The 121,896-nt window shown below is 38.8% G+C and overlaps 1 protein-coding gene across 8 annotated transcripts; it reads right to left on the bottom strand.

Moving 5' to 3' along the window:
- Window positions 1–396: 396 nt before the first annotated feature.
- OTUD7A (OTU deubiquitinase 7A) lies at window positions 397–106,262 on the bottom strand. 8 transcript variants are annotated; one of them, XM_090148747.1, is made up of 15 exons: window positions 106,193–106,262; window positions 62,186–62,258; window positions 60,591–60,690; window positions 49,602–49,738; window positions 35,940–36,094; window positions 26,039–26,221; window positions 23,594–23,812; window positions 19,908–20,009; window positions 17,908–18,035; window positions 17,413–17,525; window positions 12,685–12,812; window positions 10,936–11,085; window positions 4,810–4,924; window positions 4,469–4,553; window positions 397–2,676 (listed from the first exon to the last, which is right to left on the bottom strand). In XM_090148747.1, the coding sequence occupies exons 5-15, from the start codon at window positions 36,088–36,090 to the stop codon at window positions 1,243–1,245; spliced, it is 2,808 nt and encodes a 935-aa protein (XP_090004873.1). In that variant the 5' UTR covers window positions 36,091–36,094; window positions 49,602–49,738; window positions 60,591–60,690; window positions 62,186–62,258; window positions 106,193–106,262; the 3' UTR covers window positions 397–1,242. The 8 variants fall into 8 exon arrangements, with proteins under 8 accessions (XP_090004873.1, XP_090004877.1, XP_090004875.1 ...); XM_090148751.1 differs by having other exon boundaries at window positions 397–2,673; XM_090148749.1 differs by having other exon boundaries at window positions 106,232–106,251.
- Between the last annotated feature and the right edge of the window lie 15,634 nt (window positions 106,263–121,896).

Below are 121,896 nucleotides of genomic sequence, written 5' to 3'. Positions count from 1 at the left end.
TATTTTCAAAGGTACTGCAAATACTTATGTAAATATCTGGAAATCAGACTTGTGCACATCTGTGCTAGGAGAAGGCGTTTGTGCCTGCAGGCATTTTATAGCCATCTTGAAACCTCCTGGTAGATGCACGACTTGCTGAAGATGACTCAAAAACAGGTGGGGTCAAATGTCTTCAAGAAATGCTCAGAAATAATCACGTTTGCAGTAACTATCAGTCAACAATGTTGGAAAAGGAATAAACAAATAACGATTAAATTTATATTACGGCTAAAGCAATCTGGGGATGCAATACATCTGTTTTGACAAGCAGTTCATTCAGCTCTAAATTGATCCTACATTTCCTAGCTGGTCATCAAATTTTCCAAATCTAACACAATGTTTATATTTTGATTTTACTATTATTTTTTTTTTTTCCAAATTTAGAAGCTACTGAGACTCAGGTGCCCAAAATTATACTGAGTTTTTTATATAAATTTTGTCTTTTTTTTTTTTTCCCCTTAGGAAGTGAAGTCTTGCAGGTCATAATGTCTTTATATAAAATATGTTTACAAAGTCAATACAGGTAAAAATGGCGCAAATCTTAATGGACATGTACAAATAACTGCTGAGAACTTAAAATCAGGAAGAGCTACAGCCCTCGTGAATTCAGACCTTCCACTTCCAGCTTCCTAGAATCATTCCATCTCAAACTGAAGTGAGTATGAACATTAGTGCTAGTGCAGTATGCTGCCATGTTAAAAATGTGCGTTATGCAAAAGTCGCTACCCTCCAGAAAGAAAGAAAAGCTATGAAAAATTTATTCTTGCTGAGGAAAAAAATACTCTCGTAACAGCTACAGAATCTCAAATGTTTACAAGGCAGATACTACCCTACTACAACACCACATCTCCGGTATTATAACTTTCCCCTATCATACTACTACCTGAGTGATGTCAGTGTAAATTCAGGCACCATTAGTAAATTTTTGACCAAACATACACACAGCACTGACAAAGAAGTAAACAACCCTTCAGCTTACCCAGAATATGTAAAAAAGACACTGACAAAATGGAAAATAATATATATTTCTTTATGATAAATTAATCCTATTATTTCCTCATTGCCCAGGAAAAGCGAAAAGCTAGACACTATTTACTCATCAATCCTTTATTCTTTTCTGAAGGATTCCTTTTACTGCAATTCAACACTGTTTACTCTGCAAGTAAGAAAATGGTAAAACTAAATATAGTCACGGAAGAATCCTCAATGCCTGTGTCCCTTACTTTCCCTCTCCCTGCGCTTCAGCTCTTCTTTGTAGCAGTATGAACAGTAATTGTCAGTCTCAGGACGACCATAAAAGGAACAGTTATCCTTCTTACAGCGGTTCTGCTGGATGGGATATATTGGGCAAACTGTGCTTCTGCCTTGATTTTTATCATTGTTCAACCAGGTCTGAGGAGCATCCTCATCAGCATATTCTAAGCAGTCTCTAATGTCGCCAGTATTAAATCCATTAGTGTATGTCTGAGACTTGTGTTCAGTAGGCATGGCATAGCTCAGTGATTCCACTGTGTTCACTGTGCGGATACCAGTTATCCGGGCTGGGCTGTAGCTCTGAGAAGACAGTGATCTGTTTTGCTGGGGATACGTGGCACAGGTTTTTAATGTGCCAACCACTGGCTTGTAAGTGTCATCTTGGAAGCTCGATGGCTTGGAGTTGACATCATGCAGATGGATGACACTTTGCCTTTGAACAGGTGGCGTATGGCTATAGTGGGCAGATACTGGAATGGGTCCACTTTTCTTAGCACCATTACTAGGTGAAGAAAACGACCCTGGAGTGGGACTAGTGCGATCTTTAAATTTTAAAACCAGCTGAGTCGTATGGCTTTGAGGCAAGACAGGTGATGCCCTATCCTGAGGAGATGTTTCTGACTTTTCTTTCGAATACGCTTCCGGCTCCAGCTTCCTACTAGATGACCCATTCAACGCAGCCTTTTTCTCAGCATCCTTTCTTTTCTGTTCCTGCTCAGCATTGAAACGCTCCTGTGCACTGGTTAGGTAATAACCAATCATCTCCTCATGGAACTGATGCCTGTGGCTGGTCAAAAGAAGGCCAGCAAAAATAAACTTGCGTTCACCCTGCATGGCCGCTCTCAAAATATTGAGGCTGAGTTTCACATCAGTGCTGTATTTCCATGGGTCAGCCTGCTTGTCAGAGAAAGATTTTGTGTTCATCTTTTCAATGGGTGAGTTGCTAGCTCTGTCAGTAGGAGATGGGGTGGTCTTTTCAGATGGAGAAGTGCTTGCAGACTGTCCAGATTCCTCTTTGCTACCTTTCCGAGACTTAGACTTCTTCTCTTTGACTTTCTCCATGGTGTCACCATTTTTTCCATTCCCTGAATTTGCCCTGCTCATTTTGCCATGCACCAGGCCTCCAAGACCACCCATATTCTTTTTCAGCTTAATTCCTAGGGTTTTACTGAGGCTTCCTATTTTATTGGCAACTGAATCCGTCCTGTTTTTGTCTTTATCCTTCCTCTGTTTGTCCTTTTCTTTCTCTTTATTGTTTTTTCCATTACTGCCGTTGGAATTACTACAGATGGAATCTCGGTCCGAGTCCATTGAGTCAGCCAGAGACTGAACGTCCTCCCCAGCTGAAGCTGTAGGGGATTCTGGTTGAGCCAAAGGGGCCTGCTATGGAAAATTAATTATAATTAGATACAGAAAAAGCAGTTTCATACAGGGAGTTGGTGCAAAAAAATATAATCTAATGAAGACTTTCAAAATGACTTTAGAAGTGTACTTTTTAATTCACACACTGACATTTTATACCGGTTTCTTTCTTATTTGGCTGTGCTACCTATCTTGCTTGTTCCTGCAGTGGCTTTTGGCTCACTCCAAGCACATCTGAAGAGTAGAGGTCAGTCATTCAGAAGTTATGTGAAAATCATTGTCTGAGTGATGGAGAGACTCAAGTCAGTGCTCCCATCAAGGAGAAGTCTGCAGCTCAGCCTCCCTGTTTACACTGACCAGCAGAGTGTCTGCAACCAGTCACTGAACTGGAAGCATCCACAGAACTTGCAGCCTCTCAGTGGGCAGACAGACCAGAAGAGGACTGATACCACCGTGATGGAAAATTAGCAAGGTTCTGCTGAAAGCTGTGAGGGGTGTGCAGCATACAAATCTGTCTGTAGTAATATTTCAAAATTCCTGATGTCCATAAAACAACTTAGTTAATTTCTTTGTTGTTCAGGCCTCCAGTCCACTTACATCAGTGCTACAATGCACCAGAGCTAAGCATCTTGTCTGACATAGTAAATTTAATCACATAGACCAATAAGGTCTGCTCACTCTTACTGGAAATTCAATGTAGATAAAAGTGATGCAAGCAGTCTGAGTTCCAAGTCACGTTTTAGGTAAGATAAAGTATCTTCCTTGACAATGTGTAGTAACAGGATCCTAGGACAACTTCAAATCTGTCTGCAGTCACTTAGTCCTGCAAAACTTACTTTTGCACCCAGGCATCACAAAATATCGGTCTGCTTGAGATAAATATGAAACATTTAACTAACCACAGTGATACAGAACCACTCTGGAGATGTATATACCTTCACTGAAGAAATGCACACCTTTTCTTGTCCCTGAGTATTTAAATGTCCTCTTGTCTGGAATCCCTGAAGCAGGGAGAGGTAACGCAGGTCTCATGTCGTTTCAGGCTCACAGCTTACAATTAGAGCACAATTTTGCCTCTCCTTTTTCTGATGTGGTGGCCACTGCTTTAGGGTGAAACTATAGAAAAATGGATTTTTTTCCTCTCTTGCAGCTTGTTAAACCCTTTTTCCTTTTGTGTTGTGTTCCTCCTTTCAAATACCATCTGTGCAGGCTGTCTAAATCACCACCATCTTCTCCTAGCAACCTTTCGCCTTTAGACCAACCCCTCAATCTATTCAATGCAATTTGCAGAGAAATTTGCAGCTGATGAGGTGCCAGCTGGGCATAGTTCTAAGATAGTTTTTTAAAAGAACCAGGCTCCAGTTCAGTGCCAGTCTGTGGCCTTTTGTCAGTCAGTATACACTGGAGGCTGTCCAGGAGTCCAAATCTGTTCTTAAAAAGAGAAAGGGCTGGGGTCTAGTGACCTAACAGTGGTATTAGGAGAGCAAGCCAAGGTTCTGAGAAAAAAGAATGCCTGTTTTATTTTTCTGAACTGAAGGGGCTACTGAAATAGATAAGAGAAAGATAAAGCTAGAAAACGCACTTCAGAACAGAATGTAAGTTGCAAAAACATGTAAGAAACTGTCTTAAAAACAGAACACTAGAAATCTACAAGCCTAGTGGCAGTGATGGTGTGCCACAAGTGACTTGTCTCTGCTGCTAGGATACAAGTGGCTCCAGGCAGCTGGCCAGGACATGCAGCCTACCCTACACAACACCTTATTGTGCCTCATATCAGTTATTTGGTTTAGACTGAGGAGGAAGTTTACCTTACCCGTGTTTCAGATGGTATGCGTATCCACGTTACATTCATATAGCTGTGTAGAAGGTTAAGCTTTGCCTCAAGAGACAGAATCAAACTAAGGATGAAAACAGAAAGGAAAACACAGTCAAAAACACACTGAGAGAAGAAGTGTATCTGGGAGAGATAACACTGCCCAGCACAACAGCAGCCTGATCTGTGACCATCAGCTGGAGACCCACCCTCCCGCCTCCTCTCCCATGTAACCAGAAAACATGAACAAAGCTCCTTCCGCAGCAGCTCTCTCAGCACTTAGATTAGGTATGGCTCAAGACATTTTACTGCTTCATACTAAAGCCACAGGAAGGTCTTACTTGGCCAGTTTGGTGTTGTCATTGTCATCTTTTCCCCACTCCCAGTCTTTCCCAGGATCGACCGCAAAGTGCAAAGGCAGCAGCTTGTGTTCAGAGTCAGTCAGGGGGATCACCGCTGAAGTAGAGATAAAACAAGAATCGGGGCAGGGGCATGGAACAGAGACAAAAGATTTAGCTGAGAAAAGCAGATAAAAACAGCAGGTAAAGAAAAAGGCCAGAACTTGGATATGCTGCAGTACTGGCTCATCCGTATTTTGATGTTTGTGTGACAGAGGAAGGGAAGAGGAGAGTAACAATCTGATTGCTCCTGGCAATAGTCACCAGAGGCAGAGAGGAGACCTCACGGATAACAACGCCATTTTGGATTGCACAATAAATATCTCCTGGAGACAGAACAACTGAAAGCAATAAAACGTTGAAGTATTCCTCTGCATCTCATACAGACGTGCACATTTGCTAAATATTTTCACTTCCAGGTTTGTCAGTGGAAAATAAAACAATGCTAAGAAATAAAAATATACTGATAATTATGTGACATACAGCATTATGTGACGAGCAAACAGTTGCTACAGGGATTCTGGATTCAAACTGTGAATTAGCATAATTGAGGAGCAAAGATCAACATGTATATGAGCTAAGAGGTCAGTTTAAGACCTGCCTTGAGTGCAGGAGAAACAGCATTGCTGCTGTAATAACCCAGCATCACTGTCTATCTGCTTTGGCTATACTGTTCTTGCCCCTCCCTGCCAGAGCTCTCTGCCTTCTGACATATCTTAATGACCCTGCTTTACACTCAGCGTGCAGAGATCACACTTTGAATTCATGGAGTGTCTATCATTCATCACCACCAATAAACTAAGAGAAAAGCACCGTCAGCTTTAATTAAAACCAGCAATTTGCTTCCATTTCATTAGAAAACAGTCAGAAAGCTGCTGAGGGATCGGGCAGGATCTTCAGCAATGCAGGTCACTGCTGTTTCTCTGACAGCCAGTCAAGGAATTAAGTTTTCTGTGCCATAGCCCTTAGGGACTATACCTACATAGCTATTCCAGCAAAGCCAAGGAGCAAAGAATACAGAGAAACCATCCAGCAACATGGTGGTGAATTACTGCAAGTTTATGGCATTTATTGGTTGTGTGTTGTTTACAACATTTCTTGCAGTTCAGAAAACATGCTATCAAACAAAGACAGAGCACTTTTGGCTAAGTGTTACTCTTAGCAGAATGCAGGAAATATAAACTGCATTTTTATTAACATTGTTAAGTTGGTATTAGATTCAGATAGCTTGACAACTGCAGAAAATGTGCTTATTTTTCATCTTATCTACAGGTCTGATAATAGTCAAAACTCTGAATTTCGTGGAAATGTTGCCCCCTACTGCCTGTAGAAGGTAATTCCTGAAATATTTCCCCCATACTAACAGCAAATACAGTACAGAACAGCTGGAGACTCATCAGCTTCAGCTGCTGATTGCCTATACAGTATCAATATCACTATTATCTGGAGAAATACTCTTCAGGTTAGAGCATAAATACTGTGCCTGGCTATAAGAGATGCTTCTTTTAAGAAGTCAGAGCTCTAAGCTCTCAGCCTTCTGACAGCTCAAAATCTGGCCACGTACTGCGGTGCCTCTGCCATCCTATTCTGACCTTCACAATTGCGGCTCTCCCTTCCACCATACCAAAGCTGCCAGCACCTCTGTGTTGGCAAGATACAAGAGCACCCGTGTGCCAATCTATTTCCTGTCACAGCATCTGAAGAACAAGCACGATGCTGTTAGCTGCCAGCAGTCTCTAACAGCAACCAGTTTTGCAGCTGAATGCCAAAGCATTCCCTTCGTGCCAGATTGAGTGCCAAGTGTTCTCTGCTGCTTCACAGAATTGAAGCTTGTGTATTCAAGACCCTGCAGTAAAACATGTAAAACCAGATCATACAGAATAAATATTATTATTATATTATGGAGTCATGTTCTACAGGAAGACAACTCTACAATTTCTAATAGACGTGTGTGGAACCTGGTAACTTAATGGTATGGAGACATTTCTGTCCTGGCTGCAGCATATCAGGAGCAACCACCAATAGTGAGACAGTATCCTTAAAAGGCTATCCAAAATTCCTTCCTTCATTCACTTTTTCCTTATTTTTGCATTAAATTGTAAGAATTAGCTTTGCAGGCTTCAATTTCTCACAGGGCATTTCATATCATTCATCAGTGTAATGTTTAGAAAACGGCTCCAACGTGAAAAGCTTTTTCATAAGAGCTCTTCTGCAGATTGAGCTGGAAGGCTGCTGCACTGTCCCAGTGTGCAATGCAAAGGCTGGAGCCATTGCCCAGCACCTCCTTGCAGATCCCCGGAATATCTTTGCATTACTGAAGGCTCAGCAAGTTGACTGGATTCATTTTCTCAATGGATATCTGACTTTTAGATCAACTTTCTTTTTTTTTTCTTTTCCATTTTTCTGTTATAATTCTGTTTCCACCAACACAAAGGCTGCCACATGCAACAACGTGCAATGTTGCCTGTATCGTACAATCTCATTTAAAAAACAAAAAACTCAGTTCCTTCCAAGAAGAACAACTCAATTGGATGTCAGATTCTTTCATGAAAATGTTTACACCAAAATCTGTCCTTCAACAGTTCTTCCTCGTTTCAACATTTCAATGAACAGCTTTCTCTCTGTTGACAACTGCACAGCTGCAGCATGCTCACTGTCCCATAACCATGGGAAATACCAAAATACATCCAAAATCATGATGGGTGTATCCAGATGGAATGCATGCAGTGTTAGGGAGCTGGATGCAAGATATTCAGTTGCCTCTAAACCACTCTCTGGGAAGAAGGACTAAATGAAATTCACTCAGGAGATCTCAAAAACCACATGTTCCACATTTATGAATCCCTATATTCATTAGGGATTTAAAACATCTCTGCAATCACCAGCAAAAAAACGTGGAGGACTCACAGCTAATGCCAAGCTCCTCTTCACCGGATTCTTCAAAAGCCACATCACATCTTTAGCAAAAACACTTTTCCCTTCGCCACCAAAGAGTGAAGACAGACATGAGCTCATCTGAGCTCTGCTTGCCTTGATCTGCTTACTACTAGCTTTGAATTTCATGAAAGTGGAACTGGAAGCTTAAGTGGACAGGATTTATTCACAGCAGGCTGGAGTTAGAAGTTTGATTTGTGCCTGGAAAGCCACACATGTACCCCTCTTTCTGTGCTGGGTGTCAGCACAGCAGTAGATGACAGCTGGATTAATTCATTTTATACCCATACTTATATAAACGAGTTTTGTAGCTTAATGATTTGTTAAAACGTGGAGCTTTGGCGATAATGAGTAGATATTTACATCTATCATCAAAACATTCCATTTTTCATATGAAATACCAGAAAAAACAAAATGTCTTATAGAAGCATACACCATCTTAAAGCAACAACAGTGCTCAAGTCCCTTAGACTTTCACTGCATTAATTATGCTCCAGCACTACAGAAGACACGGAAGTAAAGAGCACCATCCCTCTGTACAGACCACCAAATGGTGACTCAGGGTTACACTCTTTGTTCTCAGAAGAATGTGGTAGCAACGAAATCAGGAGCCTGACTGCTTACAGTCTACCTACTTAGGAGTCTGAGTTCCTTCAAACATGTATTTAAACCCATCTAGCTGGCTTCCAACCAGACGCAAGCTCTAGAACTACTGCCTTAGCATTTCACAACATACCAGTAGTGTAAACTGTTATAACTCATATGGAGAATGTCCTAACATCAAAACCTCACGGCAATCTAAATGGCCAACTGTATAAATATTAGATCTAGGAGCAGCTAAATTACCATTTCACAAAAGTTATAAGTACATCCTTTGACTTGGAATTTATTAGGTTTTTCCCATGATTTTATTAAAATTGCCTGTGTTAATGCTGCTGGGGGCTGTTTTTGCTTCTGTTTTAGGTTTAGGGTGTGTTTTTCCCTTCTTTATTTTAGTTTTATCAACTGTTAATACTTCCAAACTCTCAGTGCTTGGTACTGTTCCATATGTGCATGAGATACCTGGGGAAGAATAGAAAGGGAAAAGAAACAACTGGGTGGCCATGTCTCCCTTTAATCTAATACATATCCAGTGAAGCTTCCACAGAGGCGATTATGCTAATTGTCAAGGTAGAGCTGACTACTGGAGTGTTCACCTTTGAGATTTAGCAAAAACTGAGTAGCTGATCTGCATAAAACTAATGCAGCAGGACTAAATTAGATACAAGAGAAATTTCAGAAAGGACAACTCCTAGCAAAGCAGCAAAGATAAGTGAAGAGTCTAATTTGTATTACTTTGGAAGCATCTTGACTGAAGTCTAAATTTTTAAAGTGAAGCTTTTACTAATTTGACAATTTTACGTGTATGATATATATATATATATTTGTGTACCTATATATGGCATATGAATATATATTTACCTGTGTACATCCCCTGTATACAGGGATGCATCTTTCTCAGGAACAAGCCTCAGTGAAGGGCAAGGGGTGTGATTCCATATGGCTACTTGATTTGAATAATTACCAGCAAAGGTAACTTTCAGTATGACAATCCCTAACTTGATCCAAAATTAATTTAAAAAAAAAAAGTGATTAGATCACAAACAATCCTTGAGAGCACAAATATACAGTAATCAAAATAACTGTTGTATGACCACATTGCTCTACAAACACAAGTAGAAATGTTTTTTTTTTTCTTTCATCAGTTTTGTTGTTGCTTTTTTTTTTTTCTCTGCTCTTACATCAGTTCTTCACTGTCAACACCAAGCAGCAATACTCAGTGACCAAACACTGGGACTAGGAAAGCAACTAGTACAGCAAAAATTTTATTGTAGTCTTGTAGACCACAGCACTAGCAATAATCCAGCTATGCAGGATAGAGGTTCAGTGTAGATGGGAAAGAATCAAATATTAACATGCTCAAAATCACTTAAAGTTTACTGCTGGTATTTCTATCACTTATTTTGCAAGCAGCAAAGTCAGACTTGCAGTATGAAGATACTAACTTTTATTGTTAGAGACATATCCAGGTAACCAATGACAGGATGCAAGAGAATGACACAGAGCTAAGCAAGGGGAGTTCAAGCTGGACATCTGGAATGGCTTCTTTACCATAAGGTGGTCAAACACTGGTCCAGGGTTACCAGAAAGGTGGTTGATGCCCCATGCTTGTCAGCATTCAAGAGGCATTTGGGTAAGGCCCTCCATGATCTGCTTTAGCTTTTGGTTAGTCCTGAAAAGGTCAGGAAGTTAGGAGATCTCTAAGATCCCTTCCAGGTGAACTATTCTACTATGTTCTGTGATACAGTGAGAGATGGATACTCTATGAGATTCTGACTTTCTACTCTGATGAGGGAGAGCACCCGGAAAAAAAGGTGTTCCAAACAGCAGTCTGGCATATGAAAATTCTCAGCACATCAAACCCAGAAGTAGCTAGTTATCTACCCAGGATTTGGGTGCTGGGAAGCAAGAGAACGGGAGGACGACCATGCGCTGTATTACTTCTTACAGATTTCTATTAGGCAAAGAGATCTTCAAGTTAAGGGCAGTTACAGCTACCTCCTGGGCTACTTGTGCAGGAATTAATCTACTGCTGACATTCTTGTCAATTTTAATCCTGTATCCAAGAAGCTCAAACTTGACACACAAAAATCTGTTCAGACTTTGTTGTCACTATTGCAAAGTTAAACAGAAGATAAGGTATAAAGATAAAAACATTTTCACTGGATGTTTTAAAATGGAAAAACAAGTACATTTAGTTTGCTGGAAGAGGCCTTTCTTTACCTGATTCACACATAGGTTTCTAAATGCTTTACAAACCCTAATTAACACAGTCCTTCAAGAACTCAGAAGCACAGCAGATAACTACTATTATAGCTATTTATGCATGTAAAAAGACACTGTGATAAAGCAAAGATTAGAACTGAACAGTTCTTGGCTCACGGTTTTGTGATTAGACACTAAGATTTAGACTGTAAAAAATAAAATTTAGTGGATATTGCTTCCTTTCTGATAGACACTTATGCTTACAGGTCTATGAAAGTACTTAGTGCACTGTGTTCAATATATTCCTGAGTTTGTGTGTTTATAGCATACCTTGCTCTCTCTGTTGATCTTTTTGTTCCATGGAAACAAGAGCAGAGAAATGTGCCTGATCATAGGCTAGAACCAGAGGTGAGCAATGGCATCTGTTAGGTAAAACTTCCAGTGGCAAATAAATTCCTCCGAATGGTATAGGCGCAAATGCTGCAATGAAAAAAATAAGATTATTACTTTTTTTCTTTTAACTATGTAAAAAGACACTAACGTTGCTTTTACTGTATGTAACAGTTGTGCTACGCTGTTTTCAGAGCTCCAGGAGAAGAGCTCTGAAGTGGAGCAATCAATAGGGGAAACAGTCATAACAGCAGGTAAAATTTTGTTATAAAAATATCGGGAAATACACTAAGGGCAATAATGAAAACATTCCACCTTTACATATACTTTCCTTAGTCTGTTTACTAGTAAAGGTATAAAAGTATTTTAACAAAATCTTGATGACTGCTACATGTTTAACACATCTGTAAGGACAAAGCTCCAAAAGTATTGCCTCTTTTTTTTTATTATTATATTGGCCCACAACATCAGAGGTGTCTGTTGGTGGGATGGCAGCAGAGGGGCAGTCTGACAAAACAGAATCTGACATGGAAGTGCAGATGAAGCAAAGGTGTAGAATTGAATTCCTCCATGTGGAAAAATTGCAGCTACTGACAATTCATTGACACTTACTGAATGTTTCTGGAGCCCAGACAGTGGGTGTGAGCACAGCGAGACTGTAGGTGGTACATTTCAGCCATGATAACAGCAATGTGAAATACAAGCCATGTTCTGGAAGGCCATGCACAGGTGTCACACCATGAAATGAAGAGCATCTCAATCAGCTATCAACGCCAATCAGTGGATTATGACCAGGGAACTGTGTATGGAGCTTAATATTGGCTTTAACATTGGAAACAATGGTGGCAATTTTGGAATATCACAACATTTGTGTCAGGAGGGTCCCATAAGTTGTCACTTGGGAACAGAATGAATACCACATGCAGGTTTGTCAGGGCTTGTTAAACCAGTATTAGGCTGGAAGTGACATTTTCCTCAGTCTCATCATTGCTGGTAGTGAGACACGGGGTCACCACTGCGAGCTGGAGTCAAAACTTGCAGACCACAGAGCGCAGGCATAAGAATTTCTCACTGAAGAAAAGTTCAAAACACCCTTCAGTGGGTAAAGTGATATGCACTCCCTTCGGGATAGAAAAGGGGTGATCCCTCTGCACTTCCTGGAAAAAGAACCAACTCTGACCACTACATTGCAATGGTGACTAAATTCAGTCAGGCCAGAGAAGACGATAACCTTTCATTTGCAACACAACAACGCCAGACCTCATCCCAGTTTGAAGACTTCAGAGTACACTGTCAGTCTTGGCTGAACTGTCCTACCACACCCATCATACAGTCTGGATTCGGCACCTTCTGACTTCCATCTGCTCAGGCTCATGAAAGATGGATGCATGGAGAACATTTTACAAGTAACGACATCATAATAGGAGCTGTGAATCAGTGGGTCTTCTCCACTGGTGCAGATATTTATGAGCGTAGCATGCAAGCTCATGTCCATTGCTGGAAAAAATGCATAGCTAATGGTAATGACTATGTTGGAAAACAGAGTTTTGTAGCTGAGAATTTACTCAATCAAATAGCGTTCTCATGCTCTTTGTAGCTGTTGCAGCTTCCATGAAAATAAATAGGAGGCATTAGTTTTGGAGCGGCCTAGGTAAATAGGTGCATCGATTTCCATTGAAAAAGTCTTACCTTCTCCACCAGAGTCTCGTAACATTGTGTCTGCTACTACAACAATAGGTCGTCTTAAAATGTGGGCCAAGACAAAAACGTGGAACTCTTCTAGGCTCTCATACACCGGATCTTCTGAATTATCAACCCTGGAAGACACAGCATCGAAACTTTAGAAAACCAACCCAGTGGGGCAGCTATTTTCTCTTCTTTGTCACTCATATTCCTACTCTTCTGAAACACACATTCCAGTTATTGAAATAAACCATGAGAAATTGGAAAGAAAAATATATTTTTGGGAATAAAGTAATAGCTACAAAGAATGTTTTTATTTGCAGACTCCCCACGGGCTTATTAGTCATCAAAATTCATTACTGAGATATTGTCTGGTAGTGTAGCTAGAACTGAAAAGGTAAATCTCAGCCAAACTCCTGATGGACAACTGCTTCCTATCATAAAAACAGTCATTTCACACGACAACATGGGCAGGGAGATTCTGCAATGGAAAGCTAAATGCTTTTCTAGTTCCTCTAACCATAACACAGAAAGTTACCTTAGCAATATAAGAAACGTCAGCCTGAGTAGGTGGAATTTAACTTGCAAAGTTGAGTAAAGCTTTTTCCTCTGATCATTACCAAAACATTCTTAAGATGGAAAAGAGTATCTGCTGAAATAAGCGGAGATTCATTTTGCTATCGGTTTTCCCAGTGAGATAATTTTCACCTTCCTTTAGACATCTGAAATCAGAATTCTAAGCATTTCATCTTGAATACATATAAATAATTTAAATAGATCAGCACATCTGGAGGTAAGATCATCCCTCCCACTTAAGCATTTGCCTGAGGATGAGGTGAAAATTTTCATTTCTTTTTTAGAGAATACAGAAGGAATATAAATCAGTGTGTACTGAGGTGAGACATGGCGAAGTAGTTTTGTCAGTGGAGCTTCATGTTTCAAAAAACACATTAAAAAAAATCTATACAAGAATTCTACAAGGTGGGGCAACTGAATGTGATAGTAAAACAATAAAACAGCACGACAGAGAAGTTTGTTTTTCTGTAAGTTGGCCTTTTAGCAGGATCGATCCAACTACCATTCCCTTAATCTAGCTGGAGTAAGTAGAGCAGACAGGTCATATTTCATTTGCAGATTAAAATATATGGTTTACTGAGGAATATTCCATGGATCTAAGTAGGATTAACACCCAATCAGCATCACAGTGAGCAAGTACTTTAAAAATGAGGACAAAAAAGTGCTGTTCTTGGAAGGAATTTTTAAAAACTGACATAAAATGTAACTGGAAGCCAATTAGGGCACTTGAAGAGTTTTCTCCCTTTGTTGTTTTTTTTTTTTTTCCTTTTCAGATTTTTCATACCACTATGTTTATCAGATATCATGGGACAAAATATATTAAATTCATTTTCTTTACACAGCAGAAGAATGGAAATGCCTTCCAACATCTATTTCTTCCAGATAAAGGAACTGACTGATAACATTTCACAGTTTGACAATACAATGTTTTGCATCCAAAATAGTCCCAAATTTTAAAGGTGGACAAAAAGAATAATTACCTTCTAAAAGAATTTGACAAATAGAAGTACACACATTATGGTGCAATTAAAAAAAAAGAGACTGAGCTATCGCAATCCTATCCACGATGCTTGAGGCAGTTTCTGTTCTAGTCATCATCTGATGTTTGAAAGGCACAAGCAATGAAAGAAAAGAAAGAGAATAACAGGCTGTCTACTAGAGAAGATACCTGGATGTGAAAGGAATATCAGACAAAACTCATATGAAATGACATAATTACTACGTACAGAACATACAGCAAGATTTGTAATATTTTTACCAGAAATTACAACGCAAACCAGTACCTGTGAAATTCATCTACAGTCTAAACATCTATTCTCAACAGTATCACGAGTCAGAAATACAAATTCAACCACCCAGTTGTATTTAAACCACCATGTATACAGAACCATAAAGGCTGGAAAAGACCTCAGTCATCAAGTCCAATCATCAACCCATCACCACCATGCCCAATAAACACGTCCTAAAGTGCCATATCTACACAATGTGGCACTTGAGTCATGACTGCTCTTCCACTGGGATGGGATGCCCTTGGCCACCAAACCCAAACAAAAGAAGAGACAACCAAGTTGGAGAAACATCTACATCAGTGAGGAGATAAACTTAATTACACACTTAACCTCACCAACACAAGATCTTCTGAGGCCAACTACGACAGTGTATTTGAGGATCATCATCCCTCAAGTAAGACAAGTTACTAAACAGTGAAACACACTACATATGAAAAGCAATCACTGTCTTCATACCGAATCTAACAGGAAGAATTCTCTACCGCCAGCTATGCAGGGGAAAGAGATGAAGGCTTCTCTCACAAGGTTTTAATGCCTGCAATAAACTTGTTTCAGACTGAATTTACTCCAACATACAGGGAGGCACAAGTCTTATAATACAATTTATCAACTAAAATCCTTAAATTCCTTAAGCTATTTGTTATCTTATTCATCTGAATAGTCTTATTTTCTCAATCTGTGAGAACTTCAAAAAGCCTTTTTCTTCCATATATAGTTAAATGCAATTGCTAGGTTTGTTTTAAACATTCTTTTATGGAAAAGCTTACAAAACTTTTGGCAGCAACAAGAAGGAAACAATGTAGAAGAGCATGTGCTAGTGACTGCTTGCTTGGGTACGTCTCTGATTGGTAAAAGCATTAGGATAATTTGCTCTCCCAAAAAGGCAACACAAATAAAAGAATTTTTTTCCAATACGTATCATTATGTTTTGGATCAGACCCACAATACTGCATTAACCAAAGGAGATTAAAAATTATGTCTCAAGTTCTACTTTTTATTTCTTAACTCTTGAAAATCTCAATACTTTTTTCTCACAGAAAAACAAGCTTGATAAAACATTCATTAGTCGTAAGAAACATCAGCTAATATAAAAGATGCACTATTTGCAGTACTGAACATTTTTCTATTTGCATCTGGTAATTGTTCTATATACTGAAATAGAGAGAAAGGAACAGCACTTCTGAAACAGGCAAACACATAAAATAATAACTGTTTTTAGGCATTGCCTTTATTAAAAAATGATCTAAACTAAATCCTCTGCAAGATAAGGGTCTTTGATGGATGCAATAGTTTGGATATTTGGTTGAATTAGTCTGAATACCTAACCATGTCTGAAAACCCAAATTACATGTAGCTGAGAGATACTTCCTGTTTTAACGTTCTGGTGTTGCTGCATTAAATAAAACTCTAATGACACATGGAAAGACTACAGAAACCTTTCCTCTCTTCTTACCCATTTAAAATCACCTGACTTTTTTAACACCATGTAAGACAGCGAGCTAGAAGCTGAAGGAATGTCTAAAAATGAGTATCATCCACTTTCAAAATAAGTATGTTTCAAAATACATTCTGCTTCATATAAATGAAACAATTATGATAATCTGTCTTTTTAACATTTACAGATGGATGTGCAAATCCACTTCAAAATAAGACTTTGCTTCATAGTTGATTTGTAGTTGATTTGCTTGAAGGATTTTACATATTGGGAACAAAAAGCTAGGAGCAAGGTTTTTCAGTGTTCTCTTCATCTATTTCTCCAACATTCAAGCCTCAGAAAAAATATATTCTCAGAAAAGAAATCCGTGAAAGTTTAGTGACAGTTGATGGTCACCTTTACACGTACTTCAACCTCAGAAATTTATTAAAATTTGTAGATGAATGAGGCAGCATAATTCCTAAGCTTGTCACTGAATTCTTTTGAAGCACATACAACTCCTGATGCTTTTGCTAATCCTGACACCAAAGGAGAATGCTTCATCTATAATTCAAAGACTAATCTGCAAGCTCTCTTAATATAGTACCTAAAGTAGAGAATGTAATAAACTCCATCTCAAAAATACTGTTTTGATGTTCCTTTTTCTTTGCAGAGCCTCTGTTATTTTGAACACTGGATGCATTACATGACTCTTTTAAAGGAACAATGAACTGTTACATATTTATCCTTACTTCTTTCCAATTAGAAAAAGAGAAACGTAAACCATGGAAAAACAATTTAAATTTGTTCTCTATACAACAGTGTGTGGTATTGCCTTTTGAACTGTCTGGGAAATAAAGGTAAAGTCTGCCAAATGCAACATTTCATGACATCTCTGATTGGAATATAGTGAAACTATAAACTACATGAAGTTTGCAGAATTAAAGACAGAACGCAGCCTGGGAAAACTAGTGGTAAATGGCCAAATTTAAGAGACGTGTGAATTAAACTGCATTAGAAGACTAAAGCATATAAACAGGAAAATATCTACAAACACGGAAAACAAACTGAGGAGTAAAATGAAAACCAATCAATTAAAAAAAATTAAAATAGAAGAAAATGAAAACAATTATGGCTGACAGTTTGGCCATCATTAGATTCCCCTATCCCTGGTATCACAAATTTAAAAGGAAAATACAATATAATTTCAAAGCCCGGAGAATTTTTTTTTTTTGAACATTTTATTTCTTCATTATGTTTTATGCTTGGCCAACTTACTTTTCACATACAGTTTTCTTTGGGGGAGTGAGTTGCTAGAGGAAAAAACAAACTGAGTACACAAACCTAAATATTCTTCATTACAAAAACTAGACAGGAAAATGAAAGCTCTTGCATTAAGGCTGGTTGATAGTCTTATACTTTGGAACTGCAAGATATGCATACTCTGCAACTCACCCACCACCAGTGCCTCCATTTTTGCTGAAATGCGTGCGAGGCTCACTTGATGCCAGCTTAAGCAGTTCATTCCACTCCCGCTCCCATTCTTCTTCTGTATACACTAAACCTGACTATAGGAGAGAATGAAATACATTTGTAGTTACGTTGGTAAAAAAAATTTAAGCAGAGCTCTGTAGTAGTATATGCAATTAACTTCTCTGAGCTTCTTATGTGATACATTAATCGTTCAATATTCTTATTCAGATGAAAAGAATGTTAATTTACTAGAAAGATGTAAGACACTAACTGTGGGAACTAACCATGCATAGTTATGCCCACAAAGCTACAAATACGTTTTCATTCTGATATTCAAATTCTAAATACAAATCTCTCTTCCCAGTGCAGAATGGAAAAAGAAGGAATTTGATAGCAAATGAAACTTCCACAAAGTTCAGAATATTTTTTTTTTACGCTGAAATTATGTTAACAAGGTTGCCTTTAGACCATACAGACCTCCTTATTCTGCTGGGTCTGTTGCCATCTCCACCTTCTTTTCAGTGCTTCCCTTTCAGCTCCACTTCTCATCATAGTGTAGAGCGCCTTCCGTAAAACAAGATCCCGGTCATGAAATCCCCACATGCCTACAGTATCACAAGAAGGCACTCAATTTTAAAGAAACTACATTAAAACAGATATAACAAGCACTAATATAATTAATACTGCCCTATAAGCAAAAGCAACATAGCTTTTATTTTTACATTGTTTAAGACTTTTCTTGGCAAGTAATCTGCTCATTATTTCTAATGTTTTCTCCCAAAAGGGTCAATATCCAGATAAAGCAGTGAACAATAAAAGGGAATTCTAACAAAGCTTAAACTTGGCTGGAAGAACGACAAGGATGTGAGCTGTTTCAGTATGTGCTTGCATGTAACAAACTTTGCTGCAAGCAGTGGAATATTCAACGCACAGGTTACTTCTAGCTAGCTAGTTCCAGTTGCCAGCAGAGCCTGCAGACACAAGAATACTAATGACAACCACAGGCTCTTTTGTGCATCACAGATGATGATTCTGACGCCCACAGGCGTCCACTCTCACACAGCACGATGGCAAATTTCTTCTGGCTTCAACATCCAAATAAAAAGCATTCAAGATGATTGGAAGTCTAAAAATACCACCAGCCACAGGCTTTCAAGCTCCTTTTAAGACAGTTCACAGATCTTCACAAAGTTGAGCAGTAACCATGACAAAAGAACAGAACACTCATTGAGGCACATACCCACAGACATCCAAGTTTCAGTTATATTATCAGCTGCTGGCATTAAATATCTGTATTTCAAATCTTGCAAGTCAAAATACTCCCAGCATTTTTTGTAAATAATATACAATTCCTCTAAGCAAAAAATAGAGTAGGCAAAGATAAAAGGATCCTTGGAAAAAATAAAAGCCATATATATCTTTTTACTACTATTTCCAAAAAGAACAGTCCCTTCAAAATGATTAAAAATCCTAATGTTTTTCACAAAGTTGCTTTTTGGAGGTCTGCTGGTACAAGATTTTAGCAATGGGAACAACAAAAAAAGCTTCCTTGTGATAGTTATGGAGCAAACATCAAAGACTTTTGGCTTCACAGGTTTCTATTTATTTGATATAATTTGAAAAAAGGCTTCAAAGATCTTGTATTAATGATTAATTAATCAACTGGAAACTATTTTTCATAGAATCATGGAATCCTTTGAATTGGAAGAGACCTTTAAAGGTCACCTAGTCAAACATCTCTGCAGTGAACAGTGACATCTGCAGCTAGACCAAGTGCTCAGAGCCCCGTGCAGCCTGACCCTGAATGTCACCAGGGATGAGGCATTCCTCACCTCTCCAGGCAACCTGTGCCAGTATGTTATGATCCATACAGTGAAAAACTTCTTGCTCATGCCCAGTCTGAATCTTCTCTCTTTCAGTTTGAAACCATTTCTCTTTGTCCTGTGACAACAGACCCCACTGAAGAGTCTGTTCCCTCTCCTTCTCACAGTCCCCCTTCAGGCACTGAAAAGCTGTTCTCAGCTCTTCCTGAAGCTTTCCCTTTCCTAGGCTGAATAGCCACAATGCTATTTGTCCAATTTTTAATTCACTCCAAAGTCTGTTTCCCATACAGTTAAAATCTCGAAGGAATGAAAAGCACTGTTTAACAAAAGCCAGAGGACAACGAACACAGTTCCTTGCCCATAGTGAGGACAATCCTCCCTATGTAAAGAAAACACACACAGCTGTTTATGGTAAAGGTTTTTTGATATTGTTTCAATTATACTTGTGATATCACCTCACAAAATTTACACCTTCAGCCCTCAAGAATGCCTACAACAATCAATTCTCTAAGTGAAGTTTGAATAATGTATTGCTCCAGAACCAGACTTTTAATGAAATTCTTTGCATTCCATTTGTTTCTGAGCTTTCACTGGGCAGAGAGCAAACTCGTAAATATTTCTGGCAGAAGGCTCCATGCACACATTCTTCCTTACCTAAAGAGGCAGCATGCAGGAGGCAGTTTCCATCACCTGTTGTGGCCAAGGGAAGAAGACGTTTGCAGCTCGTACACACAGTGGACCACCAGTTCAAACGACCTGAAAAGAAAGCATCTATTAAAATGAAATAATGGGTACTAAAGGAGTGTGAGTGCTGTGTAGAGTCACGTGGTGATGATATGTAATGTTGAAGGCTATTTGAAACTGTCAGATTTAAACTAGAAAAAAAAAAAACAATGTTACAATGATACCTTAATAGGCAATTTGCTGACACGTGCTTAGTTTCCTTAAGGAAAGTAGGCTAAAAAGAGCCTTTCTTTTATTTCTCCAGTAGATTGTACTTCCAGAAAACTGCCCATCTACAAAACCACTCACATACACTGATGTTCTGGAAATGTAATACTGAGCTCATGTAGAAATAACTCTAGAAGTAAAACTGACCAACCAAGTAAATGCTTCTTTTGGGGCTGATGCACCAGCAATACTGAGGTTACCAACCAGAATGCAAATCCAAAGTCATAAACTAAGATGGCACAGAAGTATACAGCTACATGTAACTGGCTACACTTACCCAGCAGTGAGCTCCTGCTCAGTTTACCAGCTTATTTCATAATCAGAGATGCGTTTTTCCACGCCATTACTGAATTTCATTTTAGTGTGAGAAAATACTTGCTGCTCATACTAGAACTGAAATACACGACATGTTTTCCAGGCTTAGAAAGGAGGAAATGAATAGCATTTTCTTGTAATTATGATGGTTGCGACTGCAGCACCTGACATATATTTGAAGGTCTGTTAAAAAATCCTAGCTAGGAGAACATTCCCATTGTCTCAAAATGCATTTATTTATATTTCTTTTAAATCACATCTTAATTTTTAACAGTCTGAAATCAAACATTTTCATAATTTTAGGTATTTATTTTCGGGAGTGTGAAACCCAGGCGAAATATGCAGCTGCATTATATGCTGCATAAAAATTAAGTTTTCAGGTTCATACAGTTTAATTGTTATACTGAGTTACGTTTAAGCAGAGCAGTAAAAAACCCCACTGTGGTAGAGCACTTTTTTGTAGCTGTTCTGCTGCCCACGTGACATATTTGTGAAGCCATCAGCACAGCAGTTTGGGAGCTGCCGTACCACCCCTGCAGCCAAGCAGCTTCTCTGTCAGACTACACCTTAACTGCACACAGCAAAAGTATGGTAACAGAAATCAACCTGCTGCAGTAAAATGCTTAGAATTATGTAATTCCTTTCACCCAGATCTCATTTAAGATTATCACAACCTAAGCCATCCTCCCTTGCAGAACTACACTGATTGCTGCAAGAGCACTCAGTCTGCACATACCCTGCACACTGACCTCATTCCAGGCAAAATGGGGTTACAAGATGCACAAAAGCCTCAAATGCTTTTATGAGTACATAAATTGTACACATTGATGAGCTCTAAATGTCTAAGAGAAATTCAGACAGCAATCACACAAATAGTAACAGATACGCTGCAGCAGCAGAGAGAGAGCAAGGAACGCTGCCTTAATCCGGGTCTGCTGTTTATGATCTGACAGCATTTTTGAGTGAAACAGGAGTTTCTCTACAGGTAGGAAGCAACCTGAACATCCTTTCACATAAAAATATAATGGTAGCAAGTGCTTAAGCATGTAGAAACAGAATTTAATACCTTTTGAAGACATCCATCTCATTTGGGTATGTCAAACAAAATGTGCTACAGGCTGTTTTTAGCATTTTTGCACTCCCAATCTATGGTTTTTTCTTTTGAGCAGTAATCTGCTGCTCCTTCTTTTGCCTAATCAGCTTTTCTTTTTTTTCCCCTCCTCCTATTGAAATTCATGCCCTTAAACCAGAACTCAAGCACACACATCTCTCCTCCCTTAACACTATCTCAGCTACTGAAACACAGTCCTCTTCTTTTTCTCTTCCTTGTTAAAATAAGATCCCAGTCGTTTGCAGGGCATGCATCTTATCCACCAATGTTTTGATGTCACTGACCAAAGTGTAGTCAAACTGGGCCCTCTGTTGGTCAGAGACAATAAAACGTGTGATGCAAAGTGACACCTATTAATTCATGCTTCTCATTTCAGACAACATTTGTACAATAGCAGGCAATACAGGGAAACTGAGCATTTGTGTGTCTTACAGAAAACAGGTCACTTTATAAGACAACACTTGATATGAAAACATAGGTGTGCTTTGTTTTTTTTGAGTTTTTTTTTTTGTTTGTTTTTTAAATTAAGTATTCACTGTTTATCTGTTAAACTCATTTCAACTGAAGAATTCTTTCTCCAGAAAGTTTTAGGGTCATGACAGCCTCCTCTTCAGATACCAGGGACTCCAGGCAAGAAGTAACCTTCACAAAGCAAGTAGTAATGGGGGGAACCAGCAGCCTTCACTAAGAGAAGTGCCAGGAACAAAACAGTTACTGGTTCTTTCCACTGCCATAATATTTTATTAGAAAAGAAATCAGCTTTCCTAGTGTGAGTCAAGGTATTGCCCTGATTCAAGTAATTGTCAGACCTGACAATTCGAATTAATCATTTATTCATTTCTTCATGATACTCAGAAGCAGGAAATTCTAAGCAGGTTTCCATGGTATAATCCTGTAAGCGTGTCTGCTTTTTGCCACTTGCAATGATTTTGGACACGTGAATGAGAGATAGGACTGCTGCTCTCTTCTTCCTTACCCATCTTTTCTGCATTAAATAACTGAGCTGCTTATGAAGCAAATTCTGGACAGCTGCATTTTAGAGTTTTGAGGCAAACCAGCACTGACTGCTGGCTCCAGACCAGCATCCTAACCCTAAGTTTTCTATCTCCTTTTGTTCTGTATTTGTAAAGCCCATTCTTCCATTTCCTAGCATGCAACTACACCCAAAATATGCTGGTACCTCAGTCCTACCACACCCTTCCATTAGAGATTTATTTTTTGGTCCAATACATCTGTCCCTGTATCCTCCACTCCCTGAAGTACACCATGCACATCCACTCTCTGATCTGTGTTCTCCCTGCAAGTTTCACTCTTCCAGGCTTAGGCTTAGTTTTGAAGGTTGTGTGTCTAAATAAGTCAGTATCTCAGTACACTGAGCCCATACAGATGGGTATTCATTTCATGGTTCATTAATAAACTTTATATTTCATCAGGTAAAGATAATAATCTCAAATATGTTTCTCCATATTTATCCAAATTAAAACTCAAAATGTTAAACTACTAATAAATATGAATTAATATCAAAATTAACTTTTTTTTCATGTTAGTAATGAACTATTGCTTTCACAGTCTTCAGTTTCTTATTACAAAAACAATAATCAATATACAAGTTGCATGTTTAAAAAATATTCTCAGGCCGGAACAGAACTTGAAGAGGTTTCCTTTGTTAGTTTGCAATTGTTACCTGCAATGACATTTCCTCACAAGCACTAGAAGCACCAACATGACTCCTCCATCAGTCTTCCATTCCTTCCTTCTGCATTATCTTTGAATTATTAAACAAATTTGACAGTATAATAAAATTTTAAGAGAGGATGAGGGCATGCATCATTCTGCAAAGCACAGTATTTCCTCCAGCATTTTTTTTTCCTGTGCAGGACACCCAAATTCCAAAAATGAAGCATCATTAACAATAGCAGAATGTCAGATAACCCAACCACTGCCATCTGAAGTCTATACCCACCTGCTTGCTCCAAAGCAACCATAGTTGCCTGCTCAATTAAGTCACGTTCAATGAAGCTTCGGAAGTCTTCGCTGTACACACTAAGGTCTGGTAGCTGGAATGTGTAGATGGGCATCTCCAAAGGAAATTGTTCATTGCTGCATTCATTTGCTACATGTGATCGAGCAAGAGAGACTATGGCTGAGCTGGCATGAGAAATGCCTCTGGAAAGCCGCTTTTCTGTAGAGAAGCCAAAGAGATTATAGACTGTAAGAATACACTGAAAAGCATTCAACATCGAATGTCTGGTGAATGTCTTTTCACTTTGGAATGTATTCTGCTTCTTTAATACTTTTTGGAGCTTATTTCTCTATACTAAATGATTGCTTAAGTTCTCATTACGGATTCCCTATGGCAAATTATAGATGAACTGCACTCTCCTCCTTTCAAAACAGATTAACAGTAAAGAAATGGCATGAAAGACAAGCATTTTATTTTCAACAAGTTCAAAAGTTATTCTTATGTTTCTAAAGATGCACTACAAGGAACAACTACTGGTGGACTTATAATGATCAGTTATTGCTTTGAACTCTTAAATTAAGTTGACTTGTGAATCAAAAGATACACTATTCTGCAATCACTCTATATCGAATGCCATACTGTTTTAATTTCAGAGCAATCCACCTGGACACAATTTTTATCATCACTGTGATGGAAGTCAGACAAACTCAGTTTTATGCATGAGCGTTTTTTAAACTCCTGATCCAAGAATCAATCCACAGTTCAAAACAAGCAATAACATTAGCAAGTCTGGTATAAAAGAATGTTTTGTTTTAACTAGAATGATAGATTTCACTTCTCTGCTGACAAATGCCATAAAAGAAACAGTCAATAATGGACTGACAAAGCAAAATAAGCAGTAGAATCTTAAGAACAGAATAAATTACTAGCACATCGTTTTATTTTTCTGTACATGTCTTCAGTTCTGCTATCAGCAAACAGGTAAGAGAAAAATTCATCGTTAATACTCTGCAAGTGTTAAAAACCATAAATCATTCAGTTCAAACTGACATATTGTTGAACATAGAATATGGGAAAGTTACAAAAATTGAGAAAACTGTACATACCAGGACTTCAGTAATACCAAAGGTGTTAGATCTGTTAATGCTGATAAAATGTTACAGATAACGATTTTAAAGGGAATTGAAATAATTACATCTCCGAAAGCAGCTTCATTTTTTAAACGATGACCAACTGTAATACTCCTCTTGTTTTCATCTGACATCAGCAATAGCTCTCTGATCATGAACAGGTCAGGAAGGATTTCAGTTACGCACAGAGCATAACTTAAAGCCAGACTTGTACTACAGACATAAAACCATCAGATGGACATTTCAGTGTAAACTTGGTAGTACAGTAATATGGATTTTTACAGTGAGTTGGATCCCAATAAGGATGAAAGCAACAGTTTTACCAACTACAGTGTGCTACTCTTCCTCCCTTTATCTGTATTTCATGCCCTCAGGAGTTATAAGAAGCAATGCAGTTCCTTCCCTACTGGTGGAAGTTATCCATTTAAAACAGAGCTTCACTGATACTTGCGAGCACTGGTAATGTTTCCTCTCTGATAGAAGGGATGAGCTGGCAGGAAAAGGGAAGCCTTTCCATTCCAATGACTGCATAGAAAGCCCTGCTGAAATCATCGTGCTACTGCTGTTGCTTTCTTACTTGAGAAGCTGTCAGAGCTGTAGATTAACTTTAGTGCTAACTACAGTTCCTTGATAATTAATATGAAAAAGAAATGCATTCCAACAATCCGAACAAGAGAGTGAAAACTTGAAACAGAATTGCATACGAAAAAAAGTAAATCCTCATGCTCATGATGCTGTACTGGAAATCAGCTGCCTGAGGTAGATGACTCATTTTAGTTCTGAAGCTTTCAATTTCTATTTTGTGGGATTGAGAAGGGATGTTCTTTCCTCAGGGGAGCCATAAGGGATCAAAAATTAAAAGCTGAAATTTATTCATAGATTTCATACATCCTAATCAAATACTACGAAAAAGAATGCAAAGACAGAAATATGGATTATTTATTAAAAAATGCCTTTTTTGTGTCTCATGTAGTATAAAAGTACTACATGAAGTATAAAAGTACTACATGAAGCACTACATACAGTAGTGGTCTCTGACACCCCCTAATTCCCTTTTTCTGTACCACAGGACTGCCTGGGAAGTATTTCTGTACTTGAATTGCTCATTAAAAAAAAAAAAAACAACTTGTAGAGCTGAGGCAAAGCCCGTGGCAGCTGAAAAATGCAATGCATAGCATCTCTGCAAAGCCTATCACAGTGACGTGGATATCACAGGCTGGCGGCCAGTGTCTTCAACCTCCTCGCAGACACGCAAAACTCACAAGCAGACCAGTTAGAAAGCTGCTCCACAGAAGCCCCAGAGAAGAGCTCTTACCTTGAGCGATGTCATCCTGCCGCTGCAGGCAGGGCCGCTCGGCCTTTGTCACCTGAGGAGGCTGCTCGGGCTCGGGCTGCTTGCAGTACTTGCCCTCGTTGAACACCTGTGGCAGGTTGGCGGTGTGCACCTGCCGGAGCTGCTCATAGTCACTTAAAGCTGCTGTCAAGTCCCAGTTTTTGCCTGCCAAAGAAGAAAAAAGGACATCTGCTCAGGTCGGTCTGAGAGCAGACTGGGAACCTGGAAACCACGTCCCTGTGCTTTTAGAACAAACCTAAACAGAGAAATCATTCTCACTTAAGAGCATCTGCTTTTGGATGAAACATTTACAACTGCTCCTTCCTGAGCAAAATTGCACAGTTGATAAACACCTTGAAAGTGCAGAGCAAACAGACATGGATACAACTCTTTTCTCTCGTGTGCGTTCTTGGTTTGCTTTCTATTATTTGTATCTGTAGAACACATGGCCTTCTGCACCCATCCACTGCTGCACATTTGCTTGAGTTTATTGCAATGCTTCAGCATTCCCCTTTTCAGGGGGTGAAATGTCCTCGTGATGCTTTCCAGTACACCAACCACAGTAAGACACACTGTCCCTCAGTTGGGTTCCACCACCTCACCTTGTCCCTCTCTAGCCAAAAGGAGAAGAGACCTCTTCGTGGAAGAGACCTCAACGTGACAAATCCTCGCTTGCTCAGAGATAAGCACGCGCTGTCAGATCACATCTCACACTCCTTAACAACAAAACTCAGGCACACCTTAGGCAGCCCACACTGGCTGTTACTAGATTCTATATTTTTCAGGCTGATAACACTCATGCAGCAAGACCTGAGCTACACGCTGTTTATTTAGGCTTTGGTGGGTTTTTTTGTGTCTGTTTTTGCTAAAACAGCATAGATTAGCAGCACTGCAACAGTTAACAAATTCATTTTCTTTCAGTTCTTAACAACAGACATGATACAACTAGGGGACATTCATCATTAATCAGCAGGAATAGCAAGCATGCAATTACAAAGCCACACTCACAACCTTCACATATCCACCTACTCCAATATGTTAAAAAGAACATTTGAAAGGTCACCAGCAATTCCTGATTTAGTGATAAACAACATGCCAGAAAGGATGCAACCTGAGACAGAGAACTAGGAGAGCTCTAAGCAGTGAGGACCACAGCAAAGGTCAGTGTGCAACAATACACATATACAGGACTTCAACAAAGATATTTTAAGGACAGGAAATGCAGTTGAAGTTGAACATGCGGGAAAAAAAAGGATTTTTGTTTTCTTGCAAAAGGGGAAGGGAGAGGTTAGAGAGGACAGCGATGCTGAACAGGAAGCTAAGCTAAGAGGAAGAGCGGGCATAATTCTTCAAAATGACAAATACAATAGGAAAATAAGTATTTTGGCAAAATGACAATATAACTAAAATGAACAGACCTTTCAGAATTTTTAACCATTCTAATAGAAGGCAATATTTTATTATTAACTACTTCACTTTCAAAGTCATCTTTTTGTTCTTAATGAAAATAGCATGCAAATACAATACCTTTCTGAAAACAAAGACTACTGAAGAAGCAGTATAACAATACAAATCTGAATGCTTCTGCCAGCATTTCTTACATATTTTACTATCACTGCATGTACATTTTACAAGTCACGGAAAACAAATCACAATCAAGCATTACTAAAGATAATGCAAAGCTTCTGCAGAACTAAACCTATGTCGAAAATTCAAAAAGCTGAAAAATAATTATAATAATTATAAAGCCAACCAAATTAACAAAGTCTCCCTGTCTGCAGGACAGAAGTCTTGCTGGCAAACAAATCCTACATTTTCACTCCTTCAAAAACTGGTGTAGAGTCACTACCTTGTGACTCAAATATTCCATACTGTCGTATACAAAGGTGTTCTTAGAATAGCAGCTGTGCCACAGATACGAAGTAGCAGCTGTTAGGTGGAAGGAACATCATCTCCTCATTTAGCCCATTACACTGACCCTGCCTTTTACACAAGACTGCACAGTGGCTCGGTAACAAAGCAGTTAAACAGCAAAAGAGCTTTCAGCACGAATGCTCAGTTCAGGCAGCCCTTTCCCTATGGGAATGAAATCTACCTGAAAGGACGTACAGCTGCAGAAATCTACAAAGCACCAGTCACAAATCTGGTATTTGGCAGGGTGTATAACTTATTTCTAAAAACAAAGTCCAGGACTCTTGCTCCATCTATGCTCTGTGCCATCTTTCACCTTAGATTTTGAGCTGTTATGCGTGGCAGAAAGTAAAACAGCATCAACCTCTACGCTCCTGTCTTCCTTCCAAGAAGGCAGAAAAGAGTTCTTAGCTGAAAATGTTGGCTGCAAGGCTGAGAGGAGAAATGAGGAAGTCCTACCATCAGGTGCTCCTTATAAACAAAGACATGCCCAAGATCCATCAATTTAAAGCCAGCTATAGAAAGAGAATCATATCTGTTCCTGGAGTTACACAGATACCCCATTTCACAATAAGGCCTGAAGGCTGTGAACTGGCTGAGCTCTCTAAAACAGAAGAAACCCTTTAAAATTCTTCTTTTTCCTATCAGCCTCAATTAGTCCTGTCCAGATCTGATGTTAATTTATGTGTTCCTAACACATAAGGGAAGTGGGAAATGTTCACCTTGGACACAATGGAAATTAAAAGCTGAATGTGGCTGGTGCATTTTGTGACAGACCTGACTCCTCCTGGAACACATGTAGGCCTCGGTGTTTTGTGTGATGCTGCTGGCTGACAGGCTCATAATTGCCAATAATGATATGAGAACATCCATCAATCTCATTTAGAGATTTAGGACCAGAAGTGAAGATTATTAACAAACAACACTGTTCAGTCGTTCCAGTATCTTGCTGAGATCTACTCAGGAGCCCTTACGTACCTGTTTCAGCTGAACCATGACTAACCTCAACTTTTTAATGGAACGTGTGTGTCTAGCTGTGTGTGCTGGTGAAGTTATAAGAACTATTCTGAACTCAGCAAGTTCTGGCCTTTTACCCTCACTATTTCATAGAACTTTTTTTCATAGGACTCTCTCCAAATGTTTAGAATTTGGACTGCAGGTACAATGCAGAGTTATAAGCTATGTAAAAACAAATAAGATGAGAAAAAACTAAGGAACACCCCTTCCAACTGCAAAAACTCTCTTACCTCTTCAGTTTCTTCTTGTTCACTGGATACCATCTCCTCTATTTATTAAAACTAAGAGATAAAAGATGACTAATACAGAAAGGCATCTGGAGAAATAGAAAACAGCCTCTGACTTTCCAGACAATTAACAGATTCTTAGTTCTTATGAACACAGAATGACCCTCATTTCCTGCAACTATACCAGTGAACAATTAATTAACAGAACAGATTAATTAAAAAAAAAATCTTCCATCAACTGGATAATCATTTAAGATAGAAAGTTTAGCATTATCTTCTTTGCCAGCCGAGGAAGTCCATTCTTGCTAATAAAGCAATGCACAAGTTCACTTTAAATGAAATCAACTCTTCCTATTTGGCACTATGCTGATTAACACAGATAATGACAGGCAAAGGTGAGGAATTCTAGATCAGATTCACTCTTTCTGAAAAACTTGGATGTAAAACCAGGCTAATATTACACCAGATGTTTTAAAATAAGTAATTTTTGCTCAAACTCTCAAATAATAACATAGCAAGGACACTTAGTTAATGTTTTCCCATTTCCTGCTTGATTGCAAAGTCACTCAAGATGAACAGACAGCTGGAAATGGCAATTTTGATCTCTGTGGAACAAGACATTGATAGCTGCTCAGTTTCTTCTTCCCTTTGCCAAGTCTTCCACAAGAGAACTATAAAAGGAACTGTCTGGGGGAAAGAATAAGAAGCTATTTTGGGAGAGATGGTTTTGTACAATCATATGACAACACTGTAAATTTCTCCACCAATTATGTGGTGTTGGTTTTGGTTTGGGTTTTTTTTTGTTGTTGTTGTTATTGTTATTTTTTCTCTTAATTCTGCTGATGTACACTGTTCTCAGAAGGAAACATCTTTCTACTGCATCTCTTAACTTCCATGGGTCAGTCTCCTTGAACACACATTCCATGACTCAGCCAATCTCCTGACTCGTATTAATGCTGAACTACACACACCTCAATTAAGTTTCCAGCTGGAAATAGATATCAATTACTTCTATGCAATGGTTAAATATGACACAAATAAACAGTCTAGCAGAAAAAAACAAAGATTCTGTTGTTTATACAAATAAATGCTGAACAAGTCATATAAACGAATGAAACCACTTATGTAAGTGCATACAGCTTCTCACTTAAATATATATTATTGCTGCAGGTTAATTTCTTATTTCCATTATTATTACAGACACTGAATTCCACGAATCTCCTTCACCTGGTGCTTGTCCATAGTATAAGGATGAGATATATTGAAATGCCACGTCTAATCCCTTATCCTCCGTACTAATCAAGTGACCACTGCCTGCATACCTCCTGCTGTCTGAAAACTACCCTATATGTTACCTGATCTCTCAGCAACCTCTATGCTTACCCATGCCTATACAGAAAGTCCGTGGCTACAGAAGGACATCATTAGAGTTCTAGACCAGATAGCCATACCAATGTTTTAAGTTACTCTTGCTTTCATAAAGGCAAGTGCGTGCTCCTGGTTAGCTATTAAACTCAATATTGAACACAATTATTCTCAAAACAAAGCTACTGCTACTGTTTAAGTAGAATCAAATTTATTGCTGTAAAAGTGTATGAAGAGCATATTTTGAATGAGATCTAAATCTCAGGATATATTTTTAGCAATTAAGCACTAACCACTGAAAAATACAATGGAGGAAAAGAAAGTTTGTACCAAAACCAGGCACCTGAAACCGTGATACTGACCTGTAGGAAGCAGCAACAGATCTTCCAAGTAAGGAAGACTGAGTGGAAACATGTAACTCACAGATGCTACAACATGACACATAAGTGGATTCAATAGAATACCAGGCTTCTCTGGTTTTCTAATTTTCAAAAATAAGGCTAATATAATGAAAATACAATTGGTTTTATGTTTCAATTTAATGAAAAAACTCTTTTACAGTAATATAGAACAAACTGTCCTTCTCTATTCCAAACTGGGTCAAATTTAAAAAGTATTCGCTTGTCCTTCAGCAATCCAATTTTTGTAATTAGTAATATCCTCATGAAAGACAGGATAGTAATACCAGCAAGCATAAATTTAAAATTAGAAAAAATATATTTTGGAAGAATACACAATGGAAAAGAACTGGCAAAGCATCTCGGGCACCAAGTCCGTATTGAGAGATTTGAATGCTATTTTATGAAGTGCTTTTAAATCTAAAAAAGATGTAGATGTTCATTCTGTGCTTTAGTATACAGTCAGTCCAAAAGAAAGCTTTTGTCTCAAGGAATTGTGTGAAAGGCTGTTTGCATGAAATTTACAGTACTGGAAAAGCTATTGCTTTCAGATAAATTCACTGTATAAACTTTTGTTTGTTTGCATTCTACATACACACACATGGTCAAGGTCTTCATAATCACACAAGAGCAAAGAACTGAGGTCCGTATGAGATATTTTTGATATGAAATTATCTGCTTCAAGCACAACCGATTCCTAAACCATCACAATGTGTAGCATCAGATCCAGTTTCCATGTCTCCAGAGTCAAATGCTGCTCAGAAAGCCAAGCAACTGTCACAGTCATTCTTCCTACTCTAACTTGCTGACAGATGTTGTGCTCATACTCTCCTCAACCTGCGTTTGTTTGGGGTTTTTTGTTTGTATTTTTACTATCTGGTACAGACAGTAAATAGTTTTTGGTGTCCCTTACTTTTGCGGGGACATATTCCTTACTCTTTGCTTGCCTCTTAATTATTAAGCATCAGGATTTATGATGTCTTGGAGACGCCACGATTCCGAAGACACCTATTTGATGTTCAGGCTCTCGGAAGTTAATTCCCATGGGGTGTTTACTTCAAAGTCTCTGCAAGACTAGAGAAGGTGTAAAGTGCTGTCAACCAAGAAGCCTCCCTGGAGGCTTGACCAACAAGGAGGAGCATTGCAAAGTCTTGTAGTCAGGACCACGCTGACAGAAATGTGCTTCCCGTTTTAATAATTCACCCATAATAGCAACTATGAATTTTAGTACTGTAAGTAAAAAGCTGTTCTCTTAATTAAAAAGAACGATAAAAATAGCTTAGGTGGTCCACAGCAGCATTCAGGCAATGAATGCAAGAAGTGCTGAGGAAGAAAAAGCCCTTCAACAAAAAACATATAGGAAAGTACCAAGAGAAACAAAGCAATCAAAAACAAGCATGAATTGTTCTATGCACTAGACACTGCCAGCAACTATTAGATTCGACAAGGAGTACTGCAGTTCCTGATGGAATACAGATTCTGATGTGGAGATGGATCATCTGCAGAATTCAGCCCAGAAATAGCTCACTCAGCTACTGCTCAGGCATAATGGCACACTGTAAGCAGAAAAAAAAAAAAATGATACTGCTACAGAGAAGGGGAGATGAAAGCCTCCTGAGCAGAGAGAAAGAAGGTTTTCCTTAGCAGCATAGATGTACCACGACAGGCTTTTTTCTCATGATCTCAGCTACCTTAGATCCTCACCCTAGGAATGGGCATGAGGTTATTAGGATATTTAAAGGCAAGAGGAAAAAGAAGAAGCTGGGGAAGGAGGTTATTCAGACTTCCTAGCCACAAATTTATTCTCAGTTGTGATAAAACTGAATTATTTTGTGCTACCAAAATCTGTTTGAAAACAGTGCAGAACTAATTATTAATTAACAATTCTTGATAATGCTCGAGTTCTCTCAGGTACTGCACAGATGTCAAGAATGGAAGAAGCTGGCTTAGCATACTGTCACCAAAACTGGATTTTCTTAGACTGCCCTTGGGAATTAAGAAGTCCCTCACCAACCCTCGTCTCCAAAGACAAAACAGGACTAATCAAAATTCTGTGGATCAATGACAAAGTACCCATGCACTGAATACGGACATTTTCCCAATGCCATGCTGGAAAATAATCTTATTTTTTTCAATTCCAATATACAGTCAAATGAAAAACAAAAAAATCAGTGAATTACTCATGACACATGGCTCTATGACCTATCAGACTGTAACCTCAAGTTTTAAAAGCTTTCTTCATAAGGAAAGCTATGCTGCTTATAAATCTACCAATGTATGAGAATAAACTGTAATGGAACAAAGGATCTTTAAAACATTCAAGAAGCTCAAGAAACCCTAAAAAGCAAGAGAGATGACATATTAAAGTGTACCTGCATGTGTTGTTAAGTGTTAAGCCCCTTCCGCCTCCACATCTTTCCTTGACTATTCTTCAAGTCTGTACATTTTTAAGTTCCCACAGCTTTACCATGTGAATACAAAACAGCAAGCAGCCTAGAACTGGCCGTTCAGACTAAGTAAATAGAAATGAAACATTATTCATTGGAAAAATATCAACTAAGCAATTATTATTGCAATTTTAACCACCAATGAATGGCTGATTAGACAGCTGTGGGACTTTTACAAATGTACTTAAAAGACACTTTAATACCATGAAATTGATTTTAATTTCTTATGTAGAACTAAGAAAACCAAAGCCAATTTTTTACTTTGATGCAGCTATTAAAGTCTGCATTTACATCTATTTTCAGATGTGCACAGCAAAATTCTCAAACAATTGAACTAATGCTTTTGAGTCTGTGAAATGTGAGCTCCTTATCAGTTAAGCAACTACACAGAATATTAGAATTGGTTATTTTGAAATGTCAGAGCAAGCATGTATTGACCACAAGCTCCTTGTTCTGTACTAAAGCATCGCCAAAGATACAAACAACATTATAAATAATGTGACTGCCAAAAAGGCAAACTTTGTTCTGCATGTAACAGTAGAAAAGTATATACTCACATAACCAAAGGAATTATTTATACATTCTTTTGAATGATAGAGAAAATACAAAAAGTGAGGCTTGGAGCTCTGCATGTTTCACTCATCAAAAACTTATCAGAAACTGAATTATACTACTTTTTATTCCATGATACTAATAGCTGTCAAGAAGAGTCAAACATAGACAAGCTAGAACCAATTCAGAATTTTTTATTTTTACGTTTAAAAAACAAACAAACAGAAGGAACTAGCAATGTCACCAGCAGTGGGTCCAATCTTGCTCAACTTCAGTGACCTGGATGCAGGGATAGAGTCCACCCTCAGCAAGTTTGCTGATGATACAAAGCTGAGAGGAGTGGTTGACACACTAAAAGGTTGTGCTACCATTTAATAAGACCTGGGACAGACTGGAGAGCTGGGCAGGGAGGAACCGGATGAGGTTTAAGAAGACCAAGTGTAGAGTCTTGCACCTGGGGGTGCATGCATCAGTCAGTACAGGTTAGGGAATGACCTGCTGAAGAGGAGCTCTGTGGAAAAGGACCTGGGTGTTCTGGTGGACAATAGGTTGGCTGTAGCCAGCAGTGTGCCCTGGTGGCCAAGAAGGCCAATGGGATTCTGGGGTGCTTTAAAAAGAGCATGGCCAGCAGGTCAAGGGAGGTGATCCTCCCCCTCTACTCTGCCCTGATGAGGCCATGTTTAGAATGCTGTGTTCAGTTCTGGGCTCTCCAGTTCCAAAAAGACAAGGATCTCCTAGGAGTCCAGCAGAGGGCCCTTTATCATCTCCCATATGAGGAAAAGCTGAATAACCTGGATCTGTTCAGCCAGAAAAAAAGAAGGCTGAGGGAGGGCGATCTGATTAATGTTTGTAAATGTCTGAAGAGAGATGGAAGGCAAATGGAAAGGCCAGGTTCTTCTCAGTGGTGCACAGCATAGGACAAGGAGTAATGGCCTAAACTAGAAGGTAGGAAGTTCCATACAGACATGCAGAAGAATCTTTACAGTGTGATGGAGCACTGGAACAGGTTGTCCAGAGAGGTTATAGAGTCTTCTCCTATGGAGATATTCAAGACTCATTTGGATGCCTACCTGTGCAACCTATTGTGGAGAACCTACTTTGATAGGGAGGTTGGACTCAACCTACTGAAGACAGTACGTTTCAACCCCTGCAATTTTGTGATTCTGTGTGGAACCACTGAATGAAAACACCTTTTTCATCTCTATCTTCATTCCAAATCAAGAATGGACACTTCCTGGAATTTGTGTCGCACACAATAAGCAGCACGTTTTGGTCAGAGAAGTAACTGTAATCAATACAAAGCTCAAAAGAAAAAAAAAACAAACTGCAGGGATTTTACTGATTGTCTACCAGATTGAAGGATTCAAGTGACTTTCACCAAAAGTCAAAGAAAGGAGATGCTTTCAAAATCAAAGATATTTTTCCACTTTTAAGCTTCTAAGCTTAAGGCTACAATAAAAGAACTAAAAAGACACAGCTATTTTTCTGATACAGCCTCTTAGATGTTTTAAATATAGCAGCCATTTGACTCCCATTCCATCAAACTGGAATTAGGCATGTATATTGGACCCCAAAACATCTCTGGTTTCTTTGTCTACAGTACAACCATTTCAGACTTAACTGCTTTGGCCAGTCAGTCAAAACATTAAAAACTGCTTTCAGACAGCTAAAAATGACAAAATTAAGATGAAGCGCTATTACCCCATTCCCTGGGTGTCAACATATACACTTAACATGATTATCAGTAAGTTAAAACAAGCAATTTAACATACTAAGAACTTTTAAAGGCTTTTGCCAAAAACATCTACTTTGATGAAGTCTATGGTCAACTGACTACTAAGAGTTGGCTTACTAACCAAAATACTAAGAAATGTCTGTCAACAGAGGCTAGATGTTTCTTTTTATTACTGGCTCTTGCTTTAAGAAAATGGCAGGCATAGGAAATAGTTGTGTCCTGAAAGCTTACCTTCTAGTAAGTCTCTGGCCAGACCTGGTTCTGCCCCTGTGGACCGAACAAAGTCTGACAGGACTGCATCCATATCAAGAGTCATGTGATCATTCAGAGATGCTGCCGGACATGAGGCAGCAGCAGGACTCGCCGATTGGCTAGAAGGCATCCATCTACCAAGGAGAAAAAGAAACAAAGTTATGGAACATACTCCAAATTGATGGAAATGTTATTTTTCCTTTCTTCATCAAACAATGCTAATAGAAATGCTAGAACATACAAGTTATGATATTTAACAGTATTTATCATTCATCTCTGCCTTAGCCTAGAAGCTTTTGGTCACTCACGCTTTCTTCCTAGTTCTCTTTTTTTTTATTATTATTATTTTTTAACATTTCATATTTTTTATTGATTTTTCTTATTTGCAGCTTCTTGATAATTCCACCGCTTGAAGAATCAAACTAGATGTATGCACTGTTCATTCAAAACACAACGACCATATCATTGTATGGATAGGAATGCTCATAGACTGAAGTTTAGCAAATATTTAAATGTTTGACTAGCCTCCAGCTCTTTTGCTTTACTAACGCTAACACACGCAGGACAGAGTTCAGGATTTGTTCTTTTATTTACTTTCTCTCTACCATTTCCGTAACTTATTGTTTCCCCCTTTACATTACACAGTGGATTTACACATCCATTACACTGTCAGGCTTAGATGGACTTTACTAACTAACTTCCTAGACTTGTGACTAACACAATGTCTATAACTCATCTATGTTCTAGCCATTGCTAAGAAGTGCTTACACAGCATCGAGGCCATCCTGTTTCCCACCTTGCCCATCCAGAGGCTGGGAGGGAACAGAAGTATGACAGCTGACCCCAGCACACCAAAGGGGCGTTCCATACCATGTAAATGTCATGCACACTAATAAAACTGGAAGAGAATCTAAAGTAGCTGTTGCTTGGAGACTGGTTAGGCATCAGTCTGCTTGTGGGAGGTGGTGAGTGATTGTCTTTGCGTCACTTGCTTTCCCCCCTCCTCCTCCATCCTTCATTTTAATTAAACTGCCGCTATCTTGATCCATGACTTTTTCCTCCTTTTCGCTCTTCCAGTTTTCTCCCATCTCTCTCTGTAGAGCTAGGGGGACAGTGACTGAGCAGCTGGTGGGTGCTTAGCTGCTGGACAGGATTAGCAAACTCAGGGCTTGTTAAGGACAGCAAACAGCAACAGCAGAAAGCAACATTGTTTTCTTTGCATGGGAGAATAATCAAGCAAAATTGGCCTAAAGTCTGATATGGTATTTGACCCTTGCATTGCTGCCATCTCCCAGTTCTCCAGAAACGATCTCGTTAAGACAATTAATAATTTTATCTTTCCCCTCCTCCTCCTCCTCCTCTCCTTTCCCTTACTTTGTGAGGAAACGAAGAATGGCAAATCCCTCCTCTCCTCCAGGATAGATGCCTCCTGCCTTGCTGAAACAGCCCTTCAGTGTCTCAGATACAGATGTGTAACCAGAATGCTCATATGATGCAGAAAGATTGCAGGTGCCATCCAGGTAGAGGGAATTACTACCTGTCTTCTCTGACACTGGGGTACTGACGTCTAATCAGGAAAGACAGATCATTAGCAGCTCAGATCCATCCCTACAGGCTAAACAGTCAACAAAAGGGCTAGAAAAGGGCAACAAAGCACATATTCTGTATACAGCTTCTGTTGAGTACAAAGGCAAAGCATCCTCTGAAAGAAGACCTTGCAAACTACCAAGGCAAATGGACCGGAGTTAAGAATGGTATCCAGTATCTGAGGCAATTAGCAGTGGTGGAGGTGCTTTACAGGAACCTGGAGAGCAACCAGTCCTTCAAAGATCTACATAAAGTTCAGCATGTGCAGTCCACGTCACAGAAGTTTGTATGGAACACACCAAGGCCATATATCAGCACCTCAGCAACAATGGACTGGACAGCCACCAAGGTACCAGCTGAGGACAGACGAGCCTGCTGGTCTCAGAATAAGCTTTTCTTTTTAAAAAGGAATGTGCTGCATAAGTGGAAAGCATAGTATAAAGGTGCCCAGTATAAACTATATCATTGTCATATATCAGTACAGTCACAGATAACTGAAGTCCCAATTAAAAAACCTCAGCGAGGTGACCTCCAGGCAAGCAATTCAATAGAGCACAAAGCACACTGCAGCTGAACACAGAGTACCTTTCCAGCCTCCAGCATTTCTGTAGCTGACTTTCTGGTGGAAAAACCCTCTCCACAAAGCAAATGAAAAAAAACAAAAACAAAACAAAACAATGCCTGCAACAAGAAAGCACTAAAAACTTGATCCGACTGAGGCCCAGCTGGAAGGAGTAGGAAAGGAAGATCCTAGCTGAAGCTCACTCCTCTTCCTTTTTTTTTGTGAATAAAGCAATTAGAGCATTAGTTAATGCAGCTAGGTACAGATAGGTCTTCACTCCTTTTAGTAAGTAGTTATACCTAACTCCTGCCCTGACTTGCCCATCTATCCAGGGTTCCTAAAGCTGTCATCATGCAGTACCAGCTTAATCATTATCACACACTATTTTCTACTTCACAGCAGGATTTCCCATCCTAGGGCCAAGTGACTCAGTTTTAGCAGCCTGCTGCCAGCTGTGAACACCAGCATGGCACTGAGGCAGCCCTGCACAGGGCCATGCCCAGGTGCCAGCAGCAGAACTCCGTAAGGAATGGAGTTGCAGACACAGCCTGTATGGCTGATTCCAGCCAGCTGTGCCATGACAGTGCAGGACACGGTGCCTCTCTGCAAGCAGTCTTGCTTAATATTGACTTAGAAGGTTGGCTTTGATAGGGTGAGAGAACAAGCTGATGTTAGTGTGTTTTGTATCTACTTTTCTTATTTTCCTAGAGAAGTCAAACCCAGCCTTCAAAGTTTATAAAATAACGTTTATAAAATAAGGAAATAGAAATTTATGCTGGCACCTTGAGAGTAGCTGGTAAGATAGCTGGCATCCAAAACAGTTATGCTAAAGGTATTCCCCTGCTCATTGCAGGGGAGTTGGACTAGACAACCCTTAAAGGTCCCTTCCAACTCAAATAATCCCACAATTCTATGATCTCCTTATTCTAGCCTGCCTACACTGTTGTAGAAACAGTGCAAAGCAAAGACAACTGGATCAAGTTTAACACACAACTTAAGCACAAGTGTGGATCTTACTCCCATTCTATTTGTCATTGGTCAACATCTACCTTTAAATATGAATTAAATCATTCCTGTTAACTCCTCACAGCTCAGATGCAACTTTGCCAAGCATAATGATGAACACCAACATTCCCTACTGGGAACAGATGATATGGGCTGACTCTTGTTTGTACCACAGCTACAGAGGAATAAAACTGGAGAATAATAAATGAATAAATAAAATAATAATAAAAAAGGAAGCAGTTGATTTCCCTGTTACCTAAAGGACCTAAGGTCCTTTCCTAAGGATCACCATGGGACAGGAAACATTTCTAATAGTTAACAATAAGAAGAGGTGGGGTAAAAAAAAAAGGAAACCTGGAAATATTGAAATGGCTACTTAAAAAGGAACGCTAGCACTTTAGAAAAGAGTACTACCTTAGTCAATCATGGCCAAAGTCAACATGCAAGCTCTGTAGCAACTGAAGCCTTTTTCTCTGTTTAAATAAAAATGCAGGATGATAATGCTGCTATTGTTTGATACATTCTCATACACAGATCCGCTCTATTAAACAGAACCTAACATCCATATAAAGACCATAAGAAACCAGATCCAAGAGATTTCTTCAGTGACTAGGAGTATGAGACGAATCTTAACCGGCAGGAAGGAAACATATGGATCCAGCTAGGAGAACTTGCTGCTGGTGAATGACACAAAACATTAGCAAATTTCAGATTCTAATACTCAGTGACTCAGTAGTATTGAGTCTATCACTAGGCATTTAAAATGCACCAGCTGGGCAATCAAGTGCAGTCATTATGTCTGTGTGCTAGACTGCTCGAAGATTTTGAAAACTTGAGTGCCTATCAGTCTGAAGAAGTCAGTTCATGAGTTCTCTCATTATCAGCATTATTTCAGTATTTTTCACTTTGGTATTGAACAGATCCTTTTAACATCTGAAGACAGGACTGATCTCTGCATTTATGACATCAGCAAACACCCCAGAATTGCCTTATGATTACATGACCATCGGAACCCACTCAGTAACCACACCAGCAGAAGCATGTTATTTTTAATCCATTCCAGCAAAGGTTAAGTAATGAAGATCTTTTCTATAAACTAAGTTGTTTCTGGCTCCCTGGCTACATGTAGAAAACTGGTTATCCCTGCATACCGACAGCTGATGAAAACATGTAAAAGCCAGAGATGGCACTTGTTGCTTTCCTGAGAAACAACAATATAAACTGAAATAGTATCCAGATTCTGTTATAAAACAACAGTAGCTTCACAGCTAAAAAACAAATGACCTACGCTGATTGCTAAGACAGCATCAAACCAGATCTCTCACATCCAGGACAGCATGAGGAATGCTCTAGTTGAATGCATCTTATGTGCTTGTGTACTATGCTATACATGTCTCTAGGATCTGAGTCCTCCAGAAGTGCTTAGAACACCTGCACAAAAGCATCTATGCTATTTAGGTTTTCCTGGTACTCATCAGACCTGAATTTACAAAACAGCCTGAATTAGTGGTGTTTATTCAGAAATTGCCTAAAAAATGGAAGGGTTCACACAGCCACATGTTCATGAACATTAAAATTGAAAGGCAACTGAGAACAAACCACTGATTACTTGAAGTAACCACTGCTTCATTATTATGGACTACTTAAAGATGAAATCAGACATGCAGAGATGCACTGACTGGAGCTGGACTCCTGCTCAGTTTCCTGGAAAATTCCGAATTAAGCACATCCAAAGCTGTAAGAGACAACTAAAACCCCTGCTGTGCAAGCACCTGAGTAATGGCCTGCTGCAGAAACTCTTTTCTCACACACTGGCCAAGCCTCACAAAGTCTCTGACGTTTTACAAACTGGAGGTGGTACTACTAAGCTCATAAAAATTAACAGTTCTACTGAAAAAAGTCTCTAAAGGCAAATTACTAGGTCTCTTATTACAGCACTATTTTGTTGTCAGAACTAACTGTATAAACTATTTCACTTTTTTATTTCATTCAGCAGACTATTTCTAGTCATAATTATCACAGATGGCAGGTGGTCTAGCTATTCCTTCTACCACCACTCCATGCGAATAAAAGCCTGTACAAAAGTCCGAACAATGCATGCTCTACACTCTGAAAACAAAGATCCTCCCTTAATAATTTTGAACTAGCCCAGATGGGGGTTTATTGGTTCTTTTTTCTTTTCTTTTTTTAACCTCAGAAAGAACTGTATTCTTACCTCTCTCAGATTTAGAGAGGTATCAAGAAAAAAGCAATAACAAAGAAAAACCCCACAAAATAGCCTGTAGAAAATTATACTCTTTGCCAGAAAACTGCTATTAGCTGTAAAAACATATCCAGATGGACTTGGGAAAAGATTGCAAAGGAAGAAAAGAAGATAAATTGTAAGGAAGAAGGCAGTCAGTAATTCACTACAAGCAGGAAGCTCAGAACCCGGCTGGCTACCAGACTCACTGTTCTCACCAGAAGAATGCAAGCTCTCCTCACATTAAGATCACCACCATCACCTCCACTTCTGGCACCTGGCATTAACATAACCTACCCTCATACGTACCACATGCACCTAGAGCAGATACAACACACTCTTCCATACTACACCCACTGAAAATAACACCTCTTTTCCATTACATTGGCCCATGATGTCAGAGATGAATATTGCTGGTGTGGCAGCTACCAATATTCTGCTACATTCTGCTGCCATGGGACAGATGGCAGCAGAGGGCAGTCTGACAGAATGATACCTGACATGGAAGAGAAGATAAACCATAGGAGTGGAAATGAATTCCTGTTTAAAAAATGGCACCCACTGACATTCACTGATGCTCGCTGAATGTTTATGGAGTCCAACCAGTGGATGTGAGCACACTGAGATGGTGAGCAGTGCATTTCTGCAGTGGTGACAGCAGGTCACCTCCACTGGTGCAGATTTTTACAAGCGTGGCATGAAGGCTTATGTTCACCACTGGCAGAAGTGCATAGCTAATGGTGGTGGTGATGGTGGTAACTATGCTGAAAAAATAGTGCTCTGTAACTGGGAATTCTCTCTATCAAGTAGAGCTGTTGTTATCTCTGTACCTGTTGTAGTTTCTTTGAAAACAAATAGGAGGCATAACTTTCAGAGCAAGCTACGTACTTGCTGTTTCTCTTTCAAATGTGTCACATACAGGATATACAAACAGCATGTCGTACTGAATGCAGACAAAAACTATTTGACCCTCAAAGCACAAATGATACCTCTTGCTTCATTCACTCTGTACTCAAAGTTTCTTCCTTAAATACTTTCATATGCATTCAGCACAAATACAAGAGGTAATGAAAGGGAATAATTTGTTGTACATTGTAAGAAAAAGCATTTTAAAAAGCTTTAAAGAAGAAATATCAGTTGATTCTAAATGTTGAAATGGGTGAACAGGATCTGAAGTTGAATTAACAATATTTGATCTGTTTTTCCCCTTTCGAACCTCTCTCTTAAAACTGAGCTGCTCTCAAACGTGGACAGCCTTCATCTGAATTTAGCTTTCACTTCTTCAAAATCAAAGGGCTAAACAATATAAAAATACTTTTCCCCCCAAAACTAGTGGAAAGCAAGCACATTGAAACAAATCCCAAGCCTAAGGCATCACGCAATTTCCTGTCAAAACACAAGCAAGGAAGTGAAAGGAAACAGCTCTGAAATGGACAAAGAAAGGCAAACACTAAACCTCAACTAAACCTTCAAAGGAAAAAACAAGCATCTCCAACAACATGCCAACAAATCTCCAGTAGGCCAGGGGAAAGTCATTCACTGATAAGATGAAGCCCATTCTGTCCTCTCTCACATCCTTTCTTTTCCCTTTCATTTTTGTTTTCCTCCAGGATGACACGGCTAAATACCCATCAGCATTACTCACTCCTCTCCACTGGTCTGACTACCCAGAAAGTGCAGACCATGTTTGTTGCATGGTTGTTATGGCAGAAGGACCCTATTTGTGCAGAGTTCCAGACTTAGAAAGTATTGTTTTCTGACATGACGTATTTGATGAAGAATGTAATAATTCTACTATCTTGACAACATCATTAAATTGAACCAATGCACCAAATAAGTTAATTGTGATTAGTGAAACATCTAAATTCTTCGGATTGAGGCAGTGCAAATTTTCATTATTTTCTGCATGTAAAATGTACGTACTTACACTTTCACAGACCTAAAGTTTCTGGCTTATTGTAAAAAATGTGGTTATTACATTTCTAAAGTTGTTCCAGTTTTCATTAGATCACATTCTGCCAGATGTCCATATACAACATAAACTTATTAAGCCAAGAACTGTAATTAATCCGATCCATTAGAGATGTGTCTAGAAGCAGAATATCATCTTAAGACAGTCAATGTAGGAACTCAGCTCTTCAGATTGTCTGAAAGGAATGACACTGATTTTTTTTTTTTTTTTTTTTTTTTTACAGCAATCAAAACACCTTTTTTAAGTAAGAAAAATATCGTAGTTTGCCTACAGGAACAACAGCTCGCTCCAAACATGAAACTTCACTCTACCCTTTATTTAGATTAATTTCAATATCGTTTAATACACCATGACCTTATTTCAATAAACTTTTTGTATGCAGCTTAACATTTCTATCATACATTTCTATCATACTTTGTTTCTGCATCCCCTGAATAGCCAGGGATGTGAATTTCTGCATGCTCACCTGTGTACATGCATGTCTAGATTCACATATATACACTGTTATATACGTATATGAATGTATAGACGTACTCTTCAGCACAGATATAGTCAAACCTGCATCCAAGATACTGTTCTTAAAAAAAAAAACAAACAGAATCATACTAGCATAAGATGAATTCTTAACATCTTTACTATCATTACGGTAATACTTTATATAAAAATTAGTACATGATTACAGAGCTAAAATTGTAAACCACATTGCCACAATATGAAGCAAGCACTGCACCTGCAAATAAGTCAAAGTGTTAACAGCCAACATAATGCTGCTCTCTGTATCTACAAACAGTACCGTCTTTAAAGGGAACTCAACAAGTCAAATTTATTTTCCTGAACATACCTTGTTTCATTTCCTGTCAACTACATTGCTATTAATTTTTTGCAAGATTATTAAGAATGAATATGTTCTACATGGCAAGGAATAACTGCTAGAATGTTAGACTGAATTCTAATAGAAATGTTGGTTCAAGAAACCAAGCACTGAAGAAAAATGTAGAACTTCCAAAGAGTTAGGGAAACGTTATACTACGATCAAAGTTCAGTATTTTACAGAACTGTAACAATATGGTGTAAACTGAAAATGTAGATTCAGTCACATTCATTTAAGCCACATCTATACAAATCACTGTATTAAAAAAAAGGAACCCACACCAAAAAATACGCACAGAACAACCACAGAACCATGTGCTTTACTTTAAGCACATGCTGAAATCCTATCCAGACCAGAGGTTATCCATCTCTGCTACTTTGGGCCAACTGCTACTGATTTGAACCACCTGCCTTCAAATTTCTGAAAGATTTTCCAAGTCTAAAGTGCCCTACCAAAGGGTTGATGGAGTTGGGGGGGGTGGTTGATCTTTATATACAGAACAAACAAAAAGTTTGGTAAAGAAATTATATTCATTCTCCCACAGGCTTCACGACTAGCATTCAGTCCAAATTTCAACCTGGAATCTACAGCTGGGGCCCAACTAACCTGCTCATTGCTACTCAGGCTACAACCACAACTATTCAAAAACACTGGTATTCCTTTTCTTGTAGGAGTAATACAGCTTGTGACAGAATCACTATTTTTCTTCCTTCAGCTCCCTATTACTCAGCACTTCCTTCGGTCTTCTATTCAGGACATTGTTGTGAGTTAAGCAGAGGCTATTAAGATAATCTCCTATTGAAGTGATCACACTAATTTATTTAAACTCTAAACATCTCTAAAAATGTTATTTTTTTTCAGTTAGTCCCACGTTGGAGTGATTACTCCTTTGTAAGTTTCTTGTTTATTTAATCCTGAAGATTTAAATTTTGGCAGCATAAGATCTATATTTGTTTAAATATAGTAAAAGGTAAATACCTCTGCATGAAAGCTCTTTAAAAATTCACAACACATCCTTTAGTTATTTCTCTACTTGATATATTTGCATATTTACAATTAATTTTAATGCTTGTAGAAAGAACAACTTATTTTTCTTGGTCCTTTGAATTTGAATAGGCCACCAGTTTGATTATTAAATTTAATAAATATTTGCTGTTATCTGGGATTTCAAAGAGATTTCTGTACGTCAGGAAGAATCTGGCATTCAGACTGTCACAAACCTTGTCTCATTTGCAGGTGAGAATTACCTACCCAATACCCTGCTACAGTGATTACAACAGATCAATTATTGTTATTTATGGTGTTAGTTGCTCTCAAAGTAATGCCTTCTACTTACTTCCATAGAAACAACAATAGCTACAAAGAGTACAATAACACTATTTGATAAAGAAAACTCTCAGCTACAAAATGCTATTTTTCAGCATAGTTACCCCCATTAGCTAGAAAATAACTGAGTGGAAGAGCTCAAATTCAGAGAAGTTCCAAGGCAGAAGCTAGATGAAAGTGAAACCTTTTATAATTCCATCCTGACTTATGACAGCTGTGCAAAACATTCTGCAATTCTCAAAATTTAAAAGGCAAAATTGTCTGAAATGCTACCCAACGGCATCTGTACTTATGTGAAGGGAGGTGTACAGATTTGTAACTCTCATTTCTTAACTTTATTTATAATTACCCAGTAAGGAAAGGAGAAAAATAAACATGAAGTTCAGATAATAGCCAAAGGCATCATACAGTAACTCTGAATTACACTTGCTGCTCCAAATTCTGCATTGTATTTGCTAGTCCTGTGTGGGCAACCCAGACAATGCAGAGCTACCAAAATGACAATACACATCTATGAGCATCCATTCCTACCTATCGTGCTTACCAAGTCTGTATTCAGGTACCTGAATCTCACTTGAAATGCCAAAAGATCATGAAAACCTGGGGATTTTTTTTTTTTTAATCTCACATATGCTTTGCTTTACATTCACCTTAATATGTCAAGACAGCTCAAGATTGTAAAAAAAAGAAACAACCAGACAGAAATTCTGTCAGCAGCCTCTTTCAGATCAGAAGACAATTTTTCTATACCAAGTGCCTCCAGCTAGAACGACACAGTCTCAATGCATATTGAAATACAGGCTTGCTCTGTTTAGTAACAAAAGCTCTCACGTTAAGCAATAAACAAAGCCATTTAGAAAGACATATTCCACAGCTGTCCTTCACTCAGGACCTCCCAGCTCTCCCTGCAGCAATTTCAGTGTTTCTACACAACACAGCCCCTACGCTTTCACCCAACCTCTCCAGCAGTGCCCAAACACACAAGCTGCTGACACCACCTACCAGAAGCCTATTCCACTCCATCAGAAATTCACATCTGGCACACCAGACATAAAGCAGCTCTTCCACACAATGCTTAAATGAAATGAGCCTCTCTGAACAGCACTCACAGGTCACTTTATAAGCTTACTTCTGAGTAGATATTTACGTTTTTCTACTACAGAATTTTCAAGGACAATTAAAAGAGAGCTTATCTTGTAAATATTTTTACTGCTGATTTTACATTCATCCCATTCAATTCAGCTCCTCCCCAGTAGCCAGCAGTAGAAAAAATGATACCTGTTTCACTGTATACATGCATTTGTATAGAGCTTAAATATATATGCACGCATGCATCCAAAAATTAATTATGTAGCACATTATTTGTATTACTATTCATGTATTCTTATCATATATTATTTCAAGTCAAATACCTTCATCTAAATTAGCTGCATCTTACTGTGTTCTACTACCAGAATGGCAAATCACTCTATTAACAGGTAATGCATAATGACATTATAAGGTGACATATGGTCAAAACTAATATGAAATATGAATCACCCATTTCTTCAAAGTCTGATTAAAAAAATGCTTTAATACTGTATGGATGAGCTCCTGATACATCTGTAGTTCAGTATCAAATTAAAAGGCATTAGCTGAAGTAGCCAGAATGACAATAACTACCTTACCTAACAGGAGGTAACATGCACTACACTCATCACTGAAGTGGGATAATTCTAAATTACTTACTGAATGTTAAACAAGCAGTATGACAAGGCAACATTTAGTTATAGACCACCTTTCTTTCTCAAGAATAAAACAGAGTTACAGGAACAAAAGGTGAAGAAAAAAGACAAAGACTCCCATCAGACATTACTGATGAGGTTCTGTCCACACAGTGGAAATCTGGAAAATCAGCCCAAATTAATTTAACTCGATTTGTCCAAGTCTATTAAATTCCTTTGCAAACACTTTCATCTGAGAGTAAAAATGTGGTGTTAATTTGGCTCAGCTCATCTCGCCTTTGAAGTGAATTAAACTAAATCCACTGGAGGCCACTTTAATAATGAATGGAAGAGTGTACACAGAGACTTGGTGGGATCTAAGTTGTCCTTTTTAAATTCCCACATTTAGTTGACTTCCATCAATTCTCCTTGGTATCTTGTGTAGATGAGTCCTGGCCTGATACATTAGACACAAGTCAAAAACAGAATAAGGGAAGATGTGCTGAAAAGTCCTCAGTCAGCACAATAAGCCCCTGTGGGAACTATCGAAGAGAAAGGCTGTTCAACTTCAGAAATCCTATTTAAAACATTTATTACTTGCTTATTTACTGGAATTCCTTGAAGCCAGTAGTATTGACAAAGGACTCTGCTAAATTACCTTTTGAGGAGACTTACTGAAAAACTAGAGATTAGAACCTTATATTGCAGTTTAAGATAAAAGAATGTAGGAACGATTGAAAAGATAAGGCTGTGCTTAAAAGCTACAGCACACTCCTGCTACAGGAACATCATAGAAAGCTAAAGATGCTCAATATCTTAAAATACCTGAATCCCCTTCAAATCTTCTGAAACAAGTACAGTCACTGCAGCAAGGACTCTCAGAGGTGCTTTCCTGGTGCTGCACAAGTACAGCAGCTGCCCTGTGCCAGATGAGGGCAGGGAGATAAATTCACTACTCAGGCAATGTTCCCACCTCACCGTGCTGCAGGAACACTTTTACAACTGTCTTTTCATGGAGCTTGAGAAGGATTTCATAATATTACAGCACCATACAGAGACATATTTCAGAAAGAAATACGTCATAGATAAATGAGAAGTTCATGGAAAGAGAGGTCTGCAACAGAAATGAGTCAATAAGCGGGAGAGAAGAACTTTCCAGATCCATCCCCATCAATATTTTTCCAGCATATAACAGTTTTATTGTTATGATGTCTTTGCATTCAGGCAGGACAACAGATAAGGGCCAGAACATAAGACAGTTACAGCATCTCCCTTATTTTATTCACACAAGTTCTCACAGCATGCTAATTATCGTCTCAGAAGGCAGCGGAAAGACAAAAGTAATGCCACTGATAAAAATAGAATTTCCCTAAAACAAAGCTTCGTCTTAAATCAAATTCAGGTATCAATTATTCTTTTATATGGGAGAATGATAAATACTTAGGCAGTATCTTGTACTGTACTGAAAATACAATCTGAGACCTCTTATTAAATGCACAATTTCATTAAGAAACATGTCTCTTCTACTACAGTGTACCTCTACAAGCTACAAGCAATTAGAATAAACTAGATTTTCTTCTTATTTTGAGTTTTTTTCTTCATGTTTTTTCCCCCTACATTTACACATTTTTCATTATGCTTATGCAAGAAAATATTATTCTGAACATATTCCATATTCTAAATTTCAGCCTTCAGATAAAGAAGATACCCTGGCAAAAGCCCTAACCTTACAATTTCCTCTATCATCCATGTATTAAATGCTTCACAATTACTCTGCATGCATACAATTTACCTCAGTAAGTAGAAAAGTATGCTACTGAATAATTATTATTGGATATAAAATGTAGGGTTTGTTCGGTTTTTAACATCGAATTGCATTATAAGTTAACACTTAAGCCTACAGGCACCATGAAATGCATGCAGCTCAAAACCTAGCACAATGAAAAGCAGAATAATCACTAGCTGTTTCTTATATTTTGAGTTACTTAGTCTTCTGTTTCTACAATGGGAATACTAAAACTGTCATAGCAACATGAGGCTACATCTTCGTTTACAACACAGATAAGCTTTTAGGTTGTGTTATTCATGCATCCAGTTTGCGAAGCGCTGCAGTAAATATTTAATGGGGGTAGGGAGCGAGGAACAGAACACACAGGTATGATGCAACGGTCTGCAGCGATCAGGAAGCAGCTCAACCTCAAACTGCTTTACAACAAGTTATTTCCTCCAATACTCTCACTTAAGAGCAAACAGCTGCTGCTAAAAGCCAGACTGCCAAGATTAGTTCTCTTGTTAAGGCCGCTTGTTCTTGAGCCATAAATAGATACAAAGCAGTTTAAAGCTACCTTTAAGCAAGTTTTTGATTTCACTTACTGTGAACAGACTTCTGATAAGATTTCCTTGAGGCAAGTGTCTGATAGGCGTTATGCTGCTGGTTTTTGGTAAGGAAAATACTCCATTTTTGCCACAGTAAAAGGTATGAATAAGCAAAATTGTGTCCCCTGAGAAATCTGCAAAAAAAAAAAAAAAAAAAAAAGACAAGATATTAATCATTGCTCTTATTCTGCACTATTTGAATTACATCAATCACTCTCAAAAGACAGCTTTGCCTTTGACACCAACAGCTTAATAGATGCACTACTACCAATGCAGATAAATTGGTAAATGCAATAAATTGCATTAAAAAGATTACTTGGGCAGCTGTAATATGAAATGTTTGTAAGCTTATACAGGGTACTTAATGATAAAACTATGCAACCATTCCTTATTTTCTCCTACACAGACATTAGAAAAAGGTTCTGATGCTCAACTGTGTGCTCGGTGCACAGACAACACTAGGAGCTCAGTACAGTTTCTTAAAATGGAGTCTCATGCATTTTCAGACCTTGAGGTAAATAACTCAGCTGCTGTTTCCCAATTGTCTGTTTTGAATTCTGCATCATTACTTATACGAAAGCAATGCATATAATGGTGATTTTTCTATGTTCCCCATAAAAATACCGATTCTACTGAGTGGTTCACCCCACAGCTTCAGTGACAGACAGTGGTATGAAAATTTCCCCTCTTGCAGTGTCTTGAAAAGAAAGGAAGAACTGAACTTCTGAGATTGAGATCATGTACAAAAAAAGCAATCTGGGAAGTTCTCATATACATATAACACAGAGAGCACATCAAGTTACTGTACTGGAGCCCGGCCAGGCACCCATGTCATGTGATGGAATTCAGTTCAGCATATACAGCAGCTAGGTAAGCCACAGCAGGAAGGAGCTCATACAGACATATTATGCAACAAAACTGAACGGGCAAATTTCCCCAACCCCACAACTCCCATCATTGTTTCTTTCTGCTGAGAGGAAGTTCTTTGGTTATTGCATTTATTTTAGTGAAGTTAATTAAGAAAATAGAAGGTCTAGTTCTACTTCCTATTAAAAAAAAATGATGCTTAAAATGTCATCTGCAACATTTTTCAGAGCAACTAGAAATACAAAGGAGAAAATATAGAGATAAGAAACTTGGAAGCCTGAATGATTCATTTCACATTCTGAAGATGCATAATTTAATGTAGCAAATACTTTCCGTGTGTTTCATTTGAACTACATAAGTAATTGATGATCTACGAAGAACCCATTAGTAAAACTGGAAAATGGGCATCAGATACACATGTAGAGATGGAAAGCACCTTTCCACCCATCTGAGTAGCACAGAGCAGTACATCATAAGATGTATGCATTGAAGGTCAAAGGTAAAACTGTGGCTTTGTCGTGACTCATTTTTTTGCCAGGTAATAACACAAAACATGCAGTTCTTAAAAATAAAGGCAAAAGAAGTACTGTACTATTGCAAGTCTGTGCTGTTTTCTTTGAATCTGTTTCTTCTTCGTCGTAATTCATTTGCAAAGTTCCAGTGAGAGTATAGGTATACTTTCACTTCATTTTCAGTCTAGACTTTCACGTCATTTCAAATCTAGTAACGTGGTTAGCGTCCATTCTGAAGTTATCTAGTATTAAGAGTGGCTCTCCAACCTTTTAAAAAAATGTATAAAATACTCTAAAGCAGCAAGAAAGTCCCTCTTTCATTTAGTTAAATCAATTTCTTAGCATTAAGTTTTCTCTCCCTGCAACTAAGATGCAACCACCTCTGAAGTCATAAAAGTTGACAGTCTTTTTGTCTTTTTAATTCTTTACTGTAATTCAGACAATCTTAGAAGTAATAATAATAAGCAGGACATTCAGGTTCAACAAGGAAAACTGGAAGCTGATGTATCAAGGAAAGCGTTACAAGGAAACATGCAGAGGAACTGGACACAATTAAAAAAAAAGCACTAGTAATTAACAGATATCCAAAATCTAATGGTAATATAGTGCAGCTTGATTTTGAGTGCTGCTGAACATTTCTAACCAACTTCAACGGGATGAGTGGATATTCAGTGCCTCTGAGAAGTAGACTGCTAGTTCTAATAGCCACTGTCGTCATCATCCATCATTATGTGCTATGAAAAGCAGGACACAGTTGGAGTTAAATAAATGAAACAGGAAATTTAGAAAGCCAGAGAAAAATACGGGATTTCCCATTAATTGCAAAGTAAGCCTGAGGGTGTTGAGACAAAAACCCCTTCAGCATACCAAATATCAATTTCTACAGGCACCAGCTTAAGAAAATTATAATAGTGCCTGTTGGTTTACATGTATACCAAGCTCACATAGGTAAACAGTGCCTAGACTTCTAAAGTCTCTCCTGAAACAAACTGCTCATCACAGACCACAAGACAATAAAGAGGAAGAGAAAATACAGAAGAATTTGAGTCTGCTTTGAGCTTTAGTCATCAAACATGATGACAACAGGACTCTAAGGAATTATGACACATTTTGCATAGTTTACCACAAGCTTTAGCACATAAGCATCTTCCACCAGCTCAATTCACTGCAGAAAGAACTATTTACATCTACTTTTTAAAACTTATCTTAAACACAGATATCAAGAACATCTGTATTTTCGCCTTTTTTTCCCCCCAATAATAAGCCCTCAAAAAAAAGATTTAAGTCAGTATTCACAGAAGCTATCCAAAGTGATATCCCCTGTCTCACATTTATACATTGTTAAAGACATCGATAAACATCTACTTAGCTGCTGGTCTGAAACTAAATGCATACAAAGCTGATTGGGTTGTAGCTGATTATTTTTAGAAAGTCTGTATTGTCAATTTGGATAACATAGACTGTCAATTCAGTAGAAATTCTCCCAAGCATCAAGGCAGAAAATTCTTCTTCCTGCTTATTAGACAGAAAAGCAAGGAAGAAAGGAGGACTCCTCTGACTCTTGATTCAAAACAAAAAGATGCAAAGATGGAATGCAGACGATTTCAAAGATGATCTAAAAGTATATTTGTGCATCATATGAAATAGAAACAGCTGAGAAGAGACCAGAAAAAGAGAAAATTATTTCACAATGGCAATTGGTCCCACAGCAATCTATCAGTAGTGTTTGGTAAAACAAGTGCTCAGACAGGCAAGACTGTGGATCTCATAGGAGAGAAAACAATTTTGCTGGAAACCTTACTCTATGTCATCTTTAAAAATAGACAACTGATTGAACTCCTCAAAATGGTGGTTAAGTGGGTGACCAATCATAGCATGAGAAGCGGAGAAACAGAATAACTCATTCCACTACTCAGGTTTACAAAAACCTATTTGAAAACATTTTTTTACAGTTAGTGTCAACTAACTTTCCAGTAAATTACCAGCGCACATGTGCACTATCTCCTCATCTAAGTCAGATTTTCTCTCATTTACAAATATTTTGGAAGAAAAAACAAAAAAAAAAAATACCCTCCTGATTTTCCACTGAACCACTCCATTAACTGGAAGTATTCTCCTTTTCACAACAGACAGAATGAGCTAATTGCTTGAAGCTGCAGTCAACAGACAGAAAAACAAAGCATCTATTGGCCATAAGACTTAAAAATAAGCTGAATTTTATCTCCTTGAAAATATTTTTTTTTTTTAATCCAAGCACTAACATCAAAGGAAAAGTAGGGGTGTCAGTAAAATGGGAATATTACCAGCATCAACTAGTCAAATGCTTACACTTGGATCTGAACTGAGATCATGCCATCCGTATTTGTGCTTTAAGTAGCAGAGATGTACATGCTTATTTCCAACATAAATGCTACTCAAACTGCACAGCAGATAATATTTTCTGACATGCAATAACAATGTTAATGGCGATTACCTTTAAAGATAAGAGTCTTCAACTACAAAGAATTAAAAATAACACTTCACAAACAGATTTCATCAAAAAGAGACTGAACTGCTACTTCTTCAGCAGCTTCAGACAACCCTGAATCTGATCTGCAGTTGTTTGGGTTTTTTTAAACAGCTTATGTGACCATATAGCCTGCATATAGACAGATCTGTTTGATTAAATCAGACTGCCAGTCTCCGGGACTAAAGCCATAGCCAAAAGGTGCAAAATTATGTAAACAGCCTTCAGCATGAGACCTGAAAATCTGGCTCTGCATTTTCTCTATAATTCAAGTGACAGAACTGAAGGCCCTGAGCAGGGTGCTCTCAAACAAAAAGGCATCCTGAGAATTTCTATTGCAGTTGCCACCGCTACTGACAGGTGATTAGGAAACTTCCACATAGCAATTTACCTTGTCGATGTCAGAGCCTGTTAGGATGTCATCCCAGCAGGTGTCACTACTGAAAGCTTACCATGGAAGTCTTTCTGAACTATCAGCCCTGTTCCAATCCAATCAAGACTTCAGAATGTGATCAGCTCCTCATATTTTCCTCTCTATTTTCCAGGAAGGCATCCATCCACTAAACACTGAAGGCCAAGACAGATGCAGATTTTCAAACCAAGTCTACAGCAAGAGCCTCTTTTTCCACGTGGAAATCAAAAGTTATGGACAAGAAATGGATGAAGTTTCTTACTCAAGAAATCTGGTTGAGAAAAGGACTTGAACTACTAGAATATATCACTGAGTCCTTCTAGCATGGAAAAGAAGTACTGAAGTAACACTGAACATGAAAGGATAGCCAATAGGTCAATACGCTTTCATCCCACCTTGGCAAAACACAGAGGATGCAGACGATGCATTGCTAATGGAGTAAGGAAGAGCAGGAAGGATCTGCAGCCACTTCTCTATATTTCTGATAGGCTGAACAAAATATAGCAATGGTTTATTTTGAACTCTTCCTCACCATATGTGAAGAAGCAAAGAAAAAATACAGTTTTTAGTTTTTATGGCACTTTTACTCTCACTTCTAGGCTCAGCATCTTTCTCCTGGTCGTGACTAAGCTGACTACAATATCAAACAGCATAACATAAATTATTTACTCTGAAAATGAACAGTGAAGAGAAACACCCCATTTCAAGCATCATTTGCATTTTGCTGCACTGTTTCTGTGACAAAAAAAACTTCCAGTATTCTTGCAAAAGAACACTAGCACTTCAAGAAAAAAAACTTTTTGATTGTGAAAGCTAAAGCTGAAGTTCATTATACAAGCATATCAGAAGCTGCACCTACAGGCACAAATGTGATAAGCAGTAAGTAGCACACAGTCTTGTGACCTTCAAGGTTTACAAACAAGTTCTAACGTTTTTCAGAAACAACAGCTAGTTCTTAACACTGCGGGTATTGACCTCTTCAGTTTTGTCTGGACCCATCTATCTGCTTCCAGCCAATAACACTCATGCAGCTTTGAGGGACAATTAACATCTCCAAATTCACAGAATCAATAAATCAATTCAACATGTAGCAGACTTACCTGGAAAACTCTACCAGCTTTGCTGGAAGCTATTCCATGTACAACAGAAAGAAGGAATCCTGGCTTTGGTGGTGTTCTACTCCTATTTTTTTTTATTTTTTTTTTTAATTCTCTCCTTTATATGCTAAACTTCAGCAGCCACTAGCACACTGCAGAGGTAGCCCAGAACCATGCATGCATTACTGACCAGACGTCTGCTTTCAAACAGTCTAAAAACCAGTAAGGTTCTAGTCTGTCTCCCTTCTCCACTAGCATTAGATTTCTACAAATTCTGCATGACTTTCATTAACTTTCACATTTCTATTTACCAAATTCTGTAATGGTTTCAGGGGAATAGGAAACAGCGACACACGGATGGATGGGCATAAGTCTCATCTGTCAGAAAAGGAGGCTGAACATGCTTTCCCCCTTTTGTGACACTTGACATCACTTCAATACTGCATGCCTATGAGCTTGCTAACATGACATTGTCTAATGTCTGATTTCAAAACTTCATTTCCAGCTAAGCATAACCCAGATTTGTAGATCGTATGGACAGAGTTGAAGGTTTACCCCCCCCTGTAATCAGTCTTTTTTTTCTTATCAAGTGATGGAAAAACACAGCACTCAGATCCTCCAGTCTGTAGCCACACAAGTCAATATGCAAATAGAGAAGTTCTCCCAGGACGGAAGCAGACAACGTGCTCAAGTTGTTCTCTGGAGTTTCCATTAGCTGTTTTGAGAGTCTAGGTTCTACAGAAGGATGGTTAAAAGTCCCATCACACAAATGTACTGTCCTACGTATTGCTTTTAATTGCGAACAATTTTATAACATGTTGGATGAATTCAGAGACATTACAGAAATTACAGCATAGTATTTAAACATCTGTATCAACAAGTACTAGATATGCAGATTTTAGCACCCTTATAAAGCAGAACAAGGAGATCATCTGTTTCCTTGTTTTATTGCACAGCTTTAATTATTTTATCGTGTTTTGTCCTTTGAAGAAGCCATCTGTTACATTTATTTATCAAGATTAATTTTTATTATTAAAATCAGAGATTCTGTCTCATTAGCCCAAGAGCATGCCCTGGAAATGAACAGGTATGGGTCAATCTCAGTTTTCACCATAACAGAGTTTACCAAACCCCAATGTAATCAATTAAAATAAAGCTGTTTTGCATATAGCTTTGCTTGGCTCCTGCTTTCAAATGAAATTAATCTGCATCAATTCTGAAATGTTTTGTGCCCTGTTCTTATTTATTTCTAGTAAGACTTTTTTCTACTTCATTTAGAACATTCCCCACTGCTGGTCCTTCCTATAATATAAAAGACAACGTAACAGTAACTGGACAAAGTAACTGGACAGACATCTTTGTTATTTTTACTGTCTTCCTGCCTTCCTAAATGCTTCCAACCATTAGTAACTTCAGAGCATTCCTGTTTCACAAGAAGTGTAGTCGGTAAGTCAGATGGCACTCAAGAGAGAACAAGCATCCCTCAGTGTTCTATGGTTCTATGGTAAAGCTGTTCTACCTAACCAGGTCTGTAGCTTCACCTACTAAGAGACAAAGAGAAATGACAACTGGCTTTCTCTTGGATCTCTCTCCTAGGTGACATTTTAATCATTACAAGAACCAGAAGCGTATTTAATAAATTGCCTTGTTCCACCAGAGTATGAAGCCATTCTAGCAGATGCCTTAGGAATTAATGCAAAATTTGATTGAAATTATTTAATTGCACATATTAAAACCCCTGTTAACAACAATCACTGAAAAATTGTGCATTGTGATAAAACGCTCTCCAGTGTCTTTTCAACCAAGATATTTCAATAAAACATCCTTTTAATCCTGGTTTGTTTAATAAAAGAAATAAGACACTTCTTGGTTTATTACACCACACCAGTGTGCAATTCATTTTTATGAAACAGCAACAGTAAATAACTTGAGAACAAAAATGGAGCAATCATATCTCCCAGCTTCCAGCGATACAATACATACGGAACAGAATTATATGCAGCACACAGTTTGCAAAGGATGTTGACTCTGTTCCAAGTTAGCAAAACGTGACCATGAAAAAGATGTCTGAAACTTAATTAGTGTGTTTGACCCTTTTCACTCCTGAAACCTACCACTTGCCAAAAGTTACTTCAATCTAAGAGCACGGAGACCCTCCAGTCCACTGTGAAGAATTAACTGTTACATAAGGAGATTTTTATTTATGTTTTTTACAATCATACAGGCCTAATTTACACTGAAACTTACTTTTGTTACTCACAAGGATTTAATTTGCTCTGAACAAAGTTTCCAAAGATTTCTAATGTCCACATGAAATGAATACTATCAGCTTTTCCTGCTTGAAAGCTATGGAGGTAATTCAAGAAGAAATATGAGAGATGATGATTTACTTGGAAAATAAGTTACTCCCTACCTCCTCCATCCATGTATCAACTGGTTCCTTCTAGTTATATAAATAGTACCAGCTATATGCTCTCAGCCCCTGTACACATCAATAAAACTGAGAAATCGGGTAGAGATAATTTGTCTAATTTTACTGGTTTTTTTTTTTCCTATGGAATAACACTTAGAAATATTTTACTGTACTTCTACTGTAGGACTAAGTAAACAAGTCAAGCTTACACTAATGAAAGGTATATACCAGAAGTAAAGAGCAAGAACTGCTTGTTTCCAACATTTGGAAAAGCAAAGCTGTGTGTTTGCACTCATTGACAATACGTACCTCACACGACAACATTTATCATGTAAAAAAATTGCTTCCAAAAACCACCAATTCAACCAGCAATTAAATCTCAAAAAACAATGTATAGCCTATAATTAAAACACACTTCTAACCACATTAGGTAAAGAAAATTGAGTATCCTCACAAAGCTCATAGTCTTTATTAATCGTATCTTAATGAAGACTCCTATGATAAATTCAATATTGACATTCAAATAGACTACAACCAAATGGTACATAGTCATAAATTAGCCTAGAATTAATAGTAACTGTTAAATGTTGAATTCAAGAGTAAGTTGCCTGCAGTGACAGGTAACACGTTTGGTTACCTGAGAAACTAAATAGCATTTCTCTGTGATATATCAAAATACTTCTCTAAACATTCTACCATAGCATCAGGACCCAAGAGAACACTTGAGTAAAATGGAGTAACATTTGTCTATTCATTCTGAATACAAGCTAAATAAACTGCATGAAGAAAATAGAAATTAGATTTGTTTTCTGACAGCCACTTCATCATTACCAGAAGGTTCTGGGACATTCCTTAAACCCCAAGGAATGCCATTTCCTTACAACTTAAAGATGGTACTTTGTTACACCACCAGCAGCCCCTCATGAGATGGCAGACAGCTGGGGTAGATGCGTAACACAAACCAAGAGTTACCAGAATTTTCTATTCTTTGCAGTGGCTGAGTGCCAAAGTAGTCAGGGAAGAGACCTACTCCTTTTCCCAAGCACTGCTGGTCTCTGATCACTATCACAGGCAAAGTTTGGGAATCGGCTGGAGTCCCTGCCCCGAGTAAAGTGATTAATTTTAAAAGACTAAAGAAGCCAATAACGTGGCTTAACTTTGTTCAAGCAGAGCAACACAATCCATTCAGTGCTGGTGATCTGGTAAAGACAAATACAATTAGTCTGACACCTGTTGAGAAAGACTTGTGGATGGTGAATGCAGTGCCCAAAGCCACAAGGACTTTAGAGGTGGCAAAGGTTCCAGAGGGAAGATGCCAACACTTGGACGCAGCTTTTCCCCCTCGTGACTGAACTGGATACCTATGAAATTCTCAGCAAGAATCTGAAAAGGTTTTATTAATACAATTCCTAACCCTCAACAATTTGAATAGAAAAAACTGAGCTCCCAAGAGATGGGTGGAGTTCTGAAAGAAGTGTCTGTTAGTTGTTGAAAGAAATGCTGTGCTCAGCAACAGCTTAGGAGTCTTCGTGTAGTTTGGCACATCAAGTCCCACTTCTGAAAGGGAGACACACTTGAAGGACTCACATTCAAGAAGAGACATTTGATAGTCACAGATGAAAAACAGGATCTGAACACCACTCAGACCTGAAAACATGAAAGATCTTTGAATTCTAAATTTGCCTGACTTCATTCCACACACTCCAGTCCATTAGGGTAATACAAATTCCAATACACGAGGAAACAATGATCATCACTCTGCTTCTCGAGTGCATTAAAAGGTTATTACTCAAAACCTGCATAGGAAGTATGGTCTTCAGCATGGAAGTGTTACTCAGGTTTATAGTTATCTTCCTACTCAATTCCTGAAAAGCAGTGAAGATAATTATGCCACGAGATAATATTTTTGTAGCTACAACCAGTCAGGAGTGCACTCAATACTGTGTACTGAGCTCAATTCAGAACTGTTAGATGTAGAAATCCAGCTCTCTGCAATGACTGTTCATTGACTGACAGATGCTGCAGAAAAAAACAAGACTGTATATGCCAACATACAGGAGAGCACAACACCAACACTTGAATGCACAACCTCTGTTCAGCTATTATTCCTCATGACAGAGAAAGGAAAGCTGAATTGGTCAAGTATACTCAGAGCTTTTAATGTCCCTAATATGTTGAAGACAATGTTCTGTGTCATAGACTCCTCTACCACCAAAATAGAGTCTCCCAACTTTTTCTTTTTTTAAATACGAATTTATGCATCATTTTTTGCAAAGTATCTGAGCAACTGTGTTTATTCCACTTCACATGAGTTACAGATTGACTTGCAAAGTGATAAAAAAAACCCAAGTTTTCACAGCAATCTGTTCTACAATATAGAAGCATCTCTAGTAACAGTACAGTTGTTTACTTAAATATTTTCCTTTCAGACATAGTTTTAGAATAACTTTCATAATTAAAACATTATAGCCATTTAAAATAATAGAATTCATTGGTATCTCCATCCTTCATTCAAAAATATTTAATCAAATTAACATGTTCCAGGAATTCGACTTACTGTAACTTTTTGAACCACTTGAATGGAGACTTTTTTCCTGTCGGTGCTCATCTGTGCAGAACATACATCTCTCTTTACTAAGCTCATTAATGTTTTTTTTAAGTGCCTGTGAGGTGTGCAACTGTTACTATTTTAAAGGTGGAGCTGAGGAAGCCAAATTAGCTATAAAAAGTACCTACTAACTTTCAGTCCCTGCACACTCCCTTATCACAATTTTAGACGGAATTTAGCACCTCAAAACTTAAAAATCATGTTAACCACATGCTCAGTTTTCAGCATAATGTTAAAAAAAGACACTCTGGTGTGAAATCAAAAAATTATATCATAGTTTCACATTGTTTTCTGTGTATCCATGGAAGAAAAGAACTATTTTTAACTCCATTTATTTCTTTTGCTGATTTAGTTCATTGACTGTCGCCTCCAGTAGTACTGTGGACCAAAAATGTCAAGGGAGGAAGAAGCAGTCGGAAAAAACTTTTCAAGCCAGTACTGTTGCCAAGGAAATGTTATTTGTAACACACTTAGAAAGAAGTAGAAATATTTGCATGAAGTTTGGTTTAAACAATGTATTTAGTATTACTGAGAAATTCTGCAGCAGAAGTAAGGACAAAATCCAACTCACCATTGTAGCTTCCACTTGCAAAACCATCCCTTCTCTCCTGCATGCCCTATCTCATTTTGGTGAAGCAAATGAGGCAGGCACCGATGATCCCTCTTTCCTCCTGGAGAAAGCAGAAAGAAGTCAGCAAGCAAATGGCAATTTACAGCAGCTGATAATCAGCTAAATAACATGTACTTAGCAAATGTATGGTTCACTTCACTGTCCTCACCAAGGTTATTGCTATGGAGGTCTTCTATTATAGCTTCACAATGAATTGTACCCTTCTATCACTACGGAAGGAACTGCTAAGAAATATAAAAGCAAAAAATAATGCCCCAAAAAGAGCTTCTGCAGTGACAGATCGACTGCTGCAGCAGTTTAATATTACAATACTATGCATGGTTTTAGAAACTTACATAGTATTCAAGCTTTACGAAGAACAAGTAAAGATTTATTTTATGAATAACAATACATTGTCCAACAGCTCTTTGCTGCCACAAGCAATAGGCACACTGCTTGTTGTTAATAATTTTAGGTTTCTTTGGTTGGCTATACTTAATTGGGTGAAGAACTGAATGGAAGGCAGAGCTCAGAGTCAAAATGAACAGAGCTCATTCCAGGTGGTTGCCAGTCGTCAGTGGCATTACTCAAGTCTCAGCAGTGTGGTCAGTTTTGTTTCACATTTTTATCAATGATATCGATGAGGAGATGAAATGCACCCTCGGTACTTACACAGACAACAGGAATTTAGGCAGGGCTATCAATCTACTCAAAGTTAGGAAGGCTTTGCAGAGTAACCTGGTTTGGCTAGTCAGATGAACCAAGTCCAGTTCCACAACATTCAATCCCACACAGCCAGACAGGCTTGAGGAAGAGTGGATGGAAAGCCTACCAGCAGAAAAAGACCTAAGCGTGCTGGCTGACAGTTGCACACGAGCCAGCACCAAGGCCAAAATGACCAACAGCATCCTGGTCTGCAGAACTAAGGAAGCAACTGTCCCTCTGCACCAGGCACTGGGAGAACACACCTCAACTACTATGATCACTTTGGGACCCTTCACTACAAGAAAGACCCAGAGTTCCTGAAACCTGTTCAGTGAAAAGCAATAAAACTGGTGAGGGGACTAGAAAACAAAACGTATGAGAAGCAGCCAAGAAAACTGAGGCTGTTTAGTCTGAAGAGGAGGAGGCTGAGGGGAAGCATTATAATATAATAACCTGCAACAGGGGTGTCTGTCTCTCTTTTCTCAGATGACAAGCAATAGGGCTCGAGGAAACAAGTCTCAAGCTGCACTAGGGAAGTTTTACATTGGACAGTAGGAAGAATTTCTTCACAGATGGGATGAGGGCCAAGCACTGGAAGAGGCTGTCCACAGAAGTGGTGGAATCTCAGGTTTATAGTTGGATTTTATTATCTTGAACCTAGGTGATTCTATGATTCTAATTACTGCAAATTAGAAAGCAAGCATAATCCTTGTTTTCTTTGCAAGGCCCTTATGTTCATCATTTCAAAACAACTAAATGACAAATGCTAATTTAAGGGGTAGGAGGGATGTTTACAGCTACTCAAAGGAATAAAGTAGGCAGGCCCCTTTTCCTGTTTTTAGTATGTTTACCTATTTAGGAAGGCAGGTGGCAACTGTCCAGATGAATTTACTTCTGATTTTGAAGCTCTGGAGTACTATGTGCCTGTGAGAACAAAGAGAAAACAACAAACGTGTTTTACTGACTCCAAAAGTAACATTATAACAAACTGTTTTTGCATCCATTTATATTATCCCCACTACACATCCTGACCCCCGCATTACAATCTGCAGCATTGTTACAAAGAAAGAATTTTTCTAAGTAAGTTAACATTTCTAGTAACAGCACATAGGAAAAAGCTAGTCAAAGAATCACTGCCATGAAAGTGCTTGTTCATGTCAAGTGCCATTAAAAAGTGCTGGTTACACTGCAGTTCAAAAACAGCCAGAAAAAAACTCCCTCTAGATAGCAAAAACAGGAAGAAAAAACTAACAAGGGATTGCATGAGGAAAAAAAAATCAAACTCCCTCGATTCCTTTGCCTCCTGCAAAACTATCCCTGTGGACACCACGCATCCACTGGATGGTAAGATGGGCTGGGAAAGGAAATATACTGGCCTGATGGCAACTCTATGGAATTCATGCATTAGGCAAGTAGACATAAAAACATGTTCTTCAATACACAGGTCATAAAAAACCATAGTTGTCTCTGACTATTAACTTCAGATTTAAATAAAGTTGCAATTGCTATAACAAGCAATAAATCTGACCCCAGTATTCAATTCTATATTCAGTTATTAAATGAGTACACACAAAATGATAGACATAAGAAAATTAAATTACACTAGATTCAAACTGAAACAATCACAACAAAGTCTTTAAGAAAAGAACACCAGACATTTCCATTAAGTTCTTAAAGGTAATTAATGATGCCAAAATCAAATCTGTCTTATTTATATCACAACCAAGATACGAACATCTCTCCTTAATGATGCATTAAGTTTTCAGTGTAGCAATATCTTGACATTGTTATAGCCTAATAAGTACCGTATGTTCTCACACTAGATTATACTATCTCAGTATCAGTAACATATATGTACGTGTATGTATGTATTACTGTTTAAGCTCAGATTTTCAGTATAGTTCCATTTAAGTTCTCTGTTGCTTGTGTCACTTTAAGGCAGCAGTTTGCCTCTTTGTATAGAGCTCCAATTTAAGATCTGATAAACATCTCCATTATGTATATTGCTGCTTGCTTTGAGCATCTACAATGACAGCAGGAACAGTCAGAAGTCACAGAAAACTGCTTGACTGGTCAGAAGCTAGAGAAAACTGTTCACAATGGAAAATTCTCTTTTTAATTACAAGAGGATTAAAATCCTATGCCAACACCTACTTCTTTGTCATGCACAGAAGAGACTTCCAGGCCCATGCTAGAAAACTACAAATCCTAAACTCTCAAGTTTATCAACTACCTACATCAGATTTGAAAATAAAATTGCTAAAATCTGAACTGAATAAACAATGGATTTTATCCCTTATCTTCACATATCTGCTTTGTGGATAGGTAGAGAAACAAGAGGCGCACACAGATCCAGAACACAGAACGTGTTTGTAGAGACGTGTTTCAAATCATTTATCTACTCTAGTGCACGAAACAAAGAGCACAGAGATCACACACACAAAAATGAATTCACTAAAAAGTAGGAATGTCACTTCCTGATTTTTTTTTTTTTTAATGCTTTCTTGATTTGAAATTCAAGGTGTTTACAGACCAATTTCAAATTTACTGCCAAACACTGCAAATCACCAAATGAAAGTGCAATTCTTAGTGTAATACCAAAGTCACAGCTTCTGTCAAGCTACAGGACAGACCATAGCATTACTACTGCCTCAAGTGCCTGTATCATAGTCCTTGTTAATTATTCATGTGCATGTCTGAGGAGTGGGATTGAAGGAAAAACTCACCTCTCGGGGAATAAATCTGAGACAGTTTAGCTTAGAGAAAAGAAGGCTCAGAGAAAGTCTTATCAATATCCATAAATCAGTACCTGAAGAGGATGCTGAAAAGATTGAGTCAGGCTTTTTCAGTGGTGCCCAGTGCCAAGAAGCACAAACTGAAACACAGGAAGTAATATCTTAACATCAGGAAATGCTTTTCTGCTGTATGGGTGATTGAGCACTGGCAGAGGCTGTCAAGGAGTTGTGGAGACTCAGCTTACAAAGAAAGGAAGAAAAAATGGAAAAATTCTCAACTTCTACCTGAAGTACGCAAGAAAATCTCCATAGTTTAGCATCCTGCATATGTTATTTGCATTTAACCATTGCAAGCTCACAGGAAAGTCGCAGCAAGTATTGCTAGACACTAACAAATGACTTAAATTTGACTTAGTGAAATGCACAGCAAAAACATAGGGGCTTCCTATCTACTTTTGTTTAATTAGATTCTACATTAACAATTTTGCAATGCAGCAGCTAGAGCCAAGTGTGGTGACAGGGTACATGCAGCAGGGAGAGACTAGTGAACGTTAGCATTCCTTTAAATGACACGATTACAGCTTTTAATTAAATACTACCACCTATGCAGATATTTGACAGCTTGTGAAAAAGCTGAAATGCAGCTAAAAGCAGAGAAGAAAAATCCTAGCAGAACTAGTTTGTACTGACTCAAGTATTACACTAAAATTCAGTAGCCTTAAAAGGCCAGGTGCCTCTTCCTTCTCTGCTGCTCTGCTTTGGGCTCCCTGGTGCCATTCTCTCCTTCCCACACACTGTGATGCTCATCCAAGTTGTGTAAGGGCCACTGACTCACCAACAAAAAGCTCCCACTACGTTATTTTTTTTGTATGGATGAACTTTGTGCTGGACTGAATCAACACACAGAAGTCTGCAAAAACACCACAGCCAGTACAAGGTAGACAGCAGGATGCAAGTGGGGTGAAGAATGTCTTTAATTCAGTGAAAGCATCCTTTGGGATTAGCTCACCTCTTTTGTAGATCCACAGCTTGAGTGTACTCAAATCCAGCTTTCTGCTGGTTGGCCCCATGCAATTGTGCAGAGTGTAGAACACAGCCTGTCCCCACAAAGTGGGCGTCCTGATGGCCCCCAGGGAGCACACAGCTATGTTCTGCTGTGGTGACAGCTGCAAAACCACAGCTTTTTTTTTTTTTATACAGCACAGAAGTAAGCTTGACTGGGGCTTAGGTCCAAAGGCCTTATCTGCATATTGTACATAGCTTTGTTTACGTGCCTGCACTTTTCTTAGCGCTCCCACAAACGCTGTGGAAATAGCACCAGCCCTACCTGTCCTTGTACAAAAGGGGCAACAGAAGTGAATTGGATCTCCTTTCCTCCACAGCCAAGAAACATTCTACCAAGATTAACAAAGAAAAAAATAATTTGACTGCCTAGCTGTGCATCATTAAATTAATTGGACTCTTCTGTGTTCTCAGAACTGCTGCCAGCTACTCTCATCATCTCTCTGTGAAGAGGACTGAAAAACATATGATCACAAAACGTGTTTCTTCTCCCCAACATCCACACTTTGTTGTACGTATACTTAAATAAGTAAGATAGATAAAAACTCTCAAATAAGGAGGTCTTTCTCTCCTTAGCCACTGAAAGACAAAATTCTGAAATTGGCTTTAAGGATTTTCTTGGAATATCAAAGTAGTATAAATCTGGATTGAACCCCAAAAGTATACCATGACTACACAGCTCACCAGACACTCTCACTAAAATACTTCTGTTTATGAAGAAAATGTTTCTGGTTTTGTTTGGTTTAAACACAAAGTCGTCCTACTGAGTTACTAGCTCAGTAGAAGCTTATTCTGTGGACTTTCATTACAGCAGTAACCATCAGAGAATAAAGATCATGCCACGTATTCACATATAAAAAACACCGAGATGTAATTCTAATTATATTAGTTTTTCTCTCTATAAGTCATTTATAGGACTTCCAATTTACCTTTTGAAAAATTATTATTATTAGCCTACTATACTGAGAAAATTGAAACAAAAACTGTATTAAGCAATCAAGTAAAGATTATTGTGAAGCAAAATATGCATTTATAAGGGACACGAAGAGAATGAGCACGATTTGCCCTGGGTTACTTTTAAAATCAAATTCTTGTCTACCAGGTCCAGAACTAAAAAAGTGTTTAAACCAGGACACGCATGACCGCATGAGCAGTTTTACTGCCCTTGTGACACTGTTCACAAGAAGGTAAACAAGCACCCAGTCGCTGGCATGACAACACGATGCTTCCGAGATCTTTTAGAACACACAGGAAGAAATCCCAGTGTCACTGAGTCACAGAAAAATTTCCATGGAATTCATCTATAAATATCCATTCAATATCATGATCTCTGTTAATAAGCAAACAAAAATCTCAGGAGATCAATTGTTACTTCTCACCTTTAAATGATGCTAACATTAACTGACTTTTACCTGTGGCTTCTTTTTGTGGTAGCTTGAAAACCTAGTTCATATCAGAATGTGTTTCAATTTAAAATATTTCTACACATATATGCACGCATGGGAGGCTACTTTTGTATACGTACACATACAACATACAAATATCAACATACCGACAAAGCTTCCTTGCTAGACCTTGATTGACTGCCAAAGCACTACTTATTTTGATCAGTGTTCTTAATCGTAACTCTTTTCTACCATTTCTACTCCATTGTGGGCATACCAAATGATATTTTTCATGAGTCTAAAACAGTCACAGAATCGCAGCATTGTAGGGCACCTCTGGAGACCATTCAGCTCAACTCTCATGCTAAAGCAGGGTCTCTCTACAGCAGGTTGCACAGCAAAGCATCCAGACAGCCTGCATTCATTTCCTGATGGCAAAAGAGGAATAATTTTTAACCTGAACTACGTTACAGTAAATTTCTGTGAGAACGCTACTTCTAAGTTGCATACATTTGCAAAAAGATCACAACAATAGCTGAACAAAGCTCTCCTGTGAACTTTCTCTGAAAGCCCTCAGTTAACTCATTTCTAAGCATACAGGCACTGTAATGGTGGACATTAGGAAAATATGTCACTAGAGAGCTGTGCAAACTTCAGCAAATAATCAGAGTGCATTTTTAATTACAAACCGAACTACCTTTTTCTAAAGCAACTCAAAACACAAACAATTCAAATTATCTTTTGTACTCTGCACCAAACACCCCGTTTGTTGACTTCACAGGAACAGGCAGCCATCACATTCCCCTTTGAGGCTTCTTCAGACCATTTCAGCTGTACTGGGAGAGCTCCACCTTCATAAATAATAAATGAGACTTCACTGTTAAAAGGATCTTACTTGCTTAATTGCTTTACAATGCAATGCATCTGTAGATACAGAAGCTGACGAGCTCCAGAGCATCACTACACCATATTGTCAAGTACCTGCTTGTGGGAGAGGACCCTTCTGGTTGCTGCCGGATGAGAAAACGCAGCACAAAGCTGAAGCACGCTATAGGCACTGCTGCCTACAGACTCACGGCAGAAAATGAAGTCTCCTATTGATTTCAGTTTCACTTCACGAAGCCCATTTTTGTTTAACTCCTGCTTCACCAAATAAAGCAGATTTCCAGTTGCCACTCTCCCAGTAATACAAGATAAAAGATTCAGAGGTTTGAGAGAACTTCCTGGAAAAAGTGGGAACCCGCTGCTGCTTCAGATAACTGCAGAAGCCTTGTTTCTCCTCAGTCAGCTTCTGAGGACTGAAACAGAAGAAAGGAGCCCACAGTCTGCCTTACCGACCTGATGCGGCTGAGCCAGGGCCTGCAACCAGCCTGCAATCAGCACGGCTCCCTGGTTTGCCACCATATGTGCTGCACACTCGCAGCTTCTCAAGGTGAGGGTGGGTGGGAAAAAGAATGGAGTACATCAAAGGCACTAAGACATGCACAAGTCTGTTTTGCTAACCAAGTATTTCTGCATCGTGAAATGCCAGCAGAGCAAATCTGACCTCTGTACAACGATTAAGGGAAAGGAGAAACAACTAGGGGATACACTGTGTGATTTATTGAGGTGAGGGGGGGAGAAGAGATTCTGAACCACAAACAGTAAGTCTCATCACTCAACTCTATGTATGTGTGTTTCTGTGTGTGTATGTGTGTATATATATATAGTTCAGATGTTAATGCACATTTTCAAGAAAAATAATTACTCAAAATCTGCTTGTTAGATGAAGATAAAAAAGTCTTTCTTGCTTTTCAGAGATGCTCTAAGAGGAAAACATGATGATTATACGATGAGCTGTCGCTCAGCTACAGCCCACTCTGTTCTATTACTGCTCACTACAGCTGCTTTAACATTCAGTCAGCTCAGCTGCCTTTTATATTCATTACATGCAGAAATTCTCAAATGTCCCTTATCACACAAGGCAATCCCTGTCCTCATAGTCCAACCCAATTTGATCTCTCTTTGCTTTGTTGGCATTTAGGATTGATATGTGAAACAGAATAGGAACCCTGCTTCGATACCGTTTGAATTCCTACAACACATACATTTTTCTCTGCCCTTCCTTTTGGTCTCTAGAAAACTGAGGTTACATGGTGCAGTGCACTATTTGCATATCAAAAGCAACAGCACTTTATGCAAAAGTGAAATGCAACCAGCTTTCTGCTTTCAGGAAGAGCTTAAGACATGAAAAGCACTTCCTTCCTCTGAGTCTTTAACTCTAAATTCAGGTGTAGCACAGTCCACCACGAGTATGACTGAAGAATCTCCTCCACTGCTTCCTGACAGATATTTGCAAAAAACAGAGATTGCTTTCCTTCCTGACAGAGCAGTTAAAAACTTCATAGTCCTATATGAATTAACATAAATATGAAAACAATTCAAATGCTCAGAAATCATGAAGAAAGAACTCTAATTTATCTCAAGTGACCTACAACTTGTGTGAATGACGCCAATCCTCCTACTGAGGTGTTTCAATGTCTTTTTTTCAAGCTGGCCACCACAGCCTCTGATGTATCACACTATGTCATTACAACGAGCAAGATGACTCTCTGTTCCGATTTGTGACTCGTTTGTGGCATCTACGCCAACAACTTCCCCATCTAGAAATGCACCCGGCCAGCCTAGGCAGAGCAACGCGGTGGGGACAGCAGAAGGGCTGACAGAGAACGCCGGCTGCTCAGCACAGCGCCCGGCTGCTGCTGCTGCAGACAGTGGGTGGTGCTCGATCTGCCCTCAGCCCTGCCAAATCCCTCCTCCGTTACTTCCCAACATTAGAAATGGTGAAGTGTTCCCCAACTGCTGCCACAAGAATACACTGACCAACACCAGCTTCATAAGATACGTAAGCTTCGGGTGGTTTAACAGAAAAACAGCTAGCAGACGGCTCCTATGGTCCAAGAACCATGCTACATTACAGCATATTGGATCGTATACTCATTAGACCTGTACTATCTAATCAAGTTAGTTTATCATTTTTGAGTCACCTAAAGCTCTTCTTAAACCCTCACAGATAATCTGAAATTTATCCCATACATCTTCAGTTACAGTCAGATCATTTACATAAATTACAGTGGATCACGAGCAAGAGCCCAGATTTAAAATTAGCCAGTCTCAGCAAAATACCTTCCATTTTTCATCTCTTTCTTGATTACTAAAAATCTAAAGCACACTTTGCAAAGGAATGCTCAATTCACATCACTAAAGAAGTGTTTAAGAGTACGTTGATATTGGCACATTAATCCTTTGTCATTTTAGAATCGTTTTTATCACATTCACAGGCATTTCTATACCAGTGCTCTGCCTCCCATGAAGCTAACAATGATGCCACTACTGTGCTTTTTCAAAGAAGTGACAGAACAATCCATCCATGAAAGATTGAGATCTCACATGCAGGAATAATAATTGCTACCACAGCACGTAACCTCTAAAGGATTCAACCCATCTGTGAGGCTACATTCCTCTATTGTATTTTAGTTGAGAAAACAGAGAAATAAAAATAATACTCCTAATATAAAGCATTAGGGAAACTTTGATGCTGAAGTCATACATCTTATTAAAATGAGTAAACAGGTTTCTCCTTAAAGATTGCCAAAGCAGACAGAATTTCTCATGAAAACTAGAGTCACCTTTCCAGAAGGGCCTACTGCCTTCATTCCCCCAAGACTCCAAAAACTCCCTAGCATGCCAAACAAATAAGTAAATCAGGCATTAGAATACCCAGCTTCTCCACAGTTAAGTCTGACTAGACTTGTTCATTCAGAAACTAGAGTGAGAAAAGTACCCGCATTCACTAAGCTAGCCCTTCTCTCTGGCAGCAGGCACCAAACAGAAGATACTCATAAAACTTCATCTATCAGTAAGAGAAAAAATGCATACAGAAGATGCAGAGCAACTGACACGTGGCAAAGACCAATGTCACCTAAAGTAGCTTGGCCTACCTCTGACCGACCCCAAGATTTGTAAAATTCAAACAAAACTGCCTGGATACATGAATTAGAGGTGAACTTTTTCACAGCTTCATTTCTCGTGAAGCACAGAAAAGAAAGCTAAAATCCACATTTCAAACAGGATACACAAGCCTCTTCAAAACAGATCACAGGTCAGCTGTCAAAACCGTCTTCTATGTCTTGCTCCATCCTCAGTCCAGTCCTGCCTTTCCATCTGCCTGCCTGATGTATTCAGTGGTTGTTGTGGGAGCCACTTCCTCTTGTCCGTCCTATTTAACTGCTGTAATTCAATGGAATAAAATCAACTATTTCTGCAATAGCAGGAAGGCACACAGCACACTCTGGAATACCAAATATGTCAATTCAATTTATTCAGTGGATACGAATTTTACCCAGAATTCCTCCCTGTGACTGACTGACACTGAAACAGAACAAATAATTCAGTAATCACACCTGCACCCGGAACAGGCTGTCTTGTTTGGCACTGAGGTCATCCAGAGAGGGGTTTGCAGTGCAGCTGCTGTGCTTTACATAAACACAGAGCTTCCCTGGAATTGTGAATGCCTGCTTCTTCCACTCCCACCTCCTTTTTAATATCACTTTCCTATATGCTTTGGTCAAATCAGTGTTTCTGTCCCCCACTGCCTTCCATCAGCAGCTGTTTTTTCCTGATTTGAGAATGAACCGCATCACGGCAGTGTTTTCTACCATTAGCAAGAGAACCTTATGATTATTTCACTAGGACTTTGATACAAGGTTCTCATGTGTTTTAATAGCATAGGAAATAAAAGTTTTAAAACTAACTCTGTTTCTTCAAAAGGCAGAGTTTTAAAGGAGAAATAACCAACAGTTCAGCTGAGAGCGCAACACAGATTGTTTCCACTTACTCAGTTTCACTCCTTCAGTGGCAAAATCATCCAGGCTTGTGCTCACGTCTCTGTTTTGCCAGGCTCCTCCCCATGACTGACCCTCCTTCTCCTTCAGCCACTGCACTAAAACAAACTGCTTACAACAATGAAGAACAGTTATAGCCATTTCTCATGTGCTAGATGGGTATTTTCTTCACAACATCCCTCATGCTTCACTTCTATTGCAAGTATTACTCAGTAGAGACCTTCTCAACGCTTGCCAAATCATATTCTAAATATTTCCCAAGCTAAACTGGTGAGGCATGAAATTCTGTTCTAACATACAGGATAACCAGCCTTATCTTGACGGATTATTTTTGTTAAATGGCAGCTAAAACTTCTGCAGCACAAATAAGTGTTCAGAAGAACCCAAAATAACTTACATATTCATGTATCATTATCGTATATCATTACAGACTTAAGCTCTCATTTTAAGAGCAGTTCTGTACAAGTGCACTTACTTTTTAAACGCATGTTCCTGAAACAAAGGTAACCAGCAGCTGTTTCAGTATCAGCCAGCACAGGCATCCCAGCTGAGCCAAACCTCTCACTGCTGCAAGCTGGGAATCCTGCTTCAATAGGCATTCTCTATGAGACCCATTCAAATTCTCATATAACCCAACAGAATAAGCAGGAAGCTCAATAACAACAGAAATATATAAGCACATTTTAACACATTAAAATAATGCAAGACTTCCATTCTTCTTTAACCAAGTTCCTCTGCATATGTAAAAGAGAACAAACACAACGCCTTCAATTTCAACTATGCTCTTACAAGCAGCACCAAAGGATGGAAATGTTTCTCTGTCAGTCCAGCTGAACGTTACCTCATCAACTGTTATTAAAAATACTCATTGAAATGAGCGGCAAAATCATCACTGGCTTCAAAAACAAAGAACACTCTCAGAAGAGAAAAAAAATATTGAAGGAAGATGATTGGCTTGCACTTTTCCTATGTGCATCACATCAGCTTTTGCATCGAAGCTGCTTGTGCAAATAGGAAAGCAAAGCTTACTATTTTATGAACTGATGTAATCGTGCTTAGCACTTCTGCCTGCTTGGCAGCGGAGGGCAATGACAGCACTTCACCTCAGATCACACGCTTGTGTTCTTTTCCCCCTGCTCGTACATCCTGACACGTTAGGAGTCAGACTGCAGTCCAGTGGGACACAAAGCAACACTTGTCTCAAATCTCTCTTCCCCCACTCCCCTTCGTCTCTCAACTGTTCCAGCTACTGCATGCAAAACCAAAACATAAGAAAGTGGAAAGGGGATGGAAGGAGAAATCTCAGCAATTGAAAAAAGTATGTCTAAACACTGAGGAGCGGGTCATCAATCTACACACTGACCAAAGAATAGGTGAATTTTAGATGTACTGGAGCAGATATTTATCTGTACATAGAGCTAATCTGGAAAAACTATTGCCCCCTATGCCAAGAGGTGATGCTTCACTGCTCCTCCAGCCCCACAGAGACACATACTGCAGTTAAATTATAGGCTGGGTGCTCTTAGCTTTCTACTCTTCACAGGCCTACATATGTATTTCAACAAGCTCCTACAAAGCTAAGTTTCCTCCTCTTCCACAAACGGAGTACACAGGGTTATCACATAGACATGAGCTTCAACAGAAAATATTACAGAGTACATATATTTACACATGGAAAATACTGCAAAGACTGTAAATACATACTGACAAGTGTAATCCATTACTGAAACCTGCCAGCATACACAATTTATTTTCTAAGAAGTTCTACTAGGAGGTTTCTCAAATCTGCCCTGCTGTATAGCACACAAACGTAACTGTGCATTGGTTGTATCAAAGGTCATCTAAAAAAAATCCACCCTCAAACCAGCTATGCTATCAGCCCATTTCCCAACATCCACTTCTGTCTCCCTCCCACATCTATTCTGTAATTACTGGGATAAATTAATAAAGAGAACCTATAAGTATGGTGGAATCTGCCATTTCCAGATTTTTTGTTGCCTTCTTCACTAAATTAGATCTTCTGCAAGGTTTAAGACATTGTGGAGTACCTAATACACAATAAAAGCAACTTGACACAGCCTGAAGAAGATGAGATATCATGCTGGATAGCTAACTTCTGTTCTTCAGCTCAAATACCTTCAGGCAGTTAGATACACCTTCGTTACATTGCAGACAATAAGAAAAAGTTGAAACTGCAGAGTTACATTTGCCAGTTCTCCTTTCCATTAATAAGAAAGGGCACAAAACCACCCCCTACACCTGCTAGCATTTTTGAGTAGCTTATCAAGTTACATGCAAATAAATAAGCATGCATTTTACTAATTAGAAATCAAACACATATATAAATAGCAAGAATAGATGTGTTTTTATGGACAGAAAGAAAATGTTACATATCTGTTAAAATGTATACATATGGATATCTATATAATCCAGATGTAACAGGTATCAATATTTTATCTAAATGCCAATTTGTTCCCTATGTATTTATATAGATAATATAACTACACATAGATTTATCTATAAATAAAAGACTTTACGTAACATTGCTAACATTACTGGGTTACTTTTTTTCCACTTGGGATAAGCTGTCAATTCAAAATAGAGAACTTGATACACGTCAGTTATTAACCCTCCTATGAAGCACGCAGTTAAGAGCCCAAAGGATTTTTTCAGTATTCTTCTTACTAGCAGAGCTGACAGACACCTGACAAAGCAGAAAAGTAGCATTTCATTTATGCTTGTTCCATTCAGCTCCAGCTGTTTTGTTTTTTAAGCCAAAAGAAAAAGGAAAAAACTTCCAGTAAGAAGTCAGAAGCCTGTTTGTAACAAATGGGCCTTGTTTTATTAATCACCTCTAAAAATTCAGATGCATTTATTTACAAAACAAAACAAAAAAAAGGACAAATTCTCTTAAGTAGCAATTCTCATTAACTTGACTTTTTTTTTTTTTTTCTCCATACCACAGTTGCTGCAGAAACCAGTAAGAAATAATTTCTCTTAGGCCAGTCTATCATGTTGTTCTCCCCTGAGATCACCAATTCTTCTATAACAGTAGGAAGAAATGTAATTACAACAGAGGACATACATTTCTTTCTACTTTTGTCACATGTATTAAGCAACATAAGATGAAATACAACTTAAAAAAATATTTTAACGTTATTTCATTTTATTTCCAAAGCCTTCTGGCACCACTGACTCTCATCCCTTTATTTAACCTGCAAGACCCTAAAATTATTAAGATATATGTCTGTTTGTAGGACAAAGAGACAAAGCAAACTATGACAAGTGGAAGTAACAAAAGGCAAAAGGTTTTTTGGTTTTGGTTTTTAAACACAAAGTCACATCTTCTTAACACTTAATATTGGTACAGACAAATCTGCCAGTTGTCCCTCTGGCAACATGGAACAAGATAACACTCCAGCAGGGATCCTGAACTTGAGCCCATACAGACTTGTTCCTTTTGCCAGCCGCAATCAAAACCTGCGCAATCACCAGCAGGTGAACCAGTTACACCCAGTAGCACTTTGCAAGTGCTTAAGACTGCACCACTGAAATCTTGCAAATAACACGCTGCAACATGTCAAAATGCAGTCAGCCAGTGCACTGACAGACCAAGCAATGAGATTTCCTGTGCAGAGGCCACATTAGAAAACAAAAAGATCTCTAAAAACTGGCAGAGGTACAGAGCAAAGTGAGTCAAAAACAAAGAGAAGATACAACTGAAGTGTGATTTATACAAAATCGTCTTTTCAACACAACTGCTACGAGTGGAAATCTATCAGAAGGTAAGCTGAATGGCAGGTATTAGCTTTAAAGATGAGCACTGAAAGAAAGATTTCATTTTGTTCGTCCTTTTTGCCTGAAATACACAGCATAAGCAAGGCAGCCACAGTGTGATGAATTGCCAGTTGTTTAGAAATAAATTTGAGCTGCTTGTGAAGGGCTCAAAATGAAATCTTCCTGTAAAAACATTGCATCATAGGCTGGCTGAGACTAAAGTCCCTTTTGGGCCCACCCAGCTCCATCCCTGCTCAAGCAGGACACCAACAGCTTTGGAAGTTCTCCCACTTCACAACCTGTGCTCCATCACCCGCACAGTACAGAAGCTGTCAGTCAGATGGAACCTCTGGTTTGTGCCCACTGTCTCCTGCACTGCCACTTCCTAGGCACTATTGTTTTTAAAGAATTCTCTCACACCTCAAGCTTTAAAAATCACAAACATCCGACAGGCATGAAACTGTTTAAGTAGTGTTGGCAAAGGGTAAGGATTGCTATAAAATCTTAAGGAAGTGAATGAGGACAGCAACACTAAACCTCAGCCAAACAAGAATTCAAAGCCTAAAAAGCCATAAATCAAACAGAAGCTGACAGGCTTCAAAGACAGAAGTGCCCCTTTGCAAGGAAACATCAATCCAAGGCTGGATGTGTGGATGACCACCACTGATCTGTGATGCTGCAGCTCCATTGCTGCCTGGCACATCCATGCAGCTGTCAGCTCACATCTTTAAGGTTTGCTGTCCTACTTGAACTTGCCCCAGGAAGACGACTGATGTTCTCCACATGCTGCAGTGCAGTCCCATCCCCACCCTACATTTTTAGTTAGTTAGATTCTCTAGAAGCTAATGCAGTAGAAATTGCATATGGGAAGAAATGTGAGTCTTACATTGCCATTTAGGGTCTTCTTGTCAGAAAAGCAAACCTAGAACGTAGGGCAGACAGGATACAAGGATCCCCATCTTATGCAAATGGATTTACCACCCATGTGCAAATTTCTGCCGCGGCACATACATGGTACATCTGATCTGAACACATGCTGTCAGAACATCTAGGATTTCCGTGCATCTGTAGCTCTGGAGGAACCGTGACTCCAACTGAATGTCCTATGGCCCGATTAGAGCTACTACGGGAATTCCCAGGCAGCCATCCAAAGGCCTCACAAAGCATCCAGACAAGATTTCTAAAGGGGGACGGGAGGGGAGGGGCAGGGAATCTACTGACAACCCCCAGACACATGAACCCATCACAGAGACTGATCACTGGAACAGGACAGAAAGCAAGGAAGCCCTTTTTAGGTAGCAGTCTCCTGTTTACTTGTACACAAGGAAAAGAAAATACTGTCTCTGTGCAGGAACTTCAAAACCTTCGGAGCACATATGACAAAAATTGATAAATTATAATGTTACCTGCATTGGGCTTATTTACTTGAAACTTAAAAGGTTTTGTGTGAAAATTAAATGGCTTTTCCTGCATAATGTCATTTGCAAAAATAAATGAAGTAAGGCACTCAGTACATGCCTGATCCTTTGGAAATTCTCACACTAGACAATTTTTTTCTATTGCTGAAGTTATTAACCAGTACTTTCCAAAATATTCAGATATCTCAGATTTCCTTGTTCAGATTATCTCAGGGTTTTTTTTCCCCCCCTCTTACTTCAGATGTGACTTCACATGGTTAAGAAATGTTCCTATAAGTAAAGCAATCATACTTCACGTGGAATTTCTTGTACTGGTGAATTTTAGGGTTCTGTACACATGTACATAATTAGGCTTTACAAATACCACTAGTGACATAGTAATAATGATAATTCTGTAACTTTGTCACACCTGAGACATCAGAAACAAAGTATACAACTGACTCCAGGACTCATTTACAGGTGGATAAAATATAACATACCACATTAGGTAAGCAGACACCAAACCACCAACCCTCTCTGTTGTAAGCCCAGACAGAACAATGACCACATCTTATGAGCAAGCACTGAAAAGTTTGGGAGAATTTTAAGTAAAACATACTCAGTTCTGCAAGTGACTAAAAAGAATGCATACATAATGATTTTTATTCCATTATGAAGCTTCTCATTTGACTCAGTCCTTGGAAGCATATCTTTGAGAACAGAAATAAAGCAGAAGACTGGAGATGTGAATCAGCCACGCGGTCACACACTGTGGCACAGCAGACAAGTAGCTCCATGTTCCTATTGCTGCTGTCCTCACTGTGAGGATTATCAAGCATTCTTTCTTCAAAAATAAAATATTTGTACGGGTTTTTAATTTCCACTACTGGAAAAGATTCTTAAACACAGATCAACACAAACACAAACCATAAACAGGTTGAGGTTGCCAAAAAACAGATTGAAAAAAAACAGAGAAATCTCCTGTTGTCCTGATGTCGCATAGCTGGAATTACTTATAACCATACAGTTGTATACAAATCACAGCTCAGCCACATTAATGTAAAGAACAGACTAAGACGCTGCTAGCCAGTGGAATATGGCTAACAGGACTTCAGTATACTTGGGAGTTTAAGAGTATCTGGCTTTGAACTTCCACTGCACAAAAGTTTTTAGAAGATTAGAATACAAAGCATTTAATCATTTAAAAAGCAATTTTATTTTTCAGCAATTTATGTGGGATCAGAGAATGTACTATTCAAGATAAATTGTTTAGTTAGTGTTTTGTATTAGAATACTTAAAACAAATCCAAGTACAATTACTCACATTCATCCTTGCCGTAGCCTGCTGAGGTCACCAAGACTTCATTATGGATAAATACGGTTCAGTAGGCTCAGCTGTTATTATTTATTTTAGAAATAAGCTAAATGTAAGCTTCAATCCTGACATTTTAAGTGAGCTCTCACAAGTTTCCACCAGAGAAAATAAGTGAAGCGGGTATTTTTTGTTTCTGGGGTTGCTTTTTTGTTGTTGTTGTTGGTTGGTTTTTGTTTCTACAGTCTATCTATGCATATACAGCTTTATGTTAATTCAGCATCTCAGTTTGCTTTCCTAATATATAAAGGTTATAAGATTTCCAAATATGAAACAATAGAGAACTGTCTGGCATCTTAGTAAATGTATTTATTTGCTCCCAGATTAATACAGATAACAAATACTTAATAGATAGATATTCATACTCTGAAAAGGCCAGAACTCACTCCATTTGTCATCTTGTCCCCCACGGACTATTCCAAATGCACAGACAGTTGGAGCCAAGTGGAACAGCTTGCAGACTCAGAATCTACATGAGCAGTGCTCCTCCTGACCTTGCACAAACATGCTGGACCCACCTGAGGGCTGTAAACACCCACATCAGAAAAAAACACAGCGTGGTTAAGATGAAGCTACTGCTACACAAATGTACACACAAGAAAACACACACAACAGAAAAACAAGTAATGCTGAACAATTAAGCAAAGAATAGGCACAAAAAAAAAAAAAAATTAGAATGGAACTTCCCCTCAAGCCTGCATTTCCTTCTTCCTGTTGGCTTTGCATACCACATGAAGACATCACAAAAGAGAATGGAGTTTCATCCAAAAGGATATTCAAATCCTTCAGTCAGAGCACGCTAAGTTGAGCGGACGGACTGTAAACACATCAGATTTCATACGGAAGAGTCTTGCCAGAGTAGGGTTTTCAGAGGCAATCTCAACCAAGCCCTAAACTCTTTTTAAAACCAGATAATTTTATGCATACAAACATAATACACCTCTACATTTTTAATGTTTATTTCTCAAATTCTCTTTCTAGATGTTTTAGAATCTTTAGATTACTTACATTCTCTATAAAAGAATGTTTAGCTATCAAGTCTGATGCAATGACATAAGCGGCACATGAAGGTACTCTATGGATCAGAATAGCCATCATCTTCTGTATGCTGTTTCCTAGTGTACTGGAATTTTCCCCATTTAGCGTATCTGTGCACTACGCCAGCAGACAGATGGTAGGTAGCAAGGTGCAAAATACGTAATGGCCATAGATCAGCTGCATGATAGGGAACTTGCATATTTTTCCACTGTAATGAAATTGTGTCAAGATTTAGTAACAGCTACTCAAATTACCATAGAACCACAAGTTCTGATGAAAAGCAAGCATATGTACAAGTATGCACATATAAGACTAATACGTATGCATGTGTACACACACACACACTTTCCTTCTTCAATCTTCTCCAATTATAGCCATAATTGGCAACCTTGCAAAAGGAAGGAGGAAACAAATCTGTGGTCACGCTTATAACATACTAGGCAAAATGAAGAAAAAAAAAAGAAGGTCAGAAATAACCAGGGATGTGCAAAATAAAAGCCATTCACCTTGTTAGAGTTTTACAGTGCTTGTAGGTTTCTACACAGATGGACAGTAATTTATCATCTGTAACATGTACAAAGTCACACCGTAAAACTTTCTCCGACACTTTTTTTCCAGGTTCCCCTCCACTCCTTTCTCTGTATCCTTGCAACAACTGACTAGTTCGCTATTTTTTTGGACATGCAAAAATATAATTTTTCATTCTAATTAAATTCATTCAGAAAATTCCAGATTTTAAGAAAAATATTAATAGAAGATAACTTTAGAAAGATATGAAGGAAGAAAAATAAACAAGGCATTTCTATAAAGCCAGAATTGTAACCAGTCAAATCTGTGCTAACTATACTACCACTATAAAAACTATTATTTTTCCTCCAATTGATTTCAAATAATATTTAGGTCATCCATAGAAATAGTTCAGAGGACAGCAGGTGCACTGATAACCTAGCTCCTGCATAACACAAGCTAAAGAAGTTCACCTCTGCATTAAGCCCATGACTTTCAATTGAACTACATCATTTATTTCAGAGAGATAATCAGCACTGATGGAAAGCCCATCAGATATCAGACAGTTTAGTGGACCTGTCAGTGGAAAACCAGGGGAACTGTCTTCCAGTTTGTTTTATCTAGTTCCAGCTTGCAAGTCATGGCCCTCACCATACAGTCCTCTGCTAGACTTACTGCTCTGGAAATTGGAGATTGTAATTATCTCTTATCCTTCTTTTCCATAAAGTAAACCGATTGTTTTGAGCTTTGAAAAGCTTGTCCTGTAAAAGCAGATTACAGAATCTTATTTCTCCTCTTATCTCACATTTATGCAGATCACTGTTTCTACAGCACTGAAACCCTGCTCTCAAAAATTAAAGATTAACTATTAGATTTTAAAGAAATACTTTCAGAGTTTGCTAGTCATACCTTGCTGCTGCAAGCAGATAGGATTATGCATGGCAATACACAACATCTGGGCACTCAGAACAAGGAACCTGGTAGTCGTGCCTGACAATTGTTGCCATTTCTTTTTCCTTCTGACATGTTTCACATAAGCAGCTGAAGACAAAGTGAAATGGAGCTACAGGTACATGTTGCCTGTTTTAACCTGTGGATAGTCAGGCATAATAACAGGTTTTTACAGGTTTAATGTTATGACATTCTGTTCATCAGGAAGTAACTGATCCATTTGATGGGAAGTCGCAATGTCTTTTCCAATCATAGAAGATTGGCTGAGGCAGATGGGCAAACATTTCAGTTACAAATACAGAACCATCCAAACTGAGTAATATTGTTCAGCATATCTGCATAGTTCTTAGAGGGTCTGGAGCTTCTACGAAAACCTTCCAAGATGTGTGCACATTGCTAAGCCCGACAGCACAGTGCTACCTTCTGCCTACTGCACATAACTGGCTTCTATTTCAAAATGTCACTGAGTCAACAGCAAGACTATTATTTTTACAGCTGGTTAAGGTACATAATAAGAGCATTAAATAAAAACAGTTATAGAAAGCATTCTTGGATCTAATTACTGGTAAAGAACCAGGTTTTAATTAAATGGAAGGATACATAACAGCAAGCCTATAATAACAGACTTTTAGTAGATGATGAAAGCTGCTAAACAAAACCAATGGAATCAAGTGCTAACTTGTGTTCAAAACAGGGAGAAAAGAAGAGAGGGGAATAGTAAACTGGGAAACAGAACAAGCGAGGTTCTGTAAAAGCATTCAGGTAGTGAATACTGAGAGGAAATGAAAACTCACTGGCTTTAAGGAGTTGTGAATGTGCGAAGTGCATGACATGATGCTGAGCTATAGCAGCTGTTTTTGCAAATGTCAGACAAATATTTCACTAACTGGAAAAAAGTAAAATTATAACCCATCATCAACACCACATATGCCATGAAAAAGTACTAAGTTTGGATATAAAGCATAAATATTCCCCAATGCATTCACAATTGCTGAAAAGTTTTAAACAGTCTTGCTTTGAACTTATTTAAAGAAACCAAAGAATAAATCTGGCAAATGCTAAGTACAAAATATCATCTGCATCAATTAAGTCAGCCAGAATTAGTTTTTCACTTCCTCCAGAGATCTTCTTAAAAAGAAAGTCTGGTATTTAAGAGCATATATAATAGCATATAATATATACAAAGCATGTAATGCACAAAAATGCAGATTGCTTTCAAGAAAAACGCACAGACAAATCAAAGGCTCATGCCAGTGAGAGAATGAGTTTCCTGATTACACCAAGCTTTTTTTTTTTTTTTTTTGGCAGATGCTCATTGAAAATATTACCAAAAGATAACGTACAGCCTCACCACCAAAAATGGACGATGACACCAGAAGAACTCTACGTAGAGTAGGAACAGCCTTTGCCAAGGGACAGCATTCATTTCAGGAGTAAACATTCTGAGTTAGTGCTCAAGGCACACTTCAGCATGATTCTGTATGGAGTTAGAGCTATTCCATGATATTTTTTTACCAACATAAAATAACCTCAGCTCTTTACGTTGGCTCTGCAAAACTATAAGCTAATGAGTTTGTAATTTTTTTTTTCCCCCATGGTAAACTCTTCATGAATTTTTTCCATGCTCTCATCCACACAACAGCACACTATGAAGTCTCTCTGTACATAGGGCTGAAGTTACTACCTCTACATGACTTGTTGTGGAGGTAAGCAGAACATAAAACACTTCTTTTATGCATTCATAAAAATTTACTTCCAGTAATAATGGAATCATTTACCCAAGAAACTCCAGTAGAACTACAGAAAAACTAATCAGCAAGTTCTGTTTGTTCTGCATTGATTTTAGCCATGCAGGCCTCGGTGTAGTCCCTTTATTTTGCAATCCTCAAAGAATTAACACCATACTATAATATGGAAGGCAGTAGTTTTTCAAAGAAAAGTAGACCAGGGTGGAAACATAAGATGAACTTCCATCATCCAGCGTGCTCTGAAACTCAGTAAGACTAGTTTTCATTCTGCTATTGCAGTAACAACAAAACTACATGAAAATACTTATCCTGATGTTTAGACCTCAGAATGGATTCTACCAAGGCCCCAGAAAGACCCTTATTTAGAAAGGCATATATAACTCATAACCCGATATGAGGATTGCAGTCACTGAATTTTAAAGCCTAGGATTGATACGTTCATTGATGCGGCATGCAGCTAAGAGTGAAATGGATAATAGCACGGTTTTCTGACCTTGAAGTCAAAATGACAGCAATCAAAGCCCATTCTGTTCTAGTTGTAGCTAGAGCTCTGTTATAGCTGACATGCATCCTCACATCCCACAGAATTAACCTAGTATGCCCACCAATTTCTGCAAAGAAGATAGTCAATGATTCCCTCTCCTGGCTACTTCCACAAAGAATCTGAGAGCTCATTATAAGAGATGCTTCAACATCAGAGGCAAAAGTCTTTCTATGACTGCACCATTGCTGTAAACTTGAATCTGGTCATGAAACAAAGGCTTTGGCATCCAGAGGACATAGGATAGCACAGCTCTAAAAATTGCCTGGCTTTCAAACATTTGCAAATGACAAGTGCACAAGAATTTCACTCTGAAATTCACTCACTGAAAAAGCTGGTGCTGTTTATACACCTGATAGGGTGCCCCTATCACAGCCAAACTGACTACTCTATATACTACTACTATATAGCCTGGAGGAAAGCCTGTGCTTTAAGATTCCAAATTAAGTTTAATGATCATTACACAAAGAAAGGGTTGTTAGAATTCTTCTCCTTTGAGTGAGAAATTGACCATATGCTAAATACTCCACAAATATAAATATACCAATGATCACAAGGAAAAAAAAATGGGGCCTTCACAGCTCTGGTAACGCTTGAATAAATAATAAGGTCCCTAGTGAAGAACAAGTGTCCCTTACAGCAACAAGGCTGTGTAAATACACGTCTAGAGTGGTGGAGAGGGAATTAACAAGGAGACTTCCAACTATTCAGGCATCTCAACTGATCTGTTGTTCAAAACTTGGAAATGCACAACTAGTTACCTCATCCTAAACGGAGGCCTTTTATAGGCTCAGGTTCAGGAAGCAAACATATCAAAAGCTGTTCGACCTGGATGTTCCAGAACACAACGCACCATGTTACAGCCATGCTCTTTGCCACGTTCAGAGGGTATTGTTTTTTTCCTCCTTTTTCACTTAGAATTATTCACTATCAAAATAGATGTTTCAAGCTTTAAGATCTAAGAAATACCTTCTAAAATTAACACTAAAATAGCTACAAAAAGTTGTTTCCTTGGTAAAAGAGGAACATATTAAAGAATCATAGAATATCTGGCCAGTCAGAAGTGTAAAATACTACTGGAAGATAAGCCAGCATGCTGAGCTGTCAACAAACAGTCCTAAAAGCCTCTTGGCCTTTGCTCAATTCATCAAATTGCAGAGAAGACAGACAAGCTTCCTGAGATACAGAAAACAAGAAAGAGGGAAACAAAGTCTCAAATTATATATTTGAGTATATATTAATATTAACATATATCTCTATACATACATATATATAATATTTCTACAAAACCCCCAGCCAGTTAGTGGAAAGAGAAACAAATAGAAAAACTTTGAAATGCAGCTACTACTAAATCAAGAAAATAAAATAAATTAAGAGCTACTGCCATAATAGAAATATTTTACTAGGCAGTAAGTTGCTGAATTCTCTTCCCTGCTGAAGGATTGCATTTCTACTCTCCAAAGCCCAATATTTGTGCTCTTGTACTAAGCACATCTTTCACTGATTGCAGCTGTAGCTCAGCTTCTGGACAGTGACAATAGCAGGTGCAGATCCAGCAGTGAAAAGCCGTGTTTTTTCAACATCTCCTAAGCAAAAGCAAACTTTATTATCAGACAGCAAGAACACTGTGGGAGCAGAATCTCTCTCCCTGCTCTTTCTCTTCAGGAACAGCAATTTCTAGAGTACTGCATCAATAGTTATTTGCTTCAATATTTGGGGGAAAAAAAAAAAAAAAAACAGTTCAGCTCATCAATCAAAAGCACTCTCAGATGCCCTCAGCAAAACCACCCCCATGCACTAGGCAAAACATACATACGTACCAAGAAAAAAAATTCTGCTAAAAAGACTGCTCATTGGTGATAGTAAATTCTTCATCATTATCAGATTTGTACAGGGTCTTTTTATTTGACTACCCAGTTACACGCTGTACACATAGAGCACAACATACACTGCATGTTCAGTCTCAAACTCCCAGTCTTAACGATCATATTACAATATGGCTCTTGTCTAAGTAATAAAATTCATTGAAAGATGAACCTGAAAGCATGTCAAGCAAGAACTTATTTTTAAGACCTATGAGACTGAATACCATCTCATTTTCTATCATACATCTATACTTCCAGATCTGAAGTATGCATCTCATTATTACAAATATATTGTACCATTATTTTTGTATGGCATATCCTTTCAGAAAGCTACAATACCAAATATCCTAGTTGAGTCCATTGCTCTGCAGCTGTTGTAATTCAGAGATTTTTCCACTTAGACACCTCATTCAGCCCTCTCTGTACCCTTTAAAAACCTGAGCCTTAACTATCAGATTTCATTCTCCATTACGTGGAGCCTCCTGTGACAAAGTTGTCTGTTTTTCCAGAAAGACAACTCAAACTCAGCAGTTCTTCTGAAAGTAAAAACAATCCAGCAATTTAAAATCTTGAACTGCCTCAGCATTTGAGATTCCTCTGGATTACACAATCTGGTCTGCTGAAAAAGAAAACACTAGGTTTGAGTAAGTTTTTCTTTTAATACAGCCACCCTAAATGGGAAATTAACATGAACTGTTCACAATCATCTTTCATTTATCTACTCTTAATCAACTATCTGCATAATCTATTTATTCCATTATCCAGACCAGATACTCTCTCTGCTGTCTCACAGTTGCAGCCACTCACAGTACTTCTGATCAAACAAGAAGTGCATATTCCTTAAATAAACAGCTAAATTCATGTAATTCAGCCTCCTTTGGGCTTTCTGAAAAAATAGAGAAGTGAAATATTTTTGCCAAACAACAAGAAAATATATATCTGAACTATGGCAACCTAAAAATGGTGAGAGAACGAGTCAGAACTTCTAACAATAATACTGCTTCTTAGGCAGGAAGAAATGAAAATTATACCAGTGATCAGGAAAAAAAAAAAAAAAAAAGCTTTTATTCTTCTTGACTTGCAAACTTATTTTTCACTGCTGTACTTCCCAAAGGATTTGGGAAATGCATGGCAGTGGTGTTCATCAGAACATACTACAGCCCTGTAGTGATATTCTTACCTAAGCTTTCATTTTCCCCATACACAACTGCTGCTTCGTTCTGGGGGCCAAGAAAATGTTCATGATACACATGATATCACATGCTCTCATTCCTCTATTTCATGCTTTAATCAGCACGCAGAGTTGTTATATGGTCTTTCATGCATACAATATAAAAAATAACGACTGTACTAGTAACAAAATTTTCTCAGAAAACTGGAATTTCTGAGCTTTTTTTGCAGCTTCAGGGAGGTGGAGGATGACAGAATTTGCTGACATTTACTCTTGGATAGCACTGAAGTATGAAACAGAAATGGTTCACAAAATGTATGTTACTTTCCTCACAGTACTGGAGAATAACACCACCCTCTTCACAAATGAAACATAAAAATAAAAGAATGTTTCTTGATAGCTGCTTTCAGCAAAGCTTATATAAATTGTTTCTAGTCATCGCTGTCTGGCCCAAACCTTAATTTTACTGGGCTGCTGAGAATAAAGGATGGTGATTGAAGGAACACAACTACTCATGCAGTCTATGAGGAATGATCTCATAGATTAGCATCCTAGTGTATGTGTATTCTGGAATTTCACTGTGGCTGTGGTATATCCCAACCCAGAAATCTGCTTCTAGAGAAAGACGTTTGTCTCTATTGTTGAAGACTGATGATTTCATCTAAAGCTGCACTCATCAGATGTTAATGCCTTGCAGCACTGGCTGTGATCACCATGCTCAACTGCAGTAACAGGTTGAATATGCAATTCTGCTAAAATTCAGCATATCAAAGACATTTTTCTCTTCTAAAGCACACATATGTCTATAAGTCTCCTTCCCCTGGACAGATGCAGTAACTGTTTTATTCAAAAACACTTTCTTGATCATAAAATTCAAGAGATTACTACAAACTGCACTTCTTTCTTTACAATCCAGACAACAATAGGAACATAAATTAAGCTCCAAACCAAAGTCAGTGACTAACCTTTCCTTGCAAAATGTCAGAATTTTGGAATATCAGCAATAATGGATGTAATATCATATTTCTAGCTTTCCAACCACATTATTTTTGAAAAATCTTTACATCTTACCTCTCTCAGACACTGCTCAAGCTCTGTCCCAAATTCCCTTTGGTAACATCCAGCTTGATACCTACCTTGAAAACTACCACACCTAAAAGCATTCATGAGTTTAATTTTACAACTTAGTTGATTTATGAACTTAATGGACTTTTATATAATATTCCCCCAGACCGAGTTGCAGCACATTCAACAGTTTGCTTCTAATGCCAGGTTGTGGTCATCACACAATAAATCTGTTAGTCATGACAGTCACGTTAGTCATAAACAAGTTCCAATACTATTTGAATGACTCACTTTGACACACAAAGTATTGAAGATCTTCTGATCTGAAAGAATATTTAATTTGGGAGAGTAACTTTTTCAAATTAAAATAACCAAAACAAATAACTTGTTTTAATTTCTCTGAACTAAAAGGAAGAATTCCATGGGATTGTCACTTATACTCAAAATGTCACAGCAATGTTTTTCCATTCCTATTTTCCTATTTTATTAATGTATTAATCCATTTTATGACTGAAAAAAAAAAAAAAAAAAAGGCACAGCTAAGTGAACAGATCTACAATTAGTTTCATTTTCAGCACCCAGTTGTAAATTTCTGATTTTTGAGAGTTAATTCTCTAATGTCCATACCCAATTCAGGTTTTAGTTTTAATAATTGAAACATAAGTACTTTCTGAAGCCAAAATGAGTGCAAAACAAATAAAGCACTTAGAGAAATCCTCAACATAGAGAAAAGTGCTATTGATTCCAAAGAGTGGTAGACTCACAGACATGACAATAATGTAAGCGGGGACAGGGTGAAGCTCTTGGGTTCCAGTCCAAATCTTTCACACCGATGGCTCTAATCAAGGTCCAAAGTCTAAATTTAGGTGTCTAAAATTAAAATGGCCTGACTGTCTAAGGGGTCAATCTCCTGTATCTTCCAGTTAATTTAAGACACAGTAGGGTTACTCAGTTTTATGGAAAAAAAAAAAAAATCCAGATGAATAATAGTTCGTATACATAACTAGTTTCCTAACTTTAAGGGCACATACAACCATTTTCTGGACTACATCAATTTTTCCTAAAGGAGAAAACTGTGCCTTGGGGACAGAGGTCCTCTTGTTCACATTGTTCCCAATACCGTAAAACTTTATTTCAAAAACAACCAGGCAAGCATCTGTTCCCTTCCAGTTTATGCAAGTTTGACAATTATTTCCTATCCATTCCTTGGTACTTTTTCTGTCAAGGAAAGAATGAGGTAGAACCCAGAATACGAGTATTAATCCCCCCCAAATATCTAGTAAGCTACAGTTAAGAATGACTGAAGAACTGTCACAGCTGGAAGATGAAAAGACAGGTTCATAGGATGTGGATATTTATGAAATACCCAATTCCAAGTGGATGAAAACTATTCAACTGTCATGCATCACTTTTTTTTATTATTTTATTTTTAATTTTTATCATCCTCTCTTCTCAGTCTCATGAGAAGTCTTTCATAGAACCATGAAATAGAAAGCTTTAATTCATCTTTCCCCAACAAAAAAGAAACAGCCTCAGACGGATTACAAAGATAACATTCCTGGTTGGGTCAGAGGACTACTGGGGACTTCATTTCTATCCCATTTCTACTACACACATAAGAACACAACTGACACACACTCTCCACTTGCCTAGAGAAGATGAGGAGCTATCACATTTCCTGGCTACAGTGCCTGACTAGCTCAAGCCAAGGATAGATGTGCTGCTAGTATTACATACTTGCACTTCAGCACCTGATGTATCAGCTAAGAAGGTGATTATTATAATCATTTTACAGATATTCTTTATGAGGCAGGAAATGTTTTAATAATAGGAGATCTTAGATAAGCCAATAATCACACAGCAACTCTGCAGGAACCCCAAATTCCCATTCCCTGCTAGGTTTGCTACAGGAAACATCACAGTTTTGTATATGATGTTCTTTGTCCTGTAGAAACAAAGACTATTTGTGTCAGTTCAAATACTTCTCACAGCTGCAAGTTAGTTTGTTGGTTTTTTTCCATCCTAGGATCAAAATCCTCATTTTTTGTGACATACATTTTCTTGCTTTACCTGTAGTAGTCTACACAAGCTATTACTATGCAGTGTTCAGATTCCTCACGAGTGAACAACCAATCAATAGAACACATTAGTACTGCTGTAACTTTCAACTCATTGCTGACTGGATTTACCCTCTAAGACCAGACAAGAATTCTAGGCAAACAGTACTGGCACCAAAGAGCTGATAACATCTTGGCGTTCAGACGGTTCACCACAGCTGAGATAAACTATGTGCAATAGCTGCTAAAGCTGCATTTTGCTAACAGTAACAAAACTGTTCATTTAAAATCCAGTTTGTCACTTGGTTGAGCAGTATTCCATGCTGAATACATCCCACATCAAAAATGGCTTGAGATTTGAGGGAGAAACTAGAAAGTGATGATTGCACTCTAACAGCACAGCACTGCAATGGTTCTACACACGTTGTGCTTTTGTGCAAACAAACCACAACAAAAACAAAACATCAATTATGTATCATTAGAACAAAGCCAAATTAAATCAATCAAAGGCTACGGTGAAGAGCATAAAGAAACGCCCTGCCCAAACCACCCTCTATAACCACCTTGCCTCCCAAACCCTCCCCATCAGAAAAGTGGGCTGGAGCAGTGCACAGCCCCCACTACAAGCTACATCAGCAGCATGATCCTTGCTGCAGCTGGGGATGTGCACCTGGAGGAGAAACCAAGGCCCCTGCAAAAACCAGGTGCTGCCCACCAGGGACAGTAAGCTATCCTGCTCTCTGCATACACAAAAGCAGACAGGCACTTGTCCATACAATACGTGTATGTATGAATTAATTTTTCCCTATCTGAATGGCATATCAACCACTTAGTAGCCAACATCCCTCTCTGCCACAAATAGAGACAGCTTATTGTCTAGACAAAGCGTTTAAACTGTACATAAAGAGTGATATTTTACTTCTCTAAGGGTTCCTACCCCCTTTTCTCTAACCAATTAAATGAAAAATAACAAAATATTGGGACATCCCCTTTGGTTCTGCCACAGAAATAGAGCATACTGCCTGAGAGGTACTGTCTGAATTTCTTTTCAAATCACACACTGGAGGTGGTTTTGATCAGCACTGTGGTAAGCACAAATTGTGTTACTACTGCTTTAGTTTCAGTCAGCAGCACAGTTCTTGCAGTTAAGAAGTTCTCAGTGAAAGTCGGTTGTCAGAAGCAGAAAGGATGCTAATCCAACCAGAGAAGCAGCCATACTCCATATTGTTGTCTCCTGGGAGCATCAAAGCCTGCTCCTTGCAGGGCCTATGGCATGAGAAAACAACCACTTTTCTCATCTCTGAAAGCTGTCCTTCATATTCCTAACTGTTTTCTACTCTGCACAGTCTGCAGAACTGCAGAAAGTAACTAAGAAAGCACTGTGTTGCTTATGCAACTTAAGCTAATGAAGTGCATTAATACTTACTTCAAATATATAAGCATTTTAATCACAGAAAATACTCTTTGAATGATAATAGAGAGGTACAAGAGGGATGCTTTTAGACCTTTAACCTCTAATTAGAGTAATGCTTTCTACTTTCTGAAATCAATTACCTCCAGCCACAAGCTAGCAGCCAGCTGTTGCCCCTTCTCCAGCATAGCAAAGATATGCCTGTACATTAAATTATCCAGGAAGCACCAAAGAAAAGGTCATCAATAAAAAGTTAGATGAAATGTTAAAAATATATACACCAAAAAGCATAATAAAAAGACACTGTATTGATAGAATTAGTCCATCTTCCTCTTTAAGTTTCACATGTGTATCTTCACACAAATAATCTTACAAAAGACCCCCTCACTGAGTAAAGAACTGTGCGGTTATCTGAAATTTGTTGGGTGAGGTATTGCAGCAGGTGAAAGTTCTCACCTTATGTAAGATGCCAAATAGTACAAACTCTGAAATTATCACAAGATGCAAGCTGGCAGTCATGCACTGTCCCTGCTGTTTTGGTATCAACACAAATTCACATTCTTTCCCTGTCAAGATATCTCATATATTCAGTACCTTTAGGAAAGGATGTCTGGTACTAGAGATCAGAGTACAAGGTGAATGAAGGTTTCCCTAATGGCACCAAACACAGCTTTTAGCATAAGTACATTAGCTGTTGTAGACAAATGAATAGCTTAAATTGCAAATGCTAACAGGCAGCAGATAATTGGGCGTATGTTTGCATCTGTGGCTGAATGTCTGATACTGAACTTTTGAACTCTCATGTAAAAGCTTGGTGCTTGCTGCAATCAGTAGAGGCTGGCTGTAAATTTTGAAAACACCTGGAACAAACAGAATTAGCACCTCACGAATCCTCCAATAAACACAGAGACAGAACATGCAATTAAAAGGCCAGTCGTGTACCGTACTTCCAGACACTAGCTAGATAATGCATGAAAATATGGATTTGGGTACTTAAAAAAAACGGTTCTCAGCAAGTAGGCAAAAATAAAACATAAAAATAAATGGCCAAGATAGAAGAAAATAAAGAACCTAGCAGGGGCAGAGAGTAAGGCAAAATCCTGGATATCAGAGGGGCACAGAGAGCCAGGAGAAGCCCAGAACCTCAGCCAGCAATGTCCAAGACTGGTAACTACGAGCAGCTGCAGAGCTCAAAGCAATGTGACTTCCTACCCAGCCTTCCCAAACCTGCAGTGATGCATCTGGTGGGATACAAAGGCAAGTCCTAGTGAACACGGTGCTGGCAACAAAGCAGCTAAGTGAGTATGCAAAATGAATCAACCACGGTAAATGCTCAAGTCTTGTGGGTTTTTAAATGAACTCCAGTATGTAGCTCCATCAGAAGCTGGTTTCTGATGTTTCATCTGTGTCAGCTGTAATAATTTCCTGTTCATTCTGCTTTGCAGGCTTTAATCTACCTCCTGAAGACCACCAATTAACAATGGTTAAGCAGACTTCTTTCACCATTTACGACATAAAAACAGAAGGGAAAAAATAAATAAAACCCCCTAAATTAGAAAGTATTTATACAGTTAAAGTTACTTCATAACTGCAAGCCTCAAATAACTGGATTTAAATCGCAGAAACATTATTAGAAAACAGCAAACATTCTTCTGAAGAGAAGTACATATCGTACTGCTACTTGCTACCTTGTGGAAAAATGTAGCTGAAGCTGAAAATAAAACACTGCTCTAAAATTGAAGTTCATAATTAATAACAGAAAAGGTTCTGAATCCATGGAAGGGTATCAAAGAACATTATTCCACAATTTCCATTTCAAGTATCATGAAAAGAAGCAGGCAGAAGTATAAAAGCTTGGGCAAAAAAGAGCATCTTAGTCTCTTGGGACTTCATTTCATGCTGTAATTGGTGAAAAGTCTCCCTTAAAAGGTTATAAATGCCATATTAATTTCATTAGGAAAGCCTCCTGTGGCATATTAATTTAGCTTCTGGCACTGTTATTGCATCTTTTCGGATACACAAAATCTTAGGAGGCAATTTCATTAACAGTAAAGATCTCAAAAAAGCAACTATTTTAAACAGATTGGTGATAATTCAGCTTGGAAGCATGCATGTTTATTAATATACTCACACTCTTCTGATTAACAACATACTGACACAGCAAGAGACAGCAGGCTGTGCTATTGAAATTACGTTATCTTCAATGCCTTTGTCTTTGCAAAGATTGCACCAACAGCTCTCAGAAGATTAATGGCCTACTCCTTTATTTAAGGCAGATACTCATCTTTAGTGATCACGCAAACATTCTGAAGCTAAGCATGAAATTTAACATCTGACTTATCTTACGATGCTACAAAAGAAGACTTTTTGCCAAGCACTTGCTCTACACTCAATACTGTAGGTAATTCTAGACATATAAAATAGTCTAATTGCCAGTCTGTACAACAGCACTATCTGCTTCCCAACCCTGACCTTAGTTCTATAACATGATTTATACAGGCAAGCCTTTGAAGCTACCTACGGTCTCATCAGTTACTAGAAGCCAATAGGACCTTTTTTCATATGATAAAATGTAACTATATGTAAAACAAGTTCTATGAAAATAAGCATGCTGATACTCATAAATCTCACATCATTATCAAGTTCAAAAATACAGCATGTATTCCGTCGCATTACATCTCTGTAAGTTCTAAAACCTGCATAGGATTTCCTGTTAATTGAGTGATCCCAGGCACAGCTATCAGACAGTTTTCCTCGGACCATCCTTCAAACACATGCCATCCTTTCAATTCTGCTCAGTCATAAGAAGACAGAAGAGCTGCTTTAAGGCACAAAGGTACAAGCTGTGCAACCAGAGCTGCTGGTGTTAATACATTTGTGATATTCATCTAAGTCTGTAAGTCAGGCCCAACTATCTTTCTAAAGAGGATGTTAGCATTCAACTAGACCTGTAGTTCTTTTAAGCAGAAACTCCACCACTAAGTTCTATACCTATCCAAGGCATCTCTTCATCAAAACAGAAATTCCAATGCAGTTAATAATGGATACAAAGTCTGGTACCCATTGGTACATAGAAACAACATCTCAGAACAAAAAAAACCCATATAGATAAATGTACAGTGAAACTTACACACTTCAGGGTCTTTCAGCCCTATCCCTAGCAACAGCCACACACATCTCGTTATTCTTGATACACTTTCCCATTCTTCGGGCAGTTTCATTTCCAATTTTTCTTGAGAGGTACCAAAAATAATGTTTAGATCCACAGCAGTAAGAGTAAAGTGTAACTGGTTACCAATCAAATACACATCACAGAACAATTTTCAGGAAAATAAGTAATTGGAAATTACATTCCTTTAGAATAGAATGGAAACAAATTAACAAAACAAGATAAGCATTATTAAAATGAAATAATTTTAAACCCATACCAGTGTGAATACGCAGAAAAGAAAGGCTTGGAATAGCTCTGCACGTGGGACTCAGGCGAATACGGGTGAAAACACAGCATGAATACTACTTTCCTTTCAATAGATTATCTTCTGTAGAAAACAAAACGCAGGTATCCCACAGAATCACATCTGACCAACCAGCCCTCAGACCAGGAACCTGGTACTCATAAATTCTGATTATTCTTACCAAATTGTAATTATTATTGAATCACATACCGTTTATTTTAGATTATAAATTCAATTTGTTGTGACCACGCTTCATTCTATTCCACTTTAAAAGAATGCCTGCTTTTTAGGCTACCATCTGAGCTGACATGAAATGCTGCTTTGCAACTTATGAACTGTCTCCAAAAACACTCTGCTTATTAACAGCAGTGTTTGCTCAAACGCTCTGAAAATCAACAAACATTTTCTCACTTATGCAATTGCTAGAAAAAAAAAAAAAAAAAGAAGGCATACAAGGAATGCCTCAGAGAATGCCTTCAGTTATCTGCCAGAGCTTACAAAGGACTAAAGATCTTAAAGTACGGGTTTAAATAGACATGTCTAAGGGCTAGGAAAGCACTTCTCATCACAAAGTACCGAAGTACACAGAAAGCTGATGAGGCTTTATGGCTGATAACCAGATCCACTGTTATGTGGGTTGCGTTTTGTTGGTGTTTTTTTTTCGAGTATTGAACTAATTTTTTTTTATTGGGGGTTTCACAGCTTAGCTATTCATGAAGTGACAACTTCATGCGGTGTTTTGATCATCAGGACAAGAACTTAAAAATTACTTCATATGATCTAAAAGCCTAAATCCGATTCTAAGAGGTTATGTGATCCCTTATGGTACCATACTCAGCTTCTCAAGTGAGTCCAGGAGCTGTGGAAACTTTTAAACCACTTTCTCTGACTGAGCTACTGATATTTAAAAAAGAAAAAAAGCAACCATTCTAGTCCCCCTCTTCTTCCAAAACACAAACCTAGAAACATGTTAAGAACTGCCACGTAAGACTAATGTTCTGCTGCAAAAACACTGATCAAAGATACACCAAGCCACTGTGCCTTTGGAGCTGCAGCCTGCTTTCTGTTACATTTGGTCAAATTAACCCAATCCTGTGATATTTGCACAGGTAGGAAGACCCTTTCATGAAGAACACACTATTTCATTTGTGAACTACCACTAATACACTTAAAAGAAATACTTATTCTTAACTGTAATGTTTCTTGTCAAACTGTGAAATCCTGCTACTAACTTCTGTAAATACGACAAATCCTCATCTTATTTAACATGCATTATATGCAGTGACCCAATTTAACAGTGCAGGGCTTGAAGAAAAGAAGAACTGTTAGGTCTACAAATATATAACATCACTTCATTCCAGCCAAACAAACAGTGGGAACATGCAAAAGCAACACAGAATGAACACTGCATCTTATTAGCAGCTCTCTGCACCCAATTATTCCATTAAACAGGTTACGAGCTCTTATATTCTCTAGCTGCTCAGGAATTAAAAAAATTAAAAAGCAAATAAAAACAGCACCTCTTCTGGCAAACTAATGTAGGCTGAGCAAATGGATTTCAAATAGATTCCTAAAACTATTTTCTAGCTCTGTTCATTCTCAAAACAAAGTTATAGCAGTATTTTTTTTCCAATCACATGACAAGGTTCATATGATCAACTAATAGACCAGACCTATGTTAAAAAAAAAAAAAAGCAATTGTGTGAGAATTTAAACATTCAGTAGTTCTTCTGAATAATTATTTTTGCCATTTGCCCATGCCTATAAAACTGCAGCTACATTTTTGATAACATCTTTCCTTCTTATCAAAACCACTAGGAGCCCCTTATAAGTTTATACATATACAGGCTTTCATACATACAGCTTTTGCATTTCATTGGGTTTTTTTTTAAACGTAGGCTGGAAGATCAAATAAAGGTCATATTTTGCATAAGCATCTGTATGGAAAGTTAAGTTCTGCTTTGATGTTTTAAGCCTTCATAACAGTAGCAAACTCCATTCTTACTGCTGCATTTAAAGAAATGACAGACGGCGTGCAGTGCTCATTATCTCAAGTCATACAAACTAACACCACATTCATTTTTTCATGGAGTGATGATTAAAAAAGATAACCATAACCTACCAAAACTAAATTGCACTTATTAGAAAATCTTTCTTTTGGATGTCCAGTGATCCAGGTATAAATTTAAATTACCTCTTCTTACGAATATGAAATTCCTACCACTACAATACTGGTAGGGTACAGGCTCTAAGGCAATCTGTTCATTCTTTAATTCCATCAAATGAAATAAAATTTCATAGATGCATCCAATGAAGATATTTTGGTTTGAGGATAAAACATGCCCAAGAAATCACTCTACCCCAGTGAATATACTGATACAGCATTGTTTCAAGCATCGCAAAGTAGAACTTTTACCCATACACATCAGTCATGACAAGTGTTTTTACAACACCCAGGACTTAACTGGAACCTTTCTGACAGCAAAGGATTTTGTTCTTCCAGATGTGAAAAGATTAACAGTAAGGAACTTAAACGCCAGCCACTATTCCTCCATTTCAGCTTAGATGTGCTTTATGGCACAGCTATTCCTTCTGAGGTCACCTTCTGCCAAAGGGACTCAGAGAACCCCACAACCCAAAGGTTAATTTCTGACATTATTACACCACAAGAGGTTTGGGAGCAGTGCATAGTTTGCTTCTGTAACTCGAAAGCTCCAGATCTCTTTTTCTCCTGTTCTCAGAGTGTGGTAGCACAAGGCCACCTATGTCCCAAGTAATTTAAGTTATAGTCAGAATCTTTTTCTCCTTCACTGCTAAGTCTCAGATTTGTACTGGGGGAAAAAAAAAAAAACAAAAAAAAAAACAGCTCACAAGACTCATAAAAACAAAACCTTCCTGCTGTTCTCTATGTTCATATAACTTCTACAGGACAATTATCAGGGTAAAAACAGCCATTGGGTCACTTATAGCCACTGTGACACACAGCACACAGAGTAAAACCACATACTCTTCAAACCTTTTCCTCTCAGAAATAAAGCACCTTTTAGGGAGGAAAAGGAAAGATATTCTGTTTTTCTTCTGTGTGTTGCTTTTGAGACCTTTTCTCTCATGAGAACACATCCTTCTACTTATAAGGGTTAGCAAAGTGTTGTATATTAATTGGGAGATACGTGGAATGAAAGCCAGCAAGTGAAGAAACCATTTCTCCCATTTTCATGTAAAGGATATTTTAGGAGACAAAACTGGAAGAAAGAAAATGATAATGGCTCCATCTCAAATTTCATATCAATGAAAGTCAAGATATTATCAGCTACATACACTCACCTTATCAACTACAGATACTTACAACTGGGATGCTCAGGCATGAATATTCATTCCCCTGGTAGCACAAAGCCAGTGATTTATATTTCTACATTAATTGAGGTCTACACTTCAGTACACAATACTCTGTGCTCATAATAACTTATTTCAAGCACCTGACCTGCTCTAGCTGAGGGAGAGCAGCCAAACTACTGATCTTCAGCTGGATGCACATTCCTCAGACTTTGCACTATGACTGTACCTTGCTTATCTGCTGAAATGAGCGTATCATCTTTTTGCAGCCACAGGGCTTCCAGGCCTGTACATAAGCAATACATCATAGCAGCACGACACACGTGCCAGTAAATCACTGCCTTCAGAAAACACAAGGACAACTTGATTAAAAGATTCCTCAGCGTGTAGCAAGCAACAAACATTCTGTAGCACGTGCTACGATCACAGACAATAGCAAGCTCAAACAGACTCAGATCCTATTGTATCTTCTATCATAAGCCCTGAGCTGCAATTCCCAAACTACCATCCTCTGTTTGACCCATCTTAGTGTACCAATTACATGCATTCTCCTTCTGAAGGGTAAAGAAACTGAGCTAAATACTTGGGGATAGATTCAGCAATAGAAAGAGGGTATGTTCTTTTGCAGTCCTGTAAGAGACAATGTAATTATGTTCCTTGTTTCAAACAAGGTAGTGTTAGGCTTTATGGTGCTACTCTTTCTTATGCACATAGCTCCTGTATAAATGTCAGAAGAAATCCTGAACAATGAGGAATGAGAAAAATGCAAATTGTGTTGCCAAGGAAGTAATACAGACATCTAAATGTGGTTTCTTCAAGAGAACTTCCCTTTCTGATGGGTGAGAAAGAAGTGCAACCTTCACAGAATGTTTTTTTTTTCCCCCACAACCCTTAGCCTGTTCCTTCTTGCAAGAAGTAGGCATCCTTTTACTAATCCTGATTAAATTCTGCTTTGGCCATTTACAGTCTGCCTATTAATCTTTGTATTTCCTGCCCAAAATCATTATAATACCCTTACTCTCAGTTTTGCATCTTAAAGCAGAGATACAAGCATGATTATAGACATAGAAGAATAAGAAAATCAGTAAAGCATGTCTGGAGCCTTCCAGATGAAGAGTTATTTATATCAGTGCAAACAACTTTCCCTAGCTTATTTAAAACTCTGTCTCTAAATATCCATCAGTGAAGAGAAAAAAGAAATTCTAGCATAGCATAAACGCAAGAAATCTTCAAATATAAACAGATAGATATGCAAATTTTGTCTATCTGAGGTCCCAGCATATTGCATTCATACAAAGAAGCCTGGGGAACAAACTGTCTAAGAAAAACACAGCTTTTAAAGGACCTGTCATTTCATGTGTTCCTTACTCACTAAAAGTCATCCACAAAAACAGTCTCAAAAATTCCTTCTCCCTCATATGGGTCTTCCAACACAGAAGAGACACTGCATAAAGGCCAAATATCAGAGCAACTAATTTCCCCCCACAAGGATATCATAACAATGCATAAGGGGATGTGAGAATAACTTGTAGGACCTCACCTCTCTGAGGCACACTGCCACTCAGACGTAGAGCTTCCCTAGATTGACCTGGCACTAGGATGCCCTTCCACGGTTTTGCTTCAAGTCTTGCTTTTTACAGTTACTGAAAAGTCAAACGTGAAACATGTATAGAAATTACGTGAAGCATCTCAACTGTTACTTTTGTTTCAAATTCCAAATTTTCTTGTTAACTTTTTACCTTTGACTTCAACCCTCAGCTGGGAAATGATCAGGCACTCCAGTATGTACCATTCATGAAAAGGTTACTCCTTTCCGATGGCAATTTTTTTGTTTGGTTGGTTTTGTGGTCAGGTTGGTGTTTTATTCATGGCAGTTGTTTGTTTTGTTGTGTTTTTGCTTGTCTGCTTTTGACAGCATAAACTTATCAACCTGCGTATACTTTATCAGCCTGAATTTATTTCACGTTGTCTTCTCAGCCTCCTCAGGAACACCACTACATTACACATTACTCATGTCTTCCCATGTGTGCTGAAGACCATCTACTCACAACACTTTGGTTTGGATCCTGGTCTCAGGAATTATTCTGAATAGAGCACACAAGCTGTCTAAGCACAGCATCTGACAGTCTGTGTTTCCTTCTACAGTTTACTGCTTACTACAGTCTGAACCTCACTAATAAGCTCAAGTTCACCACCATCCAGTATCCAACCTCTAAACTGATCTCAGTGCTGACAGTGAATATTCTTTAACAAAGGACCAAAGCTCCTTAGCAGTATTTTAGAAACTCTTAAGACAATATAAGCACTTTCACAGAAACTTAATGAGTATATATCTAGAAGACATACTTAGCATCACTTCCTTCATGTCCTTGCTTAGCAATTTCCAATCACAAATAAGCACCTGACACAGTTGCTCACCAGTAACAGAGAAATGACTCATTCCAACCAGAAGATAGAACAACTCAAGTCACAGAATGCTTCTGGTACTTTGTCTCACTGCAATAGAACTCAAAAGAAAAGGAACAAGCTGATCAAGGTATTGTCTGTTGTATGTTCTTATTTGGCATTCTTGTATGTAATACAAGATAAACATAAACAAGCATTATTAATTGGTAGCTGGATGAGGTTTCCAAACTATGTGTATAATTAAGATGTGGCTGACCATTCACTTTCAGTTTTCTTAATGTGCACCAAAGCAACACACATCTTACATTATTAGAAATTATCTCACTTAAACACTGAGATTTTAGACAGCATCATATTTTCTCAAGCGGCAACTCAAAATCAGTACCTACCTACATTCCCACCTCGCTAAGAAATTCTGAAAGATATCTAAAATTTTGTAGCCTTGGGCGTGTATGCACTAAGTTTAGTCAGGAAAAAACATAGTCAGAAAAAAAGTACTGGTCTTCCAGAGTAGCTTCCTATGACTGAAGTGAGATTCAGTTCACAATTTGCATGGTTCGAGGCAGATGAGCCGCTTTACAATGCCAGGTTCCCAAGTTAAACCTCTGTCATTACAGTACCTTGAGGGCTACACAGATGCTGCCTAACGGACACAGTGGTAACCTTTCCTTGCTGAAAGAGCGTTTTTGAAGAAAACTATGCTTACTGTACTGCTTAGAAAGTAATTACAGTAGAAGAACAAAGTGACTTAACAATGAAAATCAATACTGCAAGAAAGGCTTCTACTCCAGTGCCCTTGTTCTTGAGACTAGGAGCCCGTGGAATGACTTGCCAGCCACTCATGCAGTCAGTATTTAGACAGGACCAATACAACTGCAGCCTGGTCTGCTGTAAAATACAGAGCCAAGGAATTCATTCAATAATTTGTTAATCAAGAATATTACAGAATTTCATTCCTGCTGAAAAATGCAGAAAAACTTAAGACTTTTCCTAATTCAGACTTCTGAACAGGCAATGATTATTTTACCAGTTTCTATGGTACTATCACCATGGCAGCTAGCCATTTTAATCAAAGGCATTAGAACATATTTCTGATAATATCAGAGCAACGGCTTCGAAATATATTACTTCTCGTGGCCACACGCAGCAGTAACAACTTTGTAAATTTCCGTATGACAGAGGTCATTAATGGCATCAGCAGTCATCAGAATTAGAAATGGGATATTTCGAGCATCTAATAATGAACAAGTTCCCAGTGTTCCTTATTCCAACTCCAAAAACAACACTGGAAATATAATCATCGAATCAAAACTTCTCTTCCAGGTTGCTTGCTTTCTACATGGGTTTTACCTCTTCTGTGATTAACTAGTCTCTGCATAGCATCACTCAGTGGATTCCAAGAAAACATGCAAGTGAAAGAAAACTGCCATGGAACACCGAGTAACTGGAAACACTGACAGATAAAGATAGCTACTCTCACATTAAAAAAAAAAAAAAGCTGTTCTCTGCACAGGCTGAATGGTATTGAAGCACCACATACAAGATTGAAATTGTGGTAAGTGTGCTGACAGATGAAATTTTAAACATACAACGTGAAACGCTAATTTCACTAAATTTATCATGAATTATTTTCAGATATGCTCACACTTGGAAAAAAAAAACATTCAAAAATACCTTCACCGACTGAACTCTTGCATTTTTTGCCTTAAATAATCAGTGCCACAATTCAACATTTTAAAGCAGCTTTTAGCACTACAGCACAGCGTCAGTGGGTAGTGACTTTAGGAAGCCTCCTCAATCTGTAAAACAAGAAGAATTCACATTCTTGTATGTAACCTGGAAAGCAATAGAAAGAAGTGATGTATATATCACGTAAGCTTGTTCAGAAAGCTCACTGCATTTAAAAGGTCAGAGCCAAAGACATTACATTTAAAAGCAAACCAGCTCTAATACCAAGATATACTGCAGAAAGACATAAACAGCAGATGTGAGTACAGTGAGATAGCTGGTCATGCACTTCAGCAGTGGCAACAGTGGGTCAGCTCTGCCCGTGCACATTACTGAGTGCAGCATGCAGCTCTTGCTCATCACTGGCAAAAATGCATCGCTAATGATGGTGACTGGGCTGAAAAACAGTACTTAGTTGCTGAGAATTTGCACTATCAGATAGATAGTATTACTGCACTCTTTGTATGTGCTGCAGTTTCCACAGAAATAAACCGGAGGTGTTATTTTTGGAGCAACTTTCACAAACAATAATAAATACTAAACATCAGTACGATTTAAGCTGTCGCTCTAAAATACAGATGGCCGTGGGGAAGCAGGGAAAAAAAACATAAAAAAACTCCAGTTTGAAATTGAAAAGCCAAATGATCCATTCCTAACTCCATCAGAACTACACGACATGCCCAGAGTTGGCATGTCAGATATTGATCTGCATGTATGGGACCTCATACAGGGAGACCAAAGATTTTTTGTTATCAGACAGTGATAAAAAGCAAAATTGTCCTTTGTGAAAAAAACAGCAACCAACCACTTCTCCAAACTTCACAGGAAACTACATTTTCAAACTATCTTAAATTAATATTCTTGTCTTGAGATTTCTGTTCAGGTTTTTTTGTTTGTTTGTTTTGTGGTGTTGGTTTTTTTTTCCCTCAAATTAAAATGAATTTCAAAATGCTGAGGCTGAAATATTAATATTAATAGAATTTCTATACCTTTTAATTAAATCTAATAAATATGTCCAACAAAGAATTGTTGTTTATTTCAGAAACAAATGATGCTTTTTGAACAACTGAAAAGACTGATTTGACAGTGACTGAAATTACACTGTTTAGACATAAAACCAGGATTTCTGGAATTTTTTAAGCTGAATTCAATATGCAACAGTCTGTACTTCAAGCTTAAATCTTTTCCAAGCATCCATCCTAAGTACAATAATATTCTGCAGGAAAGCACCACAGCCCTTCAACAAGAAGTCACTGGTATAAACATATCCGAAAATGGACAGCACTGACCCCAAGTAAAGGAATAGCAAAAAGCTGAAGCAAACTGAGAAGGAGACTTGAAATTAATTGTAATTAACTTTGTCTCTTCAAACTACCTAAGATTAATTCAAAATACTCATCACAGGTACAGCTATGTTATAAGTCAGATCTCCCACATCTCCAGTCTCCCCAAGATCATTAGCTTTCCAGTTTTATCCCCTTGAATCAGCATCCGGGCAGCAAAAAGACAGACCAGAAAATAGCTGATGGTGAAAAGTTGTTTGTTACAGATACGTGCATATGCTAATTAATCTGCCTTCATAATTAAAATTTGTTTACTCACAAGGAACTGCAAACAGTGCTACCATCTTACTGTGGATGCTTGGCTTCCTCAGTTTGGTGTCACATACCATTTTAGCAAACCAATGATTAAGAAATAGAGAACAAAGTAATGTAACATCTCTATCCCACCTGAACTAATAAAGTTCTACCCATATATAAGGCTGTACTGCTGAATTTTCAGTTCATCTGAACAGCCACGTTTTCATTTCTGCTCCTAAGAAAACACCAAGTAATTCGTTCAGGAGGTCCACATGTCTTTTAGCTCTACGTCTTAGCTCTATGAATCCATGTTGGTAATGCAGTGCATATTAACTATAAACGAATATTAGACCAGAACTCCTTCAAGAAAAAGCCTTTTCTACATCTTTCAGTCTTTGGTTTATCAGCCGCACGTTACATCTTAAGGGCTTGCCATTTCTTTAACCAGAAGTTTGTTTAATTTTTGCCTAATATGAGTCCTAATACATTCATTAAATGCAAGTCAAAAGGAGGTTCAGATTTCAGGACGTTTCAGGCAATACAGAATACACTGAGCAGACAAAGACTTCACCACAGTAAGATCTGAAGTATAGACTGCCTGGTGACAAATATTCTGCAAGTTTTCTTAGTGCTTTCCCACTTCCAACCTCAACTTTCTCTCCAACAACACACTACTGTGTGGGCATATCTTGACAGAATGATGTTCCTCCTCCAAAGGCTACAGCAGTTAACTGCGTCTTAAGGCAACAATGAGCTAAATAACAATACATGACAACAAGGTCACAAACACATTTCTTAAACTCTTACGTGTCTATAATGTTTAACAGTATTTAAAATGTTGGCAGATACCATTTGTTGTCTCCAAACACAAAAAATGGTACTAAAGAACTCCTACAAGAAATGATACGTAAGTGACAAGAAAACACCACTGTGATTTAAGCATAGCTTCATATCACAAATTCTACATCTAGTACTTCGGCCAACAAGTTGCTTTTTTCCTAGCAAGTAAAAAGAAAGGCAACAACTAGCACAACGGTTGTGATGGGAAGATCTGAGTCAGTGTTCATATACCTGCTCTCACATGGCCCTACAAAAATCCTGGCCTAGAGACCCATTCACAGAAAGTCTTCTCACTCCCTGACCTTTTTGCTGAATCCACCAGCATGAATACATGTGACAGCTGCCAAGAACTGTTAGAGATGAAAAGGCAGAGGCTTACTAAACACCTTTCCACCTGCTCATCCTGCACACTTCAAGTCTACAACATTCAGCCATCATCATCCTTACTTACACTGGTAAACCAAAACTAAAGCCCTCCAGATCTTATCTAGAACATTACTCTTTTTTTTTGTTAGGGATGTCACACTACAGTTAATCAAACAAGCAATAATTATATACATATATTCACATATACATACATATGAAATAATTAATTTATTATACTTCAATGCTTAACTAGCATCATGTTATTACTAGTTATTAATTACATGCGCATTTTGCTGCCCTAAAGATGACTGAGCTTCCCATAAACTACTTTGTGAACATTTCTATTCCATGTCGTATCATTAGAACCAATAAGAAAAAGCACACAGCAGAAATACTCCACACCACAACTGATGCTAGCACCTTATCAAAAGCCTGCAATAAAAGTACTGCAGAGAAAGGTGGGCATATTCCCACTCAAGCAGGGAAACTCCAGCCTGCCCTTGTGGAAGCACCAAATGTACACCTGGCCACAAACTGGCTTTCTTCCAGATAAGAAGGGAAACCATTTAGACAACCCACAACAGCATAAAATGGAGACGGACTCAGCTTGAGAGCTATCACTCTCATTTTAATAACAGATTATAAGAAAACAACACTTTTCCTACCAATAGCACTTTAATTTCAGAAGCTCGAGATCTTTTCCTTTAAATCTGTGCCATGGCAACCTTCTCTGAAGTCAATGTCACCTGTAAGGACCGAGTTAAAATGTGGGCCAAATTCAGCACGTTAGTTTCCTTTGAGCTTAAAGCACTGCATTTCATCCTGTATGTGATTTGAGTCGTAAACGCTGTGTCCAGCAACGTATTATCAATCATTCCAGGGCAAAATACTTGCCCCGATCATTAGTTTCAAACATTTGTCTGAGATGAAGGTCAAATGGGAAGCATGAAAGGTTTCTTTCTGTTCACGTATACATTTACATCTCTACACTAGAAATGGCAGCACCACTCAGGCCTGAGGAGTTTGTTAAAATGCAACACTAATACTTGGTCAATTTTGAGGTGCATTTAACAGACAACAGGAAAGACCATTCCCTCTTGCAGCGTGGAGTGTGCATGCCCACAGCCATGGCTGTCACGGTGCGTGTACAACAGGGACCAGGATGGGAACTCACCGTGACAGAGCTACACAAAAGTGGTCAGTGATCTGCTTTTTTATTTCCAGCACTGGGTCATGAGGGGCTCCGCACCATTAGTGCGGACAGACAAGCAATGAGCTCCAGAAAGAGCTCAGAAGAGACATTTCCTACAACCTCCAGCATAAGCATAGGGGTAGCGAGCTTTTAAATTCAGATTATGTAAGGTCGCGTGCCTCACTGCATTATGTTTTACATGCACATTACCTCTCCCTGCACAGAATCACACCCTGCCAACTCCAAACAATCGTTATCTGCACAGATTCCACAGCTCTTCCAGAGACAGAACAAACAGCACACGCACATCCCACATCTACCTGACTAAGGTCGGCTCCCCACACGTCCTGCCAGGGCTGAGGAAGCACGGGAGGGAGGAGGCACCGCCTGCCCACAGCGGCCTCTCGCCCCAGCAGGACCCGAGATGCGGGCTGCTTTCGGCAGAGCCGCGAACGCGGGAGCGAAGCCGGGCCGAGAGCCTGCAATGCAGAAGCCGTTCCCGGAGCTCATCAATGAGCCGGGGGAGACGGGGCGGGGGCAGAGCCGGCGGACCTGCCCACATCCCCCGCCGCGGCAACCCGCGGTCGGGCCGCTCCCGAACGCCGGCTCTGCCCTTTCCCGGCCGAGGCTTCGCCCTCCGGCCGCCCGCAGCCCCGCGCAGCGGGAACTTCTGCGGCAAGGGCAGCCGGCGGCAAGGGCACCTCTGCGGGCCGTGCCGTGCCGAGCCGTGCCGGAGCACCTGGGCCACCTGCCGCCGCACGACCCCGGCCCGCCGGCCGCCCCCGCCGGGCGCAGCGGGGGAGGAGGGAGAAGCGGCTCCTACCTGCTGCCGCCGCTCCGCCCGCGCTACCCGAGCTCCATCTTCCTCTGGCCGGTGGGGGGGGGGGGGGCAGCGCCCAGCCGCCTCCGCCGTCCCCCAGCTGCCGCTTTCCGTCACCGCGGTCCCCCCACCCGCCCCGCAGCCGGCCCCGCGTGCCGGAACGCCAAACCCACCTCCCGCCTCCGCCGCCTCCTTCCCATGAAGTCACTCACCGGCCGCAGGGGCCCTCCCTCCCCGCGGCTGCCCGCAGCGGCCCCGCGAGCCGCCCCGCCCCGCCCCGCGCCCGCCCCCGCCGCAGCGGCACCGGTCTGGCCGCGGCCCGCAGGCGTCGCGCTCGGCAGCGCCTCGGCCCCCGCCCGCCCCTCTCCTTGACGGCGGCGGAGGAAGGACGGCGGCGGCAGGCCGGGGCCCTCCGACCCAGCGGCGTGGGGCGAGCGGCCGCTGAGCCGGGAAACCGAGGGAGAAGAGGCAAAGAGCGAGGGGCTGCCTCCTGCCCGTCTTGTCCCCGGGCGTCCTCGCACCTCGCCTTGCCCTCCGCAAAGAGGCTGTGCTAGTCTAGCTACTGCTTTTCACACGCCTTCCGTTGCGATACTTCGCATTATTATTTGCTTAAGGGACAGCAGTAGAGTTTACTTCAGCCCGCAGCGACTTCTCAGGTACCCCGGTTCCAGCTACTCTATGTATACAGGTGTAGTCCTTCAGTTAAATCCTCCCTGCGCCAAGGCAGTCTCTCACTTCCACTTTTCCAGCTGAAAAGGTGGTGGTTAGGGACATGCCTGTGGACACACCTGAGTGTTGCCCTTTTCCACTTCCAATCACTTAGAAAAACTAAGAACATGGACTTATGCAGAACACGTGGCAGAGAAGGGAAAATCATGGGTACAGGAGTCTCTGTCAAGAGAAACCTCCTCCCTTAGAAACAGAATTCTCGACTGAAATTGGGCTGCTACAGATGATAATCAGTTACAGATACAGCAGCACTAAATCTTCAAGAAGTCACAAGAAGGAAATGAAATATACCGACACAGAACATCCAGGGAGGGAAGTACAGTTGATGATGCATCTGAGGACAGTTTTGTAGATACAGATTTTCATATCAGAAGCAAATGGCGTTAGATGGTTAGGGAAGAAAAGCAGGCCAGGTACTTGAATTCCAGCTCTACTAGAATCTCAGTATCAGTTTGGAATATTGTCAAAATCCCCTCAAAGAAATCCCACCTTCTTTTCCACTGCAGTTGAGGAGGAAGACAAAAATGAAGAAGTTGCCAGCTGTTCCTTAGCTAGTCCTTTGCTGCACATGCAGTGAGCTACAAGCTTTTGTCATACAACCTATGACAAAAAAAAAAACCACAAAAATTCTGTCCAGTACTATTTTCGGTCTGCATTAAATGAACTTATTCTTCTCCTTACAGGAGTTCTTTAAGTTCATTTCTGAAGATTTTGAGCAGAGTTCCCTGCTATGATCTCAAGTTCCTTCCAAAAGCAAAACAGGCACAAGCAGCACCGCTTCTTGTTTTCTTCACCAATGCAAAAACCAGCATTATTTAAGTGCAGCAAGCAAAGATAAATTGTCATATATGTGAGCAACAGACCCAAAACAAATCACAGTTACAGAAAAAAGATACTTCTGTCTTTTGTTCTTGATGTGACTGCATATGGATTCTACTACTGATAATTCCTAAATAGTCATAGTTCTATAAAAGACATCATATGTATTCAAATATCTGCTTTGGTAGAGCTTTGTCTTGAGAAAGAACTCTATTCGTGAATACTTGAAAATACCCTCAGGTAACTACTCCAGAGCTGTCTGGATTGAGGATATTTATTTTTGAAGTCAGAGAAGCTAAACAGGTGTAGAAGTCCAAGTGTGGTTTGATCTGAAGGTTCTAAGTTGGCCAACTGGTAACACAGAGTTGGGGATTCATTGACGTAACTGGAAAAAGTGGTCACCTCTCTCTCTCTCTCTTCCAGGCAAAGCCAGGTATAACCATAGCAGAGGTCTGAAGGGCTTCGCTTGACCTCAGTAAAGAAAAAGGTGCTTAGAGACACTCAGGGAGAAGCCTAACTCTTGAGACAGTTTCCTTACTCTTCACCTTTTCTTACCACTAGCAAAATTTTCTCTTATGACTCTATAATGGGAAGACATGTTTTGAGCAGTCAAATTCCCAGACAAATGCAGAAAGATTGGATCTCAGAGGTGTGTTAACATTGGGAAAATTATGTTCACACTCAACAGAAATGGCAGTATCTCCTCTAGCAGCAGCTAAGAACCAAACTATTTAAGAACCAAAATTCTTCAGTCCAAAGTGATACAATCAAAAAGTACTGTGATCTATTTGAAAATCTTCCTTGTCTTTGAACTGGAAGGTAGGTGTGTAGTAGTCTACAAAGACCAGTAACTCATTCAGAGGTTTTAAATTTCCTTTTAGAGAAAGCAAGTGTGCATACGGCTGACATTTCCTGCAAAATTTACTGCATTATTTCTGTGACCACACATGGATGCAGGGTTGAATAAACAATAAATAAATGTACCTTCACAACTCCTGTTCTACACAATTCATTGGTCCTGGCAGCCGAGTGGCTGTCAGCATAACACGATTCTGGAAGTAGACAGGGTAGACAGGTTCCTGTCATGATGAAAGTGATCTGACTTCTCCCTGTCTGTTCACATAAAGCACCACTACCGTGTTGTCTCTCACCACCTATCTTGCACTGCTGTGGGTCAGTGGCAGAACTGATCACAAAATACGCAAATTTACTTTGAGCTCAAAAATATCTTGGTACTCATTTCTTGACTACTACTAAACCCAAATACAGCCTCATGTGTTCTCGCCTTCCAAGCACGGAAGCGGGTATCTTGTTTTTTTAGGTAGGTAAAAGTAGAAGAACATCTCTGCAAGAGGTGGCCAAGAGTCCATCTCCCATGAAACGTAAATACACACTGAAGGGAGTTTACAAACTTAACAGTATTTAAAGAGAACAAAGAAACTTTTGCATTTCCACTGAGCAAAGTAACTTCTGCTCTTCAAACAAATTAATAGCATTCCTAATAATATTCCCTTTTAAAAAATTATCAAAAGAAAGTATGCTGAAATAGTAATTGAATAAGCATTCTACAGCATGCTTTGAAGTCCAACACTTTAAGCTGTTATATGCAGGGAAGTGTGAGGAGAAACTTACATCATAAACTCAAATACAGATTTACAAAGTGTGTGCTGCTAAAGCATATATATGGACATGGACACGAGGTCCATGTGACCTCAGAAAGAGCACTGAACTTTCCATACAATATACTGAAATCGGACACTTGGCTAAATAAAGACAGAGGTAAGAGCAAGAGCACTATGGCTGGGTTAGTTCAATCTTCTAAGCAGAAAACAAATTCTGTTTTCTAATTTCAAAAATAAATACACAATCAAGCATAACAGCAAGCACCAAAAGAGATAAATAATAATTTCTCTTGATGTTATCACTCTGTTATGGTAAGCTTATAGCAATATGTATAGTATATATGAGCCTGACAGTCACAAACAAATGGTCTGAGGTATATTTAAAACACCATTAAGAGTTTCACTGCAGCACGCAGACACACCTAAAATAGCCTTAATTTGGCTAACACAGGCATTCTTGCTGAATCAGCAATATCCATACAAAGTTACTTAAATGCTATGCTTCTGAGGACCTGCAAAACTCACAATTTGCTAGTTTAGTTCTCTTACCTTGCTTTGTTCTCTACTTCAAGGCACAATGGTTTCATCTTGGCTGTTTATCTTCAGGTCTCAGAATGCAGAAAGTTTCATACAGAAGTAGAGATGCTTGTTCCCCCTTGTAAGATAAAGCTGAACGAGTCTCTAGGATGTTTTTTCTCAGCAGGGCTTCTTTATAGAGCAGCATTCCACTTCTCACAGCACTGCAAAAGTAACAGCAACCATATGTATACAGATTGTATCCCACAGAGCCCTGTGATTCCCATACTATAAATGCAGCAATAACACAGAGGTTAAATAATTTGAAGAGAGAAATTCATTACCAGCCTGTGGAAACACAACATATAGAACTTAATTGCAGGCCTGCCCCTCATTCTTATGAAGTTTTTACACAAAAGCTTCATAACGTAAAAACTAAATGTATCCTTGTAAATACTACTAGCTACTTTAAGCATTTCAGGCAGTTGAAGTAAGGACAATGACTCAAATGCAGTATCATGACCTCTAATATACTTTGCTGGTACTAACAGACCAAAGGACCTCTGTCAAAGTTATGCAACCTGCCTGGTGTTTAAAAAACACAAAAATTAAAAATTTAAAAAAAAACAAAACCTTTTGTAGGGTTTCCTATCAGCCACACAGGCCCTCTCGAGTCCTTCTTCTCTGCTACCATCTCTCACATTTCTGCCTTCCTATGGCACAAAGGCATATTTATGAAGAGTAAGGAACACGTACGTAGCCATATACAATGTACTATTCTCTTCAATTTTATCCTCTTGAATTTCAGTTCTGCCATAACTTGGATAAGATGATCCTTGTGGGTCACTTCCAACACAGGAAAAATGCCTTTTGATTATTCCATTTGACAAAATGATTTTACATCTATTATCCATGGAAAAAGATTTCCTCAAAGGCCTAGGAAAATCTTCTTTTACCCCACTTGTAAGTGAAGAGCTACAATAAATAAATAAAACCACACACAGAGGCCAGGCACAAAGGACAACTGGGGCTGTGAATACCTTGGAAGATTTAACATGAACTACAAAGAGGATAAAATCGCTTAAAAAAAAACCAAACTGTTACTGAATAATTGTAGTTAATAGCACTTAAAATTACAGTTCCTGTGAGTTGCTACTTCTTCTCCATCTCCTCTCCCTTATATGTATCAAATAATCAGCACTTTCACTAATGAATTCCATGCTGAATTCCACGAAGCACGTGCACTGCAGACCAGGTCAAGAACAGCAAAGCAGAGGGAAGGAAGTAGGAAGTCAGTCTTGTCACCTCCTTCTCTCTCATCTTTGATGTCGGGACTCAGAAGAGATTATTGGTTTGGTAGCTAATTTGGTTTTAAAAGTTGTTCTTATTATTAGATGTCATTGAAATTTGCAATGTTTCTTGCCAGTCAACTGGTTTTATTAATTGTTAACTCTGGAAATACCTTCTCAGCAAGAACATATTTTTCTATTAAGTCAGCTGGGAAGTTTATTTCTTCTGTCATTACATCAGATTATTACTTTACAGTTACAAACAGATTGCTATCAGCCCTTAGAGGCTTTAAAAATAATACAATATGGTTCCTAGCACTTCCAAGCAGACTGAGAAATGCCACCCACACAATTAGCAACACATTTTTTTTTATTTTTTTTTTTTTAAACATTGCAAGCAAGATTCTTTCTCCAGATGTTAATTCTACAGTAAAGAACTGGCACAGACCAGATTCATTAATGCACTAAGCCACAAAACTTCTGCACTGAAATTTACAGAAAATCTGCAATGCCTTTACTGCTTACTGGAGAGAAATATGATCACTTCAAATATTTCTCAGGCTGATAGAGGGCACTTCATCAGTATGTTTCTACAGCTGTACTTAACAACATGCTCTTATTACTAACAAGAGTAGGCATTAGAGAATATTGCAAACTATACCTCTATGGTTGAAGAGCCTAGGCCTATAACTATACAGTGTTACTGAGACAGTGGCACATGCTCCATGGCTCTCCACTGCATTGTACTGTAAGGAGAAGGAAAATATCCCACTTCTAAACAACTCTCATGGCATTCACAGGCAGGTCTGGAAGTTGTTAGCATCAAAGGTGAAACCGTTTTCTAGTTAAAAAAAGATTAATTGATTTGAACAGCTAAAGAATCAGCAGCATTATACCTGAGGGACACGGTGAGCATTCCTGATTTATAAATAATAAGAATTCCTAGATGGAAAGGTTCTTTGCTTTTTTTTTTTTTTTCCCCTAATAGTGACCACACTCTTGGCTGACATTTGAAGAGCTGTCAGATCAGCTAAGTAAATGTATTAAAATTTAAAAACAAGCCAAGGCTAACTTTCCTAATACATGGGTTCTCAATGAACAGAGCAGAGTCTTAGAGTGTAAAATTTGGAATTTATGCAAGAAAATAACTGCTTATGTGCAATGAAAATGAGCACTCAGAACAGCCAATCCTGGACATGAGCAATTATCTAGCAGTAAGAGTTACCTGTGAGCTTTCTTTAAGAGAGAATCACTCTTTTGCATTATCATTGCTGCTGAGACATGGGGTTTGTTCATTTCCCCAGTGAACCAACAGAACAGAGAATACCTGCCTGCATTCCTGGTTTCTGCCGAGCTGCAAGCTGCTGGCACATATTTTTAGGAAAAGGCACAAAAGTACTTTTCCAAAAACCACAGAACTGATTACTGGCCTTGTGACATTACAATTGTTTTGAAAAGAAACAAACTACTACTTTTAATAATTAAAAGCCTTTGCAAAGTCATTAAAATTAAAAATGAGCCATACATTCTGCTCAGTTTGTAGAAACCTTGAGAAATCAAGTAAAACATCAATGTCTCTCGAAGGTTGTAGTGATGTCAAACATTTTACTACCAAAAATAAGGTAAATTTTCTTCTGTATTACTGTGTTCAGCTTGAGCATGCTTTCAAATAAGGACAGCCAGAACCAAAAAAATTGAGACACCTGTACAGGCATGGAAAGACTTCTAGATGAGAGACACTACATGATATGCCATTGGGAAGAAAGTAGTTGTGAGCTGCTATTTACCTTGCAGTGGAAACTCGAAGGAAGATGCCATTAAAAAAATGAACACCAATCATTAGAATTATGACCCTCCCCCTCTCTTTCAGTGCATTAACTGGAACTGGAACTTAAATTCACAACACATCTGATACTAAGAGATTAAACAAAGTAGGCAGTCAGACAGCTCTGGAATTTTCCAAAATGCTTATGATATGATACAAAATTCTCGCCAAAACATACATAGAAAATTATTAAGAAATATTATTTTAAACATTCATGAAAGGTAAACACCATGAACTGCTAAAGAAAGAGTTACTCTTGCCAAGAAAATATCCTACTCCCATCTGCCCTGCACATCAAAACAGTGTCTAACATAAGGTGCAGCATTCCCCATGATATAACTTTGAACACAGACTTAAGTCTTCACTGTTAAGAACTTTTAAAGGGACTCTCCATCAATCTCTAGTCAAAAGAGCTAGAAATTTTGATCAGTCTGATTGTACCTATTCAGACTCACACATTCAGTTCATATACTCAATTGCTGCAAATAGAACATGAACCTAAATGGTTTATTACTATCACCTCCATCTTTTAAATTTTTAATCAACTAAATGTAATTCTGTCAAAATTCCTACATCACTATTTGAATTGGCAACAAACCAGCTCCTGAACATGGTTGTAAGAGTAACTTCTTGGTCCAAAGACTGCTTCAGGCTTGAGACAGAAATTATACTATGGTCACACTGAATTAGCAGTTGTCATAGGGATGTTGGAGACCATTATTCCCTGTGTGCACATGCAACCCCTACTAGCGTTAATGGGGTTACCAAACACATTGAGAGGAAAGCTGGCCCCATTATGTGAACACTGTTGAAAAGATTAAGTGATTTTTCATGCTAGATGGATAGAATGGAAATTTTCAACACTGATTCATTGAAGAGTATAGGAGCACATACTGCTATTAAATGAATTTGTGACACAGAAAGGGACTGAAAGCTTGCCTTTCGAAACATGGGGCTACAAAGACCAATCTCATACCCTAGGAATCCTTGCCTTCAGTGTTTGGAAAAACTGCAGGTCTGCAAATGAGGATATATGGACCTGACCCAGGTTTCTGCCATGGATGTGAGCATGATTAACAACACAACTTAATCTCTCTAAGGAACATATATAGCATCTAATGTAGGAGCCACCTGCAACAGGTGACCAAATGGTAAGCCTGCATTCCCCATACAGTCAACGAAGCCTTGAGAAGGCACACAGACCACTAGCTTTACCACTCTCCACTGGATATTTAAGTAGCCCAGTCTGCTGCTGGAGATGCTTAGAAATAAATGGTTGTTTCCACTAACAGTAAAGTATGCACCGTCTTTTCAAATCTACTGGTGGAAAAAACATTAAAATGAAACATACATACAAACAAGAAAACACTAGACTATCACCCTTTTGAGTAAAACAGAGGTGTCAAGCCTACACAGGGCCACCCTTTGTGGTGAATTAAACTGGAAATTATCTGCAGAGATTTCTCACCCCAAGTTTTTGTAGCGAAGAGTTAAAGCAAGCACAGAAGATAGGCAAGGCTGAATGCTGAAAAACAGACACACGCGATCTGCCTCCCTGGAACATCTGACACAGATCTGTAAAGCCCATGGGCAGGATGCGACCATTGAGAAGCACTGTAGTCATCTGGCAGAAGTGGGCAAGGAAGAGCTCAAAAATGCCACGTGTGTGATATGAACAGGTCAGCGGAGCAACGAGAAGGAAGACACTTCTCAAAGAACATTCTAAGGAAAAATGGGATAAGAACCTTCTTGGGGTTCAACCCCCACAACTCTGTGATTCTGAGATTCTAAGGAATAGCTGAGGAAGGAGGGCACTCAGAGCTTGTCCTGCACAGGTCTGAGACAACTCTTGTGATTGAGTGTTTCTAAGCTGCATGCCTTCAGCAGTGATGAAAGACTGCAGTCCTGTCTCATGTAAAGGGTTGTGACTTTCGTAGTAACAATTATTAAAAAAGAGATATAATAAATATATAAAAATATGTATCCGTACATACATATATTTAATGTAATTTCCCCCATTCAGAACTTTGGCTCATCTTGTCACAAGAGGGAAAAAAACAATTCAAATTTTGACTCTGAAGAAGAAATTCTGTTTGAAAGAATGGGATAAGGAAAATACCTGAGTTGAAATATGCCGTGATTTTCAGGAGTTCGATATTTCCCTGCTGCTTGCTGAAAGAAAATTGAAGCCAGTGGCACCAAGAGGAAAATTTTCCAAATCCACAGCAGGATAAAGAAGTTCTTTGTGTAGAACATGAATAGAAATTCAGCTCCTACTGGCAACAACAGACTTGCTCTTCTTCCTGTCAGTTACAGAAGAAATGATGGCAACCGAAGAAGTGCAAAATTAGATGTACATAGAATTAGTTCAAAAACAGGCAGTTCAAGGGCCAGCAACACCACAAAGCACTATGCATTTCCAGATCAGTTTTTAAAGGTGATACACTTCCTCCCTTACGTCCTTCCAGCTAAAATGCAATTAAAGGTAGCAACTCAAAACAAAAAAAGTATGTCCAGTGGTCACCAGTCCCTAAATCAGTCCTTACTCAGTCACTCTTTACTTACCTTCAACAGTTTGTCTCCTATGACATAATAACAAATGGGATGAGGATAGTAAGGACCTAACCAAGCTTATAGCCATACTACAATAATTAAAGGGCTCATTAATAAACATGGCTATCTACAAAGGTTGAGGCACTGAAAGAGAACTTAAACCTGGGCTTTGAAATTTAAGGATCTGCATGCAAATTATTCTGCATATTTGCAGATTTTACCACAAGCTTTCAGGTAAATGAGTGAATTATTAAAAGCTACAAAATAACCATCCTGAAAACCCCAAAACATTCAACTCAGACTAGATACTGACACTACTTAATCTTATTTCTCTGTATCACTGCCAGCTTGAGGAATCTCTGCAGACAACGCTTGAGACCTAATCACACGACTATTAGCACCCTGAGTGAAACCAGTGATTCACATTTGTCAAATCACAATTTGGGATTTGTCAAAAAAAAATATCTGGGAATGAAAAAAAAAAAGCAGTAAAAACAGATCGTACTTTCAATATTAAGCTTACTAGTGACACACAAGAGACCAGGCATTATTTGACAATTTACCTGTGCTGGACCAACAGACTATGCACAGACATAATTCAAGTCAAATCTGGCAACTGGAGGAAGTTTGACCATTAAATCTTGTCTTCAAATATGCAGCATAGATAGAAGGCTACATTTTGTCCAGTAGGTTAATTATGCATCCAGCAATTTATGATCAAGAAATTATTAAAAGCAAGATTGTTCCCAGGAAAAAAAGAAAAAAAAAAATTGCTAAAGCAGTCACTAAGAATCCCTGCTATTATTCTGATTCAAGCATTCCTGCTCTCAAAGCTTACTGGCAGTGAGGCACTTCATTTTACATGTAGCTTTCTTCAAGTATAGTTGGATTTGGTTAAACTTTGCACATGTAAATAGAAAATGATTTAAAAATGAGTGCACTGCACATACTGTTCATCTAACCTGCACTCCTGTGCCACCTCCAGCTGCTTGCACCTTCAGCTGATAGGAAGCTAGAGAAAGTGGGATTTGTTTTTTTCCCGGTCCCTCTTTCTTCATCTCTAAAGAGTTTGACAGAGAACAACAGATCAACTTAATTTTTTCCTGAGTTAGAAATCTCTGGTCTCCTGTTTTGCTTCTTTGCTCCCTTCTATCATCATGCAGACCAGAAACAGCCCTGAAATCCAAGAATTACCACTCAAAGGTCTGCCAAAGAACCTGGAGAAGTTTATTACCTCCCTGCTGTTCAGACAGCAGCAGACCTAACACTTGGCAGAGCAAAGCATGCTTTGGGTGTTTTAGCTTGTCTTTTCATTCAGTTAGAGAATATTGTAAGACACACTGTTCCAATCCAAACTTATGCTCAGTTCTCACCCACACACACAACAAAAAATAAAGGTCATCACTGATGCAGCTTCTGGACAAACATTAAATTAAAAACAAAAACAAACAAAAAAAACCCCCAAAGAACAAACAAACAAAAAAAAAACACAAAAAGGCCACAAATAAATAAAAAATAAATAAGCAAGCAAACAAATAACAGACAAACCCACCCCAAGTTCCTCACTAAGGGGCAGTGAGCACACCAGTATTTAGCTCCTGACACCTCCTTGATTACATTTTTACACTTCATCAAGCAATATCTTCCACTTTGACTCAGCACAGGGATATTGCACTGAAGAGGAAAAGAGAATTTAAGGACAGAAACAGCAAGCAGGAAGTTCCTTACATTAAAGGAGGCAAGCTAGTTTTCAAAAAAACACTGACACATCTCAAAACCCAAAAATAATAGGATGTCTGTGATGCCAATTTTTGTTGCAGGGTTTATACCCAAGGCTGAAAAATGAACTACTCATCTCTCCAGTTCTCTGCCTGAGTTCATAACAGGGGCAGTATGTGGGAAAATCCTTAGTTTTATTTTTCTTTCCTTTCTCAGTTCTTAATCCTTTCTCCTCCATTAGGTACAGGCTAGATGCTGACTCAAGGTGCCCCAGAGGACATCTGAATGGAAGATTCTGCAGCACTGGATGCATCCTCTGTCAGATTTGTTTCTCACACTGTCCTATAGAGTAGAAAACTGTTGCTCTGTGATGCTGGATTTGGAAGTTAAGTGTCCTCAAAATGTATTTGGGCAGAACCCAACATTTTATGTTTTTCACATCAAATAATATAATCTTAAATCAAACAAGATTAAGCCATTAAGCCAACTTGCTCTGTCAACATCTACTGTGCACACAGTCCCCAGTGCTCTGTTTCATGCGGTGCTATTGGACACGTCACCTTCAGCCTATGCTGGAAGCAAGCCAAAAGTAGTTTTGTTTGCCCATTCCACTATTTTCTCCAATCCACAATGATATATGAAAATAAGACTCATTTTCACCAGCTGTATTAGGGAGGTATTACTGTCAGCAAACATTAAACATTCCACATTAAGAATGTGTTGTTTTGGCTGGCCCTGATTTTTCATGTGCCAACACTTCCCCTGCCACACAGCAGCCTGCTGGCTATCCTGCTAACTCAGCACAAAGCACACTGTAAAGCTCAGCTCTGCCACGTGGACCAGCATTACTGCATGCTCTGTCTGAGGTGGTTGCAGTTCTGAGCACACTACAGGTCAGCAGGGTTGTGCATCACAGTTGTATTGGGGTCAGATTTCACCTTTCACAACATCCAGATTTCTAGAGTGACTCTATGAAAGGTAACTTGCAGATGTTTAAAAGCTTCCATCCCAGACCTTGTAATTCTACTGCCTTACAGTTTCTCATAAGATATTATCACTAAATCCCAAGGCACGGATGACACATGGCCACAGCACTGTGCATTTATTCCAAACCTGTCACTGTCATGTACACAGACCTGGAGATGTAGGTCACAGCTGTCTACTGGGACACCATTACTTTCTGAGATCTTTATTCTGCTACAGTCACCATACAGAGCACTAGAAGGAAATTAACTTGCTGCGCAGTTTGCCTTCTCTGAACTTGGATTTTCTGGTTCTAGGACTGCAATCCTTCCTCCTCTGAGAATTATTAGCACATTGTTCATAGCCCGGAGAGCATGAAACACCTGGCACAGGAGAAACAATCAAGCACATTGTACACAATATTCTAATACAACAGGTCAGAGGCATCCTCTCACCTTGCTGCTACACAAAGCAAAATAAAAAAGTTGTAAACCCTACATCACAACGTATTTTTTGCATCAGTGGGAAGCCTGCAGGAAGACTGCTATCAGTCCACCAGGTGCAATCAGTACTTGCCACTGTCTTTAGCAAGAATTTATGTTTTCTTTCTAACCAGCATCCTTTCTTTCCCTGCACTCAGCAAAAACATTACGAGCAAGAATTCAAGTCCGTCTTACAAGAAAAGAAGAAGTAAATTATAAATTATGCCACTGTCTAATTCTCACCAAAATCTACAGAAAGCACTCCAGTGGCCGTAGGGACTGAGATACTGGACCTCCAGTAACAGGTTCATTTCTCACTCTGCTCCAAAGTGTTGTAAATGTCCTAGTTAATGCGTGTAGATGCCATCAGCCTGTCCCTTTAACTAGTGCCCCCCAGGGGGAAAAAGAAACCACCGCCATCGCTTTCTGGAGAAGGCATTTTCCTTGCTTTTCACGTTGAAGACCTGAAGATTTGTACTTCCCTGACAGCCCGCTCCTTCGCCTCTCTCACACAGCTAAAGCTACATGGGACACGTGGGAGAAGCCCCCACCACTGGCAGAATTGGTGCTGTTGTGGTAGCACGCATTCGAAACCTGCAGTTCCTATAGAGCTGAAAAAACAGGAACAGCTCTCAGTAATAACATTCTACTTGCAACACAGTAGTAAAGTTTAAGAAGGATATAATTTCTTTCCTATCCCATCTTTCTCTACGTTGCTGAAGCCTGTACACAATGGAGAGGAATAGCCGCATTCTCCATTTTGAGATGTACGTAAAGCAGAATCAAAACTGACATTCAAATCTAAGACTTGAGTAGTAGACAGTGAGGTTTTTGAGTTTCCTGCTCAGCCAAAGTTATTTTTCATTACTGTGTTTAAATCAAGTAATTTCATGTTCAGATCTGCTCATCTTGCTATGTATTATGGGACAAACTACATGGAACTTAACATGGACAGAGAAAAGACACTTTTATAAACATCTGCACCTGCCTCTGATTTAAGACTGGTTTGGGATAGCTGGAGCTGTAACATGAATGTTCAAATACACGTGAGAGGGGAAATCTGAGTACAAGATAAACCAGTGTTTTTCAAAAGCTGTTGCTGCAGGCACTTTGACATTTGTGAGTATAGTATCCTTCCTGCTGTAAGTCCCTAACTCAATGCTCTACGTCATTTAGCCATCTGCAGTAACCAGGGCATCACTGAACTGGGGTAAGAGCAGCGTTTCTTCACAGGCACTTTGTTTTGTTTTGCAAAAGATTATGTACAGTATGGTTAGCTGCTGACAGTGAAATTAATTCCAGCCCTATTTCTTACTATGTTGTAATGAAAACAACTTAAACGTGGAAAATATCAGGTAACTGTCAGGCTCCATTTAACCACCACATTTCACCTGTGAGGTGACATCATTTGGATAAGCAGATGGCGTTGCTACAGGGTTGCCATCATTAGTAGAAGCAGACATTTCACTCTGAAAACGGAAGCTGTCAGATTGGATTTAATATTTAACCAGATTTAATACTTAGCATTTCTGGAAGCAACACCATACACAAAATGAATCTTAGTTTGTTTCATTCCTCCATCAATAACATAGTTTTTCTGTTAGGGTTGCCTAAATTCCTCAGTATTAAGCAAAAACTTAATCCTGCTACCCAAGTCTTAGTAATTTTTGCAAGTATTTGTACTCCTACTTCCTTTGCTCCCTCCCTGTGAAATCCCTGTGAAAGTGAATGTACAATTTGTGTTACTTCACCAAACCACTTATGTAGCTGGGAGCCTACTAAAATAAACTGTCATGCTGTTTCAGGAACAGGAATGTCACTAGCCAGCTAAATTAAATTGTCAATGTTATTGCAAAAGCCAGAATGGAGTAAAGAAACAGTGTTTTGCAGCTGAGAATTTGTTCTTGCACTCGTTGTATCTGTTGTAATTTGCTTGTAAATAAATAGGGGGCATTACTTTCAGAGCAGCCTACACATACTAGACTGAATTAAATATGCTTTCTTTTAACAAGAAATGTATACTTAAAGGAAGTACTTCTTTCACAGAAGTCATCACACTTCAAAAAGTTAAATTCTGATATACATAGAGAGAGGTATACATATACATATTACTATCATGACATGCCTGTTTTATTATTATTTTTTTTTAATCTGGAGCACCAGTTTCCATGCATTACAACCACGAAAGTTTTTCTTTGTGGTTACTAAGCATCTCACACTTAGAGCAAATAAGAGCCACTGATTCGATGCTCAACGTCATAATCTTTGAGGCAGCCATTTCCCCTTTTCAAAGGTATTTCCTCAAAACATTACAACTGTTAGAATCACATATGCTGTTAACTGGAAGAAGTGTCATAAAAACATTCCAGCTCTCAAATAAGCAGCTCAGACCTTATGCAGCGAAGGTCTCTGTGTTCAACAAATGTTCAAATCAGCAAGTTGCTAGTTAAGTTTGTTTCCAAATCTTCTTTCACCTTCTGTAGAATTCTGAGAATCCCCATGCCCTCCTTCCCTCAGAGAGCCGTTTTATTTGCATTACACCTGGCAGTGATCATTTCAATAAAACACAGTGAAAATATGCATAGCTGCATGTAAGTAGAACCTCCTTGCAACATACAAAGCCCATCACCTGTGCACAGAAATTCTTACTACGAAAGCAGAGACAAAGCAGCACAATTAGTTCCGATGACACCACTGTGCCTAGCAAGCAGCTATCTTTCCAACTCACTCTAGATTATCACTACTGACAGATTTGTAGCATTTTGTGCAATAAATGGATAGACAGAGAGATTAAGTGAGCAAACAGCTTCATGCTATTCACACAAAGTCATCCAGAAAAATTTAATAATCTTAATATCATATTAGATCTGCAACAATAAAGTGTAAGTTACGTTTCTAAACCACCTCACAGCATTTGTCCAGGAGATAGTTTGTGGGTAGTTCATATAATTGTCAGCAATGAAAGAAGAAGCACCCTAAAAGAAGAAGCCTAACTACAAAAGCCAAGTTAATGAATACATACACATTGAGATTCCTCCCCACTCCTCTCAGAGGCCACATTTCCTGCTCTTACAATTTTATCACGAGTCTCACTACTTCTAGTGCTTTCCTTAGAGCCCCTGCTGCTGGAATCATGCCTAAGAGTCCTGGAGTTAACATTAAAGGAAAAGATTTCCACCCCCTTGCATCCTAAGAAAAGCTTGAAAGCACGAAACAAGCACACCTTACAGGCTGAATACCTACAAAGAACACAAGAAATTCAGGGTGGACTGTTTAGTTCAAAAATAAAAAAGTAAAATAAAATAGAACCCACTGATTCCTTGAGTGGCAGGAGCCAGGCAGTGCAGCTACTGCTCATAA

Source organism: Phasianus colchicus, chromosome 12 (genome assembly GCF_987193195.1).
Source record: "Phasianus colchicus chromosome 12, bPhaCol1.hap1.1, whole genome shotgun sequence".
Classification (NCBI taxonomy): domain Eukaryota; kingdom Metazoa; phylum Chordata; class Aves; order Galliformes; family Phasianidae; genus Phasianus; species Phasianus colchicus.
The sequence above is the reverse complement of the archived record's forward strand: the minus strand, read 5'-3'. Positions and strand labels throughout refer to the sequence as shown.

Bases quoted from the DNA above. Each gene is read 5' to 3' on its own strand.
- OTUD7A (XM_090148747.1), bottom strand. From the start codon at position 36,090: ATGCCTTCTAGCCAATCGGCGAGTCCTGCTGCTGCCTCATGTCCGGCA. The intron at 26,222-35,939 runs GTAAGCTTTCAG...CTTCTTTGGCAG, and splicing joins GGCCAGAGACTTACTAGAAG to GCAAAAACTGGGACTTGACA. The intron at 18,036-19,907 runs GTAAGGAAGAAT...GTGATACTGTAG, and splicing joins CCTGCATGCTGCCTCTTTAG to GCATGTGGGGATTTCATGAC.